The 108149-nt window shown below is 30.6% G+C and overlaps 4 protein-coding genes and 1 long non-coding RNA gene across 21 annotated transcripts; 4 read left to right on the top strand and 1 right to left on the bottom strand.

Annotated features, from left to right (window-relative positions):
• The first annotated feature begins 9118 nt into the window (after positions 1-9118).
• On the top strand, positions 9119-13871 carry LOC126842233 (uncharacterized). Its single transcript, XM_050579123.1, has 11 exons — positions 9119-9159; positions 9234-9309; positions 9938-10139; positions 10309-10412; positions 10506-10597; positions 10790-10882; positions 10974-11059; positions 11127-11229; positions 11307-11427; positions 11727-11814; positions 13078-13871. The coding sequence occupies exons 2-11, from the start codon at positions 9279-9281 to the stop codon at positions 13166-13168; spliced, it is 1011 nt and encodes a 336-aa protein (XP_050435080.1). The 5' UTR covers positions 9119-9159; positions 9234-9278; the 3' UTR covers positions 13169-13871.
• Positions 13872-41303: 27432 nt separating this feature from the next.
• On the top strand, positions 41304-42584 carry LOC126842230 (uncharacterized). Its single transcript, XR_007686288.1, has 3 exons — positions 41304-41408; positions 41516-41633; positions 42418-42584. It is a non-coding gene; the product is annotated as an uncharacterized LOC126842230 (long non-coding RNA).
• A 16229-nt stretch (positions 42585-58813) lies between these two features.
• LOC126842227 (uncharacterized) lies at positions 58814-95034 on the top strand. 15 transcript variants are annotated; one of them, XR_007686280.1, is made up of 10 exons: positions 58814-59026; positions 63681-63889; positions 64349-64541; positions 64649-64766; positions 65550-65833; positions 66403-66611; positions 67082-67274; positions 67382-67499; positions 71013-71296; positions 71866-72068. XR_007686280.1 is itself a non-coding variant. In XM_050579118.1 (5 exons), the coding sequence occupies exons 1-4, from the start codon at positions 58928-58930 to the stop codon at positions 64724-64726; spliced, it is 579 nt and encodes a 192-aa protein (XP_050435075.1). In that variant the 5' UTR covers positions 58814-58927; the 3' UTR covers positions 64727-64766; positions 73034-73250. The 15 variants fall into 15 exon arrangements, 6 of the variants coding, with proteins under 6 accessions (XP_050435075.1, XP_050435074.1, XP_050435076.1 ...); XR_007686286.1 differs by lacking the exons at positions 63681-63889; positions 64349-64541; positions 64649-64766; positions 65550-65833; XR_007686281.1 differs by lacking the exons at positions 64349-64541; positions 64649-64766; positions 65550-65833; positions 66403-66611.
• On the bottom strand, positions 80634-88354 carry LOC126842226 (uncharacterized). The gene is made up of 2 exons (XM_050579112.1): positions 87451-88354; positions 80634-83887 (listed from the first exon to the last, which is right to left on the bottom strand). Exons 1-2 carry the CDS (start codon positions 87462-87464, stop codon positions 82102-82104), a joined length of 1800 nt encoding a protein of 599 aa, XP_050435069.1. The 5' UTR covers positions 87465-88354; the 3' UTR covers positions 80634-82101.
• Positions 95035-102061: 7027 nt separating the features above from the next.
• Positions 102062-108095, top strand: LOC126842229 (uncharacterized). Of its 3 annotated transcripts, XR_007686287.1 has the most exons (7): positions 102062-102773; positions 103348-103556; positions 104027-104219; positions 104327-104444; positions 105228-105511; positions 106081-106289; positions 106760-106885. XR_007686287.1 is itself a non-coding variant. In XM_050579121.1 (5 exons), the coding sequence occupies exons 1-4, from the start codon at positions 102456-102458 to the stop codon at positions 107135-107137; spliced, it is 798 nt and encodes a 265-aa protein (XP_050435078.1). In that variant the 5' UTR covers positions 102062-102455; the 3' UTR covers positions 107138-107177; positions 107962-108095. The 3 variants fall into 3 exon arrangements, 2 of the variants coding, with proteins under 2 accessions (XP_050435078.1, XP_050435077.1); XM_050579121.1 differs by lacking the exons at positions 104327-104444; positions 105228-105511; positions 106081-106289; positions 106760-106885 and adding exons at positions 107060-107177; positions 107962-108095; XM_050579120.1 differs by lacking the exons at positions 105228-105511; positions 106081-106289; positions 106760-106885 and adding an exon at positions 107962-108095.
• Positions 108096-108149: the final 54 nt, after the last annotated feature.

Here is a 108149-nt window from a genome sequence, read left to right as displayed (position 1 = left end):
GCTTATGCCTAACATCGGCGGCCCCCGTGAGCCAAGGCGGAGGCTACTCGTCAGTGTCGTCCACTCCATTCTCCTCTACGGAGCACCGGTTTGGGCCAGCGGGCTAAACCAAGCCAGAGTAGGGGAATTGAGGAAGGTGCAGCGCAGAGCTGTACTCCGCAGTGTCTGCGCGTACCGCACCGTGTCGTACGACGCAGCCAACGTGCTGGCTGCGATACCGCCGATCGACCTGCTGGCGAGGGAGCGAGAAGAGGCGTTCCGCCTCCGCCGGCAAGCAGAAGAAGGATCCGGACAACGGGCCCCCCTTAGGACTGCTACCCTCGGCAAGTGGGAGGACAGACTTCGGACAGCAACAGGAGGTGAGTGGACGAGAACTCTCGTCACTGACCTCCGGAAATGGGTTGGACGGAAGCACGGGATGATGGGCTACCGCCTAACCCAGTTGCTGTCTGGGCATGGGTGCTTCAACGAATTCATCCACAGGATCGGCAAAGCACCCAGTCCAGCATGCTCACACTGTGAAGGCATGGTGGACAGTGCCTATCACACACTAGTGGAGTGTTCGGCCTGGGAGTCCCAAAGGCGGGACCTCCAGGACGTCGTCGGCGAAGTTGTCCCGGAGACACTGGTCGCCAACATGATTGCAAGTTCTGATGCGTGGAACGCGGTCGCCCGCTTTGCCGAGTCGGTCCTCAAAGAGAAGGAGGAAGCAGAGAGGGCTAGACAGCGACCGGCCAATTGAGAGCCCCGGCGTGCAAGGGTGGCGTGTGCGCGAGTCACTGGTCCGGAAACATTCCACCGACTGTACATAAACCTGTATAGACTAATAAACTTGTAACTAAATTTCGTTGTGGCCTAATGTGAATATTGTTATTAGGCCACCACCCGAAGTGGGTGTGTTAGTTTTTAAGTTTATGATTGTATTTATTGTTTAGTATACCCAATAAATGGCATCGGAGACTGGGGGGAAGTAATTCCTCACAGGGCGCGTCCCCCCCCAGTGTTCTATGGGTGCATGTGGAAAAAAAAAAAAAAAAGGAAGGGGGAATACAGATTATAACATCCATACCTATTCAATATAAACATATATTCATATTATTATATACATGTTGCATGTAAACAAAAGTTTGGATTCTTAATTACAAAACAAAGTCTAATTTTCTCGAGAACAGTGAAAGAATATTGAGTACTTCATTATGTGTGACTGTTATATTTTTGTGTACTGTTAGGGCCCTGTGGGGGATACAACCCACGTATACCCCCCCCCTCCCGTAAGTACGCCATTCTCAGTTATATGACCATTAAGACAATTACAATTTTAGTCTAAATAAAAATCAAATTATAAAAAACATACTCCAGTGTACCCTTTTAAATGAATAATTTCCAATTGGTCACGCAATGTTTGCGGAATAGATATCACTTTTAAATAAATATACATAGTTTTATTAATCGTTTGATGTCCAGTCTTCTTATAAAATATTTACTGTTGATAATTTTTAAAAACAATCTACAGTTTTTTACACCCAAGTAAAACAACTTGACGCGGTCGCACCGCGACCCCAGTCGGTGGCGGATGCTAACTACATTCGTCACCGCTGGGTGGCGACCGCATCTCTTACCTTAGTCCGTCAGGTCGCGGGTCGGCAGTGCGAACCGGTCGCCGCCGCCGTTAGCTGACCACTAACTTCCTATGTGGATACCGTTTCGACGATACATTTTGTTAAAAAAACCATATGTTTATTTTGTTCAAATAAATTTATCCGTAATAACTGAACACCAGTGTACCCTTTATTTCAACCCCCATCTATCTCGACCACAACAAACTATACTGTTTCTCTAAACTAATAATAACCAATTCATTTTTCTAACAGCGATAGAGTGTAATATTCTTTGTTTCAAATTGCACATACCGTAATGATTATCCTGCAGAATCTCAATAAAATTGTTTTATTTAAATTACGAATATACGAAACCAATAATTAATTTAATTTATTAATAAAAATAATTGGAACAAATCGACTTTACCACCCCAGACCCGAATTTCGATTTTTTTTTTCAATCAATTTGTTTTTTAATGCTGAAAACGATGGCACAAAAAAAAATAAGGATAGGTAGTGTAGATAGTAGATAATCTCTTGTTTTGTTCAGAAAAATCACCTAAAATAGGTTTCGAATTAATTAAAATGTCATACGTAAGTATAGTCTCTACGTGTTAACACGTATTATTTTCACTTAGTTCTCTTTCTTTCTTTTATTTAAAAAAAATGAATGAGTTAAATTTATTTAAAATTTACAAATTGTTTGAATTTGAAACCAAAACTCAAATTAACGTAAATGTTTTAAATATGTGTCAAACTTAGCTTCGATGCAAAGCGAGAAGGTATTGGTTTTACTCTGATGTGTGTTTTTTTTTATCTGTATACACTGTAACTTTTTTAATACTGGACCAATTCCTTCGAGTAGCAACTCTATAAATCGCCAATTTTATCTAGTTGGTACTAAAGGGGGGGGGGAAAGTTGAAAAAGTTTAACTCTTCACAGACGAAAGTTGAAAAAACCAAAAAAAAAACCGTACGAGTTTTTAAGTTAGAACTTTTACTGGCTATAGCTTCAAGAAAAAGAGTCGGATCGAGTTGAAATGTATAAGAAATAATTATTTGGTATGCCCGCACACGTCAGTTGTGTCAAACTTAAACTATACCCATTTCCCACCCCCCTAGGGGGGGTACAATTTTTTTTGTTTTTCCGGGTTTTTAGCGGTAATTTTAAAAATTTTGGGTTGAAAATTTGGCAGTAGTTGGAACTCATATGTACCCATAACATATTAAACGGGAAAAAAATTCGGCACTACAGTTTTTTTTTAATTGCCGGGAAACTGTGTTTTCGCAGGTTTCGTATATTTTAACAAAAACACCTAAAATCTTTAAAAAAAATTGATCAAATCATTAAAACAATTTTATTTATATCTATGCAGAATGATACTATTAGGTTTTGTGCTCAAGTAACACTCTTGACTTAAAGTTTACACAAAGTTCATTTTTTTTTTTTTTTTAACTAAAAACCCTGTGTACCAGATGTGAGAAACGAACAGACACTAAAAACTATCAGTTGGTAACGTCTATCCGTGTTAGATTAGGTTAGGGCCCAATATTCGGTATCATAATATTGTGTTTATTACATGATATCACAGGCGACAAAATCGTGTAACTGATTATAGTAGCCACTCGATTTATTGGGAAAAAAACCTATCCGTGTACTTATTAAGTCACTTAATGATTCTGATACGACAAAACCACTGTCGTTATCTCGTTTTTTTATAGCCTGCGTTATATAACCTTACCGAAGGTCAACTATGAGTATATAAGGTCCGACTTCCTGCAAATAATCAAGAGGACTGTTGTTTTTTGGATTCAGATTAAGTGTTGGTTTTTATGCAGTATACCGCCTCAACATGTATTTTTTATTACACAATTTTTTTAAAGGAAAACTAATGTTTTGTATATTGTTATACTGTTATTCATTTAAAGAGATTCACGCTTGATTGTGTGAATTGTCTAATATTAGATAATCTGCTTCGTGCTAATTTTAATTTTTTAGTTTATCACTTGTAGCTCTAATTTTGTATAAAATATTTCATTTTTTTATTACTATGTACTATTACTATTAGGATAAATTTTAATAATAAATAAGTCATAAATGATAATATTTTATTTTATTTTATACTGCTCCTATGCTATTATTAAAAAAACAAAATTTTTAAAATCTCCATAAAAGGTTATTGTTAAATAACAGGCAACAGCCGACCACTAGTGGCTATACACGTTAGTAATATTTAACTAATAAGTAATATATGTAGGTAAAATTTATTGTTTTCTCCATCACAGTACCAGTATACGATTTATTTAAATTTAAATGTAAGAAAATCGATTTTTCTTTAGAAAATAACAAGAAATTAATATACAGGATGAGGCAGTAAAACGGCGATTTTCTAATGTATTTAAATGGTAAAACTCGTTTCACTATCCCACCCTTTACATTTTAAGTATCTATGAAAAGGTTTTTTTAGTTGCATTTTATTTTGTACATTGTCAATCTAGTAAAATAGAAGTATAATATAGCTTTGAAATAATATAATCTATGAAGTATAAATAGTTTGAGTGAGATTGCTTTAATGGAAGTATATAATACATAAACATTAATTTTATTGAGAATAAGCGATTATAATTTAAACTATGGAGTACAAACGATTGGAACATGAATCGTCGACCATTCCAACAAAATATAACAAGACATTGTATATGTGTTATTTGGTCCACTAAGTTTTTGCAAAAAAAAAAAAACCAGTACAGTGGGGTCGGTGCATAGTGGGGACGGAACATAGTTGGGTCGGGGCATACTGGGGATGGGAAGGTCACAGGTTTACAGAAATTTTTAAATCTGAAAGTCATAAAATCACTTTCGAAAAAACGCTTCGATGCAAATCGGTAGTTAGTATTTTCAAGCCAGTACAGTCCAAACCAAGCACAGTTTAAACCAGCAAAGTTAGAAAGTCTTAAATGAAGGTTCTGTATTTACAAATGAGCATTAAAGCGTTGATTTAAAAGCGATTTTATCTAAGAGGACTAGTACAGTAGAGTATTGGCATAATGTAATCAAAGCAATGAGGAAACGGAGAGGTCACAGGTCTACAAGAATTATTATAAATAAAAGTGATAAAATTGAATAAAATCAGGTAGGTACAAGTATTAGTTCAGCGTTTTCTATTTTTTTTTTTTTTTTTGCTATACATTAATTTTTAAAAAGCTCGTTGTTTCAAAATTCAACTACAAAGAGATAATTCACTTTTACAATGAATGACACAAGAATTACTATTACAGTGAGAGATTTTTAGAGAACAAATCAATTGTTACATTTATTCAAACCTACTGTTTCGGATAATTGATTATCACTTTCATAATCCATTTTCATTATCCAAAGTAACTTTTGTTCAACACTTTCATTTTTTGAAGCACAAACGGTAGCATATTCAGATATTCTGTATTTCTGTAAAACGTTTTTATGTTGTCTGGAAAATTATTTAAATACTGTCCAATCCAGTCAGCTTACCCTGAGACGTTTACGACCTTTTGCTTTTTTAGCATCGATATGGAGTCATAGAGATATATATTCAACGCTGTGGCGTGGTTACCGTGAATGCAGTGGAAAAAGCTGCCCAAGACGAATTCTAATTTAGGGAATTATACGTACGGTTTACCTGTACTACATTTTTAATTTATAAGTCAAATGTAACCTAAAATGTTTGTAACAGCACAGGTATATGCTATTAACAATCGTCATTTAACTATAATAATAAATGTTTAAAAATTAATATGATCAAATCAGATGGATGATTACTATTTACTCCTTAATAATATGTCATGCTGGCAGCACAACTAGCACCATTAATAATCGTATATTGTACACACATATTGTTAGTGTTGGCATTACTGGGAGGCGGTCTTTTTAGGGGCGGCGTTTTGTCGATTTTTTGTCCGGCGACGTTTTGTCGACTTTTTGTCCGGCGACGTTATGTCGGGCGACGTATTGCGGTGTAACCACTATTATTGATTCCATACTATCTAAAATTTTATCGCCTAACGCGCGGACAGGTAAATGATATTACTTTAATTGTATCTGGGGTCGCATTTATATTATTTCTGTAGGAGTATATACACAGACATACAGAAGCACGAAGATAATGATTATTACTAGACATTAAAAATTACGAGTTTACTTACTTACTTTTGACAAATATAATAACAACAGACTAGCAGTTATCGATGAAAATTTGATTATAACTATAGTAATAAATTAATACAATTTTAATATATAAAGATATTTTTTTGGTTTGTCAACGTTTTTCCGTTTACGTTGTATAGTACTTTATCCGAAGAATATTCCATAGAAATTTGGAACAAAATCGACTATTTTAAAAAAAGTAATATGTACATTTTTATGTGTTTTCCCAATTTTGAAGGGGAAGAAGTGAACTTTCAAAATTTTGCCCCAAGAAATAAACTTTTAGATTAGATTTAGATTTAGAACGGGAGGCACTTGTGACGGCCAACCCTTGTAGTCAGAACGATCGGCTGGTGGAAATAGTGATTGAATATTGTGAGAATAAACAATATAATCTCAACTATAATCGTTCATGCGTAGTTGCCGTTAAAATAGTGCAACTTTAATACAAATAACTCTATTATTGTTAGTTGTTACAATTCATAAATGTGAAACGTTTATAAAAATAGTTGAAAACATTTTGGTAAATATATTATTTTACTTATCAAATTAATCTGGATAGTTCATCATGACCCTCGGAGACAGTTTGGGATTAAAACTGTCATGGGTAGGAAAAATTCTGTTGCGGTGGCGTTTAATTTTACAAGTCAGTCACACGTTAGAAAACAGTATTTTATGGTGTTTAATTTTTTTTCCAAGACAGCCGCCAAAGGGTTAGAGATTTCTAATATATAAAGTAAATACATGAAGAAATCGGTTAACGGCATAGAAGATACGTCCAGACACAAAAAACAAAAATAAATACAATTAAAAACACATCATTGTAAAAACAATACCTTCTCAACTACGCACCGAAGCTAAAACAAAAATTGTTTTTTGGTAAAATATGCCGTTCTTAAAAATATAATACATAAGGACTCGTTTTAATCATCAAGACATAATATTAGGTAACTCACGGAGCATGATCTAACCTCTCTCTGGATAGTTTTTTTTATTCAGCGAATTTAAATTCCCTTTATTCTTTATCCAGCGAGATAAGGGTTTTCTATACTTAGGTCAATACTTCCTAGTATACTTATTATTCATTATTATATGAAATATAAATCATATAAAATATGAATTGTGTGAGTATAAGACGACCTGACGATGGACAACATCAACAACGCTAGTCGAATACTCGAATGACTAAAATCTAAATTGTAGAAAAACGATCATTTTTACAATTCAGTATAAATTGCAATGCTCTGCCAATGATCCTCGTTTTAATAGTATTTTGTTATACACCGTACATGACAAAATATCTAAAAATAATATCCTCATCTGCAATTTGCGGGTGCCATGCGACGACGACGATAGCGGTCGATAAGAAGTGTCACGCACTCGCAGGCACAAGTCAATAAACTGTTTGAAGCCACAAAATTTGAAATTGAAATTTCACTTTAATACATCATTCTACTTCAAACGTACTGTCCTTAAAAATACTTCGATTTAAATTTTTAAAAAACATTTGAATTCTTCACAACATTTTCAAGGCATCGGTCGTGGCACAATTTTAAAATTAATTTCAGTTAATTAATTATTTCAATGTAAAAAAATGCAATTTTTTTACTTTTTTAAACTGAAATAATTAATTAACTAAAAATAATTTTAAAATTGTGCCAAGACCGATGCCTTGAAAATGTTTTGAAGAATACAAATATTTTTTCAAAACTTAAATCGGCGTATTCTTAGGAACAGTACGTTTGAATTAGAATGAGTTGTTTTCGACTAAAAAAACGCAGGTGTAGAGGCCCCTTAAGGGGGAACATCCCAATGAGTTATCGACAAATTCCGTAGGAGCGCGCCACTATTATCGGTTGCAATAAAATAATATAAATTGTACACGTACTGTCGTCGCACGTCGGCAACCGGCAACGTGCGACGGTCTGGTGCGATAAACAACAATGTTCTCAGTTTACAATACTATTGTCATATGCCTACCTACCTATCCGACCGATTATGAACCCATCGGCCGAATTTACGGTTAGGTACATATATACACCGTTCAAAATAAAAAGCGATCTCGGTGGCTATCTGAATGCCACGTGGAAAAACCGGTTTTCAGGTAGCCGCTGAAGTCGCTTGTTATTTTGAACAAGAATATACAAGATAATAATATTATTATTATTATTTATCATTTATATTATGAATGATATTAGAATTATTTGTTACTTCGTGACTAGGTCGTACTGTGTAGATTGCTATACTTAAATTTAGATACATTTTGCGTTTTTACCAAAACGAATGTTTAGGCATGTTATATGTCATTACCATTTGCGTCCCTGAAGTGAAACGTGAAAGCGGTAAAAGCGCAAAGTGTGGTTTTTTCTAAAAAATAACGGCAAACAAAAACATGGCCGACCATTTAAAAGCAAAAAAAAAAAGCTCGAGACCCCAACTCATTGAAAGTTTAACTTATAATAGAATGCAAAAAAAATATTCTCTAGTCGTTCCAGAGACTTCTTCAAGTTCTCTAGAGATTCCTCTTTCTGTGGAAAATACAAATATGTAAGTATATCATTGCAGTAATAATAAGTATTTGTTTATTTGACCAATGATATATTATAATAAAATGCAAGCCAATAGAGGTATAATCTCCATTAGCATACATACTCTGTAATACAAAATATAATGAATTATCTATTAACCCATTTTCCAAAATTTAACCCCTAAGAGTGTAAAAAGAAAACGCGTATATTCAAAACAATAAAAACTCTCCGTTAGCTTGGATCAAATTAAAAAAAAAAGAGCATATTGCAAAACCCCGGGCGAAGCCGGGCAACACAGCTAGTATACTATATTATAGTACATACTACAGGTACACACATATATATATATATATATATATAATAAAAAAAGTAAAATATGAAATTATCTCCTACTATTAGGTATAATTAGTAAATATTTTGTTCATGAGTCATAAGTCTTATTGCTTCCATTAGCAATCAAATATTCAAATGGAAAATGTTATCATCTTATCAATTTTTCGTCCCAACGCGTCCGACCATCAGTGATGCCGACTTCTTGTCGGTATAGAGGTCTTATTCCCGTATAACCTTTTGGTTTTTTTCCGTTAATTAATTTCACCATTTCTTATGTCGAGTCATTAGTTTAAGCTATTAACGAATTATCGTTGTTTTACACTTTAAATTTGGCCAATGTCCATCACTCATCTGTATTTAGCGTCGGCGTCTACACAATGGTAATATAGATAAAAGATATTTTGTGTGCCGGACATGCCCGCACTGTAATAACACAACAAGCGACGCCTCAGTAAAATCATAATTTCACAATGTTGTTATTTACCAAACGACTCGACTGCTTAGTAGACGAGCCTTGAGTATTTAGGATAATAATTTAACTGCTAAATCCTTAGAAATTGGATCGAGTTTAATTTTGAATTTATTTTTAAGAGTTTGATATTAATTTTAACTTATAGTGCTCATCCGCCGTGTACGATAATGTCTGTGGATCCCTTCCGTTTCGATAAAAGTAAGTTACGATTACAGTCTCTTCTTTTTTTTTTTTTTTACTTTTATGTATTATTATTTTTTACCCGAGTAAACTAATAAGGTGATTCAAAATTGACGGTGATGAAATTTAAATACGAATGAGGACATTTTAGAGATATTGAAAGTAGGTAGCTAAATTAAATATTTTACATTGGATCTGCTGGACAAAATTAAGTAGAGTATATTTATCTAAGAGGTAGCATTAAGTTTGTATCTGTAGTAGCAATAATTAATGAGATTAGGGAATAGTTAATACAGGCAGGGGATACAACAGAGAACGAGGTCAAGAAAACAGCAGTAGCGTTTGATCTTATGAAAAGTGAACAAAGAGTAGCCATTATTTATAAAAAGTAGGTGAGTTTTGTTGAAAGTGAGTTAAGATGATATGAATTAGGTAATAACAAATATTGTTAAAATTTTGAGTAATATGCACTGATTGGATAGAAATCTAACAAAAAGAAAAGATTTTTGTGAGTAAATAAAAAACCAGAATGCTGCAACAACCATTTTTATACAAATATATGCAATATTTCTTTTCATTATAAATAAATAAAAATTTTAAAATCACAATTACGCCAAATTGATTTGAATCGTTTGTTATTTGACAGATGACATAGTGCTGTGTTACCACAGATCTATGCTATATGAAGCAAAGTGCTTAAAACGACGAATTGGACCTGACGGTGAATTGAACTACTACATTCATTACATAGGGTGGAAAACGAAATGGGATGAATGGGTACACGATGATCGTGTTTTGTCTGTAAATGAGTTTTCGCTTGACCACATGAAAGCACTCCAAGACCAACAGTAAATATGTGTTTTAATATTAATATTGTATCGAATGCAATTATTATGTCGTCAATTTTACCAATAATATTAATTTTTTTTGAGAGAGAGAGTGATTTTTAAATTTTCACATTATTTATAACATGAATCGATCAGTCTAATTAAATAAATACTTTTGTAATATTTTCAGCAAGTTTAAAAAACATTTTAACAAAGGAAGAGTTGGCAGACGTAAAAAAAATACTGAAGTAAACCAAACCACTGATGCTCCATCTTCGGCTACTGAAGAGTCTGGTAATTAATTGAAATTAAAAGTTTAAATTTTTTGACCTGAAACATTCCGGAAAAAAATCCAAATTTTACTAATTTACTTATTTATTTAAATAGAACCATCTTCTAATCCGGTTTTGGTTGCATTCAGAACTGTTGGTCTAATAGAAAATAACATTAATAACTTACCTGCCATACAAGAGTTTTTGGTAATATACCTTTTTATAATTAAATTATTATCTTAATAAATATTTTGTTTAACAGAAAATTGTTATTATAATCTTTAGAACATTGTTATGGCTGATAATTGATGTATGTGTTGAACGGATGTACGTATACAGCCAAACAGTTATTTATTTTGATTTTGACTTTGTCTGCAACAAAACTATTAATTTTTCTAGCCTCCATACGATAAACAACTAAAATTTGATGTGCCTACAATTCTGAAACGGCGATTGTCCTACGACTATAATATGATAAACGTTTTTAACAAGGTATTTAACAAGGTGTTTTAAACATTTTAATAATATTTGGTCACTTTGTTAATAAATTGTTTGCCTAATAATGGTGTGTAAAATATTTTAGCAATTAAAGTTTCCATCCAAATTCACTGTTATGCATCTCATTGATGGTTATATCGGTTCCAAACAAAAATCAACAATATTTGTTAGGTAATTATTGTTTTTCTTACAAAGTTAATAGTATAATAGTGTCGAAAATATAATAAGATATTTTTAGGGAAAGAGCTTTGTGTGTTGGATCGACTTTTATTCAATATTTTAATTCACGAATACAGACGCTGCTATATGCGAAAGAACGTAATAATGAAGTGCACAATAAAGTAAATTATTTTTCGTTGATGAGATTTTATGTAATGAGAATTTTTATTTAATAACTTTACCAATATTTTTCTTTTAGGCTGTTGCTCTGTTATCAGAAAAAATAAGACTTGACAGTTTACAATTCAAATATAAAAACATTTATTCGGAAGACTTGTGGTGTACAGTTTATGGACCCATTTATTTACTAAGGCTATGTGGTACGTATGAAATATTGACTTTGATGTTAGCGAAATGATGTTTTATTAATTCCTTATAAACGCGTTCAGGAGCTCATTTAGTGAAAAAGAACACCTTCCTTACACTCAACCGTTTTTGAAGTGTTTTTCCAAACATTGATAATAACATTTTATATGGTCTTACACGAAGTGCTATCCTAATAAACATAATTTTTTAGTGTTTTTGTAGTGTCCTAATTATATTTTTTATACATATACCTATGTGTATTTTAGTATTCGATACTTGATGACATATTAATGGATTTTAATCAATTTTTCAGTTAATTTGAAAAAATTTCTAAGACCAAAGTTTGTGACCGAAGACAACCAGCTCTCTTCCATTGCTGATAGCATAAATGATTTTTTCAAGTAAGAATTAAATTTTTTTTTTTAATTTAACGATCCATTTAGTTAAACTATTATATTTATTATGGTTTATATAAAATAATAATCAAATGAACTTGCTGGTTCATCTATGGTTATCATTTTTAATAATAAAAAAAAAAACGGAACACTATTTTGTCCAAACTTCTAAAGAAAGAGCTTCAATAAAAAATTGAAAATTACTTTTTGCACCTTTTGATAATAACAATTTTTATTATTATAAATAATATTTTGATAATAAGTATTATTATTTTAAATTACTTTAATTTATTAATAAAAAAATCGTTTTAATTTCTTGTTTTGTATTAATAGTTCACTGACTAACTTTCAAGTTTCATTTTTTTTTATACAGTTCAATAAGTACATCTTTATTTTTTTTTTTGTAAAAATGAGTGGCAAGAATTAGAAATTTTCTTTTTTTTCTCATAGAAAAAGTCATATTTTTTTCTACCCAAAATTCTATTTTAGTTATTTTAAAATCTTTTTTTGAATAGTTATTTAAAAATAGTTAGCGTTTAATTCCACTACTTTCTCCACACTTTCGAAATCTAAATCAAAATTAATAATTATTGCTCTATTTTTATTAATATTTTGATAAGATAGCTGATAAAGAGAGAACCTAACCATATTCTAAGAACCGGACAAAAAGCGTCCAGTCGAAAGTCAGTTAGTGGGACAAGGGAATATTTAGCTCCAAAAAGGGACAATCCCATTTTTAACGAGACGTATGGTCACCCTAGGCTAAGTGAGAAGGTTAAGTGAGTGATAACTCGTGTTTTATCGTAGAGGGCCATGCGATTCAGTAGGAATTAGACAGAATATGTTGAGATAATTAGAGATATGATTTATTAGCAAAGATAACTTCTGCAATAGATTCATCGCTTTATGCAAGGTGTAAACAACAGAATGCGTTGAGGATGTATAGTACAGAGTTAGATAAATAAGATAAATGGTGGTAGGGTTGAAGCAACAATGTGAAGTAGCTTACATTTTTAAAAACTGATCCGTAAAAAAGCCACATTTGTTTCAATCTCAACTTTAGTCAACAATCGACGAGCAATTCAAATTGAGCAGTCGTGTACGTAGGTATCGACTATAGTTTGATGGTAAATTGTTTAGTTATTTTTTCAAAAAATAAAAAAAAACATTTGGGTCTAAAATATAATTTTATTCTTATGTTATGAAACATCAACACTGTTTTCTGACAACCTTTCTATAAAATGTCTTTGTTAAAATATTTGTTTTCAGGTACCTAGAACAGCAACATTCCAAATATTTTGCCAACGATGACTACGAACCTGCAACTGATACGAGCGAGACAGAAGTATCGTTAACATAATCTATTTTTCACATCACTAAAAATTCATCCTCTCAATTCTTAGTTTTCTTCCTATTTTGATATAAACTAAATTATTTGAGCAGTGAAGTATAATTTTATGTATTTTATAATGTGTTCAGAATTTATATTTGAATTTTTTTCTACGTCATCCATCGCACATTCAACTTTTTTCCTCTTTTTATCTTTTGACTTATCAATTTTTTTTTTTTTTTATGACGTAACTGACGTTTGGTCGATAATGTACATCAATTTTTAGTCATAATATTATTTGTATTTTTACTAGTTGTCCAAATGTATATTTTTTCAGTCAATTATCTATTTTGTATATTGTCATTATATTTTTTGTTCAATTTTATTCGTAAGCCAACTAATAATTATATTTTTACATCAATTATTGTCACTTGCTATTATTGAATGTGCCAATATTTTTCCTTTTTTAGTATAAGATAGTACCTACAGTTTGGTTAGATGTTCCTGAGTGGTACCAAAAATAAATAAATTGTATCCATACTCTTTTTAATCCCACCTTAATTTCTACTCTACGCTTGTACGAACGGTCCATCTGTTCAGGTCAAATTTATTAAAACGAGTTATTATTATTCTTTTAAGTAACTTTTATATTAATTGTATACAATACACCTTGTGTTATTTTTAAGTGATACTAGCAATTTTTTGTGTTGCATGATTTAATTGTATTTTTAAGCTTGTGTCAATACGAATGCCAAATAAAATATTTATTTACTTTTGTCTTAAAATTGTTTAAAACACTTTTTTTTAACTTGAGCAATTATTATAAACTATAATGATTTCCGATTTTATAAAGACGAATGTAGTAAAAAACATAATAGTTAAGGTTCGAATGATTTTTCATAAATATTAATTTATAGAAATAACGATTGATAAAATGAAATAAAATAACCAGTATACAGGTATTTTTATGAGTTATATGTGCAAGCATTTAGTGAAAAGATGGCAATATGTACTTTGAGTGATTACATGATTATAATAATTAAAGTATTGAACAAATTAAAAACAAAGTTAGATGTTTAGAGTTTGAATATTTGTTCCACACATAAATTGTCATTTATTGGTAAATAATCAAATATTTTTTAGACCTGGTTACTGAATGGCTTTAGGTGTTATTCTTTTTTTAAAATTAATGTGCTTTTATTTAAACAATATTACTGCACGACAATTACAGGTGTTAGGTCCTTATCGAGGCAAAAAATGTGTTTCCCTAATCCAAAGAAGTTCGATTTATGGACATAAAATTTTGATTCATTTAGAAAATCCACTCGCACACACATTAGATGATTTGGCATGGAGTGATTATAAAAAGTAGTTTTTCCAAATAGGCAATAGTTATTTAACTTTCAAATACAAAAACTTTATCTTCAAACAAAATCTGTAGTGTTACCCTATCAAATTGTTTATAGGGGGTTATCTTATGTATTTTATAGAGCAAGAATTAAAATGGGTACATTCATTTATTATTATTTTTTTTTTGCTAAATCTGATTCGGGCCTTAGATTTTTTCAAGCACGTTTAGTTATTTTTCAAATAACCTCTAAAAATGTGAAATAAACCGCTTTGTGTATTATTTTTAGCATGTTCGATACGGTTGCATAATTATCTAAAATATACTTCAAATAGAGTATTTGTGTTTAGAACTAATCTAAAAATTACTTAACAGTTTTTACAATTTTTTTTTTTTAAACCAAAATAAAAATTTTAATTTTGTTTTTCACAAATAATTTTTTACAATACACAAATACACTTTTATTTTGTGTATTGTAGTTCAAAAATGTATATGCTAATGAAAATAGTAGGCCAATTTCGGATTCATTAAATAGGTATATCCTATTAAAGTAGTACTTTTTTCACTCTCAATTAAGACCGCTTTGGCTGGCATAACTTGAGCATTACAATCAATTTGGATCTTAAGAGAGACACTATTGTGACGGTCGTTCCTTTTGATGGTTCAATTTACATGGTTCAATGGGCTAGGCATATATAGGTGTATCACAATGATCCGACAGCTTCGCATATAAATTGTATGAAAAATCTTTTAGATGACTGATACACCCTGTATACTATAAAGAGCCTGTCAATTAGTGTATTATTTAGATTGGGTCCTGTCCCTACATCCTGTCCTTGTACCTACGGTTTAACAAATGAGCCGTTTTATAATTCTACAATAGAACTTTGATGTATTATAAGTTAAAACGAGCAGTGGCGGTTCTGGCATTAAATTGTTAAGGAGGCAACAACTTTGTACCCTTATTGATAAAAAAAAGCGCAAAACCCCCAGACCTAAAATTTCTTCATACTAGTTTTGTTAGCGTACTTCCTTTTTTTAACTGTACCAGAAGGCTTTTGCTTATTTTCCTAGTTATTAGTTGACTAGTATCTTTCTAGTAAAAAATAATTCTTATTCAAGTTTAACAACATATTAAAATATTTAAAACAAATTTAATAAAGAAATCAATTAATAATTTTAAATAAAACAAATTGTAATAATAACATTTTTTTGGGCTAGTATCTTTCTAAAAAAAAATAATTTATATTAAAGTTTAACAACATATTAAAATAATCCTATCAAATTTAATAAAGAAATCAATTAATAATTTTAAATAAAACAAATTGTAATAATAACATTTTTTTTGGGCTAGTATCTTTCTAGTACCTAACAAAAAATGAAAAGTACAAATTTTAGTAGGGTAGAAGTTAAATAATAAAATATGTTGAATTCAAATTTGGATGTATGAACTAGTATCTTTCTTGTAACAAAAAATTAAAAGAACAAATTTAAGAAAGATAAAATTTTAAACATATATGTTAAATTATAAATGTATAAACTATGTTTTATATTTTAACTCAATATTTCTATCTTTTTATCAGCATATATATTAATGATATCTTCATAAAATGGTTCATTTTCTTTCAGCTGTTGGATTAATAATTTTTCTATACTTATTGTAGACAGAGAACTTAAACGTTGTTGGGATGTACTATTCCTTAAATATGTTTTAATTCGTTTCAGGCAAGAGAAACTTCTTTCGACAGAAACACTAGTAGAAGGAATTGTTAATATTAGAGAAAATAGCTTATAAACTTCAGGCATAACTTCTTTTAAATAATCATTTTCAAAAATCTTAACCATGTCATAAATGTGTGATAGATTATGATATTTGACATCATTGTATAAGACTTCTAGTTCTACTTTTAATTTGTCCATATCTTGAAAAATATTAGAATATGCTTTTTTAAGATTTTCTAAAGCACTAGTGGGAAAATTACAAGAATAATCCTTAAATTTTGTAACATCAGCTAACTGTAAATAAATTAATTTATCAGTATCATTAAATCTAATACTTAACTGCATTAAAATATTATCAATAATTTCATAAAATAAAATTTTAAAACTTAATTCACTATTTGAATTATTTCTTGAAGCTTTGGGAAGTTTAGTTAAGGCCACTGCTTTGTTATATAAACTCAAAAAGTCTCGTTTCTTTTTTGTTTTATAAGATCACATGTAAAGTTTATTTTTCTCAAACAATATTCTATATCAAAATATTTATTTTGAAGAGTGTTAAATATATCTATAATTAAAAATATGTCACTAAAAGTATGTGATAAAAATGCAAATTCAAAAGTATTCAATTGTTTTAAATGACCAACTGATCCACTAATAGTTTCAGATGGTGATTTAGGATTGTTTATAATAGTTTCAAAAACTGTTTTTAAGTTGTTCCACTCTTTAACTACTAAATGTAAAATCTTTGAACGCGATGCCCATCTAGTTTGAACAAACTGGGGAATGCGTTTCCCTATAGTACTGTCAACTACATTAGTGCGAGATGTTGAATTATGAAAGAATGTACTTGTCATATTAGCGAAAAATATGCGACATTTTTGGTTATTACTACATCCATGTTGTAGTACTAAATTTAATTTATGTGCTAAACAATGGGTAAATAAAGCATTAGGGGCAATTTCTTTTATCCGGGCTTGTAAGCCGTTTAAATTTCCAGCCATCACACTAGCACCATCATAGCACTGACCAACCAATTTGTTTTCAATACTGAACTCTTTTAAAAGGGAATTGATTAAATTAAATAATTTACCGTGTTCACTAATAACATCTACAACACTAACGGTGTTTTTTTCTAAATTTTTTAGATTTAAATAGTTATGAACATGATCTTTAGAAGCTTCGTGTCTTTGAATACTTCTTGAGATACTTTTAAAGTCACAGTAACCTGATGAGGTCCAAATAGAATTTGTTTGGCTCAATAAAATGCATGGCCAACAGAATAATTTTTGTAAATAAAAACTTCCACACAACCACGCATGTTTATTATACAAGTTTGAATTAAAAGAGCTACAAAACACTTTAGAACCTTTTTTGTCTGCAGACAAACATGTCAGAGGAGGAGTTGGTTTACCTTGCTTAATCAAATCGTTTTTGTCATTATTACTCCAACGCCTGTATGGATGTTGCTTAATAACTACTATACTGTCATATACAGAATTAATTTTGAACAAAAATAATGAAACTAATATGTATAAAAATATATTAACTAATAACTTATGAAAACTAAATAAAACGCCAAATAGGATGCCGGTATCAGAATCAAGTAAAAAATATAGTGATATCAAATTAGGAATGCTGATAAATGATTTAGTGAGAATGGGAAATGGCGTTTTGTTGTTGGCAGTGTCGGTGCTGATGAACATGCTGAATATCTATGCCCCCTTTCTGCCCCAAGACAAGAACGATCATCGGTCAATTGCCCACAAAGGCAATATTTTTGTGTCGCCTCTCGCAGAGAATTGCACATGCGCTATTCGTATTATGTTATGTATGTGTGTGTGTATGTTGTGAACACAACAACATAACGTGAGATACTAGCGGCGGCGACCAGCGGCAGCCGCCTCCGCCGGCTGCCCTTATGCCACGTGTGTAAAAACAGGCAGCGGACGGCGGCGGTTGTCACCGCCGATACGGAGAGACGTTATTTCAAATTCTTAAATTTTTTTTTTCGCTTTCAAAAATTATTGTTCATATACATTTTTTCCAATATTTTCGATTGAAAATATTTATTGTAAACCAAAATATCTCATCATAATAACAATATTAGGTACATAGTTTCCTTAATTTTCAAGGGAGGCACCGCCTCCCTAGCCTCCCCGGGAAAACCGCCACTGAAAACGAGTCTTGTCTGACCGTTTCAAAAATATTTATTTTTTAAGATTATTTTTCTAATAAGAATTCTTGCCCTATTTTAATTTTTAGACCACGATAATTAGAGTTACAATATTATATTATTAGCAATTCCGTTTATTAAACATACATTTATTATTTAATTGCTAAAAATGAATTTACTGTGTTAGTTCACTATACAAACTTACAGACCTCGCCATGTAAATGGATTCAGAAGTTACTATTATATTAACTACCCTTGTGCAGACTTGGTTATTATTTTAATACTATATATTGAAATATCAATTTAAATGATAATTTCAAAAAAATCTGTGTCTAAATGAATAATAAATAGCTTATAAAAGTTGTAATAATAATTAAATTTAGAAATGTATTTAATTAAAAATTCAATAAATTTAATATTTGCCAACCTGAAAAAATATAAACTAAACCACCTAAAATATTTGAGTCTTTATTTTAGAAATGCTGAACCGGCTATTCGATTAGGTCGTCATTCAAGTAAGCGAAATGGGTAATATTATGGAAAAATGTTTTTATATAAGAGAATATAATATATTTTATTATTTTGATGCGCTGAAAAAAAAAATAATCATTTTCCACGTGGATGCCATGTTGTAACATACCTGGATATTATAGGTTTTAATTTTTTTTTAAGTTTCTTTGGAATTTGAAATGCCAACTGGCGTGTGAAAGGGTCAAATTTCTTATAGACTAGGTATCTATACAATTGAGTACAGAGTGTTCGGTTGTACCTACCTACACACACGGTCATTGCCGTCCAACGACTACCTACCTGAATAAAATACCCTGTAGGCTATAGTTTATAGGTACCTACACCGGATAAATTTCATTATTATAGGTAATATATGAGTATGATATTTTATTATGTCTAGATGCCTACCTAATTGTTGTGAATAAAATATTCCATATGGGTCAAAACTCCAAATATGAACAAACGTTTGAACAGACCACCAGTCAATTTTTTTTTCGATTATTTTGGTCATGGGCGTAAAAAGTATTTTGAGTTTTTGCCTTGATACTTCTTCATTATCATTATTTTATCGTATCTTCGGCCTTAAAAAAAATATATATATATATGTATATATTTATTAAAAATAAGTTTTTTATGTAAAATAATCTCAGCTTTCTAAAAAAAAAGGGAAAATTACCTAATTTTTACACATAATTATTTTAACTATTTTTAATACTGTGGTCGTTTTTATATGAATTTTGACCTCTTGTTTTTATGGAGATCCCAATTTGAAATTTACACATATTATGTAAAATTTCCTCGGCTTTCTGAAAAAAACTATTAGAAAAAATCTCAAATTTTTGGTAACATGAAAAAAACAAATTTTTACATTATAAATTCAATTTTGATGACTTTAACATAATACTTATGTATAATAATATTATGTTTTTGGTTAAAGTACAAAACCGACAAAGTTGTCTACATAATATTTTTTCCACGATTAAAAACATTCATTAAACGCTTATAAAATTGTTCAATAACACAATACAACGTTGTTATATTTTTTTTAATTTTTATTTTTGGGACCTACAAGCTACAGCTACATATTCTGTTTAACTTATTGCTGTTATTGTAATTTTAAAATTGGCAATTGACCATGTTGTTTTTTTGTCAATTTTTAATATTCTTCACGGTTTAACAGCGTTCTATTTATCCTACTCTATATAGCTGCTAAGTAAAGTTTCTTTCAATAAATCTAGAATTCAGTCAACATTACACCACTCTAAACAGAAGACTGTTGATAATTGTTTTGCTTTTATAAACAGGATTTTCATAAAAGCATAGTGCTATTCTGGACAGCCTTCTAATTTTTATCGTTTTTAAAACTGTCCAGTGTACTTATATTATTAAAATTTGCGTGTAGTTTTGTTATATTTAATGTTTTTATATTTTTTTAAATGTTATTTGTATGTTCCCAATTGATATAAAAACAAACTACTAGTTCTACACTAACTCTAGATTATTAGATTAATATAAAATGTATGTACTTGAAAGTTAGACAATCATAGTAGCTAAAATACATATTATTGCTGTGTCAATAAGAATATAAGGTTGTCGGCCTGGGAAAAATAGGATTTTTTGCTCTAGAATAATGGTTAAAACCCTCTACCCAAAAACTACTAACGTTAACATATTATTTTATTCCAACTGTTCGCTTTGTCGACAAACGGGGTCCTTCTTTCAACAAAAAAAAATAGTATGTTTAAACAGGGGTCGGACCCTCGTTCGACCCTTCTTTTCCCCAATGCATTATTACCGACCGGCTGTGAACCTTACTGGAGCACAATGACCCTTCAAAACACAAAATATACAGGGTGTGCCACAAAGATCTGACAAACGAATAATTTTTGTTCTGGTGAATATTTTTAAGATTTTTATTTCAACATTTATTTATGCACATTTGCGCTTTAAGCGCCGCGTTATTTATGGCAGTTTTGGATAATTATTTTTTAAGTTATTAAAGGTCAAAATTTAAGACGGGTAGGGTTAGTTAGCGTAGGTAACGAAAAAAATAAAAATAAAATTTATAAAAGTAAAACAGTTGAGAGAAATACGAACCGTGGTTTTTATAATGCAAATAAATATAAATAAATTTAAAAAAATGTTTTTTAAAAAATATTTACTAGAACAAAAGTTATTTTATTTGTCAAATCTTTGTGATACAACTTGTATACATATACTGTACATACAGTGTGATAAATTCAACGTAAGACACTCATTTTCCTAGAGAATATTTGCAATTTTGAAAACATTTTTGTTTATTTTCTATTCATATTATTATAAAATTACTAAACATTTACCATTTTTAATATTTTCCACATCTCTGTCGAAACTTAAATGTTAGCATACAAATTTCATTAGGTATTTAAATTAGAAATAATTTGCTGACCGATTTGACTGATCGGTAACCGGTTTTTGATGGTCACTTTTTGAGTTATTAAACATTATAATTTAAGACGGGATTAATCTACCGCTTTTCAAAACGCATGTATTCTACCTTATGGTTATCGTCCAGTCAAAAATTGTCGGCAAATTATTCATAATTGAGTAAATTAAACACCATTAAAAGGATCCGGTGCAAAAACCGGCTACATCCATATTTTGACAGACAAAAGAAAATTAATCGTCCCGTTTACCATCCTATTGGCGGGGAAAAACGCGTTTTGTACTATCTTTGTAGGTACATTTTTCCATGAATTTGATAAAAACCGTAGACAGCCGGTTCTCGCATCGGGCAGGGAGCACGACACGGAGCCACTCGACAAACAGCCACCGAAAATCGACACGGAGCCACTCGACAAACAGCCACCCGAAGAGATACCAACATGTACAATATTTATGTAAAATGTACGATTATTATTTGTGTATGTTGTGCGGCCGACACCACATATTATAACGGAGTAATAGCAAAAAATGTAATTTCCAAATTGTATATCAATAAAAATAAAAACAGTAACTTTGTAGAAAATATTATATTTTTATTAAAACCCCTATTGTATAGTAGACATTGTTACTATGTTCATTGTAAACATTTCAATTTACTCAACAGGATTTATTGTTAACTCATGCTATTAATAATAATTATTGTTTCTAAATACTTTTACTCTATTATTATAAATAATTATACGTTTTTATATTATTGATACTTATTTATTAATATAATACATAGGTAAAAAAATTATGTATATTGCAACGATATTAATTGAATAATATTTTAACTTGCTTTCATGTATTCCAATTAAATTACAAATATATTTTAAATATAAAACAAATGAAGTTATTGAACATTGTTTAATTTGTGTGCATTTTCATGAGTATCGAAATGAACGATCCATGTATATATTATATATACAACTAAAAAGTATTTGATAAAGGTTTTTACTTTTTATTGACTTAGAACTAATTATTAAAAACTCAGAAGCAGAGGGTTAGAATTAGATAAATACCGATATAAAAATCCAAAAAAAGTACATTTTTAGCTAATTGGCAAATGTGTATATTTTCCACCCATTTGGCTTATGCTATAGGCCATCTATATAAATTTGATTTTTTTATCTGATTAATTATTTCTATTTTTATTATCTATATATTATATATATATATACACTGAGTTACACGGAAAGTGGCGCACTTGAAATAAACTATTAATTTTAAATGTTATGACTTCCACTTGACATTTTTATGCTTAAAATAAATAAAATTCAATTTATGACACCGTTATTAATGTGCTAGCATATGATTTTTTCGTCTTATCACATAAATTCCTACAGGTTAAGCAAAACAAATCTGAAAAGGATATCTATGGATAATTCAATGGTTAGTTCATTTTACGTTCTCGGCCTTCGAACACGAAAAAACTAATTTTGATGGACAATTAACAATAAATAAACAATTTAAAGTGAAAAAAATGGTGTTAACTAGTGAACAAATTGCCCGTGCTGTGGCCTTGATCGAAGATGGGCGCAGTCAAAGGTACGCGGCCCGTATTCTGGATGTACCGGAAAGTACACTTCGTAGGTGCGTCCGAAGATACAGGGAGACTGGTCTCTTAACCCGTAGACCTGGTACAGGTCCGCAGAGGGCCACAAATAGGGTGGACGACCGTTTTATGCAGTTATACGCATTACGAAATCGTGGCTCTGTTCCTGTGCAGATAGCCCAAAGGCTTCATGCAGCTCGGGGAGTGGATGTTTCTGCCCAAACAGTACGAAGAAGGTTGGCAGAATATGGACTGCATTCCTTTAGACCAGCAAATGCACCCGCATTGACGGTAGCGCATAAGCGAGCGCGATTGGAATTCGCGCGTGAGTATAGTGCGTGGACAGAAGCAGAATGGAGTGACGTCCTGTTCACCGACGAGTCCCGCTTTGCCCTTTACGCATCAGATGGACGTCAAAACGAAATTACAGGCTGCGTAACGCTCGCCACGTCTTCTTAGGATGTTTTGATGGATGTCAGTGATGGATGGCCGCAGTTGGTAACCAACCGTTAGTTTGTATAAACTTGACCATAGTAAACTTAGTAATATTAACGTTTCGTTAATAACTTTTTAACCGTATGAGACCCACTTCACGTTAATTATAATATCACACACTAAGTATCAATAATTTTGTGAAACCCTTGTGTACTCTATGCACATGTATAAAAACATCTAGATAATGCAATCGACAACGCCAATACACGTGTCACTTAAATTTAAGTTATAGCTAACTTTTAACTTGTATATTATAATAGTGTGAAATAAGGAAATCTGTGTTTATAAATATAAATTTAATATATTTGAACTTTTTTGTTGTTTGTGCATTTATACATAATATCTTTGATTAATGATAATCAATGATAATATTATGTATATTATATTATAGCACCTGAGTTAATTTGGATTGTTTTTAAGAAGTCATGTGAATTTACTACTCATAAATTCGTTATAGTTTGACTTGGTTTATATTTATTTTAATATAGATTGTATTATAAACTATTAACTATTAACTCCAGCCTTCCCCTTGTATCTGACCTTGTTTACACATAAACTGGAGTGATCTATTTTATATATTAGCTGGACATTAGTGATAAGTCTGATGAGTGTATCATATCTAGATCCAAAAGAACCATACCGGTTATTTTAGACCCCAAAAAACTACTGCCGGCTTAATAATATATAAACATTTTATTCAGCATCGGCAAGGCGCCAGTCTACCATAGGTTGTCCCTGTTTGAATTTACTATTGTGTAGCTAAGTATAAACAAATACTAACAATTAAGCATTGGTAGTATATATGGAAAAAAAATGTCAACCACAAAATAAAAAATAGCTGTATATTTCAATAACAAATGGAACTTATCACAGATGTTATAAAAATAGCGTAGACAGTAGACACAACGCGGTCACACGGCGCGCGTAACAGTGTTTTTGTATACTATTATAATTTATAACTTATAAGGTTCTGTTCAAATAATAAGTGTCAGCTAAAATACGTTCGATGACATTATTTTCTACCTAAATAGTTTTAGTAAATATTATTTTCGACTTAAATATTTTTCGGCTATTATATTTTCGGTTAATATATGTTTTGGTTCTAAATTTTTTCGGAATTATTATTTTCGGCATATATATATAACATGATAACTAATACACAGATATGAAAATATATAATACAAAATTAAATAATATTTAACTATAATTTATTATTGTGTTATTGCCTATTGGAAGTTGTAAAGTATTTAAGTAAATGTGTTTAATTTTATTGTCGGGTATCGAATAGTTTCGTATGAGGTATTCACGATGTATTGTTTTAAATAGATAGGTATAATACATCGGTATTAAATAATTTAAAAAAAAAGTATAATTTCATTGAAATTTGATCAATGAACATTCTGCTTTACTTATTATAAAACGTGTAAGTATGTTTTAAAAAATATTTTTTTTTACAAACTCAAGAGACAATTTATTGTTGGTAAATTATCACTATAATATAATATTGTAAATATTGTTTCATATACTTTCAGTTTTTTTTTAATATAAATTTCAATAATAGAAACTGATTTGATTATAACTTAAATAAAAAAACTCAAAACAGGAGACAGGTCACACAGTGAATTAAAAATAGTTCAAGCCTTATTGCATTAATTATGAAATGTACAAGTTTTCCCCTTTAAATAAACAATACTAGCCGCACAACATACACGGATAATAATCGTGCATTTTTTATAAATATTGTATATGTTGGTACCCCTTCGAGTGGCTGCTTGTCGAGTGGCTCCGTGTCGATTTTCGGTGGTAGTTTGTCGAGTGGCTCCGTGTCGAGTGGCTCTTTGAGGTGTAACCATCGGGCACTTCATTTTTCGAGTTTTTAAAGTTGGCAGAACTGTGAACGGGAAATTAAAAATTACAATACTGTCTATTATATCGTATAAATAATAACTCGAATGTCGCTAAAAACAGCAAAGCCGCAATTATTGTCATTTTTTTTTTTTTAAAGACTATTGGTGTCTTTAACGATGTTTTAAAACGATCACCCTGTATGCGGATCATCGTTATAACACGACCCTCCTGTATGTAGCCGCTGGATTACCTACGTTGTTTTCGAAGGGGAGGCGCGGCGATCGAGGCACCCTGGTGGCATCTGCTTGTAACAGCAACGCGGTTCGGCAACGCTGCCGCAAGTCAGGTCGTCCCCGGGCAGAGCCTATTCGAATCAATAACGAAGACCTCCCCACGCCGCCATGCACACTCCACACGGGCACTCTGTGATCAGGCGATCCCTCTGACGGTTATGTTCAGCTGTCGTTTCCAAGCCCAAAAGAGTCGTGCAGACCACGCGAGGCGTCCTGTTTTTGTGAGTATACATTTATCTATTTATTGTACATAAAATAACATGTAGGTATATTATAACACACAAACGTTTGCGCGTGTATATTATAAATATATGGATAGGCGGACGCATGTTTTACACTCGGGTTTATAATTTATTTGCCGCCCCAAAAAAGGGTTTGTAGTCAAGCGCGGGGTAAACGTTAACGGTTGAAATATGTAAACGATAATATTTTTTTAAAAATTTAAACACTTATTTCGATTTCAACTGAACACTTGGGTACAGCTGTTGTTGTGTGACAAATATATTTTAATAAAACGCAAACATTGTTGGTCTTGTAAAAAAAAAAAAATGTTTGTGTACATATTATACCATATTTGCTTACAAATATACATTATTTTACACATTACATGTAGATTTGTATGTAAGAAACATTGTCACGAAGGTATTCATCAACTAGTTTTTAGTCTAGTTGTCTTAAGAGTAAAAACACTGATCTGATAATATTTCTGGAATGCTCATCGGCGGATATATTTAAGAATATAGAAAAACTAGTGTATTGTTTGTGAAAACCCTTTCAGTTTTTAAAAACTGCCAACGTATTGACCTTAGAGGTATGCACTAATATGTCATTATTATATCAAAATAAATTATGTTGTACTTTATAAATTAACTTGACAAAATGCACTAGTACGCAGTGTAGGGTTGATTGAAGGGTCCATAGTAAGAACCAGGTTATCTCCTTATTTTGAAATTGTTCAGGACAGCCAAAAGAAAATCCATTGTCCCATTTACCACGATTGGCGGGAAAAAATGCGTTTTGCAATATCTTTGTAGGTAATTGTCCGATTTTATGATTTGTTTGATGCACGAAAGGGTAAATTATTTTTCCATGAACATCTTCCCATAAAAAAAACAATTTTTTATAAAAAGTGAAGATATGACCTGGTTCTTGCTCTGGCCCGTTCAATTAATATTTATTTCATTTTCAGCTTAATAACTAAGCCTTTGTGAACAATTTTCTTTTTAAGTAGTTTTACAATTATACTTGTGGATTTTTATTCATATCATTCCCGATATTACATTTCCTAGTTATTTCTAAAATGTTATGTGTAGGTGATTTTAATCGGGTACTCTTTTTTTTTTTACGGTAACAATTAGTTTAGGAAATAAATAAAATATAGCATCTGAAATTGTTACTTAAGCAACACTTTACCATTTTCCCAGATAATTGTTATGTTTTTCAAGGTTTGATCACAATAAGTCTATTAGGTATTAATTATTTGTTACCTGAATTAGTCGTGTAACGTTTATTGAATAGTTTCGTCTGGTCATTATTTATATAACAGGATTTTATCCATTTACAGACATGAAACTCGCTAGTTTAAAATAACAGAAACAACCGATTTCCCAAAACTACTTTAAACCACGGTGTAATTTTTTGTAGACAATTTACAAGGGGTTTTGAAAGTATTAAAAATAATTTAAAGAGGTCTGGATTACCTACAGTATTTTTCTTGGATAATATGGGTTGTATACTCGGTTGCATATGATGTGCATGTTGTCAGCTTTAAAACAATTGCGTCTTGTTTATACTTATATAAATAAAATAACAAATCAAATATTTTAATACAAAATAATTTTTTTTCATATCATAATGGCATATTAGCGCATTTAGATTTAAACTTTCTGAAAAATACATACAAGTATTTGTATGTAGGGTTAATACAGCAATGAGGAGTTTTTTATCAGTAAAACAATTGTTTAACAAGTTATCAGAGTAACCTAACTGAAAGGTTTTTTTTAATATTTTACAAACAAAACCCCAGTTTTTCTATATTTTTAAATAGGTCCGCCGATGTGCAGTCCAGAAATATTATCAGATCAATGTTGTTACTATTAAGACAACTAGACTAAAGAATAGTTGATGAACACCGATCTTCGTGATAATGTTTCTTACATACAAATGTGTTTGTATACGCCGTATAAAATTTAAATATTACTTTTAAAATAATTGCAACTTTTTAGCGTTTCATTTTGGAATCATTTTTATTTATGTTATAGTACAGTTTTAGACGATATTCAAATTTTTTTTTTTTTTGTATTTGGTAGAGCCTTTTCAACTTACAAAACTTAATTGGCACCGTTTTATTTAATTTGATTTTTAAATTAAGAATAATTTACTGTCAAATTTGACTGGTTCAAAACCAGTTATGAATAATTATTTTTGAAGTGGGCAAATAAAAAAATAACTCTTTAATCTCCACACTTCCTCCCGTCCTAAATTTTAAACGTTAATAACTTTAAAACTATTTATTCAATACTGATTATCGACCAGTCAACATTTTTTGCAAATTATTTTTAATACAAAAATAATAATAAAATATGCAGTAGACTGTACAATGAAAAATGGGTATATTTTGGTAAAAAAAAAATACTTTCCGATTTTTTTTTTGGCTAGTCGCATTTTCTATTTAAATAACCTACAAAATATACTGTTATATTAATTATATAAAATAATGAATATTGTCTCATTTAACAATATAGCATAAATAAAAATGTTTAAAAAATAAAAGACACTACTAAAATTAAATTATCTTAAGAGTAAACCAGTGCAGGGCGTTCAAAGAATCGCTTGGTTTATATGTTAACATTTTTTTGCATTTATTGATATATTTAAAAAACCACCGAAGACATTACGGGAAATAGTTGTAACTTATAAGCCTCCAATTCCCTATCCTGGATAGTGGATAATGGATAATATGTTACTGAAACAGTGTGAGTACAACATTGTCTGGTTTTTTCTTGGTTCGTTTTGATTTGATTTCGGATCATAATATAACATTAAAAATTATTTTAGGTATCTTAAAAGAAAAACAGACGTGTACAATAGATGACAAAAAAAACTGTTGTTTTTTTTTTTAAATTGTTTTTTCTTAACTTTTAACAAATAAACAAATAATTGCTGTAGCGTTATCATTCAAATTTGTGCACGTGGCCTTACGGTTTACATAATCATCGTCATGCTTAGCGGGTCTTTGGTTATAGTTTTTCCTCAAGTAATATATATATTAACATAACTATGGTTAAGGTACGATAAAATAAATGTTGAAGAAGGTTTTACTGAGAAGTCATTTAGTAATAGTAATATATTTAGTTCAGTGCTAGTGCCCAAATACAAAATTAACTGCTGGGTAGTGTAACATACACAATACAATTTATATTATACATCTACAGTTATTATGATAACATATTAATTATACACCAAAAACATTTAAACATGTGATGTATCAAATAAATAAAGCCCAACATCAATTTTTAACGTCTATTTTGACATGAAATTAGATTTATTGTGTAATTTAATTGAGCATCAAAACAAAAATCATGAAATTAAAATAAAAGGAATCAATGCATATTGCTTTGACCAAATAGTATCCCGTATTATACAAACCTAATGACCTAATGAAATGTGGTTTTTGAGGAAGCTACTAAAGCATACATCACATTGGTAGGTAATATATGATAAATACTACCAGTGTGATGTATGCTGAGTAATTTTCTCAAAACTCTCTACGTAAAATATACAAACTTCAGTGCGTGGATTAATAGGCTAATTGAACAATTCATACATTCAACAATTTGCAATAAGTGTCTTTTACTAGATAAACATTTAAAAAAAGATAATTTGTTTCTATTTATCATTCAATACTTTTTATTTGTTCTAAATGATGTACAGCTTATATTTATTTTGTATCAGTATAATTTTATCGATATAAAATGACCAACTGGTATCAAATATCACGTACACCTAATGACCTAATGAGATGTGGTTTTTGAGGAAGCTACTAAGGCATACATCACATTGGTAGGTAATATTTGATAAATAATACCAGTGTGATGTATGCTGGGTAATTTTCTCAAAACTCTCTACGTAAAATATACAAACTTCAGTACGTAGATTAATAGGCTAATTGAACACTTCATACATTTGACAATTTGCAATATTCGACAATCAGCACAAGAAAATCAGCAGACAAGCGAGAAAAAACTAACAACATTCACCTACACCTACATATGTGGAATGAATTTTTGAAGAAGCTACTGAAGCAAATTCCGCATTTGTTGGTAATATTTGATACCACCAGTGCGGAATTTGTTTAGTAATTTACTCAAAAACCATCAACGTAAAATATACAAACTTCAGTGTGTGGATTAATAAGCTAATTGAACACTTCATATATTTAACAATTTGCAATAAGTGTCTTTTACTAGATAATCATTTCAAAAAAGATAATTTTTTTCTATTTATCATTCAATACTTTTTATTTGTTCTAAATGATGTACAGCTTATATTTATTTTGTATCAGTATAATTTTAGCGATTTTTAGAATGTGTTATGCTTTATGCTTAAGTATGTTAAGTAGATTTTTTTATAATTTAAAAACTGTGCAATTAGAAAAATCTGAGTACAACTTGAATACAAATACAAATCAAAAGAAGCGCTTGGGGAACCAAACTAGATTTGTTCCTCAATATTTTCTGTTGTACTTTTTTTGTGTACTCAAAATGAATCATAATACTAATATAAAATACTACGATTTATTTATTTGATACATCATGTGTTTAAATGGTTTTGGTTTATATTTAATATGTTATCATAATAACTGTAAATGTATAATATAAATTGATTTGTGTATTGTATTTACACTACACAGTAGTTAATTTTGTATTTCTCTAGTACTGAACTAAATATATTACTATTACTAAATGACTTCTCGGTAAAACTTGATGATGATTATGTGAACCGTACGGCCACGTCAACATGTTTGAATGATAACGCTCTAGCTATTATTTTTTCTATTTGTTAAAAGTGAAGAAAAAACAATTTTTAAATAAAATACAACACAGTATTTTTTGTTATTCATTGTACACGTCTGCTCTTCCTTTAAAATACCTAAAATAGTTTTTAGTGTTATTTTAAAATCTGAAATCAAAACAAATCGAACCAAAAGATAACCAAACGTTGTTGGCAAAAATTGGTGAAGTACAAGGGTATTTTAGTGGGAATATATTAATATAAACTTTATCAATTAATAATAATTATTAAGGGTTTATAATCATTGTTTTTTACCTTTTATAGGCAAGTGACAGATTTATTGGAATTATAAAATATATCAATTAATGCCAAAAATGTTAACATATAAACCAAGCGATTCTTTTAACGCCCTACACTGGTTTACTCTTAAGATAATTTGTGTAGTGTTTTTTTTTTTAACTTTTTTGTTTATGATATATTGCTAAATTAGACAATATTAAAATTTCTATCTATCTTTTTTATGTATTTTTAGAGCTTTATCAACTTTTGAAACTTAAATGATACCCTGTATATTAGACTGGTTTAAATAAAATTGTTTTTTTTTCCACCTCCACAATAAAAAATGAGTACTTTGGCATTTTTCATTTCCAATTTAAGTAACCCACAAAATATACTAGTTTTTTTTTTTTAAATTAAACATAACTTATTCAATTTTTAAGATGTGCGGTTTTAACATACAGCGTTTTAAAGCTTATAAAAAGTTGTCTAAGATTGATTATAACTATAATTGAGTTTTGACAAGTAGCATTTAAAACCCTCGGAATATCGAAACAAAAAAACAAATTTTAATATAAATATCGAATTAATTTTATTGTTACAGCTCTTATCTTATCTTCTTTTGTTATTTTTTCAATATTCCGAGGGTTTTATCGGCTAAACTACTTGTCAAAACTCAATTACAGTATATTAATATTTTATATAATTAATATAATAGTATATTTTGTGGGTTATTTAAATGGAAAATTAATAGTGGCTTTCGAATAATGCCTTTGCATATATCAGTTTTGAATAAATAGTTTTAAAGTTTAAAATTTAGGACGGGAGAAAATGTGGAGATTAAAGAGTTATTTTTATATTTGCGCATTTATCAACCCCTCTTCACCTTCCATCCTAAGTTTTAAACTTAAATAACTTCAAAAATAATTATTCATAGTTTGTTATGAACCAGGCAAATTTGTCAGTAAATTCTTCTTAGTTGAAATGGCAAATTAAATATATACGTTACCATTTAAGTTTTATAAGTTGAAAGATCACTAAAAATGATAAAAATTTGAATATTGTCTAATAGTGTACTATAACATAAATAAAAATGATTCCAAAAAGTGACACTAGAAAATTGCAATTATTTTAAAAGTAACCTAGTGTAGGGAGTTAAAAGAATCACCCGGTTTATAACTACATAACTTAAGTATGGATTTAAACGGGCTACATTTCACTAGCACTAATAGTACTAAAAGTAAATGATTTTAAGTACAAGTCTCACGAGCAGTACTTATTTTGAATGTACGATAAATATTTAACATTCTGTCTCATAAAACTCCATAACTTTGTTGAGGTTTAGGCACTGTGTAACATTGGCTGAAACTAAAAAACCAATACACTTTATGTTAAACGTTTTTATTTGCCGTCAATTTAATAATATAACAAAATATAATATAATAATCGGTTTTCTCTAGCACACGCCCCAAATACATATACGGGTAACTTGAGTGGAACTAGTAATGAAGTAGTTCCGGTCTTTAGTGTAATATTTGATTAAACTTATTCATGTGGTACTTATGAGCCCGTATTATACTCCGATGTAATTGAATGCTTACTGGGCGATTTGTTATTTATATTTATATTTGTTATCTGAAACCGTCATAATAAATTTCCGTTTATATTCACATTATTACCAGCACCGCAGGTGTCATAAAGCGAGAAGAGGTCGCTTTCCCATAGCTTTTATAAATTTAAATTTAAGTGCTAAAAACAATAGGGTTACAACTTAAAAATATTTAAACAAGGTTTACTGGATACCATTTTTTTAATTCATAGAGAATCGTAAGAAATGTTTGTTTTAGGTTTTCGTTACTTGCAATAGAATAATATTAACTTAACTTCATGTTTGTTTATGTCAGAACTTTCCGTATGATCCCTAAAAACAATGTTATTAACTTGGACTATTAACTTAAAATACCGAAACGAAAATCTCTGATGATTCTTATAGGTCTTCAATACGGGCGTTTTTTCATAAAAGGAAATCACATGAACACATAGTTAATAATTAAGCATATCTATAATAATAGTAGCATAATATTCATAGTAGGTATCCAAAACTTGGTTATTAAAACCAACATTCGTGATTTCAAAAAATGACATAGATCACTGTTTTTACAAAAACTTATTAATCAAATTTGATATTTAGGTGGTATGTACTTTTTAATTATTTTTAAACTATTTTATTTTTTTACCTAAATTTAAAAAAAATTAGTTGCTTTATTTCCCAACAAAATAACATAATTCGAATATGTTTTATATTGCTTTAGACAAAGGTAAAACTATGATTTATGAATGACAGATCATAAAAAATAAATTTAATTTTAATTGTTAGATTTATGGAAAAATTAAGTCATTTGTGTTTAGTTTATATTATTATATTAACCACTTTGTTATCGCCCTTGAATAATTGTGTTTAGAGTAGATAACCAATTATATTTTATATTTTTTTCTGGTGACGGGTAGTAGTGATGAGAATAATATAATGTCACGTTCTCTCTCCTTTCTTTGATTTTTTTTTATGTTAAACAATTGTGTGGAAAATACATACACATATAATAGAGTTTTTAAAATGTTTACCGTATTAATAAAATTATCACGCAATAGATTTTATTAAAATAAAAGATAACACGCTCTAATTTTGTACTTAAAAATTATAAATAAACATGAGAAAAACAAATATTTGGGGAAAAAGGACCTCTTGTCACAAAAATCAAATTTTAAGTTATTATATAGTTGTTTTTAATTGTAATTTTAAAAATGTTGAGACCAAAATCATTCTCCTATCTTGTTAATTGGCCAAAATATATATAAACTTTTTTTCGGAAAAAATGGTTGTTTTAAGAAAAAAACTCTTTAAGTTTTGTAATGTTGCCAACTTTTAATTTCCATACTAAAGGAATGAAACTTAATCAAAAATTAAAATAAAGTGCCCTTAAGCAGATAATTTAATTTTTTTTCATAAAAATGTTTCCAACCCGGATAGATGTTTTAGCCTCTCCTGCTATTCTCGCTGGAACATGTCACTTTTCCCTTTCCGCCTCACAAATGCTTGTGTATTTTTTTATGTATATAAGTTATTAGACATACAGAAATGTAGTTATAACGTAGCATGGTGTAATCAATCATTATATTTTCAGGCGTACTGTGGTCGTTGAAATTAACAATGAACAATAAAATAGACATGGAACCCAATTTGGACGATACACAAAAGTATGTTTACCGTTGTAATCAGTGGAATAAGTGCAGATAACTCAAGTTGTGAACTAATTTTATTATTTTTTTTTTCATAGAGAGAATAAAAATAATACTGCTTGTGTCAGCGATTCAAACTTCGAAGTAGTTGAAGATGTCGAAGGAGATATTCAGCCATCTCATTCCAACGCCGACGGGCCTTCTGTGACAACCGGTGTAAACGGTGAATCGACATCAGCGACTGTATCCGTCGGGCCGATAAAAAAGCAGTCGTCCAAAGAGAGAAGAAAAATAAAGAAAACAAATCTTAACAAATTAGAAAAGGAAAAGTAGAAGACTACGCCAAAGGTTGAGGGATTTATTTAACCTTAGGGCGGTGGCAAGAAACAATATACAAACATCCAAGTCTCGTGCTGCATGCCGTCGACCTGTGCCAAAACAACATCGACAAAAATGGGAAAAAAAAACCGAAATCGGTAAAAACAAAGGGCGAAGGACTGTTGTCGCGACAGCACCCGACCAGGAGCCGAACAGGCTTTGTACGATAGAAGACTGTGAAGTAATAATCATATCGGAAAACGAAGACGACGAATACCAACAGCCGACCTGTTCTACAGCAGCAGGACCAGAGATGAGCCCCGAAACGATTCCAACCTCGGCCATCATTGATTTGACTACTTCTGACGACGAGGACGCGGGCTACGTTTTAGCCGACTGTTCGCCGGTCGCCGACCAGCATGGAAACGATGACGATGACGATGAACTGATGATTGAAATCGATGTAGGCCGTCCTTCGGAACACGCGGAACCTTGGTTAGTCAGTCATGCCGACGTGGAACTTCCTCTGCCGCCGGACATCGTGGAGCTCAGAGAGTTCTTTGGCATAGGCATGACGGTCAGAAGTTCGCGGCCCAGGGTGCCGTCGACTGTACAGCCGCAGGCTACACGACCACCGCGGCCAGCGCCGACCGGTGTTATCGCACAGTCGCCGAACGCGACTTCACCGGAAAGCCAAGTGGTTAAGTTGAAGAATAAAATCCGGGGGACCGTGGTCGAATACGCGTACTTGTACGAACCGAACTGCATCGTAGACATGCTGGTGGCGCGATTGCGGAACGGCGATTTTGGAGAACGTGGATGACCACCGAACACTTTCTGTACGGGTGTTGCTACGTCGACCACGTGCTGTACAGCAGAGCGGCCAAATACCGATCTATGGAACGTCGGATCAAATGGAACAAGGTAATGGCGTTCAAGTGGTATTTCCGGATAGCGTCGTACCACGTCCCGTTGCCGTCACCGTCCACCGAAAATCAAACCAGCATCCACAGGATAACATTTAGAAGCCTCACACCTCCATTGACTGAGCAGCCAGGAAAAATAAATATGGTTGACCAAGCCGTCCAAGTGAACATAGGATCTGAACCAAACCTAGCTTCTATATTAGGTAAACATTTAACTTTACGAGTATACTTAGGGAAAAGTCTTAAACGATGACCAATAGACGTAGAAAAAAACATTTTTTTTTTTTTATACAAACTTAAGCTAATTTATAAGCTAATATAACAAAACTATTCTGTAAATAGTATTCTTTGCCTTGCTAATATTAGTTTAAATTCCAATTTCCCAACATAGTTCGCCCAACATAGTTTATCTTTTATATTTTAGTTTTATTAATTTTACATATTTTATAAATATTTTCGTACTTCATTCTATTTATATATTAAATAATACCTATGTCTATGTGTCTGTTTAACTCTATAAATCGCAAATTTCATCTAGTTGGTACTTTGGGGGGGTAAAAGTTGAAAAAGTTTAATTCTTCACAGACGAAAGTTGAAAAAACAAAAAAAAAACCGTACGAGTTTTTAAGTTAGAACTTTTACTGGCTATAATTTCGAGAAAAATAGTCGGATCGAGTTGAAATGTATAAGAAATAATTATTTGGTATGTCCGCACACGTCAGTTGTGTCAAACTTAAACTATACCCATTTCCCACCCCCCTAGGGGTGGTACAATTTTTTTTGTTTTTCGGGGTTTTTAGCGGTAATTTTGAAACTTTTGGGTTGAAAATTTGCCAATAGTTGGAACTCATATGTACCCATAACATATTAAACGGGAAAAAAATTCGGCACTACAGTTTTTTTTTAATTGTTGGGGAACTGTGTTTTCGCAGATTTCGTATATTTTAACAAAAACACCTAAAATCTTTAAAAAAAATTGATCAAATCATTAAAACAATTTTATTTATATTTATGCAGAATGATACTATTAGGTTTTGTGCTCAAAATACCACTTTTGACTTAAAGTTTACACAAATTCAATTTTTTTTTTTTTTTTACTTAAGTTCTTTCCGGATGATTAAAATTGAGAACTGATAACATATTCGTAATCACCGACCCCAAAAACATATAATTTGACCACTTTTGATGTCTTTTACACAAAAATCCATAAAAATGATTTAGCTTCGATGCAAAGCGAGAAGGTATTGGTTTTACTCTGATGTGTGTTTTTTTTTATAAGTATACATTGTAACTTTTTTAATACTGGACCAATTCCTTCGAGTAGCAACTCTATAAATCGCAAATTTCATCTAGTTGGTACTTTGGGGGGGTAAAAGTTGAAAAAGTTTAATTCTTCACAGACGAAAGTTGAAAAAACAAAAAAAAAACCGTACGAGTTTTTAAGTTAGAACTTTTACTGGCTATAATTTCGAGAAAAAGAGTCGGATCGAGTTGAAATGTATAAAAACGTATATCCGTGTTAGATTAGTTTAGGGCCCAATGATCGGTATCATAATATTGTGTTTATTACATGATATCACAGGCGACTAAATCGTGTAACTGACTATAGTAGAAACTCGATTTATTGGGAAAAAAACCTATCCGTGTACTTATTAAGACACTTAATGATTCTGATACGACAAAACCACTGTCGTTATCTCGTTATTTTATAACCTGCGTTATATAACCTTACCGAAGTGTAACTATGAGTATATTATGTCCAACTACCTGCCAATAATGAAGAGGACTGTTGTTTTTTGGATTCAGATTAAGTGTTGTTTTTTATGCAGTATACCGCCTCAAAATGTTTTTTTTATTATACAATTTTTTTAAAGGAAAACTAATGTTTTGTACATTGTTATACTGTTATTCATTTAAAGAGATTCACGCTTCATTGTTTAAATTGTCTAATATTAGATAATCTGCTTCGTGCTAATTTTAATTTTTTAGTTTATCAACTTGTAGCTCTAATTTTGTATAAAATATTTCATTATTTTAATACTATGTACTATTACTATTAAGATAAATTTTAATAATAATTAAGTCATAAATGATAATACTTTATTTTATGACTAGATCAAATCTCGTGAACATTTAACATCATGATTCTGCTCCTATGCTATTATTAAAAAAACACAATTTTTAAAATCTCCATAAAAGGTTATTGTTAAATAACAGGCAACAGCCGATTGCTAGTGGTTATACACGTTAGTAATATTTAACTAATAAGTAATATATGTAGGTAAATTTTGTTGTTTTCTCCATCACAGTACCAGTATACGATTTATTTTAATTTAAATGTAAGAAAATCGATTTTTCTTTAGAAAATATCAAGAAATTAATATACAGGATGAGGCAGTAAAACGGCGATTTTCTAATGTATTTAAATGGTAAAACCCGTTTCACTATCCCACCCTTTACATTTTAAGGATCTATGAAAAGGTTTTTTTAGTTGCATTTTATTTTGTACATTATCAATCTAGTAAAATAGAAGTATAATATAGCTTTGAAATAATATAATCTGTGAAGTAAAAATAGTTTGTGTGAGATTGCTTTAATGGAAGTATATAATACATAAATATTAATTTTATTGAGAATAAGCGATTATAATTTAAACTATGGAGTACAAACGATTGAAACATGAATCGTCGACCATTCCAACAAAATATAACAAGACATTGTGTATGTGTTATTTGGTCCACTAAGTTTTTGCAAAAAAAAAAAAAACCAGTACAGTGGGGTCGGTGCATAGTGGGGACGGAGCATAGTTGGGTCGGGGCATAGTGGTGACGGGGAGGTCACAGGTTAACAGGAATTTTTAAATCTGAAAATGATAAAATCACTTTCGAAAAAACGCTTCGATGCAAATCGGTAGTTAGTATTTTCAAGCCAGTACAGTCCAAACCAAGCACAGTATAAACCAGCAAAGTTAGAAAGTTTTAAATGAAGATTCTGTATTTACAAATGAGCATCAAAGCGTTTATTTGAAAGCGATTTTATTCAATTTTATCACTTTTATTTATAATAATTCTTGTAGACCTGTGACCTCTCCGTTTCCTCATTGCTTTGATTACATTATGCCAACACACATCAGAGTAAAACCAATACCTTCTCGCTTTGCATCGAAGCTAAATCATTTTTCTGGATTTTTGTGTAAAAGACATCAAAAGTGGTCAAATTATATGTTTTTGGGGTCGGTGATTACGAATTTATTATCAGTTCTCAATTTTAATCAGCCAGAAAGAACTTAAGTAAAAAAAAAAAAAAAATGAACTTTGTGTAAACATTAAGTCAAAAGTGGTACTTCAGCACAAAACCTAATAGTATCATTCTGCATAAATATAAATAAAATTGTTTTAATGATTTGATCAATTTTTTTTAAAGATTTTAGGTGTTTTTGTTAAAATATACGAAATCTGCGAAAACACAGTTCCCCGGCAATTAAAAAAAAACTGTAGTGCCGAATTTTTTTCCCGTTTAATATGTTATGGGTACATATGAGTTCCAACTACTGGCAAATTTTCAACACAAAAGTTTTAAAATTACCGCTAAAAACCCCGAAAAACAAAAAAAATTGTACCACCCCTAGGGGGGTGGGAAATGGGTATAGTTTAAGTTTGACACAACTGACGTGTGCGGGCATACCAAATAATTATTTCCTATACATTTCAACTCGATCCGACTCTTTTTCTCGAAATTATAGCCAGTAAAAGTTCTAACTTAAAAACTCGTACGGTTTTTTTTTTGTTTTTTCAACTTTCGTCTGTGAAGAATTAAACTTTTTTAACTTTTACCCCCCCAAAGTACCAACTAGATGAAAATTGCGATCTATAGAGTTGCTATTCGAACGAATTGGTCCAGTATTAAAGAAGTTACAGTGTATACAGATAAAAAAAAAAACACACATCAGAGTAAAACCAATACCTTCTCGCTTTGCATTCGATGCGATTTTATTCAATTTTGTCACTTTTATTTATAATAATTCTTGTAGACCTGTGACCTCTCCGTTTCCTCATTGCTTTGATTACATTATGCCAATACTCTACTGTACTAGTCCTCTCGGATAAAATCACTTTCAAATTAACGCTTTGATGCTCATTTGTAAATACAGAATCTTCATTTAAAACTTTCTAACTTTGCTGGTTTATACTGTGCTTGGTTTGGACTGTACTGGCTTGAAAATACTAACTACCGATTTGCATCGAAGCGTTTTTTCGAAAGTGATTTTATCACTTTCAGATTTAAAAATTCCTGTAAACCTGTGACCTCCCCGTCACCACTATGCCCCGACCCAACTATGCTCCGTCCCCACTATGCACCGACCCCACTGTACTGGTTTTTTTAAATTTAATTATTACTTCCATACCTATTATTCAACCTAATCTCCCAGGATTGAACCTGGGCATTTTTATTAAAATAACAAGTTGTTTAAAATTATTTCTTGGACACTTATCTGTTAATATTCTCAGCGATCTGTCCTACAAAATATAGTAGCCTAATAGCTAACCTAACCAACCAGTTGACTAAAAACGACAACGGTTAGGTTAGTTAGGTTAGAATTATAGATTTTTCTATGTTTGTTTAACTAATTGTAAAATAAGCTTACCTAAAAATATAATGATCAGGTACGATTACAATATTCGTGCACCGATGGTAATCTTAATTAAATACCTGTCGGTTACAGCAGCGAACAAAGTCAATCTAACTCATTTGCGACAAGAACATGCGACTATGGCAAAAAATACAAACAGTTTAAACAGTTTACTTATGTGCGCTCTAATCGGCCGGACCGGATAAATACAGAAAAAGCGATAACAGCGTAATTAATGGTTTTAGGTTTTATTTCTTTTTAGCTGTAACTGTCCATTTTATTTGACGTTTTACAAATATTGCTCTATCCTTAAATGTTCGTTAGGCGGATAACTACTTCAAAAACATTTGTGAATTTAAACAAAATTTAACGAATTTTAGTAATTATTTAAAAGTGAAAACATTTATAAATACAAATAGAAGAAAAAGGGGGTTTAAAAATACTGTTAGTGGACCTTTATTTTATACAGCCGACTAAATAAAATATCTCCATGATGCCACTTCATCTTTCAATTATTCACTGAACAATTTTTGTTTATTTTTTCAAAACACCGAAAATTTTTAATAATGCTAATTATGCCTGTACTCGAATTGCATCCAAATTTAGTTGTTTGAGAGGGTACCCTCAAGACACACATATCACTTGCAGTTTTTTAGAAATTATATTCACTATTAGACTACATGCACAAGTATTCTACTCAATCTCGATAGATTTAGTTATCTCAATATGTAGTTAAAAAAAAAAATCAATAATTAATTCTAAAAAGTCGCTATAAGTCAAAAACATTTTTTATAATTCATATTATATTATGTAGCATTATAATTGACGTCTTATTGTTACAAAAGAAAAAATGACATTTGTATATGATATTAGGCCCTCAGATCTCGTCAGTTGCCTTCGCCCTATCCTTAATAAATATATATATATATATTTGAATATTAATTAAAGAAAAATTTAACTTTCCGTAAAGATAATTGCGAAAAATCCGTGACTCTCCGATCCCACAATGCGGGCTATTTTATTATTTCAATTTATATTGAAAATTGCCGACTATTATTTAAGACAATTTTTTATTTTCATTTTTCATTTCCATACCTGTTATTCAACCTAATCCCCTAGGATTGAACCCGGGCAATTTTTATTTAAATAACAAGTTGTTTGAAATTATTACTTGAACATTGTATTTGTTAATATAATGCTCAGGTTCGATTGCAATATTCGTGCACCGATGGTAATCATTAATCTTGATTAAATAATTGTCGGTTTACAGCACCGAACCTGCAAGTGAATCTAACTCATTTGAGACAACAACAAGCGACTATGGAGAAAAATACAAACATCGCGGTAACAAGTTACATTTTTTAAATGACACGGCTTGGTCCTATACAAAAACGAACCGGACGAACACTTTAGTCACCGGTAATGGCCTCAGGTGCAAATTCCTCGTCAAAGCCGTTAAAAAGGTAGACTTTTTTTACGCTCGAGTCTCGTTCTGTCAAACATCAGAAAACTATCAGATTCTATACATTATATAAACTCATATATGTTTTTTACAATCACCTTTTTTCAGCCAAACTTATTGGACGACTACAGCAAGACGGAACCCTCAAACCTTCAGCGTGAAACAGTTTATTTATGTGAGCACTAGTCGGCCGTAGCGGATAAATACAGAAAAAGCGATAATAGATGTAAGTAAAGGTTTTAGGTTTTCTTTTCGTTTTAGCTGTAACTGTCCATTTTATTTGACGTTTTACAATTATTTCCCTAGCCTTAAGTGTTCTTCAGGCGGTTAACTACTTCAAAATGATTTGTGAATTTAAAAAAAAAATTAACGAATTTTAGTAATTATTTAAAAGTGTAAACATTTTAAAATCAAAATAGAAGAAGAAAAATGGGGTTTAAAAATACCGTTTATGCACCTTTATTTTATACAGCTGATTAATAATATAGCTTCTTGATGACACTTCATCTTTCGACTATTCACTGAACAATTTTTTTTTTTTCAAAACGCCGAAAATTTTTAATAATGCTAATTATGCCTGTACTCGAATTGCATCCAAATTTAGTTGTTTGAGAGGGTACCCTCAAGACACACATATCACTTACAGTTTTTTAGAAATTATATTCACTATTAGACTACATGCACAAGTATTCTACTCATTCTAAAAATCAATTGTGTTATTATATTTATCAACGGAACCCGTTGATAAATTGGAGGGTCGATGAATACTAGCGTTTCTCGCAGGATGGATTAATAAACGGCAATAAGTGTCAGGACGACTTTACCTGCCAAACAGTTATTACTAGAGGGGTCGGCTGAGGTTTGTGTCACACACCAGCTCTGGCAATCGTCATTCGATCACAAAGACTTTACTCGTTCGGTCGCGAATTTCTTTTGCCCATTTTTAGTGAATTTCCTACCAAAAAAACAATTCATCATGTTCAAAATCTATATTGTCACATCGGTTGCAGTGCTATCGCTTTGGTTGGACATTGGTACCGCCACGGGTGGATCTCGGCTTCAACACGAATATACTCACGACGACTATGTTTATGCCGTGCTATCAGCAAACGTTGTCAACTTTACCATCGTCGATAAAAACCAATACGTCGAAATTACATTGTTAGTAGAAGGCGTAGGTCTCACGAAAGATGTAATGGTGCGTACGACTTTAGCTTTTAAGAGGCGTGGATCATTATGCTTCACAGATCAACAATATAAGTATGCCGACTCCGAGAGAAACTCGTTTGAAATAGTAAGTCCGACATTTATGTTTTTTATACTTCGAATATGAATAATATCGGCTTGTACATTTTTTAAATACCATCGTACCCGTGGAGCATTACTTTTAACAAAACAATTGCAGTTAGTTTAATACTGATATATTCTGTTCGTTCATATAGTATAAGATATAAAAATGTGTCAAAATTGTTTTTAGTCAGTAGTTTCGTTAGGTCTAGTTTAGGTGACAATTGTATTGATAAAATACGTTGGTATAAGCTTTAAACACTTGGTCGTACTGTTAAACGTAAAAATGCTATGCTTGTGCGTTACGTTTTTTTTATTATTTTGAAAAAAAAAATCAAAAATTAATTCTAAAAAGTCGCTAAAGGTTAAAAACATTTTTTATAATTCATATTCTATTGAATATGAATCATTATAGTTGACGTCTTATTGTAACAAAAGAAAATATAACATTTGTATAAGATATTAGACCCTCATATCTCGTCAGTTGCCTTCGCCCTATCCTTTATAAATAAATAAATATATAAAAATATATATATATATATGAATATTAATTGTAATACCCTTAATGATTTTTAATTGCAAGCAAATGGTACACGAATGTATTTAACCAACAAGTTGAAGATCGATGAAAATGTCGTGGAAGGAAAGTTGTTCCTGTGCCTTAACAGACCACGGTTATCGACCAGAAATTCGTCACATGGTCGTTGGGTACATCAGGGTGATTTTGGTTGGATCGTCTGGCCTGTACCACCGATGTATCTGTTTCGTAGATATGCATACGAAGTGTAAGTATGTTATAGATAAACTTTACATATCGTTAGTAGTATTTCACTAATGAGTGAAATAGTAACGCATTAAGTTACTTAAGGAATATTAAATAATTACCAAGTTCAAATAATATCTTCCTGTTTTGGTGATAATTATTTGTTGATCAAGAAAAATTTAACTTCCCGTAAAGATAATTGCGCAAAATCCGTGACTTCGATTCTACAATGCTGGCTATTTTATTATTTCAATTTATATTGAAAATAGACGACTATTATTTACGACAATTTTTTATTTTAATTTTCATTTCCATACCTGTTATTCAGCCTAATCCCCTAGAACTGAACCTGGGCAATTTTTATTTAAATAACAAGTTGTTTGAAATTATTACTTGAATATCTATTTGTTAATATAATGCTCAGGTTCGACTACAATATTCGTACGCCGATGGTAATCACTAATCTTGATTAAATAATTGTCGGTTTACAGCACTGAACCTGCAAGTGAATCTAACTCATTTGAGACAACAACAAGCGACTATGGAAAAAAATACAAACATCGCGGTCCTATACAAAAATGAACCGGACGAACACTTTAGACACCGGTAATAGGCTCAGGTGCAAATTCCTCGTCAAAGCCGTTATAAAGGTAGACTTTTTTTACGCTCGAGTCGCGTTCTGTCAAACATCAGAAAACTATCAGATTCTATAAATTATATAAACTCATATATGTTTTTCACAATCCCCTTTTTTTCAGCCAAACTTATTGGACGACTACAGCAAGACGGAACCCTCAAACCTTCAGCGTGAAACAGTTTATTTATGTGAGCACTAGTCGGCCGTAGCGGATAAATACAGAAAAAGCGATAATAGATGTAAGTAAAGGTTTTAGGTTTTCTTTTCGTTTTAGCTGTAACTGTCCATTTTATTTGACGTTTTACAATTATTTCCCTAGCCTTAAGTGTTCTTCAGGCGGTTAACTACTTCAAAATGATTTGTGAATTTAAAAAAAAAATTAACGAATTTTAGTAATTATTTAAAAGTGTAAACATTTTAAAATCAAAATTGAAGAAGAAAAATGGGGTTTAAAAATACCGTTTATGCACCTTTATTTTATACAGCTGATTAATAATTTAGCTTCGTGATGACACTTCATTTACTGAACAATTTTTGTTTTGTTTTTTCAGAACGCCGAAAAAATTAAGTAATGCTAATTATGCCTGTACTCGAATTGCACCCAAATTTAGTTGTTTGAGAGGGTACCTGAAGTCGCACATATCACCTAAATTTTTTTTAGAAATTATATTCACTATTAAACTATATGCACGAGTATTTTGCACTCATTCTAAAAATCGATTTTATTATAATTTTATCGAATTATAAATATAAAGTTATTATACTCATTCGGTGTGTTTTGTCAAAAATATATATTGAGTAAAAATATTATGTCTTATACTTGTATTTAATTAACTAATCTAATTAAAATAGAAAATTATAAAACAGATTCACATTAAATATTTTTAAAGATTGCAACATTCACAAGGATACTATAACAATTGAGACAAATTGTTTGTAAAGACGATCCAGGTGATTTAAACCAAATATTTACTTCTTTTACATGTTTATCAATAGATAACATTAAGTAGGTGTTATTGTTTTTAAATTAATCAGGTAAGGATAACCAGAACATGTTTTGAAACAATCGTCATTAAATATTTCAAACAGGTTCTGTATTTTAAATAAAAGTATTCGGTATTCGGTTTCTAAAATAATATTCACAAACGATAATGAAATTTACTCAATCAATGTTAGCTTTACAAGTAGATCAATGTACAATACAATGTTTTGCATACAATCAAATTGTAAACATCAATTTAGTATTAACGAAAAAAAAAAATTGTTAAAAGATGAAGTGGCATACTTACAATTTTTTTTTTCAGAACGCCGAAAAAATTGAGTAATACTAATTATGTCTGGACTCAAATTGCAACCAACTTTAGTTGTTTGTGAAGGTACCTCAAGTCACACATATCACTTACAGCTTTGTATATAAATTAGCCCTAAATTTTACTTATGGTATATATAAATACAGATTGTAAATATTTAAAAAAAAAAAATGTATAAACAAATTATTTAAAAAATGCAAAAAATACAATAGGTCAAACCAAAATTATTTTTTTAACCATTTTTTTAAAAATTACTTTTTTGATTTTTTTCTTGTACTAGTTTTCTAGCATTCTTTAATTGATAATAGCTAAAATTAAAGATATAAAATTGCAATAATTTAACTTATTAAAAAACTGTTTGTCCACTGGACACCGGCCTGTCACCGTTGTGCCTACATCCCCACAATAAATTACAAGTGGTTTATTTGTAGAATTCAGTAATAATTATAGTCTGTAATAACCGTTAAAACCAAAATACTCATTAACTGGAACCTTGCATAGTTTATGTCATACATATTGGCAGCTTGCAACAGTTTTTAAAAAATAATGAGTAATTAAGTATGAATAATAATAAATGTTACTGAATGTGTTGTATCTACTATTGATACTAGTTACCATGAACCCTATTTTTGCAAGTTAAAACACCGATAATATAAGTATACATATATCATTAAGGAACCCTAACTTGTGAACTCAATGAAGAGTAGAGACTGTGTACACATTATGACTTCCAGTTTTTTAGAAATTATATTCACTTACAGACTTCATACACAAATTAAACTCATTCTAAAAATCAATTGTGTTTTAATTTTATATAATTCTAAATATAATGTTATTTTACCGATTAGTTGCAGAATAGCAGTCCAAATACTGTTTAGGCTAAAAATACTGTCCTAACAGTCTGGAACCAATTTTTAAATTAAATGTTAAAAACTTCTAAAAGCTGAACTTTGACAATGCTTAATCAAGGAATAATTTTTCAATTGTTATCTCCTAACATCATTCTGAGCTAGTTACTCCATCCATCAATTACAATTACTTAGTCGATGTCTTGAACACACAAATCTTGTAACCCTATGCTATAGGTTACAATAAAATTGGTCCTGGTTCAGTGTTAACTTAAGCTTGTTTGTTTAATAACAAACAGTGAGTAAAAATGTACATTTTTAGTATAATTATAGTCAATACCTATATTATAATATTTTAGCAATATGCAGTGTGTCGAAGAGGTTTGCCATTATATTTTATATTAAAACAATTACTTTTTTTAACGACAAACATAACTGTCATAGGGTACCAAAATTTTGGACATACCTTCAAGCTATTCCAAAAAGATCCTAAGCGTGACACCAAAGGCATATATATTTAGCTAACGATAAGCAGTGTGTCAAAGCGTGTTAACATTGCAACCGTCTTGGTTACATTAGTACATACGAATCAAGAAAAAAGTGTAACATTTCATACGTTGTTTATGCAAGTCTGTAGTAAAGACAATGGGTAAACTAAATTTCAATTAACTGTTCAGCATATCACAACTGATTAACACAAGAAAAGTTAAATCAAATATGTGTAATCCAGTATAGTTATCGTTTACAACAGCGAATGGTGAAATATACGGTTTACTAAATTACAAAGCCGACAATAGTTTTTAAATCTTGGCTACCGACACATCGTATTAGACCAAAAAACGTATATCGTATTTGTAATACATTATAATACGTGACATTTGGTGATGTCATATTTCTTATTACCTTTAACACGGACAAGACTATACGAGTACACCATTTAATGTCCGGTATGTTAAAAATGTACAAGTCATAATATAAGGTTTTTTATTATATTTGTACGAATAGTATACCGTATTTACACCACAAACGCATCGGTTTAACGAAAAAGATGTAATAGCATAAAAGCTTTCTTTTCGACAAATACCAGTGTTTTTTTGTTTTTATTAAGTAAACGAATCGTGTCAACACCAAAGTCACCGGTCTATCGGGACTCAAAAAACGTACAATACGAAATACTAGCCGGCGTCTGCACTCGCAACCAATCGATACGTACGATTGAATTAAAGGAAAAATATTGAGTACAAATTTGTAATACCTAGTTTTTTAATTATACAAAATTATTAACTACGAGGCACGAACAGCAAAGTATCCGAAATGCGAAATGAAAGAAAATAGTGATAAACGACTGGGATAGGGACGCCGATTGTTATCTAGCATGGTTGGGTCGAACTCGGTTATAAATGATAACACGGTAACTGATAAGCCGTACACACTTCGTATGGCGGTAAACACATAGTTTATTCAAATATTATAGGATTTTCTTGTGAACAAAATATTAGAGCTCATAACAAAAAACAAATTAATAAACACATTCAATCGAATAGTATGTAGTTTTCTCACTTCCTTCGATAAAATCCATTTTTAAATAGTTAGAGTATTACAAAATGCGATGCTGTAAATATTTTATACAGCAACATGTACGATATAAAATACAGTATGTATATATAGGCATTGTTAATTAAATAAAAGTTAGCTATAAAATTACTTTTAACGAAACAATATAACATAGTTTATTAATAGTATCTGACGATTTTTTACGAAAACTTAATTACGATAGTTAAAAAAAAACGAAAATTCACAACTCAATCTTAACGTGTGACACTAATAGTGTAGGTATCTATTTTTATATTAGCATACAACTAAAACAGTGTTTCTGTAAAGTCCTTAAATTCATATATAAGATTAAATTGATAATAAATCATAACCAATTTTTTATATTGACCATATATTCTTTAATGTTCTTCTACATCACAGAATTCTCTCTTAAAGTTCTATATTCTCTAAATATTTTGTTTAATATTCAATCTATACTCTCTTCCAAAAAACTGTTAATAGTATTGTCCAAATGATATTAGGTATCAAATTTACATTATTTTATTAAGATTGATTTGTCATGCAATATCATGTTCTCAGCAGTAGCGTATCTAGAATTTGTCAACGGTTAGGGAGGGGGAATACAGATTATAACATCCATACCTATTCAATATAAACATATATTCATATTATTATATACATGTTGCATGTAAACAAAAGTTTGGATTCTTAATTACAAAACAAAGTCTAATTTTCTCGAGGACAGTGAAAGAATATTGAGTACTTCATTATGTGTGACTGTTATATTTTTGTGTACTGTTAGGGCCCTGGGGGGATACAACCCACGTATACCCCCCCTCCCGTAAGTAAGCCACTGGTTTTCAGTTATATGACCATTAAGACAATTACAACTTTAGTCTAAATAAAAATAAAATTAAAAAAGACATACTCCGTGTACCCTTTAAATGAATAATTTCCAATCGATCACGCAATGTTTTTCGGAATTGATATCACTTTTAAATAAATATACATAGTTTTATTAATCGTTTGATGCCCAGTCTTCTTATAAAATATTTACTGTTGATAATTTTTAAAAACAATCTACACTTTTTTCCACCCAAGTAAAACAACTTGACGCGTCGCACCGCGACCCCAGCCGGTGGCGGATGCTAACTACATTCGTCACCGCTGGGTGGCGAACGTATCTCTTACCTTAGTCCGTCAGGTCGCGGGTCGGCAGCGCGAACCGGTCGCCGCCGCCGTTAGCTGCCCACTACTTCCTATGTGGATACCGTTTCGACGATACATTTTGTTAAAAAACCATATGTTTATTTTGTTCAAATAAATTTATCCGTAATATCTGAACACCAGTGTACCCTTTATTTCAACCCCCATCTATCTCGACCACAACAAACTATACTGTTTCTCTAAACTAATAATAATCAATTCATTTTTCTAACAGCCGATAGAGTGTAATATTCTTTTCAATCAATTTGTTTTTTAATGCTGAAAACGATGGCACAAAAAAAATAAGGATAGGTAGTGTAGATAGTAGATAATCTCTTGTTTTGTTCAGAAAAATCACCTAAAATAGGTTTCGAATTAATTAAAATGTCATACGTAAGTATAGTCTCTACGTGTTAACACGTATTATTTTCACATAGTTCTCTTTCTTTCTTTTATTTAAAAAAAATGAATGAGTTAAATTTATTTAAAATTTACAAATTGTTTGAATTTGAAACCAAAACTCAAATTAACGTAAATGTTTTAAATATGTGTCAAACTTGGACACTAATACATAAGGAAGGCGATTACAAATGTACAAGGAATCATATTATGAAAATTTGTGAACGTAACAATAATATTGATGGCTTTATTTGGAGGTAATTTTTTTCACAACAAACTTAATTTACCGGACACTTTTTTGTTTAGAAATTAATTTGATGCAAAGCGTCATATTTAATTTTTTCTTTTCAATATTTCTATAAAACAAAATGCAATTTAATTCCATACTACAAATTTTGTTTTTATCAAAATATTAAAATAAAATATAGATTACCTTACATTTATTTATCTAATATAATATAACCCTATATAATTTCATTTTTTGACAATTTGTCCAATACTTAAATGGTAAGGGAACGAAAAATGTTAAATACTAAGTTGCAAATAATATACAATATATGGCAAAAATTAATTTAGGTGCCATTTTTAGTATGCCAACTACTTCTAAGGTGAATAAATATTAAGTATTTCTAATTATGATACTTTTAAAGTTTTATTTTCCAAGTTATGACGGAAGTCTAATAAAAAATTACCTATTATGGCATATCAATTGGATGGATTCCATTTTTGTTTTTATGTAAAACTTAGTATTTTTTATTTAGCAATTAGAAAATCATCTGTCGTATTAGAAAACTACTTAAAAACAAGTAAAATAAATAAATGCTTATGAAAACAAAATTTGATGAATTCGGTTAAGGTACATACTCCAGTAAATGACTTGGCGTTTTAGTATTTATTTTTAAAAACTTTGACGCGTTCTATTATACTTTATAGTTAGGAGAAATTTTTTATTATTAGAACATTTAAGTTAAATATTTTTAATTTATTTAATTTTAACTTGAATATTGTGTTTTTACCTGGTGCGTTGATTGAAACGACATACACTTTTTGTACAATTAACTAGTTTTGTATTGTGTTAAAAAAAATATTTCACATCTATATGCATTATCTGGTTTTTCAATTTTTTAGTTAACCGCTCTATGTTTTAATAATATTAAATAAATAGAAACATGTAATAGCAAAAAATTCAAATATTGAAAGACATTTTGACTAGTTCAAAACAAAACTAAGTAATTGGCTACCTAATATTTAAGCAAACACTTGGAACGACTATAATGGTTTTTTAATTAAAATAAATTTGATAATCAACCATAAAGTTTTAGTTTATCAGTCAATTTTTTTTGCTTTGGTGTATATTTTATTTATAAACATTTTTTATAATAAACTAATTGGTTATTATAGGAACCCAAAAAATTGAACGAGGGAGAAAGTAGGGATTGTCTGGTCCCTGGCAGCGACGGCGGTGGTGCCATTAGACTTGTTGGAGGACGTAGGCATTACAGTCGGCCTAACCCGTGCACAGCCGCCTTTAATGGAGCCACATTTAACGGCCAGGTGGTTGTGTACTCTGGGCTGGTGATAAGGCCTTCGTCCTTGTCGCGGCGCAACCGTCGAGGTATCCGGAAAACCCCACGTAGTAAACATAAGTGACATTTATAAATATTAGAAACATTTTCTTTTCTACATTTAATTTGATTGATGTTTTAGGCTGTTACCAGTGTGGGGTCGATGGCCACCTCGCCAGGAACTGTTCGGCATCAGGTCCGTTGGCTACTCATTCTGGCAGTCCTACACCAAGTCCTGCTGGGGTGTCTCAGGTATTGATGTCACCATCGCCGTCACTGAACGATTATTCGGAGTGGACGAGTGATTGTTCAGAGCGACGACGGAGACAGCAACATCTGGGACACCGAATGGGTCGACAACGGACCTGACGACCATTATGACCCATCTAAATATTAACAATCGGACGGGAAATCCAGATGGGGCAGACAATCCACAACAGGAAGGCTAGACGGAGGACAGTGATCAAAATGATTTGTCTATAAGGCAAGAAAAATTTATGTGCAGGATAATTTAATAATACAATTTCTTTTAAAAACCATTGAAACTTCATTATTTTTATATTATAAAATAATAAAAAAATGACTATAACTTTAGAAAACATTCATTTATTTTCCAAAGAAAAATAGTATTTTTTCCAAAACCCTCTCAATATATATATATATATATATAATATACATTCTTGTGTTGACATTTACAATAATACTTTATAAGCAATAAGTATTGTATTTGAATTTTTTTTGTTTTTTAGTGCTTTGTCCTCCGGCTAGACTTCCTGTTTTTTATATACAAAAAAATAAAAAAACAAAAAAAATAGAAAAAAACCAAAAAATTATATTTTGTGATTTGTTAACTTATAAGACTGAGATGCACTTCTATTCTAGAAATATTTCTCATGTGGCAGATTAACATGAAGTTAATTATTTTAAGTTGATACTTCACTTTATATTCTCCAAATAGACAATAAACAAAAACATTTCCTTTATCATATTTTTAGTTCTAATAAATGTATTTAGGATATAATAAGAAATTGAGACTTTTGTCGACGGATACAATTCACTTGTAGGCTAGATATGCACAAATGTTATTTACTATAATATAATGAAAAGTATAACTTGCTTTGTATCTTCTAGTTAATTTATAATTAAAACTGAATGATACTTTGGTTATTTTCCCCAGTTTTTTTTCAAATTTTCCCATAATTTTTAAGCATTTTTCGGGAGTACTCAATTTGAAACTTACACGCATTTTGTAAAACTTTCTCAGCTTTTTGAATTTTCTTTATTTTTATTATTTTTATTTTGGGCAACGCGAACAATTGTTATGAAAATTTAATAATACAGCGACTCATCTGATGTAACTTCATAAATATGTAGACGAACATTTTTAAAACATTTTAATTATGAATTATTAATTTTCATTTTTAATTCGTTCCTTGTTTCTATGACTGCAAAGATATTACATTGATCCCTATTTTATAAGCCGGATCCACACTGTCTTTCAAAAGTTTTTTTGATTTATAATTACAATATAAAATTTAATATTTTTTTTATGTTGACAAATGGCTAAGTTTATATTCCACACCTATGAAGGTCGGCGTGGCGGTGGTGGCGGTAGGGGAGGTCGAGGTAGAAGAAGGGGCGGCGGTGGCACCGGTGAGCCGAAGGCACCATTTCGAGGGCGTAAGTTGTTACTATATCGGTTAACCGATTTTCTCATATTATGTATAACCTCAACTAACCTTATAATATATTTCAGGATGTAATCTGTGCACCGCTCGGGGCCACCGGGCAGCAGACTGTCTCAAGAAGAAGTGGCAGGACGGGGGTAATAAAAAAACTCCTCCTGCCTCTGCTGAAGGGGCAAATTACGCTGCTGCCTACGCCATCAATATAGACGACCCATAGACTTCACCTCCTCTAACCGCCCAGGAAGAAGAAACCACCGCCACCGATCTGGAGGAGGAGCCGTTCAATTAATAAAGTAAAATATTTTACTTAAGTACTTGAATAATATTCAAACCTGGGTTCTTTTTAATTAGGTACTTGAAACATTTACAGTAAAAAATTCAAAATATTTTTTTTTTTATTCTGATACATTATACTATACTTTTGACTCATTAATTTTCCATTTTTTTTGGTTTTGTGTTTTCTTAGAAGCTATAAACTTGATTTTTTCAATGTTCGATTTGATTTTTAATAATCGCTTTATCCTTTTTTTTTTTTATTATTACTACTTTACCCAAACATTTTAGTCGTCAATTAAAAGTTTGGAAGTCGACATTTTTTTTGACACCCCCTTATGAATATTTTACGAGTATTCTTATAAATTATATTTCTGTATGAGATTTATTTAATAAATTTGCGACCCCCAAGCCCTCAATTACGGTCCTGTCTATGATTTAACTCTCAAATGTCTGATTTTTTTGTATATTTCTAACAAATATATTTCAAACTAATTTAAACTCACCTTACTTTTTGTTTATTGTAAAATAAATATAAGAAATGTGACAATATTTATTTTGTGTGTAATTAAAATTTACATATGTGATTACTTGTTTAGGAAGGTAAAAGGGGAAAACAGAAGATAATAGAAGATAAATCGGAGAAGCAACACGGTGCAAAAACATAAAATTTACTGGTAAAAACATGTTATATGTAATAAATGTAAAATAATTTGTGTTTTACACCAAAAAAAAATTGTTTTTCTGTTTTCCGTTGTAATTAATTTTAATTTGCAACCTCATTTATGTGTAATATAAACTAAAAGTAAATACAACTTCAGGGAAAGGCTTCGGTCAATGTGTAAATAATGGAGGACGCCATTTAATTGATGTATTGTTTAAAACCAAGTAATTTTTTTTTTAATGAAAAATGGCATAGAATTTGTAACTCAAAAATAAAAAAAAATTTTCTGGATCTTTGTTTGTTAGTTTGTAATTGCCTTTTGAAATCAGGGAGGTTTTTTTGCCGGACCCTGTATTTGGCATTCTCGTATTATTTTAAACCGTAAATCCCAATGTCCATTCCAATGGACATAGCTGTAACTTATAAGCATTAAAAATAAAAAACCAGTACAGTGGGGTCGGTGCATAGTGGGGACGGAACATAGTTGGGTCGGGGCATATTGGGGATGGGGAGGTCACAGGTATACAGGAATTTTTAAATCTGAAAGTGATAAAATCACTTTCGAAAAAACGCTTCGATGCAAATCGGTAGTTAGTATTTTCAAGCCAGTACAGTCCAAACCAAGCACAGTATAAACCAGCAAAGTTAGAAAGTTTTAAATGAAGATTCTGTATTTACAAATGAGCATCAAAGCGTTAATTTGAAAGTGATTTTATCTGAGAGGACTAGTACTGTAGAGTATTGGCATAATGTAATCAAAGCAATGAGGAAACGGAGAGGTCACAGGTCTACAAGAATTATTATAAATAAAAGTGATAAAATTGAATAAAATCGCTTTCAAATAAACGCTTTGATGCTCATTTGTAAATACAGAACCTTCATTTAAAACTTTCTAACTTTGCTGGTTTATACTGTGCTTGGTTTGGACTGTACTGGCTTGAAAATACTAACTACCGATTTGCATCGAAGCGTTTTTTCGAAAGTGATTTTATCACTTTCAGATTTAAAAATTTCTGTAAACCTGTGACCTTCCCATCCCCAGTATGCCCCGACCCAACTATGTTCCGTCCCCACTATGCACCGACCCCACTGTACTGGTTTTTTTTTTTTTGCAAAAACTTAGTGGACCAAATAACACATATACAATGTCTTGTTATATTTTGTTGGAATGGTCGACGATTCATGTTCCAATCGTTTGTACTCCATAGTTTAAATTATAATCGCTTATTCTCAATAAAATTAATATTTATGTATTATATACTTCCATTAAAGCAATCTCACACAAACTATTTATACTTCATAGATTATATTATTTCAAAGCTATATTATACTTCTATTTTACTAGATTGACAATGTACAAAATAAAATGCAACTAAAAAAAACCTTTTCATAGATACTTAAAATGTAAAGGGTGGGATAGTGAAACGAGTTTTACCATTTAAATACATTAGAAAATCGCCGTTTTACTGCCTCATCCTGTATATTAATTTCTTGTTATTTTCTAAAGAAAAATCGATTTTCTTACATTTAAATTTAAATAAATCGTATACTGGTACTGTGATGGAGAAAACAATAAATTTTACCTACATATATTACTTATTAGTTAAATATTACTAACGTGTATAGCCACTAGCGGTCGGCTGTTGCCTGTTATTTAACAATAACCTTTTATGGAGATTTTAAAAATTTTGTTTTTTTAATAATAGCATAGGAGCAGTATCATGATGTTCACGAGATTTGATCTAGTCATAAAATAAAATATTATCTTTTATGACTTAATTATTATTAAAATTTATCCTAATAGTAATAGTACATAGTAATAAAATAATGAAATATTTTATACAAAATTAGAGCTACAAGTTGATAAACTAAAAAATTAAAATTAGCACGAATCAGATTATCTGATATTAGACAATTCAAACAATCAAGCGTGAATCTCTTTAAATGAATAACAGTATAACAATATACAAAACATTAGTTTTCCTTACTAAACCAACACTTAATCTGAATCCAAAAAACAACAGTCCTCTTCATAATTTGCAGGTAGTTGGACCTTATATACTCATAGTTGACCTTCGGTACGGTAATATAACGCAGGCTATAAAATAACGAGATATCGACAGTGGTTTTGTCGTATCGTTTTTTTTCAAATAAATCGAGTGTCTACTATAATCAGTTACACGATTTAGTCGCATGTGATATCATGTAATAAACACAATGTTATGATACCGCTCATTGGGCCCTAACCTAATCTAACACGGATAGACGTTACCAACTGATAGTTTTTAGTGTCTGTTCGTTTCTCACATCTGGTACACTGGGTTTTTAGTACGAATTTGTTATCAGTTCTCAATTTTAATCATCCGGAAAGAACTTAAGTAAAAAAAAAAAAATGAACTTTGTGTAAACTTTAAGTCAAGAGTGGTACTTGAGCACAAAACCTAATAGTATCATTCTGCATAGATATAAATAAAATTGTTTTAATGATTTGATCAATTTTTTTTAAAGATTTAAGATGTTTTTGTTAAAATATACGATGTCTGCGAAAACACAGTTTCCCGGCAATTAAAAAAAAACTGTAGTGCCGAATTTTTTTCCCGTTTAATATGTTATGGGTACATATGAGTTCCAACTACTGCCAAATTTTCAACCCAAAATTTTTAAAATTACCGCTAAAAACCCAGAAAAACAAAAAAAATTGTACCCCCCCTAGGGGGGTGGAAAATGGGTATAGTTTAAGTTTGACACAACTGACGTGTGCGGGCATACTAAATAATTATTTCTTATACATTTTAACTCGATCCGACTCTTTTTCTCGAAATTATAGCCAGTAAAAGTTCTTACTTAAAAACTCGTACGGTTTTTTTTTTGTTTTTTCAACTTTCGTCTGTGAAGAATTAAACTTTTTCAACTTTTACCCCCCCTCCCCCAAAGTACCAACTAGATGAAAATTGCGATTTATAGAGTTGCTATTCGAAAGAATTGGTCCAGTATTAAAGAAGTTACAGTGTATACAGATAAAAAAAAACACACATCAGAGTAAAACCAATACCTTCTCGCTTTGCATCGAAGCTAAAATTAGAATATCTAATACATACCTGTAACTTCTAAGCATTAAAAATAAAAATTAGAATATCATATTGAAAGGTCATAAGTTCCAGATATGAACACGGAAAATTGTTTTTTCTTCAAAAAACTTAATTCGGTTATAAAAGAAGGTTAAGCAAGTAAAATATTTGAGGAGGCGAAGATTTGATAGGATCAACACAGTTCCAGGTGCACAGTTAATGTGAAAATTCACAAAAAATTCGATTCTGAATAGCATACCTCAATTTATTGAAGGTTTACCCAAATTTATATTTCTTATTACTTTTTTCCAAGATAGAAATGAAAATTTTAATTTTTAAATTTCTTGCATAGTATTTATATTGTTATATAATAATCTTATATTCAGATAGTACTTAATATTTAATAATATTATTACATTAATTAATTATAATAACGATTTCATAAACAACATCTGTTGAAAATGAAAACGTTTAAAAATTTGGATTCGTTTCATATGTTCCATATTTTAGAAATTAAAAACTCATGGTAGCATCAGAAAATGTTTTTAGTTTTTTTTTTTAAAAATAAGCAAGATATTTTTCACTGCTTTTTAAATTAGAAAAAGCTGCATTTAGCAGAATATATGTTTAAAAAATATTGAAGTTACCATAACTAGCCCAAGATTATAAAGAACAAAATTCAACACATTTGATTGAACAAAATGAGTGAAGTTCCATCCCTAGTTCCCTTTTAAAATAATATTTGTGAATTAAATATAAATTTAATGTAGAAACAATATTATAAATTTTTAATTCTAGGAGTCATTGTTTTGATATATTATATATATATTTATATATTTAGACATAATTTTGATTCTAATAGTCTGTGATTAACCAGTCAAAGTTGAAAGAGTAGACAATGTTTCATGTCTGGTCTTTGCAATACCCGATTTCAACAATAGAGTAATTACGTTTATTCATTATGGCGTGGTTCCGCTTTTGTTCTTACAGTTTAGTTGGCCTGCGGTCGGTATGTGGCTTGACAACGATATAGCGTAGTGTTTAGAAGTGTGGCTTCTAAATACTGAATAAATATTTATAAATTAACCATGGAGAGCAGAATTAATGCATTTCATTAACAACAATATTGTATATTTTCGAATCAAGTTTGTTTTTTAAGTTTAGCGATATTAAAGCATACATAGCATTTAAAGCGTTGTTACAAACACTAATACAGTAAGTGAAATTCAATAGCAGTATGGTTTTATGAATGTTAGTGTATTTTTTTTTCAAATATTCGCATAGATACTCTTTTTGCTTTAAATTTTGTATAATGGTACCTTAATTGTTTTAGCACCGTTACTTTTATCAACAAAAACTTGTAACTCATGTAGAGCTTTCTACGTAAATAATATTATCATCGCAAGACTGTGAAACATTTTGAGTTTTGCCAATCGCTAGGAAATACACATACGTTTACTGCTACCCATTGAAATAATGTATGTTATTTAAACAAAGCACAGAAGTTTATAAAATTATTTTGTTTTGTAATAACAAGCGACTGTATGTGACTTATAAAAAACGTTTTTTAAAGACCTATGTGAAATAGTACATGTTTTGCGATGACTCGTTCTGTGCCGGTTGCACTGCACCGACGGGGCCTCCGGTGTTCAGACAATGGGAAATACGACGCTATAGAAATCAAAATAAAGATTATTATAGCTTATGCACACTGCTCAATTTGTATTAATTGTCCCGGTCTGGAAACGAGGTCAAACGGATATACCAACAAAGGGAACCCGTTGATAAATTGAAGGGTCGATGAATACTAGCGTTTCTCGCAGATGGATTAATAAACGGCAATAATTGTCAGGACGACTTTGCCTGTCAAACAATTATTACTAGAGGGGTCGGCTGAGGTTTGTGTCACACACCAGCTCTGGCAATCGTCATTCGATCACGATGGCTTTACTCGTTCGGTCACGAATTTCTTTTGCCCATTTTTAGTGAATTTCCCATCATAAAAACAGTTTCGTTTGTGTGTATTCGACAACGTCATCATGTTCAAAATCTATATTGTCATATCGGTTGCAGTGCTATCGCTTTGGTTGGACATTGGTACCGCCACGGGTGGATGTGGGCTTCAACACAAATATACTCACGACGACCATGTTTATGCCGTGCTATCAGCAAACGTTGTCAACTTTACCATCGTCGATAAAAACCAATACGTCGAAATTACATTGTTAGTAGAAGGCGTAGGTCTCACGAAAGATGTAATGGTGCGTACGACTTCAGCTTTTAAGGGGCGTGGATCATTATGCTTCACAGATCAACAATATAAGTATGCCGACTCCGAGAGAAACTCGTTTGAAATAGTAAGTCCCACATTTATGTTTTCAATACTTTGAATATAAATAATATCGGCTTGTACATTTTTTAAATACCATCGTACCCGTGGAGCATTACTTTAAACAAAACAATTCCAGTTAGTTTAATACTGATATATTTTGTTCATTCATATAGTATGAGATATAAAAATGTGTCAAAATTGTTTTTAGTCAGTAGTTTCGATAGGTCTAGTTTAGATGACAGTTGTATTGATAAAATACGTTGGTATACGCTTTAAACACTTGGTCGTACTGTTAAACGTAAAAATGCTATGCTTGTGCGTTACGTTTTATTTTTCATTATGAATTTCGATAGATTTGGTTATCTCAATATGTAGTTAAAAAAAAAAAATCAAAAATTAATTCTAAAAAGTCGCTAACAGTCTAAAACATTTTTTAATTCATATTATATTATGTAGCATTATAATTGACGTCTTATTGTTACAAAAGTAAATATAACATTTGTATATGATATTAGGTCCTCAGATCTCGTCAGTTGCCTCCGCCCTATCCTTTATCAATATATATATACAGGGTGATCCAACTAACGTAAGACACTCATTTTCTCGGAAAATATAAATATTTTGAAAATTATTTTTTTTCTATTCTTTTAGTTATAAGCTTTACTATATTTTTCAATACTTTGAAAATTTATATCTCCATCCCTTATACGATAAAAAGGTTCTAAGTTCGCGTTTTCAAATGGCAACATATGTTTTTAATTCAATAAATTTGTAGTAAAAAAATTTTAAAATATGTTATCGTTTGAATTATTAATTTTCATCTATCTAGTCGTGAGCTTAACTTTGTAAAGATATTACATTTTCTCTTAAATATTGTTATATTTCTTTGGTTTTCCAAAGACCGGGAGCCAATAAAATACTTATTTATGATCGCATTGTCCGATAGGTGAGTACACAGATAACCAAACACAATAAAATGTTTTGTGATATTTTAGTTGACCAGCGATTCATATTTACAGATTACCGACTTTTCTAACACACCGTCATGATAGGTAGGTTGACAGACCTATATTGACAGCGGCTAACGAATGGCTATTCAACCACAACAACTAAAAACCGTGGTACAAGTAGGTTGATAACTGCTACTATGATGATAATACATAATATTATTATCATTCATAGATATATATAATATTATGTATATCTGTGTTATCATTAAACTAGTTATCATATTTTTCTACTATCTATATTCTACATTCAAAAAGTAACAGCACAGACGGCACAGTACAACAGATTAATATTAGGCTATTATGAAAATTATAATGTCTATAGTTTTTATAGGTAGTAAACAATAGCTTTAAAATTTGGCTTACAATCTCATAAGTGCATACATTAAATGGACAATCGTCGGGAAGTGTTACTATTATTTGTTTAGTTATATTGAATTTATTCAAAATATGTTTTGTGCTCAAATAATTGTTTCAAACAATTTACACTAAATAAGGAATTTTAGATTTAAATTGCTTACTATTTTAATTCTACAGTAAATATTTAAAATGTTGCCTATTTTACATTTATAACTAACTTTTTTTTTTTTATAAACAACTTTATTAATAAAATAATGCAATCAAGTGGACTGTGTTTAAATGATTAAGTAGTCTAAGACTAGATATTTTTAAACAGTGTTAAGATTTCTTGTTTCCGTAACGGTAAATTCTTCAACAACACTGACATTTTATTTTTTTTAAAGTAAGTTACTTTCTTATCTAGATCCCATTAATAAAAATATGGACCAAAAGTTTGTGACTCAATTACACTAAATCATACAATGATACTCAAACTCACCTGTGATTTGTTTTCAGAAATAAAGTTAAGGTTTGTGTCACGCAAATATTAAATGATCAGAACTTGTCTTTTTTATTTTATTAATTACAAATCAAATTAAATAGTTTATATATTTCTAATCCTTTTATTAGTACTTACTAACTATTATTATAACTTATAAGATGTATAATGTTATAGTAATAGTGATTCTAAAGTCTTTATAATAAAATATGTCTGTTTTAAAAATTTTAAATTGAACAGTTAATTCTTTTACAGTTGAAGCCGCTTTTTTGATTTTATAATCAGTATTTTCTTATTTTCTTCACTATTTAATATCTTGAAAATTAAAAGCTTAATAGATTTTAGTTGTTTAAAAAGAAAACCATTGTGTGATGTTTCCTTGTTTACCAAACAAATTAAAGTATTGACATTATTAAACTATTATAACGGGTACGTTTTACTAAGATTATGTAAAAGTAGCAATATTAAATCAAAAATAGCCTTTGCTAAATTGTAGTCTCTAAATTTAATAATTATTCTGTAATAAAACTCATTTTTGAGGATTTAAATTTTATGGAATTTGTACGCGACAAGTTTGTCTGATTTTATACACATACATGTATGTTTATTACATTCATTTATAAATACAAATATTTATAAAATAAATTATACTGACTTATGTCTTATAATGCATAGTTGTTAAAAATAAAATTTGTTTACATTTAATGATACAAATAATGGTTAAAAGAATATTTGCAACATTTTTCCTACTTTAAAGATTTAAAAACAATTTGCATTAATTTTTGCTGTGTGGACTTTACAAAATTTAAAAATTGATAACACAATTGTATTGATAAATTTCAACGACGAATAGATAGTATAGTATAACATTTAAAGAACAATAATACTCTTTTGTCTGATAATATAAGTATTTAACTAATAAACTATTCATAAACTTATTATTAATATAACAATAAATTTAAAAATTACAAATGTTACTATTTTAAAATATTCAATAAAAAATATGAAACAAAAACAATAACTATAAATTTGAAATTGAAATTGTTCAACTTCTATTATACTGATTTTAATTTCTTTTTTTTAACAAACGTTGGTAACTAAACAAATCTAACAAAAATAAAATTAACATTAATTATCTTAGGCAAATTCAAAAAAATAATTTACTTGATTTACTGAATTCATTAAATACAAATTAATAGAATTACAACTTTTCAAAGAGAGAATTATTGTATATTAATAAATTTGATATAAAATTTAACTTTGATAGCCAAATACCCGTGTCAGTTATAGCTAAAACTTAATGATCAAATATCCGTAATGTATGTTAAACACACAATATATGGGTTAGCTCATTGTAAGAAATAACTAAACTGAAAGCAGACATTTGAACTACCTTAGATAAGTTTAATCAAATAAAAATAATATACTTACATAGGCTTAAAATAAAATAAAAAACAATAATGGTATTATCAAGAAGTGTTTCCTTGTATGTAGTAATATGAAATGCATACATTAATTACTGATATTTTTAAAAATAAATGAAACGGGTATGTGAGTATTATCAACCCACATACACAAATACATGCATTAATAATTATTTTAAGTTAACACAACACAACACACTTTTCATTCAAATTGCTTAGTGATGATATTATACATTCACATGAAAAAATGTCACATTAGAAATAAATGTTTTATACTTATAATTTACACCTTGATATATAATTGTAAGGTCTTGGGTCCAATTGAAAAGACATTTCCATAGTAATTGGTATAGCCTAATCTCAACGCCATTGATTTTTCTGACATGATAACATTGGTTTTTAAAAGATGAAATATTTTCAGTAAAAAAGCATTCAACCTAAAATAAAAAAGCTAATTGAAATCGTATTGTATTAAATTACCCATTAAACTCTAATAAACTTACCTATTAAATTAATGGTGTGTCCAAGAATGTAACGTCAAAATAAAGTCGAGAGCAAATATTATCAATTGATATATTTAAAAAATTATAAAATAACCAGTTATGACATAACTACAATAAGCATGCTATCATATTTACTATAAAGTAAAATTTAAATTTACTAACATTTTTTAATTAAGTTTGTAATTTCTCATTTCACAAATGCAAAACGTGTGAACTGTGAAGTCAAAATTTGTTAGCGATAGAGGTTATGTACAAATAATAAATAAAATGCGATTTTGTACAAATAATAAAAACTATTATAGTTACTGGTCACTCGATTATTCCGTGGTAACTGATGCATAGTTTAGATACTAGATTGCTATCCGAGATGTGTACAGTGTAAAGTCCGTTATCCGTAACAGTCTACCTTTCGTCTAATAATGTGTGGTTATTTGTTATATCTGATTATGATACGGAATGCGTTAACATCCAATTATTATTACATTTGATGTGATGGCCGTCATAATAAAACTAGTTGTCTTTGTCAAATCGAATAAAATTATAAAGAAATATAGAAAAAAATTCAAATCTTTACAAAGTCATAAACAGGGAACAAATAGATGAAAATTGAAATATAGAAACGCTAACGTTTTTTTAGATTTTTTGTCTTTATATTTATGGAATTTAAAACATATGTTCCCATTTGAAAAAACGAGGTTCGTACTTCTTTAACGTATAAGAGTTGAAGATAAAATTTTTCTAAATATTGAAAAATGTACTTAAATATGTACCTTAAATTTTAGGGAAAAAAAAATTCGCAAAATATTCATACTTACAGAGAAAATGAGTGTCTTACATTAGTTGGATCACCCGATGTATAATATATATATATATGAATATTAATTGTAATACCCTTAATGATTTTTAGTTGCAAGCAAATGGTACACGAATGTATTTAACCAACAAGTTGAAGATCGATGAAAATGTCGTGGAAGGAAAGTTGTTCCTGTGCCTTAACAGACCACGGTTATCGACCAGAAATTCGTCACATGGTCGTTGGGTACATCAGGGTGATTTTGGTTGGATCGTCTGGCCTGTACCACCGATGTATCTGTTTCGTAGATATGCATACGAAGTGTGAGTATGTTATAGATAAACTTTACGTATCGTTAGTAGTATTTCACTAATGAGTGAAATAGTAACGCATTAAGTTACTTAAGGATATAAATAATACCAAGTTCAAATAATATCTTCCTGTTTGGTGATAATTATTTGTTGATCAAGAAAATTTAACTTCCCGTAAAGATAATTGCGCAAATCCGTGACTTCGATTCTACAATGCTGGCTATTTTATTATTTCAATTTATATTGAAAATAGACGACTATTATTTAAGACAATTTTTATTTTAATTTTCATTTCCATACCGTTATTCAGCCTAATCCCTAGGACTGAACCTGGGCAATTTTTATTTAATAACAAGTTGTTTGAAATTATTACTTGAACATTGTATTTGTTAATATAATGCTCAGGTCGATTGCAATATTCGTGCACCGATGGTAATCATTAATCTTGATTAAATAATTGTCGGTTTACAGCACCGAACCTGCAAGTGAATCTAACTCATTTGAGACAACAACAAGCGACTATGGAAAAAAATACAAACATCGCGGTAACAAGTTACATTTTTTAAATGACACGGCTTGGTCCTATACAAAAACGAACCGGACGAACACTTTAGTCACCGGTAATGGCCTCAGGTGCAAATTCCTCGTCAAAGCCGTTAAAAAGGTAGACTTTTTTTACGCTCGAGTCTCGTTCTGTCAAACATCAGAAAACTATCAGATTCTATACATTATATAAACTCATATATGTTTTTTACAATCACCTTTTTTCAGCCAAACTTATTGGACGACTACAGCAAGACGGAACCCTCAAACCTTCAGCGTGAAACAGTTTATTTATGTGAGCACTAGTCGGCCGTAGCGGATAAATACAGAAAAAGCGATAATAGATGTAAGTAAAGGTTTTAGGTTTTCTTTTCGTTTTAGCTGTAACTGTCCATTTTATTTGACGTTTTACAATTATTTCCCTAGCCTTAAGTGTTCTTCAGGCGGTTAACTACTTCAAAATGATTTGTGAATTTAAAAAAAAAATTAACGAATTTTAGTAATTATTTAAAAGTGTAAACAATTTAAAAATCAAAATAGAAGAAGAAAAGGGGGTTTAAAAATACCGTTTATGCACCTTTATTTTATACAGCTGATTAATAATATAGCTTCTTGATGACACTTCATCTTTCGACTATTCACTGAACAATTTTTTTTTTTCAAAACGCCGAAAATTTTTAATAATGCTAATTATGCCTGTACTCGAATTGCATCCAAATTTAGTTGTTTGAGAGGGTACCCTCAAGACACACATATCACTTACAGTTTTTTAGAAATTATATTCACTATTAGACTACATGCACAAGTATTCTACTCATTCTAAAAATCAATTGTGTTATTATATTTATCAACGGAACCCGTTGATAAATTGGAGGGTCGATGAATACTAGCGTTTCTCGCAGGATGGATTAATAAACGGCAATAAGTGTCAGGACGACTTTACCTGCCAAACAGTTATTACTAGAGGGGTCGGCTGAGGTTTGTGTCACACACCAGCTCTGGCAATCGTCATTCGATCACAAAGACTTTACTCGTTCGGTCGCGAATTTCTTTTGCCCATTTTTAGTGAATTTCCTACCAAAAAAACAATTCATCATGTTCAAAATCTATATTGTCATATCGGTTGCAGTGCTATCGCTTTGGTTGGACATTGGTACCGCCACGGGTGGATCTCGGCTTCAACACGAATATACTCACGACGACTATGTTTATGCCGTGCTATCAGCAAACGTTGTCAACTTTACCATCGTCGATAAAAACCAATACGTCGAAATTACATTGTTAGTAGAAGGCGTAGGTCTCACGAAAGATGTAATGGTGCGTACGACTTCAGCTTTTAAGGGGCGTGGATCATTATGCTTCACAGATCAACAATATAAGTATGCCGACTCCGAGAGAAACTCGTTTGAAATAGTAAGTCCGACATTTATGTTTTTAATACTTCGAATATGAATAATATCGGCTTGTACATTTTTTAAATACCATCGTACCCGTGGAGCATTACTTTTAACAAAACAATTCCAGTTAGTTTAATACTGATATATTCTGTTCGTTCATATAGTATAAGATATAAAAATGTGTCAAAATTGTTTTTAGTCAGTAGTTTCGTTAGGTCTAGTTTAGATGACAATTGTATTGATAAAATACGTTGGTATAAGCTTTAAACACTTGGTCGTACTGTTAAACGTAAAAATGCTATGCTTGTGCGTTACGTTTTTTTTATTATTTTGAAAAAAAAAATCAAAAATTAATTCTAAAAAGTCGCTAAAGGTTAAAAACATTTTTTATAATTCATATTCTATTGAATATGAATCATTATAGGTGACGTCTTATTGTAACAAAAGAAAATATAACATTTGTATAAGATATTAGGCCCTCATATCTCGTCAGTTGCCTTCGCCCTATCCTTTATAAATAAATAAATATATAAAAATATATATATATATATGAATATTAATTGTAATACCCTTAATGATTTTTAGTTGCAAGCAAATGGTACACGAATGTATTTAACCAACAAGTTGAAGATCGATGAAAATGTCGTGGAAGGAAAGTTGTTCCTGTGCCTTAACAGACCACGGTTATCGACCAGAAATTCGTCACATGGTCGTTGGGTACATCAGGGTGATTTTGGTTGGATCGTCTGGCCTGTACCACCGATGTATCTGTTTCGTAGATATGCATACGAAGTGTGAGTATGTTATAGATAAACTTTACATATCGTTAGTAGTATTTCACTAATGAGTGAAATAGTAACGCATTAAGTTACTTAAGGAATATTAAATAATTACCAAGTTCAAATAATATCTTCCTGTTTTGGTGATAATTATTTGTTGATCAAGAAAAATTTAACTTCCCGTAAAGATAATTGCGCAAAATCCGTGACTTCGATTCTACAATGCTGGCTATTTTATTATTTCAATTTATATTGAAAATAGACGACTATTATTTAAGACAATTTTTTATTTTAACTTTCATTTCCATACCCGTTATTCAGCTTAATCCCCTAGGACTGAACCTGGGCAATTTTTATTTAAATAACAAGTTGTTTGAAATTATTACTTGAACATTGTATTTGTTAATATAATGCTCAGGTTCGATTGCAATATTCGTGCACCGATGGTAATCATTAATCTTGATTAAATAATTGTCGGTTTACAGCACCGAACCTGCAAGTGAATCTAACTCATTTGAGACAACAACAAGCGACTATGGAAAAAAATACAAACATCGCGGTAACAAGTTACATTTTTTAAATGACACGGCTTGGTCCTATACAAAAACGAACCGGACGAACACTTTAGTCACCGGTAATGGCCTCAGGTGCAAATTCCTCGTCAAAGCCGTTAAAAAGGTAGACTTTTTTTACGCTCGAGTCTCGTTCTGTCAAACATCAGAAAACTATCAGATTCTATACATTATATAAACTCATATATGTTTTTTACAATCACCTTTTTTCAGCCAAACTTATTGGACGACTACAGCAAGACGGAACCCTCAAACCTTCAGCGTGAAACAGTTTATTTATGTGAGCACTAGTCGGCCGTAGCGGATAAATACAGAAAAAGCGATAATAGATGTAAGTAAAGGTTTTAGGTTTTCTTTTCGTTTTAGCTGTAACTGTCCATTTTATTTGACGTTTTACAATTATTTCCCTAGCCTTAAGTGTTCTTCAGGCGGTTAACTACTTCAAAATGATTTGTGAATTTAAAAAAAAAATTAACGAATTTTAGTAATTATTTAAAAGTGTAAACAATTTAAAAATCAAAAAAGAAGAAGAAAAGGGGGTTTAAAAATACCGTTTATGCACCTTTATTTAATACAGCTGATTAATAATTTAGCTTCGTGATGACACTTCATCTTTCGACTATTCACTGAACAATTTTTTTTTTTCAAAACGCCGAAAATTTTAATAATGCTAATTATGCCTGTACTCGAATTGCATCCAAATTTAGTTGTTTGAGAGGGTACCCTCAAGACACACATATCACTTACAGTTTTTTAGAAATTATATTCACTATTAGACTACATGCACAAGTATTCTACTCATTCTAAAAATCAATTGTGTTATTATATTTATCAACGGAACCCGTTGATAAATTGGAGGGTCGATGAATACTAGGGTTTCTCGCAGGATGGATTAATAAACGGCAATAAGTGTCAGGACGACTTTACCTGCCAAACAGTTATTACTAGAGGGGTCGGCTGAGGTTTGTGTCACACACCAGCTCTGGCAATCGTCATTCGATCACAAAGACTTTACTCGTTCGGTCGCGAATTTCTTTTGCCCATTTTTAATGAATTTCCTACCAAAAAAACAATTCATCATGTTCAAAATCTATATTGTCATATCGGTTGCAGTGCTATCGCTTTGGTTGGACATTGGTACCGCCACGGGTGGATCTCGGCTTCAACACGAATATACTCACGACGACTATGTTATGCCGTGCTATCAGCAAACGTTGTCAACTTTACCATCGTCGATAAAAACCAATACGTCGAAATTACATTGTTAGTAGAAGGCGTAGGTCTCACGAAAGATGTAATGGTGCGTACGACTTCAACTTTTAAGGCGCGTGGATCATTAAGCTTCACAGATCAACAATATAAGTATGCTGACTCCTAGAGAAACTCGTTTAAAATAGTAAGTCCGACATTTATGTTTTTAATACTTCGAATATGAATAAGATCGGCTTGTACATTTTTTAAATACCATCGTACCCGTGGAGCATTACTTTTAACAAAACAATTGCAGTTAGTTTAATACTGATATATTCTGTTCGTTCATATAGTATAAGATATAAAAAGGGGTCAAAATTGTTTTTAGTCAGTAGTTTCGTTAGGTCTAGTTTAGATGACAATTGTATTGATAAATGACGTTGGTATAAGCTTTAAACACTTGGTCGTACTGTTAAACGTAAAAATGCTATGCTTGTGCGTTACGTTTTTTTTTATTATTTTGAAAAAAAAAATCAAAAATTAATTCTAAAAAGTCGCTAAAGGTTAAAAACATTTTTTATAATTCATATTCTATTGAATATGAATCATTATAGTTGACGTCGTATTGTAACAAAAGAAAATATAACATTTGTATAAGATATTAGACCCTCATATCTCGTCAGTTGCCTTCGCCCTATCCTTTATAAATAAATAAATATATAAAAATATATATATATATATGAATATTAATTGTAATACCCTTAATGATTTTTAGTTGCAAGCAAATGGTACACGAATGTATTTAACCAACAAGTTGAAGATCGATGAAAATGTCGTGGAAGGAAAGTTGTTCCTGTGCCTTAACAGACCACGGTTATCGACCAGAAATTCGTCACATGGTCGTTGGGAACATCAGGGTGATTTTGGTTGGATCGTCTGGCCTGTACCACCGATGTATCTGTTTCGTAGATATGCATACGAAGTGTGAGTATGTTATAGATAAACTTTACATATCGTTAGTAGTATTTCACTAATGAGTGAAATAGTAACGCATTAAGTTACTTAAGGAATATTAAATAATTACCAAGTTCAAATAATATCTTCCTGTTTTGGTGATAATTATTTGTTGATCAAGAAAAATTTAACTTCCCGTAAAGATAATTGCGAAAAATCCTTGACTTCGATTCTACAATGCTATTTTATTATTTCAATTTATATTGAAATTTGACGATTATTTATTAAGACAATTTTTTATTTTAATTGTCATTTCCATACCTGTTATTTAAGCTAATCCCCTAGGATTGAACCTGGGCAATTTTTATTTAAATAACAAGTTGTTTGAAATTATTACTTGAACATCGTATTTGTTAATATAATGCTCAGGTTCGACTACAATATTCGTGCGCCGGTGGTAATCACTAATCTTGATTAAATAATTGTCGGTTTACAGCACCGAACCTGCAAGTGAATCTAACTCATTTGAGACAACAACAAGCGACTATGGAAAAAAATACAAACATCGCGGTAACAAGTTACATTTTTTAAATGACACGGCTTGGTCCTATACAAAAATGAACCGGACGAACACTTTAGTCACCGGTAATGGCCTCAGGTGCAAATTCCTCGTCAAAGCCGTTAAAAAGGTAGACTTTTTTTACGCTCGAGTCGCGTTCTGTAAAACATCAGAAAACTATCAGATTCTATACATTATATAAACTCATATATGTTTTTCACAATCACCTTTTTTTCAGCCAAACTTATTGGACGACTACAGCAAGACGGAACCCTCAAACCTTCAGCGTGAAACAGTTTATTTATGTGAGCACTAGTCGGCCGTAGCGGATAAATACAGAAAACGCGATAATAGATGTATGTAAAGGTTTTAGGTTTTCTTTGCGTTTTAGCTGTAACTGTCCATTTTATTTGACGTTTTACAATTATTTCCCTAGCCTTAAGTGTTCTTCAGGCGGTTAACTACTTCAAAATCATTTGTGAATTTAAAAAAAAAATTAACGAATTTTAGTAATTATTTAAAAGTGTACACAATTTAAAAATCAAAATAGAAGAAGAAAAGGGGGTTTAAAAATACCGTTTATGCACCTTTATTTTATACAGCTGATTAATAATATACCTTCTTGATGACACTTCATCTTTCGACTATTCACTGAACAATTTTTTTTTTTTCAAAACGCCGAAAATTTTTAATAATGCTAATTATGCCTGTACTCGAATTGCATCCAAATTTAGTTGTTTGAGAGGGTACCCTCAAGACACACATATCACTTACAGTTTTTTAGAAATTATATTCACTATTAGACTACATGCACAAGTATTCTACTCATTCTAAAAATCAATTGTGTTATTATATTTATCAACGGAACCCGTTGATAAATTGGAGGGTCGATGAATACTAGGGTTTCTCGCAGGATGGATTAATAAACGGCAATAAGTGTCAGGACGACTTTACCTGCCAAACAGTTATTACTAGAGGGGTCGGCTGAGGTTTGTGTCACACACCAGCTCTGGCAATCGTCATTCGATCACAAAGACTTTACTCGTTCGGTCGCGAATTTCTTTTGCCCATTTTTAATGAATTTCCTACCAAAAAAACAATTCATCATGTTCAAAATCTATATTGTCATATCGGTTGCAGTGCTATCGCTTTGGTTGGACATTGGTACCGCCACGGGTGGATCTCGGCTTCAACACGAATATACTCACGACGACTATGTTTATGCCGTGCTATCAGCAAACGTTGTCAACTTTACCATCGTCGATAAAAACCAATACGTCGAAATTACATTGTTAGTAGAAGGCGTAGGTCTCACGAAAGATGTAATGGTGCGTACGACTTCAGCTTTTAAGGCGCGTGGATCATTATGCTTCACAGATCAACAATATAAGTATGCCGACTCCGAGAGAAACTCGTTTGAAATAGTAAGTCCGACATTTATGTTTTTAATACTTCGAATATGAATAATATCGGCTTGTACATTTTTTAAATACCATCGTACCCGTGGAGCATTACTTTTAACAAAACAATTCCAGTTAGTTTAATACTGATATATTCTGTTCGTTCATATAGTATAAGATATAAAAATGTGTCAAAATTGTTTTTAGTCAGTAGTTTCGTTAGGTCTAGTTTAGATGACAATTGTATTGATAAAATACGTTGGTATAAGCTTTAAACACTTGGTCGTACTGTTAAACGTAAAAATGCTATGCTTGTGCGTTACGTTTTTTTTTATTATTTTGAAAAAAAAAATCAAAAATTAATTCTAAAAAGTCGCTAAAGGTTAAAAACATTTTTTATAATTCATATTCTATTGAATATGAATCATTATAGGTGACGTCTTATTGTAACAAAAGAAAATATAACATTTGTATAAGATATTAGGCCCTCATATCTCGTCAGTTGCCTTCGCCCTATCCTTTATAAATAAATAAATATATAAAAATATATATATATTATGAATATTAATTGTAATACCCTTAATGATTTTTAGTTGCAAGCAAATGGTACACGAATGTATTTAACCAACAAGTTGAAGATCGATGAAAATGTCGTGAAAGGAAAGTTGTTCCTGTGCCTTAACAGACCACGGTTATCGACCAGAAATTCGTCACATGGTCGTTGGGTACATCAGGGTGATTTTGGTTGGATCGTCTGGCCTGTACCACCGATGTATCTGTTTCGTAGATATGCATACGAAGTGTGAGTATGTTATAGATAAACTTTACGTATCGTTAGTAGTATTTCACTAATGAGTGAAATAGTAACGCATTAAGTTACTATTTCCTTTAACCTGGGCAATTTTTATTTAAATAACAAGTTGTTTGAAATTATTACTTGAACATCTATTTGTTAATATAATGCTCAGGTTCGACTACAATATTCGTGCGCCGATGGTAATCACTAATCTTGATTAAATAATTGTCGGTTTACAGCACTGAACCTGCAAGTGAATCTAACTCATTTGAGACAACAACAAGCGACTATGGAAAAAAATACAAACATCGCGGTAACAAGTTTCATTTTTTAAATGACACGGCTTGGTCCTATACAAAAAGAACCGGACGAACACTTTAGTCACCGGTAATGGCCTCAGGTGCAAATTCCTTGTCAAAGCCGTTATAAAGGTAGACTTTTTTTACGCTCGAGTCGCGTTCTGTCAAACATCAGAAAACTATCAGATTCTATAAATTATATAAACTCATATATGTTTTTCACAATCCCTTTTTTCAGCCAAACTTATTGGACGACTACAGCAAGACGGAACTCTCAAACCTTCAGCGTGAAACAGTTTATTTATGTGAGCACTAGTCGGCCGTAGCGGATAAATACAGAAAAAGCGATAATAGATGTAAGTAAAGGTTTTAGGTTTTCTTTTCGTTTTAGCTGTAACTGTCCATTTTATTTGACGTTTTACAATTATTTCCCTAGCCTTAAGTGTTCTTCAGGCGGTTAACTACTTCAAAATGATTTGTGAATTAAAAAAAAAATTAACGAATTTTAGTAATTATTTAAAAGTGTAAACATTTTAAAATCAAAATAGAAGAAGAAAAGGGGGTTTAAAAATACCGTTTATGCACCTTTATTTTATACAGCTGATTAATAATTTAGCTTCGTGATGACACTTCATTTACTGAACAATTTTTGTTTTGTTTTTTCAGAACGCCGAAAAAATTAAGTAATGCTAATTATGCCTGTACTCGAATTGCACCCAAATTTAGTTGTTTGAGAGGGTACCTGAAGTCGCACATATCACCTAAATTTTTTTTAGAAATTATATTCACTATTAAACTATATGCACGAGTATTTTGCACTCATTCTAAAAATCGATTTTATTATAATTTTATCGAATTATAAATATAAAGTTATTATACTCATTCGGTGTGTTTTGTCAAAAATATATATTGAGTAAAAATAATATGTCTTATACTTGTATTTAATTAACTAATCTAATTAAAATAGAAAATTATAAAACAGATTCACATTAAATATTTTTAAAGATTGCAACATTCACAAGGATACTATAACAATTGAGACAAATTGTTTGTAAAGACGATCCAGGTGATTTAAACCAAATATTTACTTCTTTTACATGTTTATCAATAGATAACATTAAGTAGGTGTTATTGTTTTTAAATTAATCAGGTAAGGATAACCAGAACATGTTTTGAAACAATCGTCATTAAATATTTCAAACAGGTTCTGTATTTTAAATAAAAGTATTCGGTATTCGGTTTCTAAAATAATATTCACAAACGATAATGAAATTTACTCAATCAATGTTAGCTTTACAAGTAGATCAATGTACAATACAATGTTTTGCATACAATCAAATTGTAAACATCAATTTAGTATTAACGAAAAAAAAAAATTGTTAAAAGATGAAGTGGCATACTTACAATTTTTTTTTTCAGAACGCCGAAAAAATTGAGTAATACTAATTATGTCTGGACTCAAATTGCAACCAACTTTAGTTGTTTGTGAAGGTACCTCAAGTCACACATATCACTTACAGCTTTGTATATAAATTAGCCCTAAATTTTACTTATGGTATATATAAATACAGATTGTAATTATTTTCAAAAAAAAATTTTAAATTAAATAATGCAAAAAATACAGTAGGTCAAACCAAAATTATTTTTTTAACCATTTTTTTTAAAAATTACTTTATTGTTTTTTTTTTCTTGTACTAGTTTTCTAGCATTCTTTAATTGATAATCGCTAAAATTAAAGATATAAAATTGCAATGATTTAACTTATTAAAAAACTGTTTGTCCACTGGACACCGGCCTGTCACCGTTGTGCCTACATCCCCACAATAAATTACAAGTGGTTTATTTGTAGAATTCAGTAATAATTATAGTCTGTAATAACCGTTAAAACCAAAATACTCATTAACTGGAACCTTGCATAGTTTATGTCATACATATTGGCAGCTTGCAACAGTTTTTAAAAAATAATGAGTAATTAAGTATGAATAATAATAAATGTTACTGAATGTGTTGTATCTACAATTGATACTAGTTACCTTGAACCCAATTTTTGCAAGTTAAAACACCGATAATATAAGTATACATATATCATTAAGGAACCCTTAATTGTGAACTCAATGAAGAGTAGAGACTGTGTACACATTATGACTTCCAGTTTTTTAGAAATTATATTCACTTACAGACTTCATGCACAAATTAAACTCATTCTAAAAATCAATTGTGTTTTAATTTTACATAATTCTAAATATAATGTTATTTTACCGATTAGTTGCAGAATAGCAGTCCAAATACTGTTTAGGCTAAAAATACTGTCCTAACAGTCTGGAACCAATTTTTAAATTAAATGTTAAAAACTTCTAAAAGCTGAACTTTGACATTGCTTAATCAAGGAATAATTTTTCAATTGTTAACTCCTAACATCATTCTGATCTAGTTACTCCATCCATTAATTACAATTAATTAGTCGATCTTCTTGAACACACAAATCTTGTAACCCTATGCTATAGGTTACAATAAAATTGGTCCTGGTTCAGTGTTAACTTAAGCTTGTTTGTATAATAACAAACAGTGAGTAAAACTGTACATTTTTAGTATAATAATAGTCAATACCTATATTATAATATTTTAGCAATATGCAGTGTGTCGAAGAGGTCTGCCATTTGTTTTACATTAAAACAATTCCTTTTTTTAACGACAAACATAACTGTCAAAGGGTACCAAAATTTTGGACATACCTTCAAGCTATTCCAAAAAGATCCTAAGCGTGACACCAGAGGCATTTATATTTAGCTAACGATAAGCAGTGTGTCAAAGCGTGTTAACATTGCAACCGTCTTGGTTGCATTAGTACATACGAATCAAGAAAAAAGTGTAACATTTCATATGTTGTTTATTCAGGTGTGTAGTAAAGACAATGGGTAAACTAAATTTCAATTTACTGTTCAGCATATCACAACTGATTAACACAAGAAAAGTTAAATCAAATATGTGTAATCCGGTATAATTATCGTTTACAACAGCGAATGGTGAAATATACGGTTTGCTAAATTACAAAGCCGACAATAGTTTTTAAATCTTGGCTACCGACAACCTTTATGAATGCTCGTTTTTTTACAATTAAGGTTTATTATACACATCGTATTTGACCAAAAAACGTATATCGTATTTGTTAAACATTATAATACGTGACATTTGGTGATGTCATATTTCTTATTACCTTTAACACGGACAAGACTATACGAGTACACCATTTCATGTCCGGTATGTTAAAAATGTACAAGTCATAATATAAGGTTTTTTATTATATTTGTACGAATAGTATACCGTATTTACACCACAAACGCATCGGTTTAACGAAAAAGATGTAATAGCATAAAAGCTTTCTTTTCGACAAAGACCAGTGTTTTTTTGTTTTTATTAAGTAAACGAATCGTGTCCACACCAAAGTCACCGGTCTATCGGGACTAAAAAAACGTACAATACGAAATACTAGCCGGCGTCTGCACTCGCAACCAATCGATACGTACGATTGAATTGAAGGAAAAATATTGAGTACAAATTTGTAATACCTAGTTTTTTAATTATACAAAATTATTAACTACGAGGCACGAGCAGCAAAGTATCCGAAATGCGAAATGAAAGAAAATAGTGATAAACGACTGGGATAGGGACGCCGATTGTTATCTAGCATAGTTAGGTCGAACTCGGTTATAAATGATAACGCGGTAACTGATAAGCCGTACACACTTCGTATGGCGGTAAACACATAGTTTATTCAAATATTATAGGATTTTCTTGTGAACAAAATATTAGAGCTCATAACAAAAAACAAATTAATAAACACATTCAATCGAATAGTATGTAGTTTACTCATTTCCTTCGATAAAATACATTTTTAAATAGTTAGAGTATTACAAAATGCGATGCTGTAAATATTTTATACAGCAACATGTACGATATAAAATACAGTATGTAAATAGAGGTATTGTTAATTAAATAAAAGTTAGCTATAAAATTACTTTTAACGAAACAATATAACATAGTTTATTAATAGTATCTGACGATTTTTTACGAAAACATAATTACGATAGTTAAAAAAAAACGAAAATTCACAACTCAATCTTAACGTGTGACACTAATAGTGTAGGTATCTATCTTTATATTAGCATACAACTAAAACAGTGTTACTGTAAAGTCCTTAAATTCATATATAAGATTAAATTAATAATAAATCATAACCAATTTTTTATATTGACCATATATTCTTTTATGTTCTTCTACTTCACATAATTCTCTCTTAATGTTCTATATTCTCTAAATATTTTGTTTAATATTTAATCTATACTCTCTTCCAAAAAACTGTTAATAGTATTGTCCAAATGGTATTAGGTATCAAATTTACATTATTTTATTAAGCTTGATTTGTCATGCAATATCATGTTCTCAGCAGTAGCGTATCTAGAATTTTTCAACGGTTAGGGAGGGGGAATACAGATTATAACATCCATACCTATTCAATATAAACATATATTCATATTATTATATATATGTTGCATGTAAACAAAAGTTTGGATTTTTAATTACAAAACAAAGTCTAATTTTCTCGAGGACAGTGAAAGAATATTGAGTACTTCATTAGGTGTGACTGTTATATTTTTGTGTACTGTTAAGGCCCTAGGGGGGATACAACCCACGTATACCCCCCCCCCGTAAGTACGCCACTGGTTCTCAGTTATATGACCATTAAGACAATTACAATTTTAGTCTAAATAAAAATCAAATTAAAAAAAACATACTCCGTGTACCCTTTTAAATGAATAATTTCCAATCGATCACGCAATGTTTGCGGAATAGATGTCACTTTTAAATAAATATACACAGTTTTATTAGTCGTTTGATGCCCAGTCTTCTTATAAAATATTTACTGTTGATAATTTTTAAAAATAATCTACACTTTATTCCACCTAAGTAAAACAACTATACTGTCTCTCTAAACTAATAATAATCAATTAATTTTTCTTACAGCGATAGAGTGTAATATTCTTTGTTTCAAATTGCACATACCATAACGATTATCCTGCAGAATCTCTATAAAATTGTATTCATTTAAATTACTAATATACAAAACCAATAATTAATTAAAATACTTATAAATTTTTCTTGTTTTTGTCAAGTCAAGTGTCTCATCAATAAATTTTCCCCATGGAAATTCAAATTAAAACTTCATGTGATTTCTGTACCGTTTCAGATGGGCACGCATTAAGGTCAGTACCGCTAGGCCGGAAACCAGGGAAGAGCGGGAACGGCGGCCAAATGGAAGAAGCCCTTGGGCTTATTCAGGGTCTCCAAGGTCTACCAAGAGGTGACTATGGCCTGTATCGGTATGGTCGTATGTCAGGACCAAACGGACATTCCGGATATAGACGCTATCCGGGAGCTGGAGGAGTTACCGGGACCAGAGTGGCCGGTGGACTGGGAAGCGGTACATGCCTCACGCCACCAGATGCGGAACGTCCAGCGAATGGTATAAATCACCACCCGATGGACTGACCGACCGTCATTTCCACAACATGTGTCATAGTGTTCTATGTTCTATACTGTCTCATTGAATACAGCCGTTGGTGACTTTAAGAGTTGTGTTTATCTTTATTTAGTTTAAGAAGTTCCTCCGCTCGGTCGAGCACTGTATCAGCCTTTTTAAAATGGAGATAATTCAATAATTTTATATACAATACATTTGTATAATTAGTTATCCGGAATTAAATAGCATGCAGTTAGACAAGACCGACAGCGAGATGGACAAAGACCGCTCTTGCCCGCAAAAAGACAGCGACCGAATTACGACTCTGAGGATGACGAAGCCGAAAACGCAGCAACAAAGAAACTTAAGTAGTTTAACCCTACAATGCGTGGTGATGCTTCCCGGCAACAACCGATAAAAACGGTTATAATCAGATATTTATCTATGTTAGGTTAGTGTATATCAGCTGTTAGTGTGTATAGATATTCTATTGCGTGATTTACTTTCAAACCGATAGATGGCAGTACATGATAGAAAAAATTAAACTATTTATCGATGGACCGGTACACATGAATGTGAAATTATTCTGGGTTTCCTTTCAGTCATCTTTTTAATCGTAAAATATATCTATGGATAACATTAAAAATAGAACCGTGTTGATAAATATCTAAACTTTAGATAATTTCCAAGTTTATACAGATAAGTCAAATATTTTATTTGTAAATCAATAATGGCTGGTTGTTGCTCATACGCAACAGTATGCATTTAACGATTAAATATGGTGTAATACATTGTTGTGTATAGTTTTTACAACCAGTACCAAATAGACTTGAGGTTTTTTTTAGTTAAAAGTGATCATATATGTATATCAGAATCATGTAATATAATTTTAAATAATACTAAATTTAAGGGTTTTTTGTTCAACTTACTAATATTCAAGCAGTTGTAATTTTATTGAACTTATATAAATTGTCTATATTTACTTATGTTTGATATGGAAGTTTACTTTAAAATAAACTTATTTATGGTACAAATTGGATTTTTTTATTTTATTTTTAAATTATAGAAGAGAAGAATTATATTTCAACTAATGTTGAATGTTATATTTCAACTATTAGGTAATTGTTACATAACTTTGTACACATTTCTAAGAATAAGTGTATCTATGGGTTATTAAATTGATGATCATTGTTAAGCATAATGCGTTATTAATTTACAATTTTTATAATTAGTCTTTAGTATGAAATTATAAATTTATATGAATAAATTTCATTGGAGAGGTATAAGAGGGAGCCGTACCAAATGTACCTATATATTTTACTTGACGTTTTGCAATTATTGCCCTATCCTTAAGTGTTCTTCAGGCGGATAACTACTTCAAAAATATAAGTGTATTAAAAAAAAATTAACGAATTTTAGTAAATATTAAATAGGTAGTGAATACATTTATAAATAAAAATAGAAGAAGAAAGGGGATTTAAAATAACTGTTAATGGACCTTTATTTTATACAGCCAACTAAATAATATACCTCCATGATTTATATAAACTGTTTGTCCACTGGACACCGGCCGGGCACAGTTTTGCCTGTATCCCCACAATAAATTACAAGTCGTTTATTTGTAGAATAGAGTAATACTTATAGACTGTAAAAACCGTTAAAACCAAAATACACATTAACTGAACCTCGCATTGTTTGTCATACATATTGGCAACTTGCAACAGTTTTTAAAAAATAATGAGTAATTAAGTATGAATAATAATAAATGTTACTGAATGTGTTGTATCTACTATTGACACTACTTCTCTTGAACCCTATTTTTGCAAGTTAAAACACAAGTTAACCTTATCATTGATAAGATTAAGTTACAACAATACTAGTACACCAATAGTACTAATACACCTCATTATTTATTTGTTTAAGGTATTGATTTTCTTTATCTACATTTTTAGTTGACAACTCTAGAGTTTGGACTCGATTCAAAGCTTTGTGTACTTAGTGTCTAGTTCTTCTAATTGGTTTTTAAGTCTTTTTGTTATTTAATTTTGTGAAGATATTTCTTATTTGAGATTTTCTAAATTTGTATTTCAACCAGTGGCGGTTTTCCCGGGGAGGCAAGGGAGGCGGTGCCTCCCTTGAAAATTAAGGGAACTGTGTACCTAATATTGTTATTGTGATGAGATATTTTGGTTTACAATAAATATTTTCAATCGAAAATATTGGAAAAAATGTATATGAACAATAATTTTTGAAAGCGAAAAAAAAATTTAAGAATTTGAAATAACGTCTCTCCGTATCAGCGGTAACAACCGCCGCCGTCCGCTGCCTGTTTTTACACACGTGGCATAAGGGCAGCCGGCGGAGGCGGCTGCCGCTGGTCGCCGCCGCTAGTATCTCACGTTATGTTGTTGTGTTCACAACATACACACACACATACATAACATAATACGAATAGCGCATGCGCAATTCTCTGCGAGAGGCGACACAAAAATATTGCCTTTGTGGGCAATTGACCGATGATCGTTCTTGTCTTGGATAAGAAAGGGGGCATAGATATTCAGCATGTTCATCAGCACCGACACTGCCAACAACAAAACGCCATTTCCCATTATCACTAAATCATTTATCAGCATTCCTAATTTGATATTGTAGCAACCCTGTAGCCCTGTACGTATGTATTGCAGGCTGTTTGAGTGTTGTTACAATCGTGGTGATAGGTTTTTAGATATTTAATAGAATAACTTCAGAGTAAATCACAAACATTTAATTTAATATACTTATAAAACATGTACAACGACAAACAGTTAATAGCATAAGTTCAGTATGCTTCAAAAATATGATGATTAAGACAATTATAAGCCGCTTAAGACTTCAAAAGAAGATGATAGGTAGAAACTTCAAGTGTAGTGTATGGTGGTCCCAGCACATCTGCCCTGCTATGACTGAAGTTCTCCCTTATATGTTGGTCCGCTCGCTGAATGGCCGTGGGAATCCTCGCAATTATCGAAAGTCCGCGTGTGGATGACCTCGCTCGTCCATGACATCCGCTTATGTCAACGGTGGAGGAAGGGTAGAGGCATGAGAGTGCAGCCTTCGCATGGTCGAAATTGGCTAGCTTCGATGTGAGATTCGCACGGTAGTTGCCAAAACGTTAAGTTTCTCTTAGTGGTTGGCCTCGTGTTTGAGGTCAACTGTGAACAGAATTGCAAGTTGTCTGCTTTCGCAAGATGCTGTAATGACCTTTTGGGTCTGATGTGAAATCGGCACGTGTGGTACATTCATATTTAGCAATATATAATAATGAGAAGTTATATAACATAATATATAGATATATGTATATGTTAGTCCTGATAAGTTGTACAATGTAATAAATATATATATGTATCTATTAGCCCTGATAAGGGTGGGTCCGTTACATCTCCATCGTTTTTTTTTAGTTTTTTGGACGTAGTACAAAAAACTTCATTAAAGGTTACAATTTGCTTGGGATAGTTACATAAAGTGTTGTGTTACATGATTAAATTCATAATAAAATGTATAAAGTTTAAAATACTTCGTGTTCTTAACTAATTTGCTTAAGAGGTTAATAATGGTTAGTTAACAATATATATTAATGTGGTTTCCTTTAGAACAATAAAAAGGTGGTTAGTACTTATTTGTATAATATATTAGATTAATTAGAACATTTTTTTTTTTTCGCATGTGCGCTTATTTACATACATCAAATTATCCTTATTCTAATGGTAGTAAGACCCAGTACGTTAGAACTTAATTGAATCTTAACTAAATGGTTTATTACCGGATGGGAGAAATGTAGTAGTGATAGCTTATAATTTGAGTTACTGTTTAGAATAAATACTACAATAGAGGATTATGTATATCTATATATATTCTTTTTTTTTTTTTTTCTTATCTCTACAAATCTCAGGGCATATGATGTTTCCAGCCCCTAATAGAACGTGTGGTTCTGGGAAGTAACGTATCTGCGGCCCGGTTGTGAAGAGATCGACTGGCGTCGTTCTCCTAGGGCGTGTAGACACGCGTCTAACTCGCACTCATCATCGTCCCCTATGTCAATGTATAGGCTTAAGGCCCTGGTTGTATCATATGGCCCTTAAAATATATATATATAAAAATGATTCTTATTAGTGAATCTTTTAATCTAACTGCTAAACTAAATTTCTACTTTTACTTTTAGTTAATATATTATAAAATGTTAATCTACTCCTCTTAATTCTACTCCTTCTTCCTCTCCTGGAGTATATACAATTTGACGTCGCGGTTGACGTAAAGAATTCCGATGGTTAATGTCATGTAGATAAATTATGGCAAGTATCATTAGTAAATTAATTGAACATATTATAAATAGGATATAGTTATAATAAAAATGTTTGTTTGGTGCTTGCAGTAGACTTTGTTGAAGCTGCAACTGAGAGAGGGTTTTTCCCGTATTTAAAAAATCAGTTATGGACCTTATTGGTGATTGAAAAGGATCAAGGATTTGATCAGCTAAAGTAGAAGTCAAAATGTTTGCTTCTTTTATTGTTACATTTGCTATGTAGTTACCATAATTATCTTGTTCGTTAGTTGGAGTGCTTGGAATTAATACATGATCGGCACCATAAGCCTTGCAAGTTTCGTTAAGAGTTAAAATACCAGTACCCATTATATCAATGAGTGCTAGGGACTTGTTGGTGCTGTTACTGCAGGTAATAAGTATTGACTCCCCGTTTGAAATGAAATACCATTTATTTTGATGTGTTAACTTATAGAACACCGTAGTACCTAATTGGTTGAATGTTATATCACAGACAGCTGGTGCTGTGTCTAACTCTTGGAATAATAAGGCTTCGCATAAGGGTTTATTTGAGGTTAGATGTAATGGATAAATTTCCGGACATAATCTAAATTCGTCGGTTTGTTGGCATTCTACTTGATCAATCCTTTCGAAAGTGGAATATAGCTTTCGTGAGGCTGTCATAGCTATGTAATGGAATTTGGGCTTGATAAAAACACAATTATGGTTAATACAAACAGGATGAGGTAATATATGAAATACATCTAAGGTTTCATCATATGTTAACGGAATTCCTATTTTTAGTACAACTCGGTCGTTAGAATAATATATAGCTAGTTTGGATACCTTTAGTAATTTAGGTATATTTCGTAGTGATAAGGCGTAAGGTAATTCGGTGTTTGGATCGAATTGATCTGCAATGGACTTAAGTTGTTCTAGAATTGCCTCGTCATTAATCAGACTAGGGTGTATATAACCTAACCTAGCGCTTTGGAGTATTTCAAAAAGAGTGTTCGCTTCTAGTGAAAATTGATTAAGTAATGCGCTTAGAGCTAAAGCGTTGTCTATTCGAACGCGATCCAAATCTCCTATCGTGTTATTTTGGTCATATGCGGATATCATTTCCAAAGTATCAACAGACGGCTGCTTAGAAGTAATGTTAGGAAGGCCAAGGACCTTTGTTAGAATTGGTAGAACCGAATGTTCACCTGATAATGCCTTGTCTATTATTTTATCTGAATTTTGTATACATAGCTCACTGCATAATCCGAATAGTAGGCGAGCTGCCTTGCTTAATAATTTAAAAGGAATTCCCCGTTTTGAACGACTAGGTTCAATAGTTCTGAAGATTAAATCAGTTTTATTTACAATGCTAGATAGAGAAACCCTTGCTTGTGTGTTTAAAGTTACACAATGATCGTGAATAGAATTAATATAGCTTTCATTAATTGATGCTAATTGAGGGGAAAATGATTTAGTAAAGTGTTCACAATATTCGTATGATGCATTAACCCTTGCCTCTAGTAGTTGGGCATTCTGATTGTACTGACTTAAGTCTAAATAAGTCAATAGAGTAACTTCCTTGGTTTGAACCTTAAGAGAATCAAGTTTTTCATAGTATAACCCGCTTTGGGTATCGGATAATGTGTCAACGTGGTACCGAAAATCCGCGCAGACTGTTCGAAGTATACACATTCCTATGACCCTGAAATGTTGTATTTTGTATTAGAATATGTCTTAACAACCCGTATAGCAATTTGTTGCTATATTTGTTTTCTATTTATCCAAGTGCTTGAAAAAAAAGTGGTTTAACAGAGTTTTAAATTTTAAATCTTTAGCTTTTAAAGAAAGAAAAGAAAACTATCATTTTTATTTTAAAAGTATTAAAATAACATAATATCTTAGTTTATTATAACATATGACAGAAATAATAATATTATTTCGTATCGCGTGTCGCCGATACGTGTCTTCGTTCGTATATGATTATAATACGGGGTTTGGTTGATAAATATCAACGAGTCGATTATCCGAATAGAATTAAGTATACTAATATCGTTTGTACGGTGTAAAATAATGTTGTGTTATACTATACGTACGGTATAGTATAGGCACTGAAAGGTAATATATATTATTTTTTTTTTTTTTACGTGACATACTTCAAATTCATCTAAGTTGTCATAATTTAATTCGTTTATCTGCGAGAAACTAAACGGTTTTGTTGCGTTTCATTTATATTTAATATATTTATTGGCAAAACGCCATCCTTCATTATACTAGTTATGTTAGCGCTGGTAAATCACCAGGTGTAAATTGTAATTTATTCACTAAAATACGTGTGTCTTCCGATAATGGATTTATGATTATATAATTTACTGATGTCGTTCATGTCGAAATTATCATGCTAAACTCGGTACTTAATTCGCGAGCCAATAAAATTTTTTTTTTTTTCTATTACATACAGGTATGGTTTCACTTTTTATCTCACGATTCGCGTTAATAATTTGTTCACATCGGTTAACCAGTTCATATTTTTTTTTTGTTTTAATCAATTTAATTTCTATAGCTGGATCTATTTCGATAGAATTTGCAGCGTCGTGTTTTTCAATTATATTACTCGCGTTAATTAATTCATTTGTGTTTTCGATAGATTTATCATTAGTATTCATTTTATCACGCTTTTTTTTTACCGCGCTACTATAAAGCATTTTACTCGGTTTCATCGAAATATTTCTATCATTACTATGTAATTTAATCGCGTTATTCTTTGATATCCTGCTATCTATTTTTTTTAACCTCATGGCTATAATCGAAATCATTATTATCATTAATTATATTAGCGGTTTCAACCGTACCGGGATTAATGTTTAATTTACATGTTACCGTTTTTATCGATAGTCTTTTTTTTTTAAAACGTTCAAAGATTCGTTACTTTTTATAATTTTTCCAACTTCTTTATTAGAATTCGCGTCATTTTTAGTTTTTAGTGGAAATTCAACGATTTAGGTTGATCTTTCCACGCTTAATTTATCATAACCTTGTATATTTAATTTATCTTTATCATTATCAACATGCAGTAGGTTTCTGCTTAATTTATCGTTTGTTATAGTAACATGCGGTAGGTTTCCACCTAATTATCTTTTGCTATATCAACATGCGGTAGGTTTCCGCCTAAATTAGCTTTTGTTACATCAATATGCAGTAGGATTCTGCTCAAATTATTTTTTATATCAACATGCAGTAGGATTCTGCTCAATATTATTTTTTATATCAACATGCAGTAGGATTCTGCTCAAATTATTTTTTATATCATTGTTTAATACCGGAGTTAACGTCTTTATATTCGTGTTACCGTAACTAAGGACTGTCCCTTCAAGACATCCTGATTATCATTTTTATCGTTAATTTAGTTCACTGGAGTTAACGTTTGAATTACGTGTTACCGCGATTAAGGACTGTTTCCGTGAAACATCCACATTAGCATTTTTATTGAAAGTATAGACTACCGGACTTAATGTTTAAAATTCATGTTACCGTGTCTTGGGGACTGTTTCCGTGAAACACCCAATTTAATATTTTTATCGTTTAGTGCCATGTTCAACACCTTTCCTATTAATGGACTTATAATTTTATGATTATCTCAATCGAGTATACCTAAAATTTATCCAATGGATTGGGTTTTTTATGTTCTGTTAGAAATTGCCTTATACTAAAATCCGTCATAAGTGTAAGGATGCTATTTGCCCATCCGTTCTAACTTAGCAGTAAAAATAAAATTTTCAGAATATTAATTTGTTTAGCGTTCTAATACAAATTCTTTTCAATATCAATACTAAACTACGATTCAAATTTTATTTATTTAAATAGCCTAACAGAGTACTCTGGAAAATTGGTTAGGATTGGTTAAAAAGAAAAGTGATCAGTTTCTCGTTCTAACATCCTTGTGTTAATCAATTCCAAGCCTAACAAGATATATATATAACGTGTATATATATAAATATTTTCATAAAATTGGTATAGCAAAGTGGGAAAATAAAAGCATGAATAGATCCGCAGATCGGTAAGCTTCCTTTTAATCATAAAAAGTGGCCCTTTTTAGGCGTTCAATAAATGAGTAATATTCAACTCGAGTCGGCAACTCTAACAGAATGGCGAACATATTATATTTATTTATATATCTATTTTTTTTTTTTTATACGCTACATTATTTAACTATTATTAACTATATATGTATTATAAAGAACAGCATTTTACTTATTAACTTATAATTAAAACTTTTTTTTTTTCTATAGGCAACACCCAGAAACTCGCCAAGATTGCCATATTCATAGTTATTTATTTACTTCTAAATTCGTATATATATATATTTTTTTCTAACTGAAAGTTACTTGGTTATAAGTCATTAACCACAATTGATTTAATTATTTAGGTAATAATAATGATTTTGACATTAACAATAGTTAAGTTAATTTATAATATAGGTATTACTGAGACGTATATGAACTTTTGATTCGATTTATGGTCTATCAATCTGGTCAAGGTGTTTCTAGGTGTTATTTCTCTTTAAGTGATAAGCATTTTTTTTTTCTTTCTATCACTGGAAATGCGCCGATTGGCGATTCAGCGATCTCTCTTTAAAAATGATGCCTGTACCGTTGCAATCATTACATATAGCTGGACGAGTTCGAACAGAAGTTTGATAATTTCTATTATTATTATTTGTATTAATACTATATTTCATACGTGATTTACAGAAAAAGGAAATATGGCCAAGCCTATTACAAATCCAACAGCGTGTGTTTGCATACTTGTTAATGTTAACATTACTACGGTCAATAATGTTAGAAACAGTCTTAGGTGATTGAGATTTTTGTTTAGGTTCCCTTACACTAGATTTGCTAACATTACGTTGTGAATTATAACATCTATCTATTTCTTTTTCTATTGATTCAACTGACCTCCCCTTAACATCCTTATCTACTACATCGTTACAATCATTTCCTATGTCATTGTTTCCTATTTTAATTAGTTCAGGGGATTCTATAATTTCTGATTCAAAAAATCCTTCATTACTACTTTCATTACTATCGCTTTTGGTCAGGTCTATTAATTGGTCTATAACTTGATTTCCTAAAGTATCTTTTGATTCCAATGTTTTTTTTTTTTAAATTTTGGGAGATGACTGGGCCTACCTACACTTAAGATTATCACTTATATAAAACAAAAATTCTTAACTTAGCTTAATACAATTGAAGTTTCTTATCTACTTACAAAAGAGCGTTCATATTTGAATGGTTCTTCCAAAAACGTCGATTTCAACGAAGTGCTTCAATTGACTTGTCCCTTCCAGTTGAAATCAGTTGGACTTGATGTCGTTACCGTCTTTGAACGATCCCTTTAGACTGCGCCAATGTAGCAACCCTGTAGCCCTGTACGTATGTATTGCAGGCTGTTTGAGTCTTGTTACAATCGTGGTGATAGGTTTTTAGATATTTAATAGAATAACTTCAGAGTAAATCACAAACATTTAATTTAATATACTTATAAAACATGTACAACGACAAACAGTTAATAGCATAAGTTCAGTATGCTTCAAAAATATGATGATTAAGACAATTATAAGCCGCTTAAGACTTCAAAAGAAGATGATAGGTAGAAACTTCAAGTGTAGTGTATGGTGGTCCCAGCACATCTGCCCTGCTATGACTGAAGTTCTCCCTTATATGTTGGTCCGCTCGCTGAATGGCCGTGGGAATCCTCGCAATTATCGAAAGTCCGCGCGTAGATGACCTCGCTCGTCCATGACATCCGCTTATGTCAACGGTGGAGGAAGGGTAGAGGCATGAGAGTGCAGCCTTCGCATGGTCGAAATTGGCTAGCTTCGATGTGAGATTCGCACGGTAGTTGCCAAAACGTTAAGTTTCTCTTAGTGGTTGGCCTCGTGTTTGAGGTCAACTGTGAACAGAATTGCAAGTTGTCTGCTTTCGCAAGATGCTGTAATGACCTTTTGGGTCTGATGTGAAATCGGCACGTGTGGTACATTCATATTTAGCAATATTTAATAATGAGAAGTTATATAATATAATATATAGATATATGTATATGTTAGTCCTGATAAGTTGTACAATGTAATAAATATATATATGTATCTATTAGCCCTGATAAGGGTGGGTCCGTTACAATTACGAATATGGCATAATATAAAATTACTGTAAACTAGGTTTAACAATTCTGTTGTATTAATAAAAATGATCAAACTTGGGTCGTAATCGTATAAACGTCATACTCAATAAATATATAATGTGATTTAATAAAAACTTGCTTTTATGTTGGTGAGATTATCAAATCAGACTGATCGGTATTAAAATACCTTGCAAGACTGAATGTTATTTATAATCAATTAGTAGGTTTTTAAAATAATTATTATTCACTTAATATTTTACAGAAATTAGTTTATATTAAGCTACTCTGGGTATATATTTTTATTATATAAACCAAACTAAACAATATGAATTTGTTCTGAAATAGTTATTCATATGATTTAAAAATATGATACAATTTTTGGTCAATATAAATTTGCAAATTTACAATTATCTCTTGATTTGAAAATGTCCTTGTTTGTTAGAAGATTGCATAGCCCATATTTTATTAATCTATGTACTTATTCATTTAATATGGCCATTTACTTAGTGAATAGTTAAATTAATAATTTATGAATAATTACACCAGAAATCGCATAATATGACAATTGATACACATTAATGCGAGCGTATCAAATACTCATCACATAAATGTTGATCTACCCTTGGTATGGTACAAAGATCTTAATTAAACAACTGCAAAACTTCTTCAAACGATTGTACTGTTCCATCCTTTATAAATTAGGTATGGTACCCTCGTGTTTAATATATATTTTTCGGTTCTAGGAACTTGCTTTCTGTTGTAGTTAAATAATTTTTGGATTAAGTCCTGCCGTTTTACGGTGGACAATATTGACATAAAGCTTTTTTTTAATTATTTTAATTAATCCTCTGATAATCAGATAGTATAAAAATCTATTAGAAATTAGAATACCTACTTAGGTATATCCATATTTCATTTAGATCTTTTAAAATTATATTTTCATAGATCCATAGATTTATAAGAATTTTTGATATTGCACATTTCCAAACATAAGTAGAATTAAATGTCTAAAGTGATGCTGTAAGATACTAGTGAAAAGTAATAAAATATTTTTGTACAAGCCTGGCAAAGACTTGGCTAATTATCTTTTACCTCGATTGCCTTTGTAGAAATACAATTTAAGTGATAATCAATACAATTATTATCAATTCGATTTGTTTCTTATAGAAGTGATATTATAACTTTTCTGTTATTAATTCTGCCTACATTCCATTTATTAAGAAATATATACTTTTCTTATATTATAAAAAAAATAGAAATAATACATATTATAAAATAAATAGATACAATTGCAAGTTGCAGCATCTCATCATATTTATTTATCTCTTATCTCGTTCTCATCGAGATCTGCTGTTAAAGCTCTTTTTGCCCACAAAAAGTTTAATAAGTTATAATAAGACTGATTTAAGTATGTTAATATTTACTTAAGATTGGTGAAGTTGTGAAAATTTAAATGATATAAACGTAGCTATGGACATATTTAATGTGAAAACTAATGAGGCTATTTCCAATTCCACTAATATGTATATAATAAAATTGTCAAATCAGAAATTAAAAGATTGAATATCAAGCGGTCAGGTTAACTCTATTTTAACTAAGTGAACATTTAAAAACAGATTAGATAATCCCATTTTTATTTAACATTAATTAAAAATGGTATAATTGTGTTAGGAATATCTTATACCCCCATAATTTTGGTTAGAAATACTAGATTAAACTAGTAGAAGATAATTCTAACTTTATACTGTTAAACAGTTGTACTTTACTAAATTGTAGTTAACAATGAAAAGTATAAAAGTTGTAGGTATTTAATTTATCATTATTTCCAGGTAAGTGCCCCAATAGTTTTAACAAATGTGTCTTCATTCCTTTACACAAAACAGGAAATAAATAATTGTTCAGTAGTTATTATCTATTATTTCGGTCGGTAATTATAATTACTAGGGCTCTAGTTATAATTACTAGACTGTAGCCATTATAAACCAATATCGTTATCACTGTCTCTATCAAAAATATTTGAAAAATCATTATATCCCAAATAATGAAGTAATATAATATTTAGTTATTAAAACATATTTACATGGTTTTACGAGTTTTTATAGTTGAATTTGAATAAAACTGAACATATGGTTTTCAATATTCAAAACTATTTTAATCTGTATAACTTAAAGTTTAGAGGTCAAAACTGTGTAGAGCTACAAAATTGTGTTTCATGAATTATGATTCATATAAGATGTAACTGCGTTACTATTAAAAAGAAAATAGTTGTATACTTTGATTCATTGATAACTGACTAAAATGAAAATATCAAAAATATTGAATATGTTATAAAACCATTCAATTATTATCAAGACATTATTTATATATATATATCTATAGTTATTTGATAATAGCAGGTATTGTTAAGGGTTAAACTTACTAAAGCTAATTTATTATTTAAATGTTGAATCTATAATTATTTATTACATTATACTATGCATATAAATAAAGATAACGGTATCTGGACTTTATAATACAATTTATATCGAACACATCATTGTATACTCAAATAGAGTATTCAATATGTTAAACATCCTTCGTTTAAACGTATCATATAATATCACTTAATACAATACACAGATACAAATCACTCGTTATCGAGAGTAAACGTGTCTATGAGAACAGATTTAGAAAAAATACATTTGGTTTACTTTTACTTTATTGTGTCAAAAACTACATCTAAAAACTAATGCATTTCTAAATAATAAAATTATAAACAAATATATACTATATACTAAATACGCTTTGAATTTTTATCATAATTAAATATTATTTAATTAAAAATTATCAAAAAAGTAAGTGGTTATTAAAACATGTTTTCAGTTGTAAAATAACACAAACAAAAATGTTTTGAAAAATAATTTTACCTAATTGAAATTATTATGAGAGAAAATTAGTCAATCACACTATATAATTAAGCTAACCAAGAAAAAACAACTTTTATTTCTAAAAAACCATATAGACTTCCTGTCTATCAGGCTACCTTTAGTAACACAGTATACATTTCAAACCAATTTTATAATTTATAAAGTACAATTCATAAAGTTTGATAAGTCATTTAAATAAATAATAAATAGTAATAATAGAAATAATAAATGTAATAGTTTAAAACACATAAAATAATCTGGTAAAAAGTATAAATAGTATAAAATGATACTTAAGTAAAGATATTTTTTTAACTAAAAATGTATATATTATAAACTAAACATCAAAATTTACAAATGTATAATTACTTGGTTTAGCAAAAAAAAATTGTACCTTTTTTTTTTTAATCTAGGTATTCAAAATTTTGACTACACAATTTTTCCCAACAACATCAACATAATTTCACAACAGTTTACAAATTTTCAATCTTTCAGTTAGGTCAAGATATTTTTACAACCAGAATCTATGACTCATCTTAAAACTGAAAGATATATTATTAATAAATAAGTTAAAAGTTGAAATTTTAATTATTAAAATAATAGAGATTAAATTAATTAAAACAATTTTACAAAAAATAACTCCATACCTGTTACCACACTTAATCAGACTAGAGATAGTTTCAGGAATCGAACCGCTCTAATGAATAACCATACCGATAAGCTTTTTATGACTTCAGACAACTACCATCATACTGTAAAACATAATTTACTTGTATTAATAGTTTTATTTAAATAGGATGTAATAATATTGTCACACAAATTAGTACAATATAGTGTATGTATGAACTTTGTCGCTAGGTACTATAATTGATAAATATATTATGTTATTCATATTAAATATTGCAAGTTTATATTATGTGAAAATAAGAGTTTTGAATTATAAATTAAAAAAGAATTCTAATAAAAATATTCATTTAATATTAATAAGAAACGAAAGTAAATTTTATGTACCAATAATTATCGTTGTCGTCATATGAACTAGTTGGTTTTTTGTCATTATAAATGTATCGTAAAAATGTGTACTATTTAAGAAAATATAATATATTTTAACACGGTTATTTTTTTATCATTTGAATTATTGCCGTTTAGTTCTAGAGATAACAGTTAACTCTGACAAACGTTAGTTATATTTTAGTTACTTTTATTCTGATAGAATGTGATTTTATATTTTGGTGTTTCTGGGTTGGTCACGCTGATAAAATAAAAAATTGTGTTCTTTTGGAAGAACTCTTATCTCTTATCATTTTTTGGAAGAACTGCCCTAAACACAGTGAACAATCTGTTTTCATATAATCTGTGATTATACCATCAATTGATATTTTACAAGAAATGTAAAGAATGATGTTAGGAACAACTAGTTTACCGATAAGAAATAATCCTGATGAAGCCCATGTGTTTTTATTTGCGATTTTCTGTTATCACCATACACTTTTTTATTTTCCGCGTTTTGAAATAACGTTTTTCGAAATAAGGTAAGTAAAATCTATTATATATTGTTTTAGATCAACAGAGTATAGTGTAAGCTTTATTTTCATGTATACTTACTGTCTATTACTTAAGTTTAAATAGTAGCACAATAGGTTGGAGTATTAAATAATTACCAAGCTCAATATTATCTTACTATTTTGGTGATAATTATTTGTTAATCAAGAAAAATTTAACTTTCAGTAAAGAAAATTAAAAAATTCGTGATTCTCCGATCCCACAATGTTAGCTATATTATTATTTTAATTAATATTAAAAATGTACGATTATTCGTTAAAATAATTTTTTAATTTAATTATTATTTCCATACCTATTATTCAACCTAATCTCCCAGGATTGAACCTGGGCATTTTTATTAAAATAACAAGTTGTTTGAAATTATTTCTTGGACACCTATCTGTTAATATTCTCAGCGATCTGTTCTACAAAATATAGTAGCCTAATGGCTAACCTAACCAACCAGTTGACTAAAAACAACAACGGTTAGGTTAGTTAGGTTAGGATTATAGATTTTTTTATGTTTGTTTAACTAATTGTAAAATAAGCTTACCTAAAAATATAATGATCAGGTATGATTACAATATTCGTGCACCGATGGTAATCTTAATTAAATAATTGTCGGTTACAGCAGCGAACAAAGTCAATCTAACTCATTTGCGACAAGAACATGCGACTATGGCAAAAAATACAAACAGTTTACTTATGTGCGCTCTAATCGGCCGGACCGTATAAATACAGAAAAAGCGATAACAGCGTAAGTAATGGTTTTAGGTTTTCTTTTCGTTTTAGCTCTAACTGTCCATTTTATTTGACGTTTTACAATTATTGCTCTATCCTTAAATGTTCTTTAGGCGGATAACTACTTCAAAAACATTTGTGAATTTAACGAATTTTAGTAATTATTTAAAAGTGAAAACATTTATAAATATAAATAGAAGAAGAAAAGGGGGCAAGAAAACAGCCGACTAAATAAAATATCTCCATGATGCCACTTCATCTTTCAATTATTCACTAAACAATTTTTGTTTTTTTTTCAAAACGCCGAAAATTTTTAATAATGCTATTATGCCTGTACTCGAATTGCATCCAAATTTAGTTGTTTGAGAGGGTACCCTCAAGACACACATATCACTTACAGTTTTTTAGAAATTATATTCACTATTAGACTACATGCACAAGTATTCTACTCATTCAAAAATCAATTGTGTTATTATATTTATCAACGGAACCCGTTGATAAATTGGAGGGTCGATGAATACTGGCGTTTCTCGCAGGAAAGATTAATAAACTGCAATAATTGCCGGGACGACTTCGCCTGTCAAACAATTATTACTAGAGGGGTCGGCTGAGGTTTGTGTCACACGCCAGCTTTGGCAATCGTCATTCGATCACGAAGACTTTACTCGTTCGGTCGCAAATTTCTTTTGCACATTTTTAGTGAATTTCCTACCATAAAAACAATTCATCATGTTCAAAATCCATATTGTCATATCGGTTGCAGTGCTATCGCTTTGGTTGGACATTGGTACCGCCACGGGTGGATCTCGGCTTCAACACGAATATACTCACAACGACCATGTTTATGCCGTGTTATCAGCAAACGTTGTCAACTTTTCCATCGTCGATAACAACCAATACGTCAAAATTACATTGTTAGTAGAAGGCGTAGGTCTCACGAAAGATGTAATGGTGCGTACGACTTCAGCTTTTAAGGCGCGTGGATCATTAAGCTTCACAGATCAACAATATAAGTATGCTGACTCCTAGAGAAACTCGTTTAAAATAGTAAGTCCGACATTTATGTTTTTATAACGTCGAATATGAATAATATCGACTTGTACATTTTTTAAATACCATCGTACCCGTGGAGCATTAACCTTTAACAAAACAATTCCAGTTAGTTTAATACTGATATACCGTTCGTTCATAAGATATAAAAACGTATCATGATATTTTTTAGTCAGTAGTTTCGTTAGGTCTAGTTTAGATGACAGTTGTATTGATAAAATACGTTGGTATACGCTTTAAACACTTGGTCGTACTGTTAAACGTAAAAATGCTGTGCTTGTTTGTACGTTTTATTTTCGTCAGTTGCCATCGCCCTATCCTTTATAAATATAATATATATATATATATATTAATTGTAATACCCTTAATGATTTTTAGTTGCAAGCAAATGGTACACGAATGTATTTAACCAACAAGTTGAAGATCGATGAAAATGTCGTGGAAGGAAAGTTGTTCCTGTGCCTTAACAGACCACGGTTATTGACCAGAAATTCGTCACATGGTCGTTGGGTACATCAGGGTGATTTTGGTTGGATCGTCTGGCTTGTACCACCGATGTATCTGTTTCGTAGATATGCATACAAAGTGTGAGTGTATTATAGATAAACTTTACATATAGTTAGTGGTATTTAACTAATGAGTGAAATAGTAACGCATTAAGTTACTTAAGTAATATTAAATAATTACCAAGTTCAAATAATATCTTCCTGTTTTGGTGATAATTATTTGTTGATCAAGAAAAATTTAACTTTCCGTAAAGATAATTGCGAAAAATCCGTGACTCTCCGATTCCACAATGCCGGCCATATTATTACTTCAATTTAAATTGCAAATTGACGATTGTTTATTAAAACAATTTTTTATTTAATTTTTCATTTCCATACCTGTTATTCAACCTAATCTAGGGGATTCAAAAAATATATGTGAATTAAAAAAAAAAATAAAGATTTTTAGTAATTATTTAAAAGTGTAAACATTTTAAAATCAAAAAAGAAGAAGAAAAGGGGGGTTTAAAAATACCGTTTATGCACTTTTATTTTATACAGCTGACTAAATAATATAGCTTCATGATGACACTTCATCTTTCGACTAATTACTGAATTTTTTTTTTTTTTTTTTACGCCGAAAAAATTGAGTAATGCTAATTATGCCTGTACTCGAATTGCACCCAAATATAGTTGTTTGGGAGGGTACCTCAGGTCGCACATATCACCTACAGTTTATTTAGAAATTATATTCACTATTAAACTATATGCACGACTATTTTGCACTCATTCTAAAAATCGTTTTTATTATAATTTTATCGAATTATAAATATAAAGTTATTATACTTATTCGGTGTGTTATGTCAAGAATATAAATTGAGTTAAATAACATTTCTTATACTTGTATTTGATTAACTAATCTTATTATGATAGAGAATATAAAATAGATTTACATTAAATATTTTTAAAGATTGCAACATTTACAAGGATACTATAACATTTGAGACAAATTGTTTGTAAAGACGATCCAGGTGATTAAACCAAATATTTACTTCTTTTACATGTTTATTAAAGAATAGATAACATTAAGTAGGTGTTATTGTTTTAAAATTAATCAGGTAAGGATAACCAGAACATGTTTTGAAACAATCGTCATTAAATATTTCAAAAAAGGTTCTGTATTTTATAAAAAAGTATTCGGTATTCGGTTTCTAAAAAAATATTCACAAACGATATTGAAATTTACTCAATCAATGTTAGCTTTACAACTAGATCAATGTACAATACAATGTTTTGCATACAATCAAATTGTAAACATCAATTTAGTATTAACGAAAAAAAAAAAATTGTTAAAAGATGAAGTGGCATACTTACAATTTTTTTTTCAGAACGCTGAAAAAGTTGAGTAATACTAATTATGTCTGGACTCAAATTTCATCCAACTTTAGTTGTTTGAGAAGATAACTCAAGTCACACATATCACTTTAGAAATTATATTCACTATTAGACTTCATGCACAAATTCAACTCGTTCTAAAAATCAATTGTGTTATAATTTTATAAAATTATATATATTAAATTAAATATTAAGTAAATATAAAATATAATTATAAAGTTAAATTAGGTGTGTTATGTCAAGAATATATCTTCGATGGTTGGTCAAAACGTGATAAATCAAAATTATCAACTTTTCAGGAGGATTATCTAAACATTCACAAGTTCCATGTAGATCCAAGTTTCATTAAAAATTGCATAATAGATGCACACAAAATATTTGTAAAGAATGCATTATGCAATATTCAACAAGGATACTATAACAAAAAGATTCATCTTATATTTATTTTTAAATGACATGCAAACTTGCCCGATATACTTAACTTTAAGGACCGAACCCTCCACAACGACTTAAAAATTCCAACAATACCTGATCTAGCTACCCAATTCTATAAAAACTTTCACAACAACACTTTCAATCACCAAAATCCACTAATATCTAAATTATCTTCCCTCACACTCCCTGACATCCCACGACGCCACCTTAAGCGTAAATGGCCCAGAGATCTTTTCAACCAAATGTAAATATATAAATCGAAGGTCGAACACGGTTATAAAAGATAACACGGTAACTGATAAGCCGTACACACACCGTATGGCGGTAAACACACAGTTTATTCAAATTTTAAAGGATTTTCTTGTGAACAAAAAAATAAAACTCATAACAAAAAAATAATTAATAAACACATTCAATCGAATAGTATGTAGTTTACTCATTTCCTTCGAAAAAATACAATTTTAAATAGTAAGAGTATTACAAAATGCGATGCTGTAAATATTTTATACAGCAACATGTACGATATAAAATACAGTATGTATATATAGGTATTGTTAATTAAATAAAAGTTGGTTATAAAATTACTTTTAACGAAACAATATAACATAGTTTATTATTAGAATCTGACGATTTGTTTAAGGATTATTAAACACTCAATTACGATAGTTAAAAAAAAACAAAAATTTACAACCCAATCCCAACTGTGTGACACTAATAGTGTAGGTATCTCTATATTAGCATACATTATTTTATCAAGCTGGATTTGTCATGCAATATCATGCTAACTACATTCGTCACCGCTGGGTGGCGACTGCATCTCTAACCTTAGTCAGTCAGGTCGCGGGTCGGCAGCGCGAACCGGTCGCCGCCGCCGTTAGCTGACCACTACTTCCTATGTGGATACCGTTTCGACGATACATTTTACCGGACACTTTTTTGTTTAGAAATTAATTTGATGCAAAGCGTCATATTTAATTTTTTCTTTTCAATATTTCTATAAAACAAAATGCAATTTAATTCCATATTACAATTTTTGTTCGAGGACGTAGGCATTACAGTCGGCCTAACCCGTGCACAGCCGCCTTTAATGGAGCCACATTGAACGACCAGGTGGTTGTGTACTCTGGGCCGGTGATAAAGCCTTCGTCCTCGTCGCGGCGCAACCGTCGAGGTATCCGGAAAACCCCACGTAGTAAACATAAGTGACATTTATAAATATTAGAAACATTTTCTTTTCTACATTTAATTTGATTGATGTTTTAGGCTGTTACCAGTGTGGGGTCGATGGCCACCTCGCCAGGAACTGCTCGGCATCAGGTCCGTTGGCAACTCATTCTGGCAGTCCTACACCAAGTCCTGCTGGGGTGTCTCAGGTATTGATGTCACCATCGCCGTCACTGAACGATCATTCGGAGTGGACGAGTGATTGTTCAGAGCGACGACGGAGACAGCAACATCTGGGACACCGAATGGGTCGACAACGGACCTGACGACCATTGTGACCCACCTGGATATTAACAATCAGACGGGAAATCCAGATGAGGCAGACAATCCACAACAAGAAGTCTAGACGGAGGACAGTGATCAAAATAATTTGTCCATAAGGTAAGATAAATTTATGTGCAGGATAATTTAATAATACAATTTCTTTTAAAAACCATTGAAACTTCATTATTTTTCTATTATAAAATAATAAAAAATTAACTATAACTTTAGAAAACTTTCATTTATTTTCCAAAAAAAAAAAGTGTTTTTTCCAAAACACTCTCATATATTATATATATATATATATATATACTTTCTTGTGTTGATATTTACAATAATACTTTATAAGCAATAAGTATTGTATTTGAATTTTTTTTGTTTTTTAGTGCTTTGTCCTCCGGCTAGACTTCCTGTTTTTTTATATACAAAAAAATAAAAAAAACAAAAAAATAGAAAAAAACCAAAAAATTATATTTTGTGATTTGTTAACTTATAGTACTGAGATGTTAAATACTGTTAGGAATTTGTTTTATTTGTTTTTAAACACAATGATTTCCATTGTTTTCATGTGTTTTTATACAAAGTAGAATGTTAAATACTGTTATACATTTTTAATTTTATTATGTGATTTGTTAACTCATAAGACTGAGATGTTAAATACAGTTAGGAATTTGTTTTATTTGTTTAAACTGTTTTAAAACACAATGATTTCCATTGTTTTCATGTGTTTTTATACAAAGTAGAATGTTAAATACTGTTCTGTTAGATCTCGTACCTATTTTGATTTTATTTACTTGTTATTTTCCTTACATTGATATTTTTAAATTTATATAAGAATTTGTAAGTAAAATACAATGATTTTCATGTGTCATAATGTTTTCATATTTTCATAAATAGATTAAAAATAGTAGGAATGTAGTTTTTAGACGGGCCAAAAAACCATTTTGTAGCAAATTATCCAAAGTTTTAGATAAAATAATTAATGAGTATTACTGGTGATACTCAGTAGCTATTTCATAAAATAGTTGAGTGCATTTTTGATACTCAAGGCGAGCGTGGCAAGTGTATGTTTTTTTTTTATTCTGATACATTATACTATACTTTTGATTCATTAATTTTCCATTTTTTTTGGTTTTGTGTTTTCTTAGAAGCTATAAACTTGATTTTTTCAATGTTCGATTTGATTTTTAATAATCGCTTTATCCTTTTTTTTTTTTATTATTACTACTTTACCTAAACATTTTAGTCGTCAATTAAAAGTTTGGAAGTCGACATTTTTTTTGACACCCCCTTATGAATATTTTACGAGTATTCTTATAAATTGTATTTCTGTATGAGATTTATTTAATAAATTTGCGACCCCCAAGCCCTCAATTACGGTCCTGTCTATGATTTAACTCTCAAATGTCTGATTTTTTTGTATATTTCTAACAAATATATTTCAAACTAATTTAAACTCACCTAACTTTTTGTTTATTGTAAAATAAATATAAGAAATGTGACAATATTTATTTTGTGTGTAATTAAAATTTACAAATGTGATTACTTGTTTAGGAAGGTAAAAGGGGAAAACAGAAGATAATAGAAGATAAATCGGAGAAGCAACACGGTGCAAAAACATAAAATTTACTGGTAAAAACATGTTATATGTAATAAATGTAAAATTAATTTGTGTTTTACACCAAAAAAAAATTGTTTTTCTGTTTTCCATTGTAATTAATTTTAATTTGCAACCTCATTTATGTGTAATATAAACTAAAAGTAAATACAACTTCAGGGAAAGGCTTCGGTCAATGTGTAAATAATGGAGGACGCCATTTAATTGATGTATTGTTTAAAACCAAGTAATTTTTTTTTTTAATGTAAAATGGCATAGAATTTGTAACTCAAAAATAAAAAAAAAATTTTCTGGATCTTTGTTTGTTAGTTTGTAATTGCCTTTTGAAATCAGGGAGGTTTTTTTGCCGGACCCTGTATTTGGCATTCTCGTATTATTTTAAACCGTAAATCCCAATATCCATTCCAATGGACATACCTGTAACTTCTAAGCATTAAAAATAAAAATTAGAATATCATATTGAAAGGTCATAAGTTCCAGATATGAACACGGAAAATTGTTTTTTCTTCAAAAAACTTAATTCGGTTATAAAAGAAGGTTAAGCAAGTAAAATATTTGAGGAGGCGAAGATTTGATAGGATCAACACAGTTCCAGGTGCACAGTTAATGTGAAAATTCACAAAAAATTCGATTCTGAATAGCATACCTCAATTTATTGAAGGTTTACCCAAATTTATATTTCTTATTACTTTTTTCCAAGATAGAAATGAAAATTTTAATTTTAAAATTTCTTGCATAGAATTTATATTGATATATAATAATCTTATATTCAGATAGTACTTAATATTTAATAATATTATTACATTAATAATACATTAATTAATTATAATAACGATTTCATAAACAACATCTGTTGAAAATTAAAACGTTTAAAAATTTGGATTCGTTTCACATGTTCCATATTTTAGAAATTAAAAACTCATGATAGCATCAGAAAATGTTTTTAGTTTTTTTTTTTAAAAATAAGCAAGATATTTTTCACTGCTTTTTAAATTAGAAAAAGCTGCATTTAGCAGAATATATGTTTAAAAAATATTGAAGTTACCATAACTAGCCCAAGATTATAAAGAACAAAATTCAACACATTTGATTGAACAAAATGAGTGAAGTTCCATCCCTAGTTCCCTTTTAAAATAATATTTGTGAATTAAATATAAATTTAATGTAGAAACAGTATTATAAATTTTTAATTCTAGGAGTCATTGTTTTGATGTATAATATATATATATTTATATATTTAGACATAATTTTGATTCTAATAGTCTGTGATTAACCAGTCAAAGTTGAAAGAGTAGACAATGTTTCATGTCTGGTCTTTGCAATACCCGATTTCAACAATAGAGTAATTACGTTTATTCATTATGGCGTGGTTCCGCTTTTGTTCTTACAGTTTAGTTGGCCTGCGGTCGGTATGTGGCTTGACAACGATATAGCGTAGTGTTTAGAAGTGTGGCTTCTAAATACTGAATAAATATTTATAAATTAACCATGGAGAGCAGAATTAATGCATTTCATTAACAACAATATTGTATATTTTCGAATCAAGTTTGTTTTTTAAGTTTAGCGATATTAAAGCATACATAGCATTTAAAGCGTTGTTACAAACACTAATACAGTAAGTGAAATTCAATAGCAGTATGGTTTTATAAATGTTAGTGTATTTTTTTTTCAAATATTCGCATAGATACTCTTTTTGCTTTAAATTTTGTATAATGGTACCTTAATTGTTTTAGCACCGTTACTTTTATCAACAAAAACTTGTAACTCATGTAGAGCTTTCTACGTAAATAATATTATCATCGCAAGACTGTGAAACATTTTGAGTTTTGCCAATCGCTAGGAAATACACATACGTTTACTGCTACCCATTGAAATAATGTATGTTATTTAAACAAAGCACAGAAGTTTATAAAATTATTTTGTTTTGTAATAACAAGCGACTGTAAGTGACTTATAAAAAACGTTTTTTAAAGACCTATGTGAATTAGTACATGTTTTGCGATGACTCGTTCTGTGCCGGTTGCACTGCACCGACGGGGCGTCCGGTGTTCAGACAATGGGAAATACGACGCTATAGAAATCACAATAAAGATTATTATAGCTTATGCACACTGCTCAATTTGTATTAATTGTCCCGGTCTGGAAACGAGGTCAAACGGATATAACAACAAAGGGAACCCGTTGATAAATTGAAGGGTCGATGAATACTAGCGTTTCTCGCAGATGGATTAATAAACGGCAATAATTGTCAGGACGACTTTGCCTGTCAAACAATTATTACTAGAGGGGTCGGCTGAGGTTTGTGTCACACACCAGCTCTGGCAATCGTCATTCGATCACGATGGCTTTACTCGTTCGGTCACGAATTTCTTTTGCCCATTTTTAGTGAATTTCCCATCATAAAAACAGTTTCGTTTGTGTGTATTCGACAACGTCATCATGTTCAAAATCTATATTGTCTTATCGGTTGCACTGCTATGGCTTTCGTTGGACATTGGTACCGCCACGGGTGGATCTGGGCTTCAACACGAATATACTCACGACGACTATGTTTATGCCGTGCTATCAGCAAACGTTGTCAACTTTACCATCGTCGATAAAAACCAATACGTCGAAATTACATTGTTAGTAGAAGGCGTAGGTCTCACGAAAGATGTAATGGTGCGTACGACTTCAGCTTTTAAGGGGCGTGGATCATTATGCTTCACAGATCAACAATATAAGTATGCCGACTCCGAGAGAAACTCGTTTGAAATAGTAAGTCCGACATTTATGTTTTTAATACTTCGAATATGAATAATATCGGCTTGTACATTTTTTAAATACCATCGTACCCGTGGAGCATTACTTTTAACAAAACAATTCCAGTTAGTTTAATACTGATATATTCTGTTCGTTCATATAGTATAAGATATAAAAATGTGTCAAAATTGTTTTTAGTCAGTAGTTTCGTTAGGTCTAGTTTAGATGACAATTGTATTGATAAAATACGTTGGTATACGCTTTAAACACTTGGTCGTACTGTTAAACGTAAAAATGCTATGCTTGTGCGTTACGTTTTTTTTATTATTATTTTGAAAAAAAAAATCAAAAATTAATTCTAAAAAGTCGCTAAAGGTCAAAAACATTTTTTATAATTCATATTCTATTGAATATGAATCATTATAGTTGACGTCTTATTGTAACAAAAGAAAATATAACATTTGTATAAGATATTAGGCCCTCATATCTCGTCAGTTGCCTTCGCCCTATCCTTTATAAATAAATAAATATATAAAAATATATATATATATATATGAATATTAATTGTAATACCCTTAATGATTTTTAGTTGCAAGCAAATGGTACACGAATGTATTTAACCAACAAGTTGAAGATCGATGAAAATGTCGTGGAAGGAAAGTTGTTCCTGTGCCTTAACAGACCACGGTTATCGACCAGAAATTCGTCACATGGTCGTTGGGTACATCAGGGTGATTTTGGTTGGATCGTCTGGCCTGTACCACCGATGTATCTGTTTCGTAGATATGCATACGAAGTGTGAGTATGTTATAGATAAACTTTACATATCGTTAGTAGTATTTCACTAATGAGTGAAATAGTAACGCATTAAGTTACTTAAGGAATATTAAATAATTACCAAGTTCAAATAATATCTTCCTGTTTTGGTGATAATTATTTGTTGATCAAGAAAAATTTAACTTCCCGTAAAGATAATTGCGCAAAATCCGTGACTTCGATTCTACAATGCTGGCTATTTTATTATTTCAATTTATATTGAAAATAGACGACTATTATTTAAGACAATTTTTTATTTTAATTTTCATTTCCATACCTGTTATTCAGCCTAATCCCCTAGGACTGAACCTGGGCAATTTTTATTTAAATAACAAGTTGTTTGAAATTATTACTTGAACATTGTATTTGTTAATATAATGCTCAGGTTCGATTGCAATATTCGTGCACCGATGGTAATCATTAATCTTGATTAAATAATTGTCGGTTTACAGCACCGAACCTGCAAGTGAATCTAACTCATTTGAGACAACAACAAGCGACTATGGAAAAAAATACAAACATCGCGGTAACAAGTTACATTTTTTAAATGACACGGCTTGGTCCTATACAAAAACGAACCGGACGAACACTTTAGTCACCGGTAATGTCCTCAGGTGCAAATTCCTCGTCAAAGCCGTTAAAAAGGTAGACTTTTTTTACGCTCGAGTCTCGTTCTGTCAAACATCAGAAAACTATCAGATTCTATACATTATATAAACTCATATATGTTTTTTACAATCACCTTTTTTCAGCCAAACTTATTGGACGACTACAGCAAGACGGAACCCTCAAACCTTCAGCGTGAAACAGTTTATTTATGTGAGCACTAGTCGGCCGTAGCGGATAAATACAGAAAAAGCGATAATAGATGTAAGTAAAGGTTTTAGGTTTTCTTTTCGTTTTAGCTGTAACTGTCCATTTTATTTGACGTTTTACAATTATTTCCCTAGCCTTAAGTGTTCTTCAGGCGGTTAACTACTTCAAAATGATTTGTGAATTAAAAAAAAAAATTAACGAATTTTAGTAATTATTTAAAAGTGTAAACAATTTAAAAATCAAAATAGAAGAAGAAAAGGGGGTTTAAAAATACCGTTTATGCACCTTTATTTTATACAGCTGATTAATAATATAGCTTCTTGATGACACTTCATCTTTCGACTATTCACTGAACAATTTTTTTTTTTCAAAACGCCGAAAATTTTTAATAATGCTAATTATGCCTGTACTCGAATTGCATCCAAATTTAGTTGTTTGAGAGGGTACCCTCAAGACACACATATCACTTACAGTTTTTTAGAAATTATATTCACTATTAGACTACATGCACAAGTATTCTACTCATTCTAAAAATCAATTGTGTTATTATATTTATCAACGGAACCCGTTGATAAATTGGAGGGTCGATGAATACTAGCGTTTCTCGCAGGATGGATTAATAAACGGCAATAAGTGTCAGGACGACTTTACCTGCCAAACAGTTATTACTAGAGGGGTCGGCTGAGGTTTGTGTCACACACCAGCTCTGGCAATCGTCATTCGATCACAAAGACTTTACTCGTTCGGTCGCGAATTTCTTTTGCCCATTTTTAGTGAATTTCCTACCAAAAAAACAATTCATCATGTTCAAAATCTATATTGTCATATCGGTTGCAGTGCTATCGCTTTGGTTGGACATTGGTACCGCCACGGGTGGATCTCGGCTTCAACACGAATATACTCACGACGACTATGTTTATGCCGTGCTATCAGCAAACGTTGTCAACTTTACCATCGTCGATAAAAACCAATACGTCGAAATTACATTGTTAGTAGAAGGCGTAGGTCTCACGAAAGATGTAATGGTGCGTACGACTTCAGCTTTTAAGGGGCGTGGATCATTATGCTTCACAGATCAACAATATAAGTATGCCGACTCCGAGAGAAACTCGTTTGAAATAGTAAGTCCGACATTTATGTTTTTAATACTTCGAATATGAATAATATCGGCTTGTACATTTTTTAAATACCATCGTACCCGTGGAGCATTACTTTTAACAAAACAATTCCAGTTAGTTTAATACTGATATATTCTGTTCGTTCATATAGTATAAGATATAAAAATGTGTCAAAATTGTTTTTAGTCAGTAGTTTCGTTAGGTCTAGTTTAGATGACAATTGTATTGATAAAATACGTTGGTATAAGCTTTAAACACTTGGTCGTACTGTTAAACGTAAAAATGCTATGCTTGTGCGTTACGTTTTTTTAATTATTTTGAAAAAAAAAATCAAAAATTAATTCTAAAAAGTCGCTAAAGGTTAAAAACATTTTTTATAATTCATATTCTATTGAATATGAATCATTATAGTTGACGTCTTATTGTAACAAAAGAAAATATAACATTTGTATAAGATATTAGGCCCTCATATCTCGTCAGTTGCCTTCGCCCTATCCTTTATAAATAAATAAATATATAAAAATATATATATATATATGAATATTAATTGTAATACCCTTAATGATTTTTAGTTGCAAGCAAATGGTACACGAATGTATTTAACCAACAAGTTGAAGATCGATGAAAATGTCGTGGAAGGAAAGTTGTTCCTGTGCCTTAACAGACCACGGTTATCGACCAGAAATTCGTCACATGGTCGTTGGGTACATCAGGGTGATTTTGGTTGGATCGTCTGGCCTGTACCACCGATGTATCTGTTTCGTAGATATGCATACGAAGTGTGAGTATGTTATAGATAAACTTTACATATCGTTAGTAGTATTTCACTAATGAGTGAAATAGTAACGCATTAAGTTACTTAAGGAATATTAAATAATTACCAAGTTCAAATAATATCTTCCTGTTTTGGTGATAATTATTTGTTGATCAAGAAAAATTTAACTTCCCGTAAAGATAATTGCGCAAAATCCGTGACTTCGATTCTACAATGCTGGCTATTTTATTATTTCAATTTATATTGAAAATAGACGATTATTATTTAAGACAATTTTTTATTTTAATTTTCATTTCCATACCTGTTATTCAGCCTAATCCCCTAGGACTGAACCTGGGCAATTTTTATTTAAATAACAAGTTGTTTGAAATTATTACTTGAACATTGTATTTGTTAATATAATGCTCAGGTTCGATTGCAATATTCGTGCACCGATGGTAATCATTAATCTTGATTAAATAATTGTCGGTTTACAGCACCGAACCTGCAAGTGAATCTAACTCATTTGAGACAACAACAAGCGACTATGGAAAAAAATACAAACATCGCGGTAACAAGTTACATTTTTTAAATGACACGGCTTGGTCCTATACAAAAACGAACCGGACGAACACTTTAGTCACCGGTAATGTCCTCAGGTGCAAATTCCTCGTCAAAGCCGTTAAAAAGGTAGACTTTTTTTACGCTCGAGTCTCGTTCTGTCAAACATCAGAAAACTATCAGATTCTATACATTATATAAACTCATATATGTTTTTTACAATCACCTTTTTTCAGCCAAACTTATTGGACGACTACAGCAAGACGGAACCCTCAAACCTTCAGCGTGAAACAGTTTATTTATGTGAGCACTAGTCGGCCGTAGCGGATAAATACAGAAAAAGCGATAATAGATGTAAGTAAAGGTTTTAGGTTTTCTTTTCGTTTTAGCTGTAACTGTCCATTTTATTTGACGTTTTACAATTATTTCCCTAGCCTTAAGTGTTCTTCAGGCGGTTAACTACTTCAAAATGATTTGTGAATTTAAAAAAAAAATTAACGAATTTTAGTAATTATTTAAAAGTGTAAACAATTTAAAAATCAAAATAGAAGAAGAAAAGGGGGTTTAAAAATACCGTTTATGCACCTTTATTTTACACAGCTGATTAATAATATAGCTTCTTGATGACACTTCATCTTTCGACTATTCACTGAACAATTTTTTTTTTTTCAAAACGCCGAAAATTTTTAATAATGCTAATTATGCCTGTACTCGAATTGCATCCAAATTTAGTTGTTTGAGAGGGTACCCTCAAGACACACATATCACTTACAGTTTTTTAGAAATTATATTCACTATTAGACTACATGCACAAGTATTCTACTCATTCTAAAAATCAATTGTGTTATTATATTTATCAACGGAACCCGTTGATAAATTGGAGGGTCGATGAATACTAGCGTTTCTCGCAGGATGGATTAATAAACGGCAATAAGTGTCAGGACGACTTTACCTGCCAAACAGTTATTACTAGAGGGGTCGGCTGAGGTTTGTGTCACACACCAGCTCTGGCAATCGTCATTCGATCACAAAGACTTTACTCGTTCGGTCGCGAATTTCTTTTGCCCATTTTTAGTGAATTTCCTACCAAAAAAACAATTCATCATGTTCAAAATCTATATTGTCATATCGGTTGCAGTGCTATCGCTTTGGTTGGACATTGGTACCGCCACGGGTGGATCTCGGCTTCAACACGAATATACTCACGACGACTATGTTTATGCCGTGCTATCAGCAAACGTTGTCAACTTTACCATCGTCGATAAAAACCAATACGTCGAAATTACATTGTTAGTAGAAGGCGTAGGTCTCACGAAAGATGTAATG

The sequence above is a fragment of the Adelges cooleyi genome, unplaced genomic scaffold, assembly GCF_023614345.1.
Source record: "Adelges cooleyi isolate 19-005CV unplaced genomic scaffold, UGA_ACOO_1.1 ACOO_flye_CR_arks_rails_tigmint_CR_PRNA_452, whole genome shotgun sequence".
In the NCBI taxonomy this organism is placed as follows: domain Eukaryota; kingdom Metazoa; phylum Arthropoda; class Insecta; order Hemiptera; family Adelgidae; genus Adelges; species Adelges cooleyi.
Note: the sequence above shows the minus strand (reverse complement) of the source record. Positions and strands in the feature narration are given on the sequence as shown.

Excerpts from the sequence above, each read along its gene's own strand:
- LOC126842233 (XM_050579123.1), top strand. The coding sequence starts at position 9,279 with ATGTCTGTGGATCCCTTCCGTTTCGATAAAA. Across the intron at positions 10,140-10,308 it reads AAAGCACTCCAAGACCAACA|CAAGTTTAAAAAACATTTTA; the intron begins GTAAATATGTGT and ends TAATATTTTCAG. Across the intron at positions 10,598-10,789 it reads CTGCCATACAAGAGTTTTTG|CCTCCATACGATAAACAACT; the intron begins GTAATATACCTT and ends TAATTTTTCTAG.
- LOC126842227 (XM_050579115.1), top strand. The coding sequence starts at position 65,516 with ATGTTCAAAATCTATATTGTCATATCGGTTGCAGTGCTATCGCTTTGG. Across the intron at positions 65,834-66,402 it reads AGAGAAACTCGTTTGAAATA|TTGCAAGCAAATGGTACACG; the intron begins GTAAGTCCGACA and ends AATGATTTTTAG. Across the intron at positions 66,612-67,081 it reads CGTAGATATGCATACGAAGT|CACCGAACCTGCAAGTGAAT; the intron begins GTGAGTATGTTA and ends GTCGGTTTACAG.
- LOC126842229 (XM_050579121.1), top strand. The coding sequence starts at position 102,456 with ATGTTCAAAATCTATATTGTCTTATCGGTTGCACTGCTATGGCTTTCG. Across the intron at positions 103,557-104,026 it reads CGTAGATATGCATACGAAGT|CACCGAACCTGCAAGTGAAT; the intron begins GTGAGTATGTTA and ends GTCGGTTTACAG. Across the intron at positions 104,220-107,059 it reads TCGTCAAAGCCGTTAAAAAG|CCAAACTTATTGGACGACTA; the intron begins GTAGACTTTTTT and ends ACCTTTTTTCAG.